General features: G+C 45.6%; 4 protein-coding genes across 6 annotated transcripts in view; 3 read left to right on the forward strand and 1 right to left on the reverse strand.

Annotated features, from left to right (window-relative positions):
- Positions 1–67218: 67218 nt before the first annotated feature.
- On the forward strand, positions 67219–73447 carry LOC311312554 (sodium-dependent organic anion transporter-like; the record flags this gene model as incomplete). Its single annotated transcript, XM_084442516.1, has 7 exons — positions 67219–67607; positions 68433–68551; positions 69386–69474; positions 72020–72195; positions 72712–72869; positions 73088–73214; positions 73426–73447. 7 exons carry the CDS (start codon positions 67219–67221, stop codon positions 73445–73447), a joined length of 1080 nt encoding a protein of 359 aa, XP_084298642.1.
- Positions 73448–73763: 316 nt separating this feature from the next.
- LOC311312555 (transmembrane protein 144-like) lies at positions 73764–78744 on the forward strand (the record flags this gene model as incomplete). The annotated part of the gene is made up of 9 exons (XM_084442517.1): positions 73764–73854; positions 74614–74790; positions 74927–75049; positions 75394–75493; positions 75733–75813; positions 77518–77636; positions 77773–77846; positions 78508–78561; positions 78658–78744. 9 exons carry the CDS (start codon positions 73764–73766, stop codon positions 78742–78744), a joined length of 906 nt encoding a protein of 301 aa, XP_084298643.1.
- Positions 78745–79010: 266 nt separating this feature from the next.
- klhl8 (kelch-like family member 8) lies at positions 79011–101146 on the forward strand. 2 transcript variants are annotated; one of them, XM_084442338.1, is made up of 12 exons: positions 79011–79089; positions 82099–82324; positions 82863–82924; positions 83328–83493; positions 84751–85071; positions 85485–85671; positions 85908–86051; positions 86799–86910; positions 87249–87417; positions 97659–97818; positions 99662–99863; positions 100152–101146. In XM_084442338.1, exons 2-12 carry the CDS (start codon positions 82121–82123, stop codon positions 100273–100275), a joined length of 1851 nt encoding a protein of 616 aa, XP_084298464.1. In that variant the 5' UTR covers positions 79011–79089; positions 82099–82120; the 3' UTR covers positions 100276–101146. The 2 variants fall into 2 exon arrangements, with proteins under 2 accessions (XP_084298464.1, XP_084298465.1); XM_084442339.1 differs by lacking the exons at positions 79011–79089; positions 82099–82324 and having other exon boundaries at positions 82861–82964.
- A 32354-nt stretch (positions 101147–133500) lies between these two features.
- The window catches only part of aff1 (AF4/FMR2 family, member 1), a 38840-nt gene continuing 28161 nt past the window's right edge, over positions 133501–144179 (reverse strand). For both annotated transcript variants that reach the window (XM_084441771.1, XM_084441772.1), the window contains 9 exons: positions 144158–144179; positions 142537–142628; positions 142362–142425; positions 142033–142169; positions 140294–140365; positions 139010–139103; positions 138862–138905; positions 138208–138440; positions 133501–137046 (listed from right to left, as the gene is read on the reverse strand). The exon at positions 144158–144179 is cut by the window's right edge and continues 201 nt beyond it. In XM_084441771.1, coding sequence (XP_084297897.1) covers positions 136922–137046; positions 138208–138440; positions 138862–138905; positions 139010–139103; positions 140294–140365; positions 142033–142169; positions 142362–142425; positions 142537–142628; positions 144158–144179 — 883 coding nt within the window. In that variant the 3' untranslated portion in view covers positions 133501–136921. The remainder of the gene's footprint in view (positions 137047–138207; positions 138441–138861; positions 138906–139009; positions 139104–140293; positions 140366–142032; positions 142170–142361; positions 142426–142536; positions 142629–144157) is intronic.

Here is a 144179-nt window from a genome sequence, read left to right on the forward strand (position 1 = left end):
TCCTCTACTGGTGTTCATGGCCATGGCCACACACCTGGAATACTCCAACCCTGATTTAAAGGCATAAAAGTGGGGAACACATTCTTGAGACGGTTCCTAAAATTGGAGGGAAAAAAAAACGGGAAAATGATCTTCCCTCTCCTCCTCACTCACTTCTGCATGGGGCTGAGCTCTACCCTGTCAGCAGTGGCAATACATGGGATAGCGGCTCAGCACACAGGAGAACTGCACAGAGAGGAAGGAGGAGAGAGAAAACCAACAACAAAAAAGGCACATCCACATCATGAGTAACTATTATGCAAAATTTGGATTTGTAAGTGAGTGAAAACGTAGTACACAATTCTTTACCCGTTTGACAGAATGAGCAACCATTTCAACAGTTAAGAGTAACATGAAATCCACCAAGATGGCTGCTGTAACCAAATGAGCCAAGATGGCTGCTATAACAAATCCTGCTAGCTAGCCTAGCTCCGTTGTTGGGGCTTCTAGTATTCTGTTAACGTTAACTTCGGAAAAATGAATGCCTAAAAACAAACACATACTAACGGTGTCGTGGGTTAATGCGAAATCAATGAGTAAGCTAATTATCGCATTTTATTCCAAGCGATGAAACAGTACGAACGTGCAGGAGCTCGCGCGAGCCTGCTAGACTTGAGAAGACTCCACCATTGCCCGAAAAAGGCTAATCACGTTAGCTGGCTAGCTAGTTAGCTAACATTGGAAAGATAGCATCTGCATATAGATAATCATTACAAAAGGGTAGCTTGCACATAACGTTGGTGTTTTATCTGGGACGATACCAAAATACATAGTATGTATGTATACATACTAATGTATACATTGAAATTGAGATACTTACAGGATCTGTGTTGTCGCGGAGACAAAGACAGCGTGTTGGCCTTTCTCCATCGCTTCTGTTTCAAACGGGGCGGAAGTTTAACCCGTCCTCGTTCTTCTTCTCCTTCGCTGGGTTTAGTGGCGGATCGCAAACAACTTTAATGTGCATACAGCCACCTACTGGCACAGAGTGTGTAACTTGTTTGTCTAGTTCTTCAATTGTGTCACCTAAGAAAGTAGCCCAATGCCTTGCATTCTACGTTCACTGCTCAGCGTTCATTGCTCACATTTAGGTTGCAAAATTAGGACTTTATTCATAGGCATATTTTTTATCATTATTTTTATTAGGCCTAGACTGCAAATCTTTAGTGTTAATATTAACTGTAAATGAGAAATTACACACAAAACAGACATGCAGGATTTCTCCTCATTATTACAATTCTGTAACTGTATGACTTCAAAATTTATTTTAAAACCTAAGTAATTTACAAATGTTCTGACCCACTGTGACACATTTCCAATAAAGTCAGATTGGGACTGTGATCTAACCACATTGTCACGTTATTTAATTACATCGTAGTTACGGATTTAAGCAGCAGTGGCGGCTACGTTCCCTTACAGTGTACTTGAGGACGGCTATTTTGGTTATTTTGCGACTGAAAAGGCAAGTGTCAGCTAGGTGTCAGCTAGGTCCGCTGCTGGTGACGTCGCAAAGTTACCACAATACCACCAATGTGTCCCGTCAGTTTTACGTACTGTGTTAGTAGGGTAACCACATGTCATGATCATTTGCATCATAGACATACGTTCATATCTATGATTAGCATGATCATAGCAGCTTCATTGCTAAAAGCATAGCAAATGTTAGCCGACGTCTTTACATATGACTTCCTATCCAATCAGAGGCAGAGTAGGGCGGGTCTTCCTATGGTGACGGGAGTTCCGCCGAGTTCGCAGGACTCATGAACGCGCGCCCAGCGTCCCTGAGGCTCGTTCACAGCACACGTTTCAAATGGGCTCGATACAGGTATTGGTGGCTTCAAAAACAAAAAACCCAATTGAATTAAAAGTTTATATTGATTAGATTGGTCTCTGATGCTGAATGATACCCATAAAAATTTTGTTTTCCTTTTCTAGCCCTATCTATCATAATCCACAAACCATGGGAAATAAGGGTCTTGGGCCGCATGCCGTCATGTGACTTGCAATACCGAGCCTGGTCTGAAAGCCCATGGTGGCTTCAATGCGCCAAGCTGATCCTGGGGGCTTGATTGACACATTCGACACAATTGTGTCGGAAAAGTGTTGCTCTATTGATGCAGTCGATACAGCAGTTCCATAATGACATCTGCTGGTCAATTCATGGTATGGCGGCTGTATCAAAAGTCAAAGGTGCGTGGACATATTCTGCAAATGCAATTCTCAATATACAAGTTTATCTGTTGTGTTTATCTGTATACTGCACTGTAACTTTTATTCCTGTATTCTATTTTGTCCTGCTTTTTGTTTTAAATGTCTATAATGTATTGCATTTTGTTTTAATGCTTTTAATGTCTCAAAGCACCTTGAATTGCCCTGTGGCTGAAATGTGCTATATAAATAAACTTGCCTTGCCTTGCCTAAATAGGTCAGGGTACAAATATAGACTGTTGACTACGAGTCAGAAGAGAGGAGTCACAAGCCTAGAGCACAGCTGCAAGAAGGGCGGTGGGGAGTGCATACGCCTATAAAGATTCCCCTTTGCAAATATCTTATTTTTTAAAATCAATTTGAACAAAACAAGAAACAAGCTCTTTATTCTTTTTGATGGCCAAATGTTCCCGTCACCTGCTCACCAGCCTTTCAGTAGGCTAGCCTACGTCTTCAATTCGGTAAGTTAATTTCGGTATGTTATTTTCTTATTGACCGCCCTATGTTTTGGGTCCGTGGGTGATCCGTGTACCTGGCGGCCATTCAGGTTTCGTTTAACCTACATTGGCCAACGCAAAATTTGGCCGTAATATCGTTTTGTCGTTTTGGAACTGAAACCCACATTTCAGTATAACGGTTTGTATTTCGTTGTTACGTTTGTTTTTGAATAATGATATAACCATATAACAATAATGCTATAACGAGCAATTTGTCGTTGTTTCCGCCTCAGCCATAAAGGCATTTCACCTGCTTCCACTTGGAGTGCACACACTGGGGTCATAAATGCACCTAAACACACCCTGAGGGCCCAAGCTTGTATAACATCCGGGACTGCTTCTACTGATTCAGCTGCTGACCCATACACAATACTTCTATAGTCCATTCTTAATCTTATTAGGGCTACGTATATAGATATTTCAATTTCAGTGTCATTTTATTTATATAACACCATTCATACAAATCAATGTAGCACATTGTGCTTTACATAAAAAAAGAGATGGATAAAAACATAAATCATGTAAACACAATGAGAACGGATTTAAAAGAAACAATAAAAGTAAACGCATTAAAAATTAAAAAAGAGTGTAAAATAGAATATAAAAACTATGAAACAGAATGCAAATTACAGTAAGAACACTAAGATATTAAAACAAGTAAAGCAACATGGTAAAATCAAGAGATATCAGAGATTCAATATCGGCTTCCCATTCCAGCCCCATCCATCCCCTTCCCATACTTTATTATACAGGTGCAATAGCTTCGCCTGGCTTCCTACACTTAGCTGCTTTAACATGCTACAGCATACTTCATCCCTGCCAGACGCAGTATTCCCTGTCTTGTCTAGCCTGCGACGAAAGATGGGCAGCGTCCTGAAATCAGTGGGCAGTTCGGGTGCAACAGACTGAAGGACAGTCAAGGGAACAGGGTCTAGGGAGCACGTGGTGGGGCGGTTAGATGTTACAAGGTTGAGGACCTCGTTGGGGAAAAGTGGGATAAGGTGGGGTGTGGAGAGGAGGGGGGTAGCGGAGAGGGTGGGGGTGGGGAGGTGAGGTTGGTGCATGGAGTGTTGACCGGGGGAGGGGGGAAAGAGGATCTGATATTGTTAACTTTCTTGTCAAAGAAGTTGGCGAAATCATCAGGGAGAAGGGAGGAGTTGGGAGTAGGAGGTGGGGGCTGGAGTAGTGAAGAGAAGGTTTCAAAGAGTTTTTTAGGATTGGAAGCAGAGGCGGAAGAAAGCAGCTTTAGCAGAAGACAGGAAGGAGGAGAATGTGGAAAGAAGAGATTGGAAATTAAGAAGGTCCTCAGGGAGCTTGCCTTTCTTCCATTTATGCTCAGCTATTCTCAGGCCCCGTCTATCAGTACGCACTGAGTCTGACAGCAATGGGGCAGGTGAAGTTGGGCGTGCTGGCATGGAGGTGAGGGGACAGATTGTCCAGAGAAGAGGAAAGAGTAGAGAGAACATCAGTGGCAGTATCAGAAGGTAGGAGAGAGAAGCATTCAGGGGCGGGGAGGGCGGAGGTGACGGCAGAGGAAAGGTCAGTAGGGGAGAGCGAGCGGAGGTGGTTATGGGTGGTAACCATGTGGGTAGGAGGAGGAGTTACGGGGGAAGAGGGGAGGGAGAGGGAGTAGGACATTAAATATTGGTCGGAGAGATGGAGGGGAGTGACAGACAGGTTAGGGGTGGAACAGTGTCTAGTGAAGATGAGATCCAGCTGGTTGCCGGCTTTGTGAGTAGGAGGAGAAGAAGAGAGGTGAAGATTGAAGTAGGAGAGGAAAGAGAGAAGAGGTTCCAATTTCTCACTCTAGATGTTGAAGTTGCCGAGAAGGATGAGTCCCATCATCAGGGAAGTGCGAAACTAGTGTATCGAGCTCCTCTAGGAATTCACCAAGAGGACCTGGTGGGCAATACGCAACAGCAATGGTGAGCTTGATTGGATACGTGACATAGACAGTATGGAATTCAAAAGAGGGCGGGGAGAACTGTGGAATAGAGAAGAGAGAGTATTTCCATGTTGGGGAAATGAGCAGGCCAGTACCACCACCTCGCCTCACAGCTCTGGGAGTGTGGGAGAAGGAGTACACATCTGACAGGGCTGCGGGTGTGGCAGTGTTCTCTGGTGTGATCCATGTCTCGGTGAGAGCGAGAAAGCTGAGGGAGAGAGAGGATGCATAGCCTGAGATAAACTCAGCTTTGGGCACCGCCGACTGTATTTCATGTTTAGGAAGACAGATTTCATAGGAAGAAGAAAATTGGCAATAACAAGAGGTACTGGCAGCTGAGCTTGCCTCGCCCCGATATACCAGTAAATTACAAGTAACAGAAATACTGCCTGTCTCTGGTTACAATAATATGTTTATTTCTTAGCGCGCAGCTGAACATAGGCGTGTTTCAGCAATGGAATCAGCACGAATTATACTTGCTAGTGTTTTTTGAGTCACTCTGTAACTTTATGGCGTTGGTATTAGGTTTGGGGTATTGGAACATTTTTACGACTACGAGTACATGAGCAAAGTACCGGTATTGTATCGGTTCTGTGCATCACTAGAGGAGACATTGTCGCAAGAGGGACATATGGATGTGGTTAGCTGTTTTAAGAAACTAACTCTTCTCTGAATTCTATCTTCCTTTTCCCCTCAGATGTCCAGCAGCTCTCTCCCAGAACCCCCACAGATTAAAGAGGAACAGGAGCTGTGGACCAGTCAGGGTGGAGAGGAGCTTCAAGGGCTGCAGTCTGATACTAGAGACTCCATATTCACTTCTCCCAGAGTGAAAACCCACTGTGATCTGGAGGACTCGTCTCAACTCCCACCTCTTGGACAAACTCCAGCTGTGGAGAACAGAGAAAGAGACTCTTTATCCACCAACACAACTGAGGAACAAATCAAAGCAGAGTCTGTCGAAGAGGACAGTGGAGCACCACAACCAGGCAATGACTCACAGCCCCCTTCTGTAACTCCAGAGTGTCCTTCAGCTCAGAGTTTAGAAGTGGAGAGAGGATTGCTGCCTGAACTAAAGGCCTGCTGCCTCAGGCTACTTCCTATCAGAGCGGTTAAATTGCTTATCAAATCAAGGAGAACATATACTAAGTGTTCTAGATCTATTCCCAGTCCTTGCTCCAGTCCTGACACCTGGACCAGTCCCATTTCCCACTCTGGAAGTGAGAGTGAAGATGTTTCTTCTGGGGAGGCTGAGTGCAAGACAGTAGAGAAACCATATCAGTGTGAGGAATGTGATAAAGCTTTTAGTTGCAAGAGTCGGTTAACTGTCCATAGAAGAATTCACACAAGAGAGAAACCATATCAGTGTGACGGATGTGGTACGGTTTTTATAGTTCCCAGTCCTTTCTCCAGCCCTGACATCTGCCCCAGGACAAAGACCAGTCCCAGCCCCTGGACCTGTCCTATTTCCAGTTCCCACTCTGGAAGTGAGAGTGAAGATGTTTCTTCTGGGGAGGCTGAGAGCAAGACAGCAGAGAAACCATATCAGTGTGAGGAATGTGATAAAGCTTTTAGTTGCAAGAGTCATTTAACTGTGCATAGAAGAATCCACACGGGAGAGAAACCATATCAGTGTGAGGAATGTGGCAAAGTTTTTATTTGTATGGGTCATTTAGTTGTTCATAGAAGAAGCCACACAAGAGAGAAACCATATCAGTGTGAGGAATGCGACAAAGCTTTTAGTTGTACGAGTTATCTAGTTGTCCATAGAAGAATCCACACAGGAGAGAAACCATATCGATGTGAACAATGTGACAAAGCTTTTAGTCAAAAGCATACTTTAGATAAACATAGAAACATCCACACAGGAGAGAAAGCATATAAGTGTTTGGAATGCGACAAAGTTTTTATTTGGAAGAGTAATTTAGTTGCTCATCGAAGAATCCACACAGGAGAGAAACCATATCAGTGTGAGGAATGCGACAAAGCTTTTGGTGAAAAGAGTGGTTTAGTAAGACATAGAACATTCCACACAGGAGAGAAACCACATCAGTGTGAAGAATGTGACCAAGCTTTTAGGGAAAAGCGTAGATTAGTTGTCCATAGAAGAATCCACACAGGAGAGAAACCATATCAGTGTGAGGAGTGTGACAAAGCTTTTAGTGAAAGGGATAGTTTAGTTAAACATAGAAGAGTCCACACAGGAGAGAAACCATACCAGTGTGAGGAATGTGACAAAGCTTTTAGTCGTCAAAATATTTTAGTTGTCCATAGAAGAATCCACACAGGAGAGAAACCATATCAGTGCCAGGAATGTGACAAAGCTTTTAATCATAAATCTAATTTAGATTACCATAGAAGAAACCACAAAGGAGATACATGATATCAGTGCCAGATAAGTGACAACGCTGTTAATGAGTAGAGGAGTTTAATTTGCCATAGAAGTTTTCACAAGAGAAACTGTTTGCCAGGAATGTGGCAACGCTACGTATAGCATAGCCTAGGTTTTAGTGATCAGAATTCTATAAATGAAGAAGTTTGATCTCAATGGTAAAATCAAGGTTAAATAAAATAAATAACTATTTCAGGAGATGTTGTGATCAGGAGAGCCAGGTCCGTCCCTTGAGAGGATGTCTGAGTTGAGGCGGTAAAGTCGCTGTTCAGTGGAAATAGCCTGCTGTCCCACAGACCTCAGAGTGGACAGATGTACAGACACATAATTTCGTAAAGCTGTGGATGTAGTAAGAGGGATATCGACTACTTTCTTTACTATGTTGTTAATAAAGATATCATTTTTGGAAATACACTACCTACAATCCTATAGTGCAACAGCAATGCCTCCACCAATCAGAGACAATTATTGGCAATCACACTCCAATAGCGGACACTAGGACTACAACTGGCTAAATTGACTCTGAGAGGAGACCTGTGCCACTGATTGTTTGATTGGTTTCCATCTGTCTGGTTAGTCTGTGTATATATAGTCTACTGTACTTGTAGCTCCTCCAGTCCAGTTCTTTGTCTGTTCATTATTTGCTGTAGCTGTGTGTTGTCCCTGGTGTTTCCTGTGCCATCTTGTAAGTTTGTTAGCTTTGCCTTTTGTTCTCCACTTGTTGAGTGTGTACCTTGGTTTTATCGTTTAGTCTTTGGTTTAGTTTTTTACCCCTTGTGGTGCCTTTAACATTTTGTGGAAACTTGTTAGACTGGCCCTTGGTGTAACTTTGTGACTTCATGCCCAGGGGGATGGAGAATAAAATGTGAATGCATACTCATTGTGCGACAACATGATTTTAAATTATGGTCCAGGCAGTTCTGCTGACAGACTCATGTACTTGTCATTCTCTTCTACCTCATGCACACTTCCCCATAGTTTCATTTAGCTTAGCTATTAGCCTTTATGCACAGTTTGTCCTTAGGGGAGTATCGTTTCTTTGTTGTATTTTTTTAAATGTGTTAGTTTGTTACCCTCTAGTAGTTAAGAAATGCTGAGTGCAGCTTCAAGCTAGATCAGGCCAGCCTGTTCCTGGTCTGTAGCAGGTACTGTCACTGTTCATCTTGTTTGCATCTCTTCATCTGACCAATCTTTTGTCTGTTTACATCAGTCCCACCTGTGTTCAATCCAATCACTTCAGTCAATCAATGAATCCATGCTCAGTCCAGAGTCCCACAACTCATTCCCATCACAGTATGTAGGCTTACTAAAATGTTTATCCAGGTGTATTCCGAGCTATCTGAAGTCAGCCCTGCTCCTCGTATTCACTGCAAAATTTCAAATGTTCATGGAAAAAAAAGACATTTCACTAACAAGGTAGATGTAGTGTGACATTTTTCTGAGTTATTATCTCTCATACTGTCAATTTTGAATTCTGTCCTCATCCTTTCCCTCTCCACCAATCACAGACGTTGCTGTTGGCAACCCCACCCAACCCCCACCTCGGACTACAGTCCATCCGGCCAGATTGATTGGCCACTGATTGAGCACAGCCGCAGTTACTCTACAGTTAGGAAGACATGCCAAAAAACACACACCCCAGCCAGTTGGTCATGCATGAATCAGATGGGTGATAAATAGATACATACAGTACATGAAGGCTGCCACATGCCTCGTGGGATTTAAGTATGTTTGAGAATGTTCTTTTGAGAATGTTCTTTTGTATAACTTAAGTTTTATTAGAAGATCAAGCAAAGGCCAAACTGCCAGCTTCTCACTTGTCTCAACAAGAACATGACCTTCCCTTGGTGCCTGGTTGTGAGTTCAAGCCCCGGGTGATGCACAGTAAACATGTTAATGCCTACTCAGGCATTGTACTGTTAGGATTTCAGACACATTATTTTAAAGATATTTTTAATTTAAGAAGTTTTAAATAATTAGTCCGGGCAGAAACCCTCATGTATTTCAATCAATCAATCAATTAAAGCTTTATTTGTATAGCGCATTCATACCCAGAGGCAACACAATGCGCTTTACAGAGAACAAGGGAGGTGGGTATACGACCCTACCCTACATATTCCATTTGTCATTTGTCTCCTTCCTCTTCCTCCTCAAAACGCCCAGCCCCGACCCAGTGCTGCGTAGCAGCTATAATCCTAATTGAATATTGGGTTGCTGTGGGCAATGCAGTCAGTTAACATCCTTTTGACCTTACTCTCTCACCTGAGAATGTCCATCTATGAAAAAGCAGACCAATGAATGAGGGTATAATGTACTATCTACCATCTAAGCCCAATTCTATCAGAATAATTAGTGCATCAGCTCTTTAGCTGGTGAACGTGCAATGAGGCTATCTCAGAATGCGAGATAATCTCTTAAGCTTTCACTTAGCTAGTAAACAACAGCTAGCCTTCACCCAATGTGCCGAAGCAGTTTTGAGGTCTTAATTGCTAACCATTGTTAGCCAGCTTATCTCCACATAGTACACACAGGGGGCTTAGAGCACGCAAGTCACCTGTCGCAATGAAGCCATATTTGAGGTAGGACTCATCGTATTTCCTATTGAATGAGGCCCAGTGGTTGGGGACCAGTGATGTATTGTATTTAGCAGTAGCCCTTATAGGCAAATCTTATATTACCAATATTAACAACATAGATCAGATGACTCTTATTTAGGTAGAGAAAGAGTATGACTACTAGGTCATGTTTTCCAACCGTGACAGTTAGTCATACGGTGAGGTGTGTAGTGGATTATTATTTCTAAGTTCTGTTGCAATTTGAAGTCCAAAATACCAACAATTATAATCCCATTGGAGTTTCAATGTTCTTGAAAGGTTCTCGAGTCCAGTAGAGTCTGATGTGAAGTGCATTGAGTTCAACAGAGTCAACACAAATAAGCCATTTTGAGTAGGTCGAGACCAACAAATTTATTAAAGCTTTGACATTATCTTTTATACCCCAAATGAGTCCCCTCCTTCTGACTAAATCCTTGCCCACCAACAACCAATGGGAGACCCGAATATGGGGCACGTTCAGGTGGGTGGGCATATCTTACAGTATTTTTCCAGAAATATTGGTGTCTTGTCTGGATAAGTTGAAACCGATTGGAACCAGTTTGGGGGGAATTCTCACTTATAACTTATTTTGTCTTGCTCCGTACACCTGCTCTTTTCTGCTGATCCAACAAGTTATAGGTTCAACTTTAGTTCAGTACTTTTGGGTCCCCCAAGTGGAGATTTTTAGAAATTGTAGGAGCCTAAATGCAGATATAGAGTTAAAATATTTGGTTCACTAGCAGACAATCATTTAAGTTCATTCATTCATTCAACCTTTATTTATACTCAAGAGTACACTGATGTTCCCCTAAGCCTATCCTAAGTTCATTCACACCTTTGTACGACGAAGTATACATTGTCCTTAAGGGTCTTATAGAGTGGGATAAACTCACAACTGAATGTGAGTAGTTTTAGTCATATTTCAAAAGTCAGATGAATCTTATTTAGGTAGTTTGATCATGTTGGATAGATCAGATGTAGAGTATAACTAGATCATGTATGTGATCATTAGCTGAGAATTTGCTTTCAACATTTCTTTGAACTGTACATTAGTGATGGGAAAAACAGTTTTCCCGACGCATTGACACATTCGACACAACTGTCTGAAAAAGTGTTGCTCTATCGATGCACTCGATACAGCAGCTCCATAATGACATCTGCTGGTCTATTCATGGTATGGCAGCTGTATTGACTGACAAGGCAAGTTCTCGAGGTATTTGGGGCAAAATACAAATGAGCCCACTGTCATCTGTGATGTCTTAGGACAGAGCACTCAATAGCCTACTCCCCTACTTCACTAATCAGTGTTTAGCCTACTAGGCTACTAGGCGTATTAGCCCACTGCTCCAGGTCTTGATTTGGTCTTGATTTGATTTGGTCTTGACTTCCGTAAGCTATAATAATTTTACCTGGCCTACAATGTTAAGTGAATAACGAGCTAGTAAGACCGGTGTCAACGGACCGTAACGTGGACTGTATTTTCATGAGGACTGTAGGGGGCGACGGAGCACTACCAAAATGCTAAACACGGATGACAATGAAGCGATATGGCAGAATACAAGACACATTTAAGTCAAAAACAGTCTGAAAGTCGATTTCAGGCTTCCCCTTATGGTGTCAGAACGATGGCTCTTTATCTAACATGGGTCGGGTTTGATACAACGACTGTACCTACTTGATACGACGATACGACGACTAACCCACCTTTCGTTGCTCGTGATTCTTTGTAGGTTTCTCCAATTGCGTCTAGAGGCATTTTGGTCTGCCACCAGGTCTGCGGCAAGGTCTTTCTGCACCACCTGTCCCTCCTGGCCCACACCAAGCTGCACAACGCCCAGAGTCAGTGCCAGGCGGCGGGGGTGGTGTCATCAGGGGCGGAGAAGGTCCCCAGAGGGCCCGCCAAGCTGGCAGAGAAGAAACCAAAAAAATCTTAAGCGAAACTGTTGTTGGATGGAGACGGGGGTGGCGGTGAGGCCGGGGGCCCGGGAGGCCCCGAAAGGAGACAGGAGGAGAAGGGTGAGTTCCTGTGCGCGGTGGTGTTCCCGCCGTAGTGGTCTGCAGCGTCATTGACGCTGTCTCCAAGGGGCCCGGGGGCCAAGCGGCAGAGGCTGCACCACTGTGGGCCCTGCCCCCTTCCTGGACGCCTTCCTGCACCACTGTGGACCCTGCCCCCTTCCTGGACGCCTTCCTGCACCACTGTGGACCCTGCCCCCTTCCTGGACGCCTTCCTGCACCACTGTGGGCCCTGCCCCCTTCCTGGACGCCTTCTTGCACCACTGCGGGCCCTGCCCCCTTCCTGGACGCCTTCCTGCACCACTGTGGGCCCTGCCCCCTTCCTGGATGCCTTCCTGCACCACTGTGGGCCCTGCCCCCTTCCTGGACGCCTTCCTGCAGCACTGCGGGCCCTGCGGGCCCTGCCCCCTTCCTGGACGCCTTCCTGCACCACTGTGGGCCCTGCCCCCTTCCTGGACGCCTTCCTGCAGCACTGCGGGCCCTGCCCCCTTCCTGGACGCCTTCCTGCACCACTGCGGGCCCTGCCCCCTTCCTGGACGCCTTCCTGCAGCACTGCCAGGTGCACCTGCTCGCCAAGTCTGAGAGCTCATGAGTAATGTCATCACTTTGATTGCCTTATTCCTTAGTATTATTTTCTTTGCTTTAACATAACCAAACTGCAAATTGATTGTGGTTCATTTTCATTGTAATATGAGTTGCAAATAAAGATTGTTTTCAATAAATATGTGGCCCAACATGCATCAAATCCCATAAATGGGATTCAGAAGGCGGGATAGCTCATGAGCTCACAACAACTATCAGCAGCTTACATAACATTAATGGTAGCGGTCAGTGGCTAAAGCAGTTACACTGATGATTCCTGTAACGTTAGCTATTTTGCTGCAATTGGTTCAACTTCTGTTTCTGGACAAAGGTAAGGGATAAACCCAGACAACACAAGGCCAGCGGATCTACAGCGGGTCCCCGATGGACGAGTTGGCGCACCTCCGGCGGAATATAACACAAGGCTAGCGGACCTACAGCGGGTCCCCGATGGATGCTCCACCACCATTCCACCGGTAGTTTATTGTCTATATCCTAGGGGCCCATTGGCCCTAGGCTTATGGATTTCTATTGCTAAATTAACTGACTGAAAATGTTTTTGGTAACCCTTCCTTTCATAGTCCACAATTACTAAACATTTACCTGGTAAATACATGCAAGTATATACATGCAAGTAATTACCCATTATCAATCAATCAATCAATCAAAGCTTTATTTGTATAGCGCATTTCATACCCAGAGGCAACACAATGCGCTTTACAGAGAACAAGGGAGGTGGGCATACGACCCACTCTCTACATATTCCAGAGGGAAGCAAAAAAACAGTTATCACCCGGGGGCCAGATAGGTGAGCTGTAAAAATTATTCCCTGACCCCTCTCAACAAGGCGATCGAGCAAGCTCCTGGAGTATGTTTGTCTACCGGCTAAGAACATTTATAAAGCAGTACATTCCATTAAATTACATTTCAGAGTGAGAGAGGCTAAAAGCATCATAGGAGAGAGAACATTCTACGGACATGCTACGACATTCACAGCAGACACGGGGGTATCTATCGGACTCCGGGAGGTCTGCTGGTGACAGTGGGGCATCCACTGGACCTGGTTAGAAGATAGGAGGGAGAGAGAGAGGCACTAGGGAGAGGGAACGCAGAACAGGGTTAGTAGCACATAGAGCCATACAGACCACACAGATATTGAAACAGGCAACCTGGGGCAAGCTCCTGGAATATATTTGTCTAACAGCTAAGAACATTAAAAGAACAATAAATTACATTAAATTAAATTTTCAGAGCAAGAAAGGCTAAGAGCATCAGGTCCAGGCCTAAGCCGGATGTGGACTGATGTGTGTCTGTGTGTACGTGTGTGTGTGTGTACTAAATACTACGATATCCACAGCTCCACAGCTGACACTGGACCTGGTTAGAGGATAGGAGGGAGAGAGAGAGGCACTAGGGGAGGCGGAAAACAGTTAGTAGCACACTGAGTCATTGAAGCAACACAGCTGTCAGAACAGAACAAGCCTGTTTCAGGATAACCAGCTTCTGTACACTACTTGATATACATACATTGCATAGCAGGATAGATACCAATGTATACAGAGGATTCACAGGTAGGTTTGAGGCTGCCTTTCTGTGTCTCAAGTTCCTAGCTAACACAACACTCACACAACACACAACACACACACACATGCTTACCTTCCAGGAGGAGGAAACGGAGGCGGGGCTGATGAGGTTGGGCTGCCGCGGGCTCCGGCCCCCCATCAGCTCGTCCGTGCAGACGTGGCAGCCGCTGGCGTCCCTCCAGTCCCAGTAGGGGATGGAGAAGGCGGGGTCTCCGGTCAGCCGGCCTATCTGGTGCTCCCAGTGCAGCAGGTAGATGCGGCGCCAGGGCAGGAAGGCGGCGGCCTCGTGGGCGAAGTCGATGTCCTCCCACACGTTCCCGGCCCCGCCCAGCAGAGCGTCAAGGAACACGTAGTAGTGCGTCCACACGACCAGGACGTACACGCTGACGTTGGCGAACAGGGGCCGCTCGCCGTCCACGCCCATCTGGGCGCGCGTCCCCGTGGCGATGACGTAGTCTGGGCTGACCGTGTCCTTGGCCAGGTTGAGGTAGGAGCGCCGGCGCTCTGCGGCCGACAGGCTCAGGATGTTCCTCCGCACCGACGCCGTCTGCTTGCCACAGCCCCGCCCCGAGAAGCCGAAGTCGCAGTCCTCGCAGGCCACCGTAGTTCCCCGTGGTTGTAGAAGAGCAGGGGCCAGCGCACGCGGTCGTCCACGCCGCGGTGGGGGTACTGGCGCCCGTGGGGCTCGTCCAGCAGAAGCCCCGCCCAGACATGGCGCCGCAGGCGGAGCTGTCGCCTTCCCACACCGGGCAGCAGGGGCGTGGCGCAGGAACTGGCCCCGCCCCCGACCTCTTGACACTTATATGAACAGTAAGTGTGCGGTATAAAATAGAATAAACTATATACTGTATGTTCCAGTTAAAACCTATTAGTCTTATTTCCCCCTTTTGTTATACTTGCACACACTGTAACACACGACGGTCAATAACAGCAAACACAAGTCTAATCATATTGTATATGCATTTTGTATTTATGATGTTGTGTAAAGCACACTGAGAGGCCCGTTATGTCTGAAATGTGCTCTATAAATAAAGGTTACTATTATTATTATTAGACGGATTTAACGTAGCCTAATGATGACCACCACACGACCAATTTGTTGTTGGTACAACATGTGAGGTTAATCGCGCGACAATCCAAATCCAAATTACAGTATCTGTCCCCGCGCAAGGTGCCCTCATTTTTCACTGAGCACCTGCCCCCCAAAATGTCTGTGCACGCCACTGAAAACAAACCATATAGTTTGGAAACAAACCAATAAATCAGACAACTGAACAATATAATAGCCTACAGTGCTTTTATTATTGACAGTGTTATTCCAGATGGTGTGTGTGATTACAGACCCGTGTAGGGCTGCCATGGCCAGAGGAACGTGTTGTTGAGTATAATGACAGCTTCTAATATCAGACCCCAACTCCACATCCCACTCCGCAGTGTGTGACTGTATTTTAGCCACAACACAAAGCGCTCACGCATCATGAGGAGGAGAAGCTTCTACTGCAGGGTTCTCCGGTCAGCTCGCGCTCCTCCGGATCATAAACCGGTCACATGCTACCGTGGCAGACCAGACCATGAGGTTCTCCTGATCCCGGTGAAGGAACTCACTGGACCGCGCGGGAATAAAACATCACTTAATAACCGTGTCCACGGGGGTCCCAGGTCCCGCCAGCAGACACACACACACGCACACACACACACACACACACACACACACACACACACACACGCACACACACACACGCACACACGCAATACACACGCGCGCACGCTCAAGACAACGTAGGCTATGGTGTGATTATGACGTAACAACCATCTGAGTTCAGTTCGATGTCTTTATTAAGATGAAAGTTGTTAAATATCATTCAGTGTAGTATGAGCGACAAGAGCGACATCATGGTAAGAACCGTAGGCTTGGCAATACCCCTCCCCTCACCCCCATAATTATCTGGATGTTGATTTAGGTTTTTATTATAATTGTCTATTCTATTTGCGTATAATTTGTTTACCCATAATGCGTTTCTAAAAGTAGCTCAGGTCTATATACGCTTAGGTGGCCTGAAGTTTGTCATTGTTGGCCTAGAGACCAGAAATCCAATATTTTCGAAGGTCTGGGTAGCCTGCGCAAAAATGGGGAATATAGGCCCAGCTCCAAGGAGTATCCCACTTCATTAGGCCTGGAGGCTTGTACGGTAGGACCCCACTTATCTGAACCCAACGGGACCGAAGGTCGTTCGTATCTCTGAAATGTCCGGATGACTGGATGTTAAAATGCACCAAATTCAATAAGTGGTATACTTGTTTCATATAGACTCATAATAGACCAATAAATACCATTAATTGCTTGTGAAAATGCATCAAAATTGCAATCAAATAGCCAACTAAACTCTTACAGCCTAGCCAATAATAGGTCTATAGTAGCCTAGAATAAAATAAACCAATTTCCACTTGAATGCGGGCTTTGATCAAATACAGTACCTTATTCTCAAATGAGGCCCACGCTGTATCTATAGGCTACTGTATTCACAGAACAAAATGGTATAGCCTTAAAACAACCCAACAACAATTAGAGCAAATGATAATCAATAAATAAATAAATGAAATGACAGACACGTTGTCGTGTCTTAGTCTATTGTAGCCTAAAAGAAAGTCTCTAAAACAACCGATTAACATTATTTCAATTCGTAGCCTATAGGCTTAATAAAAGTCGATGGGCATAATGTAATAACTGGACAATAATGTGATCCACGTATTACATTAGTGACTAGCCTACAACCCCTCCCTGTTAACAGGGTTAGGGTTAGGGTTAGGGTTAGGGTCTGGAGGTCAGAGAGCGTGACCTGGGTTGACCTGGGTTAGCGCCTCACACCACACAGCCGTAGGCCCGAATATCAGGCTGCCACCATCACAACGAGAGCGCAGAGCGGCTTGTTCATAGTTGAGGGCGATGTGGGCGGTTGCGGATCCGATGGTTCACCCGTGGTTCAGAAACCCTGTGGCCCCGTGACCCTGCCAGCCTACGGGCGGAGATCAAAGCATGTCGCCAAACTACCGGTTAAGAATGGTCTTTCCTGGAGAACATACCACACATGCTCGGGATATTATAGGCGAGAATTAAGCCTTCTCAAGACAAATCTATAATTAGCTGTATTTGATATGTAGCGGATACTTAGGATTATTTATTTAATAGCCTAATATCAATAGGTCTGATTAAATCTGCATAATTGATCACTCCACTCAGAATAGATCAGTGATGAATGTGACTTAGCTGGATGTGGTGAAAGCTTAATCAAGATGACTGTTCACTTCACAGGATGAACTAAACACAGAGGGAAAGAAGAAGTCTTACAGGAAATCAGACAGAAGACCTGCTAAGGTGAGACCTGGAGCAGAGGAGCGAGTCAGGTCCTCTGTGTTTCAACCCTATACTTAGGGCTGAGTAGGCTACTCTACCCTAACAAAGAAGACTTAGGGCCGAGTAGACTACTCTACCCTAACAAAGAAGACTTAGGGCTGAGAAGACTTAGGACTGAGTAGGCTACTCTACCCTAACAAAGAAGACTTAGGGCTGAGTAGGCTACTCTACCCTAACAAAGAAGACTTAGGGCTGAGTAGGCTACTCTACCCTAACAAAGAAGACTTAGGTCTGAGTAGGCTACTCTACCCTAACAAAGAAGACTTAGGGCTGAGTAGGCTACTCTACCCTAACAAAGAAGACTTAGGTCTGAGTAGGCTACTGTACCCTAACAAAGAAGACTTAGGGCTGAGTAGACTACTCTACCCTAACAAAGAAGACTTAGGGCTGAGTAGGCTACTGTACCCTAACAAAGAAGACTTAGGGCTGAGTAGGCTACTCTACCCTAACAAAGAAGACTTAGGGCTGAGTAGACTACTCTACCCTAACAAAGAAGACTTAGGGCTGAGTAGGCTACTCTACCTTAACAAAGAAGACTTAGGGCTGAGTAGGCTACTCTACCTTAACAAAGAAGACTTAGGGCTGAGTAGGCTACTCTACCCTAACAAAGAAGACTTAGGGCTGAGTAGACTACTCTACCCTAACAAAGAAGACTTAGGGCTGAGTAGGCTACTCTACCTTAACAAAGAAGACTTAGGGCTGAGTAGGCTACTCTACCCTAACAAAGAAGACTTAGGGCTGAGTAGGCTACTCTACCCTAACAAAGAAGACTTAGGGCTGAGTAGACTACTCTACCCTAACAAAGAAGACTTAGGGCTGAGTAGACTACTCTACCCTAACAAAGAAGACTTAGGGCTGAGTAGACTACTCTACCCTAACAAAGAAGACTTAGGGCTGAGTAGACTACTCTACCCTAACAAATAAGACTTAGGACTGAGAAGACTTAGGACTGAGTAGGCTACTCTACCCTAACAAAGAAGACTTAGGGCTGAGTAGGCTACTCTACCCTAACAAAGAAGACTTAGGGCTGAGTAGGCTACTCTACCCTAACAAAGAAGACTTAGGTCTGAGTAGGCTACTCTACCCTAACAAAGAAGACTTAGGGCTGAGTAGGCTACTCTACCCTAACAAAGAAGACTTAGGTCTGAGTAGGCTACTGTACCCTAACAAAGAAGACTTAGGGCTGAGTAGACTACTCTACCCTAACAAAGAAGACTTAGGGCTGAGAAGACTTAGGACTGAGTAGGCTACTCTACCCTAACAAAGAAGACTTAGGGCTGAGTAGGCTACTCTACCCTAACAAAGAAGACTTAGGGCTGAGTAGGCTACTCTACCCTAACAAAGAAGACTTAGGTCTGAGTAGGCTACTCTACCCTAACAAAGAAGACTTAGGGCTGAGTAGGCTACTCTACCCTAACAAAGAAGACTTAGGTCTGAGTAGGCTACTGTACCCTAACAAAGAAGACTTAGGGCTGAGTAGACTACTCTACCCTAACAAAGAAGACTTAGGGCTGAGTAGGCTACTGTACCCTAACAAAGAAGACTTAGGGCTGAGTAGGCTACTCTACCCTAACAAAGAAGACTTAGGGCTGAGTAGACTACTCTACCCTAACAAAGAAGACTTAGGGCTGAGTAGGCTACTCTACCTTAACAAAGAAGACTTAGGGCTGAGTAGGCTACTCTACCTTAACAAAGAAGACTTAGGGCTGAGTAGGCTACTCTACCCTAACAAAGAAGACTTAGGGCTGAGTAGACTACTCTACCCTAACAAAGAAGACTTAGGGCTGAGTAGGCTACTCTACCTTAACAAAGAAGACTTAGGGCTGAGTAGGCTACTCTACCCTAACAAAGAAGACTTAGGGCTGAGTAGGCTACTCTACCCTAACAAAGAAGACTTAGGGCTGAGTAGGCTACTCTACCCTAACAAAGAAGACTTAGGGCTGAGTAGACTACTCTACCCTAACAAAGAAGACTTAGGGCTGAGTAGACTACTCTACCCTAACAAAGAAGACTTAGGGCTGAGTAGACTACTCTACCCTAACAAAGAAGACTTAGGACTGAGTAGGCTACTGTACCCTAACAAAGAAGACTTAGGGCTGAGTAGGCTACTCTACCCTAACAAAGAAGACTTAGGGCTGAGTAGGCTACTCTACCTTAACAAAGAAGACTTAGGGCTGAGTAGGCTACTCTACCCTAACAAAGAAGACTTAGGGCTGAGTAGGCTACTCTACCCTAACAAAGAAGACTTAGGGCTGAGTAGGCTACTCTACCTTGACAAAGAAGACTTAGGGCTGAGTAGGCTACTCTACCCTAATAAAGAAGACTTAGGGCTGAGTAGACTACTCTACCCTAACAAAGAAGACTTAGGGCTGAGTAGACTACTCTACCCTAACAAAGAAGACTTAGGGCTGAGTAGGCTACTCTACCCTAACAAAGAAGACTTAGGACTGAGTAGACTACTCTACCCTAACAAATAAGACTTAGGGCTGAGTAGGCTACTCTACCTTCACAAAGAAGACTTAGGGCTGAGTAGGCTACTCTACCCTAACAAAGAAGACTTAGGGCTGAGTAGGCTACTGTACCCTAACAAAGAAGACTTAGGGCTGAGTAGACTACTCTACCCTAACAAAGACACCTACCTACCTGAGTCAATCAGGGGTATAAAGACAGAGCCAATCAGGGGTATAAAGACAGAGTCAATCAGGGGTATAAAGCCAGAGTCAATCAGGGGTATAAAGACAGAGTCAATCAGGGGTATAAAGCCAGAGTCAATCAGGGGTATAAAGCCAGAGCCAATCAGGGGTATAAAGACAGAGTCAATCAGGGGTATAAAGCCAGAGCCAATCAGGGGTATAAAGACAGAGTCAATCCGGGGTATAAATACAGAGAGAATCAGGGGTATAAAGACAGAGTCAATCAGGGGTATAAAGCCAAAGTCAATCAGGGGTATAAAGCCAGAGCCAATCAGGGGTATAAAGACAGAGTCAATCAGGGGTATAAAGACAGAGTCAATCAGGGGTATAAAGACAGAGTCAATCCGGGGTATAAATACAGAGAGAATCAGGGGTATAAAGACAGAGTCAATCAGGGGTATAAAGACAGAGTCAATCAGGGGTATAAAGACAGAGTCAATCAGGGGTATAAAGACAGAGTCAATCAGGGGTATAAAGCCAGAGTCAATCAGGGGTATAAAGCCAGAGTCAATCAGGGGTATAAAGACAGAGTCAATCAGGGGTATAAAGACAGAGTCAATCAGGGGTATAAAGACAGAGTCAATCAGGGGTATAAAGCCAGAGCCAATGAGGAGAGAATTGTTACATACCGCTCACTTAGATAAGAGGTCAGCCATGTTGCCTGACGAAGCGCGGCTCTATTAAACACATCCTCTTCATGCATCCTCTTGTCTAAGTGTGTTGTATGTGACAATCCTCTCCTGAGTAAATATCTTTGTTGATGTGGCGTATTTTCAGAACATTGATACAGTACTACTGTCTGTTCCTTACAGCACTTAGACAGCAACCAGGATTCCACCCACAACACCCTGCACATGGTGGAGGAGACGCCGTCTTATGAAGGTACACACTTTATTTTGATAGAATTACTCTTTTTTCACATATATTCTTTGCTGAGAAAATACAAAGCTATAGCCTACTAACTAGAAGAGTAGTCAGAGAGCGCACACCTCTACCCATGATGCATTGTGTCAGCATGTACAGTGACATTAGGGTACATGTGTATGTTGTTGTATCGTTTGTGACTCATGTCATATAACTCACCTACCATTTCTCCTCGTCCTGACTGGTCAACAGTCAGAAAGGCGCTTGACATCACAGCGCTTTAATGAAAAGTTGAAATTCAACTCAAAAAGGTTCTTTTTAAAAAGGCATCCGCCTTTTGCCTTTTCCCATTTCCAATAGGGTTGCATGTAAAAAAGGCGCCGGTCGTCTAGTGTGAACTTGGCCTTAGAGAAGTGGAAAGCTGTGGTCAGTGACCAATCAAATCAGCTTCCCCGCACAGCCCACTCCACGCGCATAAAATCCAAGTGGCTTCTCAAATATATCTCTCTTTTTTTCTCCGGAGGTTCTCACCGCAGCGGGATAGGACGATTCAACACGATTTTCTTTCTCAGGCAGTAAATTATAGAAAAAGTGCAATTTTTTGTTAATATATTAAGACTGTACAACTCAGTAAACATCTAATTTATACTGTTCCTTTTTGAGCTCTAAAAACACTTGGGCTTTTCACACTACTCACAAGTTGTGAGTAGTCAAATTTAGCGAGATAACAGTGACCACATTCTACACTAACACAGTCTAACTACTAACACAGAGTCTAACTACTAACACAGTCTAACTACTAACACAGAGTCTAACTACTAACACAGTCTAACTACTAACTAACTGGACTTCCTGTTTGGCTGTGAGTTACTGTGCCAAAACGTTTGTTGGTTTTAATCCAGTTTGATACCATCTTTTTGCGATCGCTTTCTAGTGGTAGCTTTTTAGCAGTAGAAGACATCGCCACGCAGCCTGCCTGAGCGGGCTATGCTTGAACTTTTCCACTTGCCAGCTTGTGCTTCTCATTATTATCCTTTGGGGAGTTGCTTGTGCACAGGAGGGATTCTTTATTGGGAAATAGCCGTTGGATTGTATTCAGACAAAGTAGGCTGGTACTGTCAAGGATCACAGCCGACTGATGCACCCTCCCTTCCCACGATGGAGGGTTATCAGCCGGGCTGGAGTTCCGTCTCTCATCGCTGACCAACAGCTGCCAACTTGGGCTAATGCTAGTTAGCTAGCTACATCGTGAATTCGTCAAACTTAATAATAACCAAACATAAAATTAAAAAATACTAATAATAGTAATAGATTACTTTTCTTCTCAAACTGCAAGCTTGCTGTCGGCAGCTAGATGACTGTTGACTAAATAACTGTTATTTTGTATACCATTATTTAGTAGTGCTATTATCGCGCACATTGTAGCAAATGTCACAATGCCCCTGACATCCGTTCCAGACCAGCAAAATACTAGGGCCGCAGTTGAACCAGTTTTCATAGCTGCGAACCAGGTTCTTATCTGTCGAAACACAAAGAACTGGTTCGCGATTCAGCACCGGCTCTGAACCGGCCCTCGAATTGGCTTAGTCGAAAAGGGGTATCTGTCTAACTACTAACACAGTCTAACTACTAACCCACAGTCTAACTACTAACAGAGTCTAATTTCTAACACAGAATCGTTGCATGAACGTTGCTGCAATGTACTGTAATATTATACCTACCATGTTGCAACCTAACATTAGAAATAACCATCTGGGAACACATTCGCCTCAGTCCAGCATCTATTTTTGACCACAAATACCTTTTCATACCGTTCACTTATGTTTGAATCCAACTAACGCAGAGTCTTCCTACTAATACAGAGTCTAACTACTAACACAGAGTTTAACTACTAACAGTCTAACTACTAACACAGGGTCTAACTACTAACACAGTCCAACTAAACAATTATTTTTTATTTTTTTTTACCGTTTATTTTCTATTCCTCTTTTACCATATATGTTCTGTCCTGTTATATTTTCTTATTTTACCTTTCTTAATACCAACTCATAAACTGTTTTTATTTATTCTGTAAAGCAATGTGTGCTACATTTGCTTGTATGAACATGTGCTATATAAATAAAATTCACTTTGACTTGGACTAACACAGTCTATCTAAACAGTCAAACTACTAACACACAGTCTAATCAAACACAGAGTCTAACTACCAACAGTCTAATTACTAACAGTCTAAATAAACAGCCTAACTACTAAAACAGTCTAACTACTAACACACAGTCAAACCACCAACACAGTCTAACTAAATACAGTCTAACTACTAACACAGTCTAACTACTAACACAGAATCTAACTACTAACACAGAGTCTAACTACGAACACTTAGTCTAACTACTAATACAAAGTCTAACTAACACACAGTCCAACCACTAACACAGAATCTAACTACTAATACAGAGTATAACTACTAACACGTAGTCTAACTACTAACAGAGTTTAACTACTAACAGAATCGTTGCATGAACATTGCTGCAACGTACTGTAATATTATATCTACCATGCTGCAACCTAACATTAGTTGTAAGTGAATAGAAATCACCACCTGGGAACACATTTCCCTCAGTCCAGCATCTATTTTTGACCGCAAATACCTTTTCAGACCGTTCACTTATGTTTGAAGCTAAATACTAACACAGAGTCTAACTATCAATACAGAGACTAACTACTAACACAGGGTCTAACTAAACACACAGTCTAACTACTCCAACACAGAGTCTAACACACAGTCTAACTACTAACACACTGTCTAACTAAACACAGAGTCTAACTACTAACACAGTCTTACTACTAGCACACAGTCAAACGACTAACACAGTTTAACTACTAACACAGAGTCTAACTACTAATACAGAGTCTAACTACTAACACACAGTCTAACTACTAACAGAGTCTAACTACTAACACAGAGTCTAGCTACCAACACAGAGTCTAACTACTAACACAGAGTCTAACTACTAATATAGTGTCTAACTACTAACATAGAATCTTACTAACACAGCCTAGCTACTAACAGTATAACTACTAACATAGTCTAACTACTAACACAGTCTAACTAATACAGTCTAACTGCTAACACACAGTCTAACTACTAACAGAGTCTGACTAACATAATTTAACTACTAACACAGTCTAACTACTAATTCAGAGTCTAACTACTAACACAGTCTGACTAACACAGAATCGAACTACTAACAGAGTCTAGCTACTAACACACAGTCTAACTACCAATACAGAGTCTAACTACTAACACAGAATTGTTGCAGGAATGTTGCTGCAACATTACAATATACTTAGCATGCTGTAACCTAACATCAGTTGTATGTGAATAGAAATCACCATCTGGGAACAAATTTCCCTCAGTTCAGCATCTATTTTTGACCGCAAATACCTTTTTAGACCATTGGCTTAAGTTTGCAAACATTATGGGCTGGTTGCGCAGACATGGATTAAGCCTAGTCCTGGACTAAATATAATTTTCAATGGAGATTGTCCATTGAAAGTACAATGTCCATGTCTGTGCAGCCCTGTGTCCTGCACTTGCTTAATTGTCAAGAGAACGGAGCTCCACACATATGCGTTGCCTGGGACAGTACAGAGAGAGAGAGAGAAAGAGAGAGAGAGAGAGAGAGAGAGAGAGGGATTTCTGCAGAGTGTGCGCTTGAGAAACAGTTGAGAGAATATTTGAATGCAAGTGAAATAAATAAATAACTGCTTTGCAAAGCAGCGTCAATGACAACTAGAAGCTAACAGTGTATCCTGGCTGTGGACATGTTCAACATTGTGAAGTACCCGTATGTGCCAGTCTGGTCTATCTGGTAATGTTAACAAAGGGGAAACATAATTTGTTGATCTGCCCCATGATTTGGATCTGCTCCAAAATGTAATGGGTCTTCCTTGGCTCATGCTACACCCCTCCACCAAGTTGCATGGAAATCAGTGTGGTTGTTTTTACGTAATCCTGTTGACTACGTACACACACCACTGAAAACAAAACCTCCTCCCCCAGACTTGGTCCATGTCAGAGGTAATTAAGCTCTGGCATCAAAGTGGATTCAGATTTTGAGGGCATTGAGGATCTCTCACAAGATGAAGCATGAACACAATTATGAAACCCAACTATGACCCAATCATGAAACCCAACTAGTCTATGAGACTGTCATTCAGCATGTTTTATGGTTTTTATTCATATTTTATATGTATTTAATGTCTCTGTAAATGTTCTATAATATATGTTTTGGGGTTAGTGCTGACAGAAAACATCCATCAAACGAATGCATTACTTCTCAACAAAATTACAATTGAATATTCATTCCAGCGCAACATGGTGCCATGAAGCAGCCTGTCTCTGGTGCTGCTAGCGGTCCTGACCCTGGTGACCTGGCTACTCTTTATCAGGGACTCTTCCAGGCAGAAGAGTACCAGGTAGAACACATCTTCCTCTCTAAACTGGGGATTGTGATGTTATAGTAGGACTCTAGGTTATAATGGTCTAAGAATACTCCAAACTAACAGTAGAACCCCCTGCTACAGGGTTCTGTATTGCTCTGCAGTGTAGGATCTGGGTCCTCCGTTGGCGTGGACATCCAGGACCAGGCCTCTGTTGAGTCCTCCATCAAGGAGGACATCAAGGACCTGGCCTCTGCTGAGTCGTCCGTCCAGGAGGACATCCAGGACCAGGCCTCTGTTGAGTCCTCCATCAAGGAGGACATCCAGGACCTGGCCTCTGCTGAGTCCTCCATCCAGGAGGACATCCAGGACCAGGCCTCTGTTGAGTCCTCCATCCAGGAGGACATCCAGGACCAGGCCTCTGTTGGGTCCTCCATCAAGGAGGACATCCAGGACCTGGCCTCTGCTGAGTCCTCCATCCAGGAGGACATCCAGGACCAGGCCTCTGTTGAGTCCTCAATCCAGGAGGACATCCAGGACCAGGCCTCTGTTGAGTCCTCCATCCAGGAGGACATCCAGGACCAGGCCTCTGTTGAGTCCTCCGTCAAGGAGGACATCCAGGACCAGGCCTCTGTTGAGTCCTCCATCAAGTGGAACATCCAGGACCTGGCCTCTTTTGAGTCCTCCGTCCAGGAGGACATCCAGGACCAGGCCTCTGTTGAGTTCTCCATCCAGGACCAGGCCTCTGTTGAGTCCTCCATCCAGGAGGACATCCAGGACCAGGCCTCTTTTGAGTCCTCCGTCCAGGAGGACATCCAGGACCAGGCCTCTGTTGAGTCCTCCGTCCAGATGAACATCCAGGACCTGGCCTCTGTTGAGTCCTCCATCAAGTGGAACATCCAGGACCTGGCCTCTTTTGAGTCCTCCGTCCAGGAGGACATCCAGGACCAGGCCTCTGTTGAGTCCTCCGTCCAGGAGGACATCCAGGACCAGGCCTCTTTTGAGTCCTCCGTCCAGGAGGACATCCAGGACCAGGCCTCTGTTGAGTCCTCCGTCCAGGAGGACATCCAGGACCAGGCCTCTTTTGAGTCCTCCGTCCAGGAGGACATCCAGGACCAGGCCTCTGTTGAGTCCTCCATCCAGGAGGACATCCAGGACCAGGCCTCTGCTGAGTCCTCCATCCAGGAGGACATCCAGGACCAGGCATCTGTTGAGTCCTCCATCCAGGAGGACATCCAGGACCAGGCCTCTGTTGAGTCCTCCGTCAAGGAGGACATCCAGGACCAGGCCTCTGTTGAGTCCTCCATCCAGGAGGACATCCAGGACCAGGCCTCTGTTGAGTCCTCCATCCAGGAGGACATCCAGGACCAGGCCTCTGTTGAGTCCTCCGTCCAGGAGGGGCGTTCCTCTGTGTACATCTCCAGTGCCATGGAGAGCAGCTCTGCCAGAAGCCGAACACCAGAGTCCTCCAGGAGTGGAACAACCTCCACGAGCAAACAGGTGAGGTTTAACGGGCCTGTTTTTACTACACAGGGTTCTATGTGTGAACCAGTCCTGGGTCAATTACTATTAAGTAAGTCCAGTGTAATGCTATTAAAAGTTACTTCTTAAACCTCACTCAGGTGTTATGGTTAGGGACAGGTGTACAGTAGGGCTAGGGATCCCTTGCTGCTGTGTATCTCAAGAGTAATTGAACAGTAATTAACAATAGTAATTAGACATGTTTCTATGAACCCTATGATATAAGGAGGAGCTAAACATATATACACCTCTGTTACAGTCGGCTGTGAGCCCTAAAATCTCTAGTAAGAGACATGATCATAGGGAGGATGCGTTGAGAGAGACCCTGGCTAGGGAGAGAGCCAAGAGGGCTGCCCTCGAGGAGACCCTGGCTAGGGAGAGAGCAGAGAAGGCCGCTGTTCAGGCCTCCTTGGACCAGGAGGAACGCAGCTACCTGAAGCTGAGGATGAGAGGGAACGCCATGGCCTCCGCGCTCAAAGCAGATCAGAATATGATCAAGAAGCTGGAAAGGGGCTATGGGGCGGCCATCGCCGAGCACCGCCGGGCCCAGGACGGCCACGAGCACATGGCTGCGGAGAACGAGGCCAAGGTGGCGGAGCTTCAGCAGAGCCTCACCAAGCTGCACCTCAGCCTGAAGGAGGAGACCGCTCAAAAACAGGCCTTTGACTCCCAAACCCAAGCTCTGCAGAGCGAGAACGAGGCCAAGGACCGTCTCCTATGCACGGCTAACCTGAGAGCTGACCAGCTGGCCTCTGAGCTGAGGGAGGAGCAGGCCACGAGCCAGACGCTCAAGAACCAGTTGTCTTCCGCCCTCTCCAACCTGCAGAAGGCGCTGGAGAGGCACGAGAAACTGATCTTGGAGGGTCAAGCTCGGGCTAAAGACATGCAAGAGCTCACCATAGCTCTGGGTGTGGAGAGAGCCAACGCTGCCCAGCTTATGGAGAGACTGAACATGGAGACCATCAACAACGAAGGCCTGAGCTCTCAAGTGAAGGCCTTGCTGGAGGTGAACACCTCGGCCGCCTCAGAGCAGAGAGCCAACCAGAAGGCCTTTGAGCTCTCGGAGCAACAAGCCCAGAGCAGGAGGGTCGGGGAGGAGCTGGAGGCACGGGAGGAGCGTGACCGGCTTCTTGCAGAGCTCCAGGACACAAAAGACACATGCAACATGCTCCAGGAGGCTGTTTATGAAGAGATGGCTGAATCGGAGAGAGAATTTAGTCAACTCAATAAGTGGAATGAAGACCTCTCTGAGAAGATTCTGGTCCAGGAGAAGGGCCTCATTGAACAACAGTTTCAGAACAGAGGTTTGGAGAGGTCAGTGTCAGAGAAGCAGGCCAGGTACCAGGCGCTAGAGACCGAACACAAGGACCTCCTCTCCCACCACGACCACCTGACCACCATCTTCAAGGAGCACCAGGCTTTCCATCTGCAGCTCCAGAGCGCCTCAGACAAGCAGCTGTCTGAACACAAGGTCCGACAGGCGGAGTTTGACAAAGTCCTGAAAAACGAGCAGTGCATTCGCCTCAAAGCACAAATGAAAGCCAACCAGGTGACCTCTGACCTGAAGGAGGAGCGGAAGAAGAGCGCGATGCTGCAGCGGGACCTGGAGGCCGCCAACCAGATGACCTCTGACCTGAAGGAGGAGCGGAAGAAGAGCGCGATGCTGCAGCGGGACCTGGAGGCCGCCAACCAGGTGACCTCTGACCTGAAGGAGGAGCGGAAGAAGAGCGCGATGCTGCAGCGGGACCTGGAGGCCGCCAACCAGATGACCTCTGACCTGAAGGAGGAGCGGAAGGAGAGCGCGATGCTGCAGCGGGACCTGGAGGCCGCCGATGCAGGGCAGTGGAGCGCCGACGAGGAGTGCGACCATCTGGCCGTGGCGTTGCGGAGGGCACGGGAGGTCCGGCAGGTGCTGGAGGACACGGTGAACAAGCAGGGGGAGGCGCTGGAGAGCAGCTCCAGACGCCTCAGAGACACGGCCCTGCAGCTGAGGAGGCGAACCGCAGAGCTGGAGAGGAGCAGCGCAGCTCTGAGGGATCTGAGGTCGGCCCACGAGGGATGTGTCCATCGGTCTGAGCACCAACAGCTGCTCATGGCCCACCGCTCTCTGGCTGCTAAGCTGCAACGCTTTCACTGCGCTCTGCACGGCAGGCTGCCAGATCACAGCACCGCTCCGCAGTGGGCTACACTGTCATCATAATTGGTGGTGCTGAAGGGCTCGGCACTGCCACATCACTGGTGACTTGCCCGGTCACAGCCTGCACAGTATAGTACATCACTGATCATCGCTGATATTACACAGTTACACAAACAGTCAGTCACCAGACAGCAGAGTCACCAAAGAACAGAGTCACTAGAGAGCAGAGTCACCAGACAGCAGAGTCACCAGAGAACAGTCACCAGAGAGCAGAGTCACCAGAGAACAGTCACCAGAGAACAGAGTCACCAGAGAACAGAGTCACCAGAGTCACCAGAGAGCAGAGTCACCAGAGAGCAGAGTCACCAGAGAACAGAGTCACCAGAGAACAGAGTCACCAGAGAGCAGAGTCACCAGAGAACAGAGTCACCAGAGAGCAGAGTCACCAGAGAACAGAGTCACCAGAGAGCAGTCACCAGAGAACAGAGTCACCAGAGAACAGTCACCAGAGAACAGAGTCACCAGAGTCACCAGAGAGCCGAGTCACCAGAGTCACCAGAGAACAGAGTCACCAGAGAGCAGTGTCACCAGAGAGAAGAGTCACCAGAGAACAGAGTCACCAGAGAACAGAGTTACCAGAGAACAGAGTCACCAGAGAGCAGTGTCACCAGAGAGCAGAGTCACCAGAGAACAGAGTCACCAGAGAACAGAGTCACCAGAGAGCAGAGTCACCAGAGAACAGAGTCACCAGAGAACAGAGTCACCAGAGTCACCAGAGAGCAGAGTCACCAGAGAGTAGAGTCACCAGAGAGCAGTGTCACCAGAGAGAAGAGTCACCAGAGAACAGAGTCACCAGAGAACAGAGTCACCAGAGAGCAGAGTCACCAGAGAACAGTCACCAGAGAACAGAGTCACCAGAGTCACCAGAGAGCAGAGTCACCAGAGAACAGAGTCACCAGAGAGCAGAGTCACCAGAGAACAGTCACCAGAGAACAGAGTCACCAGAGTCACCAGAGAACAGTCACCAGAGAGCAGAGTCACCAGAGAGCAGTGTCACCAGAGAACAGAGTCACCAGAGAACAGAGTCACCAGAGAGCAGAGTCACCAGAGAACAGAGTCACCAGAGAACAGAGTCACCAGAGTCACCAGAGAACAGTCACCAGAGAACAGAGTCACCAGAGAGCAGAGTCACCAGAGAACAGTCACCAGAGAACAGTCACCAGAGAGCAGTCACCAGAGAGCAGAGTCACCAGAGAACAGTCACCAGAGAGCAGAGTCACCAGAGAACAGTCACCAGAGAGCAGAGTCACCAGAGTCACCAGAGTCACCAGAGAGCAGAGTCACCAGAGAACAGAGTTACCAGAGAACAGAGTCACCAGAGAGCAGAGTCACCAGAGAGCAGAGTCACCAGAGAGCAGAGTCACCAGAGAACAGAGTCACCAGAGAACAGAGTCACCAGAGAACAGAGTCACCAGAGAGCAGAGTCACCAGAGAACAGTCACCAGAGAACAGAGTCACCAGAGAACAGAGTCACCAGAGAACAGTCACCAGAGAACAGAGTCACCAGAGAACAGAGTTACCAGAGAACAGAGTCACCAGAGAGCAGAGTCACCAGAGAACAGAGTCACCAGAGAACAGTCACCAGAGAACAGTCACCAGAGAACAGTCACCAGAGAGCAGAGTCACCAGAGAACAGAGTCACCAGAGAGCAGTGTCACCAGAAAGCAGAGTCACCAGAGAGCAGAGTCACCAGAGAACAGAGTCACCAGAGAACAGTCACCAGAGAACAGTCACCAGAGAACAGTCACCAGAGAGCAGAGTCACCAGAGAACAGAGTCACCAGAGAGCAGAGTCACCAGAGAGCAGAGTCACCAGAGAGCAGTGTCACCAGAGAACAGTCACCAGAGAACAGAGTCACTAGAGAACAGAGTCACCAGAGTCACCAGAGAGCAGAGTCACCAGAGAGCAGAGTCACCAGAGAGCAGTCACCAGAGAACAGAGTCACCAGAGAGCAGAGTCACCAGAGAACAGAGTCACCAGAGAAGAGAGTCACCAGAGAACAGAGTCACCAGAGAACAGAGTCACCAGAGAACAGAGTCACCAGAGAACAGAGTCACCAGAGAACAGAGTCACCAGAGAACAGTCACCAGAGTCACCAGAGAACAGAGTCACCAGAGAGCAGAGTCACCAGAGAACAGAGTCACCAGAGAACAGAGTCACCAGAGAACAGAGTCACCAGAGAACAGAGTCACCAGAATCACCAGAGAGCAGAGTCACCAGAGAGCAGTCACCAGAGAACAGAGTCACCAGAGAGCAGTCACCAGAGAGCAGAGTCACCAGAGTCACCAGAGAGCAGAGTCACCAGAGAACAGAGTCACCAGAGAGCAGAGTCACCAGAGAGCAGAGTCACCAGAGAGCAGAGTCACCAGAGAGCAGAGTCACCAGAGAGCAGAGTCACCAGAGAGCAGAGTCACCAGAGAGCAGAGTCACCAGAGAGCAGAGTCACCAGAGAGCAGAGTCACCAGAGAACAGAGTAGGGCTGCACAATTAATCGTGAATTAATCGAAATCGCGATTATGACCTCCGCAATTAACTAATCGCAAAAGGCCACAATTAATGTGATGAATAATTTTGCTTTGAATTGAGTGTGCTAGGACTACACGGACGAATCACAGGCGCTTCTGCTGTCTGACCAATCACATGCGTTCCCGCTGAGTGCGCTGTGCACAGCAATTTCACTGAGAAGACAGATAGCAGTAGGTCAAGACAAGTGACACAAGAGTACCTGCAGCCGTGAGTAGTGAAAAAATGAGAGAAAACGAGGTGAGTTAATAGCAAGAAAGGGATCAACGTCCGTGATTTGGGAGCATTTTGGTTATTATATATTAATATTATATATTAAATATTAATCGCAATTATTAATCGCAATTACCATTTTGAAGCAAATAATCGCAATTATTATCTTTTGTCATAATCGTGCAGCCCTAGAACAGAGTCACCAGAGAGGAGAGTCACCAGAGAGCAGAGTCACCAGAGAGCAGAGTCACCAGAGAACAGTCACCAGAGAGCAGAGTCACCAGAGAACAGTCACCAGAGAGCAGAGTCACCAGAGAGCAGAGTCACCAAAGAACAGAGTCACTAGAGAGCAGAGTCACCAGACAGCAGAGTCACCAGAGTCACCAGAGAACAGAGTCACCAGAGAACAGTCACCAGAGAACAGAGTCACCAGAGTCAACAGAGAGCAGAGTCACCAGAGAGCAGAGTCACCAGAGAACAGAGTCACCAGAGAACAGAGTCACCAGAGAGCAGAGTCACCAGAGAGCCGTCACCAGAGAACAGAGTCACCAGAGAACAGTCACCAGAGAGCAGTCACCAGAGAACAGAGTCACCAGAGAGCAGAGTCACCAGAGAGCAGAGTCACCAGAGAACAGTCACCAGAGAGCAGAGTCACCAGAGAACAGAGTCACCAGAGAACAGAGTCACCAGAGAGCAGATAATAATATAATAAAGACAGCGCAACAGGCGCTGACTCCAGTGACGAAGGTAATATAATAAAGTGCATTCAACAGTCCCAAAAGAGTACTACTTGAGTTGTTAATCTGAGCTAATTTACCTCTACTATATGTTCCAGTGCCCAGGCAGCCGGTTAGCAGAACTCAGACCAGACCAGCTATGCCAGATGCCAGAGCTGGAAGGCCTGCTCTGCCAGTTATCAATGCAGGTATGCATGCATGTTTGTGTTGGTGAAATGTCTATGCATATTTTCACACTGACAGTTAACTCAGGACTTTTTGAAGACTAATTTACTAATCTCACTAATCTACTCATCTCACTTTACTTAGCAGTAGATGTTCATCACCCAGGCCCTTAGAGCTAAGGCGCTGTGAGCGATGGCCCTGTGAGCCAGGCCCTTCAGCCCGTCTGACCTCCAGGCACAAGCAGCATCCATCGGAGATTAGCACCCCGGCCAGACCAGGTAAGGGTCTGACATGTCTACCTGTTTCATGACTAGTTGATTCTTCCCCTTATGCCAGAAGCCCTACGCCGCCAGCACCTAGTTTCCTGCTAATCCCTTTATACTTTTTGGTTTTCAGTTAGTCTGTGATGCATGCTTCATTGATTCATGCCTGTGAGACCAACAGCTCAAGCAGTATTGCCCTCCACGTCTTTCCGGAGCCCCCCGCTTACCCCTCTGCCATCAAGCTCTGCATGTGCTGGTATGCAGAATTTTGTAAACTACTTCATGTTGAATGCAGGGATACACTTTGATTTAAATTTCCATTATGTGACAGTACAATTACTTATAGCAACATCTGTGTTAATATCCAGATTTCCAGAGGATGGTGTATCAGCAGTTGTCCATCTTGACCAGCATGCTCTTGAGCTCATGCAGAGTCTGAGGGAGCTAGCACAGAGACTATCCGGGGAGTCTGATGGGGTTGCACGGGGAGCAGTACTGGATGCACTGGACCCTGCAAAAACAGAGGTGGTCTTGAAGGATCAGCTGAAGGACAAGGAGCATCAAAGGAAGATGGTGAGTAACTGCAGGGCAGAACTTTGTTCCTTATTTTTGCAGGGAAGTGTAAAGTAAATGATTACTTTTTACTATGCGACTTGCGTTTACAGCCATTTCATTATGTCCTCTGCTCCAGCCCAGCTGACCTCCGCAGCCCCAGACCGTAGCTCCAGCCCTGACCGCAGCTCCAGCCCCAGACCGCAGCTCCAGCCCTGACCGCAGCTCCAGCCCTGACCGCAGCTCCAGCCCTGACCGCAGCTCCAGCCCTGACCGTAGCTCCAGCCCTGACCGTAGCTCCAGCTCTGACCGTAGCTCCAGCCCTGACCGCAGCTCCAGCCCAGACCGCAGCTCCAGCCCTGACCGCAGCTCCAGCCCTGACCGTAGCCCGTCTGACTACAGCGCGTCTGACCACAGCAGAGTATTCTGATGAGGATGACCTCTTCTGCCCAGACCCTCGATTCAGATGAGGGTGACCTCCAGCCCAGCCCGTCTCCCTAGACCTCCCTTCCCTGCCCGTCAGGATGGATGCCTTTTTTATAAATAGTTTTTGTAAATTTTAGCCTTTTTTTTGTGGGATACAACGGTCTGTTCCCGGTCTGCCTGCCACAGAATGCGCACTTTGTTTCATTTTTGTTTTTAGAACTTTTGCAATTGTCAGATAATGGGTTGCTAGCCAGAGCTTGTACATACTTTCTGGCTATGCGTAATGTGTAAACCTCATCCTTGTAAATATGTATACTTTTAATTTTTTGTTTTGCAATGCACTTTTGTTTGCCAAATAAAATGTTCTAAACTGTTAATGGTGTTCAGTCTCATCTTAGTTTGTATCATAATGCTTGCTGCCATATACCCATATAGCATTAATTCATTTTGTACTGCAAATGCTAAATAAAGCCAGTGGTCAGGGTTTAGTAAGTAAGTGACCATATCTGCACCGTGCAAAAAAGACGTGCAGACCAAGTCATATAAATACCTGTAGATCTAGTCTCAGCCAAGTCAGTCTACGACGGTACTTGCTGCTCACGTGTAGATCAAGTCTCAGCCAAGTACGTTTATTACGGAAGTTCTTGCCCACGTCATCACGTGCGTCTTTAGCACGCGGCAGCGACTTATGAACAACGTGACATGTTCAGAACAGAGTCACCAGAGAGCAGAGTCACAAGAGAGCAGAGTCACCAGAGAGCAGAGTCACCAGAGAACAGAGTCACCAGAGAACAGTCACCAGAGAACAGAGTCACCGGAGAACAGAGTCACCAGAGAACAGTCACCAGAGAACAGAGTCACCAGAGAGCAGAGTCACCAGAGAGCAGAGTCACCAGAGAACAGAGTCACCAGAGAACAGAGTCACCAGAGAGCAGAGTCACCAGAGAACAGAGTCACCAGAGAGCAGAGTCACCAGAGAGCAGAGTCACCAGAGAGCAGAGTCACCAGAGAACAGAGTCACCAGAGAACAGTCACCAGAGAACAGAGTCACCGGAGAACAGAGTCACCAGAGTCACCAGAGAACAGAGTCACCAGAGAACAGAGTCACCAGAGAGCAGAGTCACCAGAGAGCAGAGTCACCAGAGAGCAGAGTCACAGGAGAACAGAGTCACCAGAGAACAGAGTCACCAGAGAGCAGAGTCACCAGAGAGCAGAGTCACCAGAGAGCAGAGTCACCAGAGAACAGAGTCACCAGAGAACAGTCACCAGAGAACAGAGTCACCAGAGAACAGAGTCACCAGAGAACAGAGTCACCAGAGAACAGAGTCACCAGAGAACAGAGAGAGCAGAGCAGGGGCGAATTGGGACACAAATTCAGGCGCACCGGCCCACAATCTGGCACTGGCCCGCACACTGGCCCACAATCTGGCACTGGCCCGCACACTGGCCCACACACCGGCCCACAATCTGGCACTGGCCCGCACACTGGCCCACACACCGGCCCACAATCTGGCCCACACACCGGCCCACAATCTGGCCCACACACTGGCCCGTGCATATCTACCTATAATCCTCTATATGCTTCAACACTATACAAAAACACTGACTTATTATTATACAAATACATCAGTCAATTCAATACTAATATTCAGAGATTAAAACAACCAACTTGAAGGCATACAGGCTTATACCTTCTCAGAAACCCACAATAAATAGAGGGTGTCCTACCTTACATCACCAGCAGGCGTCGCAGCTGGCCACTTGTCTCTGCGACCCTGTCAATCACTCCATCAGTGTCCAGAGCCATTAGAATCTCCTTCTCTGTGCACATGAGCATGAATGCCTCCAGATGCTCCTGGGTCAGGGTGCTCCTCAGTCGATTCTTCACATATTTTAGAGTTGAGAAGGTCCTCTCAGGCGACTTGACTGAATGACAATGTTAGGAGGAACTTGTAGCCCAATCCAATGACATGATAGGCATCAGTCAGCAAGTTGTACTGTGACAAGATAAGATACACACAAACTGGACAGTTTTTACAGGAGTTGCAACTCTTGTTCTCTAGCTCCAGGTCATCTTCTTCTCTTTCATCCTCCCCACTGGTTGTCCTGACATTGTATGCATTCAACTGGGGCATTTTAAGTCTTTTCCAATGGTTGGCTAGGCTTGACAGTTCAGCCTGCAGTCTTCCAGCAGTGGCTCTTTCATCATACTTCTGCAAGCAATTGCTCAGCTCTTGCAATGCTTCAGTTGGAAGGCCCATTCCATTTATGTGAGGGAAATTCCATATGAAAATTCATATCTTGGTCGACACCGAAAGGTTAGTAGAATGCCTTAAACGGCAAATACTTGGAGACAAACATTATTGATTCTGGTGATCATAGTTGATTTTCAATCACAATCCGAATTATGAAAATATTTTCTTAAATTCCATTGACTTTGACTGGAGGAATGGAGCAATTTCGAAAATTTGAAAGAAGGCGAAATACTGTTTGAAATTCTCACAGTTAGTAGGTTATTACTGTAAAGACAAACAGAATTTTTTGTTTTGATAACTTCACCGAAATGGCTTCGTAGTAATTATTAGAAAATCCGGTCTATGGGAGTTTACATTGAAACTCCTCTCCTATAGGAACAAATCCGCTAGGGGCGCATGTTTTCACTTTCCCTCCCTATAGGCTAAATGTAAATGATAATAATAATAAAATAGCAGACATATAAATGATAAATGATTGTGATGAAAAGAGAGCTGAGCCAAAAGGCAAAGCTCTCGATCTACCGGTCTATCTTCGTCCCCACCCTCACCTATGGTCATGAAGGATAGTTCTTCAATTGTGTCACCTAAGAAAGTAGCCCAATGCCTTGCATTCTTTGTTTTACGTTCACTGCTCAGCGTTCATTGCTCACATTTAGGTTGCAAAATTAGGACTTTATTCGTAGGCATATTTTTAATCATTATTTTTATTAGGCCTAGACTGCAAATCTTTAGTGTTAATATTAACTGTAAATTAGAAATTACACACAAAACAGACATGCAGGATTTCTCCTCATTATTACAATTCTGTAACTGTATGACTTCAAAATTTATTTAAGTATAAGTATATAAGTAATTTATATAGTAATTTAATTTACAAGTCATTTAATATAAGTAATTTACAAATGTTCTGACCCACTGTGACACATTTCCAATAAAGTCAGATTGGGACTGTAATGTAACAGCATTGTCACGTTATTTAATTACATCGTAGTTACGGATTTAAGCAGCAGTGGCGGCTACGTTCCCTTACAGTGTACTTGAGGACGGCTATTTTGGTTATTTTGCGACTGAAAAGGCAAGTGTCAGCTAGGTGTCAGCTAGGTCCGCTGTTGGTACCGTCGCAAATTTACCAAACTGCGACCAATGTGTCCCGTCAGCTTTACATACTGTGTTAGTAGGGTTGTTCAATAGGGGTCAGAGGTCGACATGGAGTCGAGTGCTTGTGTGACATACAAAGCTTTATTCGAATAATCACATGTTTTTTGCCAAATTGACGCAAGCATCAATACATTTGTATCGACACACACTGCATCTTGAGGTCAATGCCGTGTTGTGACTACTGCTGGTCACTACTGTACATGACAACATCCATCATGGGTGGGCAGGGTTGGGAAGGTTACTTTTAAAAAGTAATCCCTTACAGTTACAAGTTACTTGTGAAAAATTGTAGTCAGTAACGTAATCCGAATACCACAATTTAAAAGTAAAGTAAGGGATTACTTTCAGTTACTTTTGGATTACTTTAAATAAAATGTACTGTGTATTTCACCAGATATAAAATGTACTGTGTATTTCACCAGAAATCCTACATTATTTATTATTTTTCTGTGTTCTAGAGCTGACAACATAGCTAAACAGCAGTTGCCCAGCGCCCGCACAGTTAGAGCAAGTGTTAATGCCAAGAGGTTAGGGTGCGTGTCATCTTGCCTTGGCTAGTTAATTGCAGTCTGCAAAACACGACACTTGTTGCTAATGTAGCTAACGTTAGGTGTAAACGTCGGAGCCAGCTCTAAACTCCAGCTCTAATGCATTCTAAGCAGCTGTGATTGGCGCTATTCAGCTATACAGCTTGCCAGTGGACACACAGCCTTATATATTATGGATAAAGCACCCACTGACCAGTTTTCCCAGGCAGTTAGTTATAGGTCTTGAATAATGGTGCGTTCGTTTATAACTGGGAGGTGGCAAATTGCGACTTGCTACTAGGAATGATTAAATAAAACGCTGCATGAACTCGCACTTCCTCGTCGCAAATTCGGATATGTTTCTCAGCCTCCAGTTGCCGGCTGATGTCAATATCATATCATAACATCATTGTATCATTCGCTATAGCTCGAATGCACACAGGTCGGAGGTAGGTATTTTGCCACTTGCGACTTGCCACCTCCGACCACAAACGAACGCACCATAACACCGACAGGCACTATTGAGTGAAAATAATCTGAATGGGCGCTTGGGTCTGGTTTTCTGGTTGAACATTAGTGCTACTGTAGAAGCCTACTGCTAGCTAATTTAGCTGTCAGTGGAAGTAAGGTTAACGTTAGCTACCCTAACGTTTGACATTAGCTAACGTTAACTTACCGGCAAATGTTTTTTCAGGTTGGACATTGAGTCCTTGGCCATCGAGGCAGGTGGCTGGGAGGCATAGTTTACACTGTGCTGTAATATTGTTGTGGTTCTGTGACAGGTAAATAAAAAAAATGCTGGTATTTCCAGGATTTTAATGCACATTGCGGTATTTCTGCCATGATGCCCGTGCTGCTCGCTGTCTGTCTGGCAGCTGTGGTCCAACGAGCACATCAGTGGGAATCTTGTTGGCGCGCTGCGCGCAATTGGTATTACTAGCCTACTTCTTTTTTTTTATTTTAAGATATTTTGTAAAACTGATGAGGAGGCGAGGGGTGATTGTAATCACGCCTGTAATCCCCGTTACTATGCAAATGTAACTGTAATCTAGATTACATATTTTAAATTGTACTGTAACGGATTACAGTTACTGTTTTTTTGTAATCTGATTACGTAACGGCGTTACATGTAATCCGTTACTCCCCAACCCTGTGGGTGGGGGACGACAGGTTTACTGTGCACTTGTTTAAAATGGAGAAACGCATGGGTCATGTCTTTTGTTGGTTACGGTATGTAGTATTGTAGCGTATGCTATTGGCCACCGCACCTACGTGGATGATAAACCTACCAATATTATGACATTTTTGTGTGTGTGGTGTACTATTACATGTGTTCACAGTCAAATACGGAGCTGGTACAATTGTTTTGCATTACCTTTATTTTGAAATTCCTTGAAAGAAAGCTACCGGATATGAGTTTGGCGAGGCTGCTGCAAGCCCCCAGGATCAGCTTGGCGCATTGAAGCCACCATGGGCTTTCAGGCCAAGCCCGGTATTGCAAGTCAAATCAAGGCATGCGGCCCAAGAACCCTTATTTCCCATGTTAGTGGATGATGATAGATAGGGCTAGAAAAGGAAAACAAAATTTTTCTGGGTATCATTCAGCATCAGAGACCAATCTTATCAATATAAACTTTTAGTTTTAGGGGTTTTGGGGTTTTTGAAGCCACCAATACCTGTATTGAGCCATTTAAACATGTGCTGTGCACGAGCCTCGGGGACGCGCTGGTCGCGCGTTCGTGAGTCCTGCGAGCTCGGGAAAGCACGTGACCATAGGAAGACCCGCCCTACTCTGCCTCTGATTGGATAGGAAGTCATGTAATGACGTCGGTTAACGTTTGCTATGCTTTAGCAATGAAGCTTATGATCATGCTAATGTTAGATATGAACGTATGTCCCTACTAACACAATCAGGTTGCAGCAATGTTGCAGAAACGTGCAATTTAGACTTTGGTATGGTCCACTCAACGTCAAGTTAAACGTGCATGCAACGCAAACGCGGTATCTGCACACAAGTTGCTGCAACGTGCAGGTCCAACGTGTCTGCAACGTGCCTGCAATGTCCACACAACGTTGTGATTTCCGCGATGATTTCGATGTATATTGCTGCAACGTTGTATACACGTTTATATATTACTTTGTTACGTTGCTGCAACGTGGTCTACACTTCCGTTGGCTACATTTATAATTTGCATTACAAAACAAATCTGCTCCTTGGACAAGCGCCACTACTTCCTGAAACTCTACAGGCATATTTCTTTACCGTCCTATACTATTGGATAGCAATTGCCATGAATCCGGTGTGCAGCACACCTGATCAATCACTTCCATCCACTAGTATAGGCCAGGAAAGAAATACGCCTGTAGAGTGTCAGGAAGTAGTGGAGCTTGTGCAAAGAGCCTATTAATGTCATAGTCAATGCAGCAAGCAAAATTATGGGACAAAAGTTATGACACAACACCATTCAGTCAAGAACAATTTATTTTATTAAAAAAAGTACACAATATCTAGCCTACAAATGATAAACAATTTTAAAAACAAAAAGTATTAAAAAAAACAAAAAAAACAGTTATTTACAAAAAAGTATTTACAAAAAATGGCAGGCTGTGCTCAGATAGGCTGGGGGGGGGGTGGGTTGCTGTGCTCAGATGGGCTGCGGGTGGGTGTCAGATGGGTTGGGGGGCAGCTAGGAAGGGAAGTCTTCCTCATCAGTATGCTGGGGAGTGCTCAGATGGACTGTTCTTCGATGGGCTGTGCTCAGGCGGACTTCTGCAGATACCTAAAGACACAATGAAATGGCCGTAAATACACAACGCACATACATGCACAAAAAAGTGGTACACAATCTTTGGAACCATGCAGTGTCACTGGGTAGGAGAAACCAAAAAAAAAGACATCACTTACCCTTCTGCATTTAGCAGGGGCATGTTTCAATGTCTCCTGCAGCTGGGCGGCCACCTCCGCCATCGTAGCCTTTGGCATGGAGACCATCACTGCACCTTTAAGTTATCAAGAAAGGTAATGGTTTCAATTCACATCGGTCATGGAACAAAGACAATGTATTAAAAAATATTCAAAATATGAACCATTTCTTACGTGTTAGAACATTGAAGAGTGTCATACTCTTCAGTGGCTTCTTCCCCTTCTTCCCGTGCACACTGTAGGCGCTCCACACCGCATGTGTGGCTACAGCTGACAGCACCCGCCGGACTGTGTCCGCCAAGTCTCTGCCACCAATGGCACCTAGGTATTGTGTCTGCAAAATAAAGACAGTCATTTACTGTACCCTTCCCTGCACTGCAAAAATAAGACAAAGTTCTGCCCTGCAGACACTCACCATCTTCCTCTGATGTTCCCGGTCCTTCAACCTGGCCTCACAGCCCTGCAGCTCCTCGTCCGTTTGGGCAGGGTTCAGTACATCCAGCACTTCTCCCTGGGCTCCAGACTCCACAGGCCGCATGCTCTGGGCCAGTTCCCTCACAGTCCGTGCAAGCTCACGGAGTTGCTCCCGCATCTCTGAGAACTGCTGATGTACAGACCTCTGGAAATCTAGATAAACACAGATGTGGCTATAAGTACATTGACATAAAACTAAATGAAACTCAAAATATATCCCTGCATGCTATACATGGGGCCTGGGCTCCGCTCGCCCATATGGGACAAGCTTGGAAAATCTGCAAGATGAGTAAAATGGTATTCAAAATAAATAAAAACTAGTCCAACTATCAGTGTGCAGTAGGCATAGACATTTCATTTCAACACAAACATGCATACCTGGATTGTACAGCACACGTGGATTGTACTGGACCGCTGGCAGAGGCCTTTCAACTCCGGCACCTGGCACCTGGTCTTTGGCCTGCATAGTGGGGACCAATGGCTGCCCGGGGCTTGGAATATGTAGTGGAATATCAGTAAATTAGCTCAGATTACTCGATTTCAAAAGTACTACTCTTTTGGGACTGTTGAATGCACTTTAGCATATTACCTTCGTCACTGGAGTGATAGCGTGTGTTGCGCCGTCTCTTTCGAACGTCTTGGCACTCGTCCATTGACGACTGCTGCTCAAAGACTTTTGCCATGAGCCTGGCACCTTCGTAATGATCTGTGTGCATAAAGTACCATAATCAATACATTTCAGCCATCCTTTTTTCCTCAGAATAATGAGTCATGATCTTCCCCCCACCCCCATCAGTATTTTTTAATAGCTTAAAATGCAAACAGTACCAGTTGTGGACTTTGGGAAAACCCGGACTCTGTGGAGCGCCCAGCCAGGGTTAGGTTCCACACAGCTCTTTATCCGTTGGCTGACTCATTCATTGGCCAGGAACACATCTGCAACTGTGAGTGAAACCATTAGTAGCCGCTTCCCTGTACAATTGAAAAGTAGCACACCAATCACACAAACATGTTCTTACCCCATCCTTTTTGGAGAGCCAGGATACTGGGACAACCGACAGTGTCCTCCCCCAGAAACTCCACACTGCAATAGTCTGCCCAATAAACAAAAAAATATTAAGTTTATAAACACACAAGGACCCTATGGGAAAGTAGGCAGAGGGGAAGAAGCGACTAAAACAACAATTCAACAAGTCATTACAGCCGATAAGTAATTAGTGACACGCCACTATTCTATTCTTTTTTTTTGATTCTCTGCCGGCCCAGGACAGATGCGGTCAATGGCGGTCAATCAATCGTGTGGGAAACATGAAGCTAGTTTAGGCATTAGCCACTGCAGTGCACAGAATAAATGTATAAGGCCCGTGAATCACGCGTTACTACTCGCAGTTTTAACAGGAACGCCTGTTTTTGACTCGAACTCCAACAATACACACCGATACTACTAATGTGGCGAACAAACATTTCCCTCAGTCCAGCGGCCATTTTAGATTGCGTGGTAGCGTGCTAGCGTGGTAGCGTGCTAGCGTGGTAGCGTGCTAGCGTGGTAGCGTGCTAGCGTGGTAGCGTGCTAGCGTGGTAGCGTGCTAGCTAGCGTTAGCTAACGTTAGCTAGCTATCATTAGGCTTCCAATTCCTGAACTTAGTTTAGCGTGCAGGTTATGAGTTACTTCTGTTTACTTAAATTATTACCGGTAAGTAAACAAATAAATAGCTAAACCAACAGTCAAATCAATGTAATTTGATGAGGAAAAACCCCCCGAGGTAACTGGTATAACTTACCAGATCTGAAGTGCGGACCACACTGTGGTGTTGTTGGTCCCCAATCTGTTCTCTTTATGGCTTTAAACCACAGCTTTCGGTGGTTCCTCTGAAAAGGGGGACATCTCGAGGGGATGCTGAAGAATCTGAGGCCATCATCTTGTTCTTTTCTGTTTGTACAGTTCACAGCACAGCAGCTTTGAGGCATAATTAGCTACACGAAACGGAGCTCCTGTGGCTAGCGAGTTCGTTCCTCGTTCGCTCGTTCCTTTTTACCGAGGCTGCGTGCTCGCTCTGCTGTGACGTAGGCGGCGAACCCATCTATAGGGAGGGAAAGTGATCTCATCGCCCCCTAGTGGAAGCGTTCCATAATGCCGAGAGAATGAATGGGTTTTCTCGACACGTCTTTTGAAAAATGATATCTTGGTCGACACCGAAAAGTTAGACTTTTTTTTAATTAATGAAAAAGCATTCAATTTATAACAAACAGGGAAATATACAATCAATAACATTTCTAAGATGCGTTATTAACCTCAACATACAGTACAATATGAAGGATATAAGCGAAATTTTTTTTTTTTTTAAAAAGACAGGAGCAGTTTGGCAAAGAATCCTGCTTACTTTAACTGTGAACCAGCAAGCAGTGACGTCACGGGATAGCCCGATAGCAATCCTAATGCTAGCCTAATAGGACTTTAATCCAACGTCACTGCAACGTTTATTTAATGACGTTGCAGGGACCCATATTGCAAATGTTTCTGCAACGTTGCAGAAAAGTCTAATTAGACTTAGGATGGTAAAGTTATTTTCGACCTTAGATGGACGTTGTCACAACATCGCCTGATGGTAACGTTGCAACTTACCTAAGTACAACTTATGTGCAACGTTGCTGCAACCCACTGTGTTAGTAGGGGTCTATGATGCAAATGATCATGACATGTGGTTACTTTAGGACATCGTTGGAAAAGATCTAGAGGGTAAGTGGGTCAATGTTGAATAACTTAGCTAACATTACCTAATGTTACATTTCTTTATATTAACATCAACTATATTGATAGGCTAGGGAGCTATGCTAACGGTAGCTAATGCTAACGGCTTAGGGTTAACAGGTCTCAGATGTATTTCAATTTTAACAATGTTGAGCATGATCAATGTGACATTGTTCATACATTGATTACAGTCTGTAATCTTGTCTGGCATTATTTAGCTATAGTGGGCTGATGCTTGCTGCTGCTACTATAGCATTTGCCACATTATACATCAAATTAATCAAGCATAGTGTTATTACCTGAAGGCATTATTACCATTGCAAGTAAGCATGCCATGTATATGCCATGCCTGGAAATCAAGCCAGGCCTTTAAACCAAGCCAGGCCTTTTATAGTTGTGTTTTGTGTTTTTCTGTTTGCTTAAGTGTCTAATATTGAAGGTACAAAACCTTTAAAAAAGAAAAGAAAAAAGAAGCCCCTTCCTTCCCATAAAATTCCTGCGATTGTAACAGGTGTATTGATTCCACCACACTTGCCCACACTGGGTTCAAACCCGGGTCCTCTGACTTAGGAACGCACCCACCTTTCTAGAACACTGCCACCAGCTATCCCAATGAAAAGCTAGCGAATCAATTGTGCACATGGGCAGTACTAATACTGAGGACAGAGTTTAAACCAGTTCAACCAGATATTCACTGAGCCTGATGGGCACCTGCCAGCTAAAAAACCTAGTACTGTCACCCTCGACTTCTGCTGCGCCTGTATCCAGCCATAGGGGCTGATTATTTATAATGATGTTGGTGAAGTTTAAAACCTTATTTACACATAGTGTTTGCTGTTTTAAAAGATAAATGCAGTGATATGAGGCGCCACCTATTGGTGAGGACAAAATCATTTTTTGACTGACTAGATGAGATAATGAATTCCTGATGTGCATAATGATGTCACTAAATCCCACTGTGATTGCTTTTTCAGTCAGTGAACAGGAAGCAGAGCAACCCCTCTGTGTTCGATCACCTGATAGAAGAACCTCCTAGGTGAGACCACACTACAGTACGTTGCTCCAGTAAACATATGAAGACCCAGACGTATTTAAGCTGTCTTGTCTAATTTGAGCTGTCTTGTGAAGTCCCTGTTTTTCACATACTCCCCCCAACCCCCCCCCCACCTACAGATGTGTAGTGCTCTGATCTACAGTCCCCCAAGTACAGGCAAGACCCCAGTGGCGCGGGTGCAGACTAACGAGTGTAGGCAGGGAAACACAAAGGTGTCTATAAGGAAAGGAGCTGACTGCCTTAGCAAGTGGGTTGGTGAATCAGAACACATAATCAGCTCTGCCTTCTCTTTGACCAGGTTAGCCAATGGGGCAACTGTGGCGGTTGGGGGAGGGGGGTATAATTATTGGACAGGACACCTGACCATCATCCTCAGTGTTGACTGAGAGCTTGTGATGGCTGTTTGTTGGTCTCTCCCCAGGTCAACCTAATGAGACCCTCCTTCATCTTCTTCAACAAGATAGACCGGCTGTCCCCAGTATGCTCCAGCAGACAGGACCAGATACACAGGTGAGGCCTGTCTGTCACGGAGCCACCGCCTCGCTCCGCCTCTGGTGTAACTCGGTTCTTTAGCTTGGCTGCGTACTTGATTGATGTTGCACATGGGCGATTGGAACTAAACTAACCTTGCGTTGCATTTGTCTCTCTCTCTCTGGCTCTATCGTGTCCACTCTGCTGGCGCTGATGGATGGGTTGGACAGTCAAGGGGAGCCAGTGGTCCAGTTCCTGTTCATGCTTGGTTGTTGCCTACTCACCTTCCCATCTCCTGCATCACCTGCCACCTGTCTCCACTCTGCCCAGCTGCACCTCATCCCTCATTACTCTTAGCATTAATACCAGTCAATTTCCCTTGGTTCTCTGTAAGATCATCCAGTCATCTACCAAGTCTGCTCAGCTCTTCTGTCTGCCATATTTTGAAGTTGTTTATTGAAATTGAGTTAAAGTAGTTTGTATGGGTCAAGCATCCTCCAGTTTGTATGACTCAAGATCTGTTTACTGCCATGTATATGGTTCACACATACTAGAAATTTGACTAGGGTTAAGGCATATGTAGTGTATTTTTATACGGTATTACATCCATACATCTGTATTACTCTCATGTAGTAATCATTTACCAAGAATAATGAATAAACTCCATTTTAGATAGAACTTTGTAATTACAAGCAACTTCATTGCAGTAGGAACTTGGTTAACTTAATTAACTTAATTAGTTTATCATGTAGATGACAAACACATGTCCTTTCCTGAGTCAACATTCCTTTGCCCCTGAGGAACAATAGAGATGGCACCTCTGAAGAAGAAGTCAGGAAGCCTACAGGTGATCAAAGCAGGACCGGAAAAACCCCAAGACTGCCCCCATGTCCGAAGGGGGGCAGAGCTCAGTGACACCTATTGACCAATTACAGGACTAGTTGTAAATGTACCTCCCTCGTATGCAAAATTGTTTTGTGCTCGTTGGCCTGAAGCCAAGTATATCAACTCGGGTGCCACCTTGTTGAGATTCAGTACCGCCGGATTTGACCTGAATGGCGTACTCAATAAATTTGGTTTAAACTGCATTTTTCTCCAGAAGATTCTTTCCAAGTCAAGACAAAAAGATACGACATATTGGCGATGGTGATTGGGATGGCGATTCTAAGCTCAATTTTCAAGATCCTCGAAAGATAGCGACTTCAATTAACTCAAGTGAACCTAACGGCCAAAGGACGACAAGAGCGAACGACTTTGCGAGTCTTGATCGAGGTAAACCGTCTTGCGAATTATTTTATGCTTACGCCATAAAGAACTTCCAATAAATAAGGAGAAATAGATTAAATTGTGTACGCATTGTTGTGCTGACTCGGTATGGGCATTGTCTTAGAAAGACGCATACGAGGGCGCAGAGTTTAGAGAAAGACGGGAGCTCCAGAGTGGGGTTCCGTGTCTCTAAAAAAACCGGTTAAATTAAATGCATAGGATTGCATATATTTGTGTTAAATGTTGAGGTACCAGTATGTAAAAGCAGGCTAAACCGGAGTCCTGTATTGTCTCGTTTTAAAGTACGTTTTTAGCAGTCTGCTATTGGTCCTGTTTCTTGTAATTGTGTAATGTAGATATTCTTACTTTCTGAATGATGTTGAGGGGATAGAGATCCTTTGTTCTCTCTTCCACGTGTGTGTGTGTGCCTGCACCTTTGTTCTCTCTTCCACGTGGGGGTGTACTGTAAACCAGCTGTGAGAGGTGTGAAAGTTGAGGTGTGAACAGAGAGAGTGAATGAGAGCGTGCGTTGTGGGTTTTGTGCTTTAAAGTTTAAAAGTTGAGATTGTGTGTTTGTTGGTTTTATACATTGTAAGGTTTTAAAGTTGAGTTAATGTAAATAATATTGGCTGATATTTCCTGTTTAATTGTCTTTTGTGGGTGAAGCAACTCCCTGAGTTGTAAATTCCTAGCCCTCATCAAACAGCTGTGAAGAGGGGGGGGTCGGTGAAACGCGTTCACTGGCCAGGGGGGTTGTGCTGTGGTTTGTAGGTGTGAAGTCACCCAATTGTGTTTCTCTCTCTATCTATGTCTCTCTCTCTTTCTTTCTCTCTTATTTCTCTCTCTTTCCTGTCTTTAGAAATTAGGGACAGATAATTCATCCAGTGGGTCGTGCGGTGTATGGGACGACTGGATTAGATAAGAATAAGTTAATTTTTAAATCCACTAGTCAATTATAACTTTAGCCAGATTTTAGGGATATTAAGAAATCTTTCATCCTTCTCACCTCTGTTGTCCTATGCCTCCATCTAGTGGCGTTTAATAGGTTGCAGTTCAAGTTGGTTTTGATTGTATGGATTCAAGTGTATTAGGTGGTTCAATGCTGCCATCGTGTGGCCTTTGTTAGATATGACCGCTTTCTATATTTGTTTGATTATTCGTGTGTTTTATGACAGTTTGACTTTAGAATAATGGGTTGTTAATAGCAAATATATTTTTAATTATCATTGCTTGGTGATTAATTGGTTTCTCCCCTTTTGAGTCAATCTGTTTACAGTTATATCCGGAAAAGCTTTTGTCCATACCAGCCATCCATCCATCCACCCATCCATCACCTGCTTGAAAAGTAAGCCTGAATTGCTGATTAATGCTCATTAATTGAACTAGACTGATCACCTGATTTAATTGTTTTGAGTGGTTGACCTGCATTTAGGGCTTGGTGTTTTATGATAAGGTGATTGATTGGTTTGGTTACTTGATTTGATAATAAGGATACATGGTTAGTTTATTAATTGATTAACTCTTCAATATTTTATTGATTACTTGATTAATTATTTATAGTTATTCAACTTCTTGTTATTATAAATATTATATATATAATAATTCTACTTGATACTGGATATAAGTGGTTTTGAGGGTGTATAATTGTGAAATGGATGTAGATGGTTTGGTGATGAGCTTTGGTTTTTGAGTGATTGGTGGTCTGTTGGATATCTGGTTTAAAGGTGTCTTGGTTTTTGATAGAATAAACACCAGTTTAAGCGTTGCTTTAGTAGAGTGATATAGACGTACATACATATATTACGCTTTGCATATTGTGTGTATGGAGTGAAAGGACTGAGTGAACGGACAGTAGGACTCAACTTGCTGACAGGCAAAGTGGTGTGTACATTTCGATGTATACGTCAAAACCTTTTTTATTTTAATTCATTATTTTCTGGCATACAGCGATTAATGAGGGGATTGTCCTCTGGTGCACAATACCCTAAGCTTGCGTCAAACCGGGCCTTGTGGTTTTTAATTTGCAAAAATTAAAAGTGCTTAAATGGGACCGATCGCTCCCTGTGCTGAAGACTAGGGTTGAGATTGAGCAGGAGTATATCTGGATAGGAAGTTTAGGTAGAGCAAGAACAGTCCTATGTCTGTGAGTGATTGAGTGTTCATTTCTTTATTAATTACATAATTGATAAAGCTTCATTTTATAGTGTTAGATTCTTAATAGGTTTATTGATAGTTTGAATTGTTAACAGTTTATCAAGTTATGAGGATCTTAAATAGTCTTGACGCTGTTCAGTAAAGTGGGACGGATACAGAACACAGCATTAGAAGCAGTAATTATAGCTCCAACCGAAATAGAGGAAGTCAACAGCACAACGGACAAGCTGTTGAGTGAGTGATGCTCTGTTCTCCCACATGAATTAAGTTTTGACTTCGCATTCTTATGACATCAAGAGGTAATCTAATATGGCTTATACACAGTTACTTGTGCTAAATACTGAGGGAAGATATGTAATCAGAGATGATAATAATGATATTATGCAGAAGGGAAATGCCAGGACGACCGTTGTAACTCATCTTGATGTGAAGCGCAAAACCAAGAAATTAGATAAGCATCTGATACCAGCTGAAAAGAAGAAGAAGTAGATGAACAAGAAGGGAAAGTGTGGAAGCGACAGTGACTCTTCTGTAGATGAAGGAGTGGATATTGGAGGATATGATGAAAGTATTAGAAAGATTATGACAGGTGCTGTATAGAAAGGAAGTGTTGCTAATGAAACAGACTAGTAGTACTAGTGAAGAAGTGAATGAGGAGTCTGACTCGACGGAAGATGATACAACATGGACCAAGGATGTACCAGATTCAGAAGAATTGAAGGAAATTAGGAAGTAGTTGAAGGAGATTAGGAAGTAGTTGAAGGAGATTAGGAAGTAGTTGAAGGAAATTGGAAAGTAGTTGAAGGAACAAGGTGCTGAGCTGAAGAGGAAACTCACTCAAAGTCAGCTCTTGAATGGAAAATGGATAGAAGAGGAGTAGAAACAAGCTGTTGTTTTGCAGAACAACGACAACAACGACCAATGATGTAATCTTCACTCCCGTTCCCTGTTTTCCAACAGCCTCAGACAGGGGGAGATTATTAATTCTGAAGTATTCAAAAAAAAAAAAAAAAAAAAAAAAAAGGGGGGGTGAATAGGAAGTTAAACATGTCATTGGCTAGATGTCATCAGCAATTTACAATACAATAAGTATTTCTTACGTTTTTAGAATCAATTTTTTAGGAGAATGATAGCGGTGATAACCTACGTTGTCACCTCTGAGCCTGAGTTCATTATTGAAGTTGAAGTGATGAGGAATATTTTTTATTACATCTGTGACATTTTGGAGAAACACTTGTCTCCAGAAGATTATTATAGAAGCAAACTAGTTGAATATGGACTCCAGAGTATGAACCATCTTTTTGTTCAGGAAAACAAAAACAAAAGTCATGTGTGTTGAATGATTATCAATGATTTGATGCTAAGTTCAGTTTATTACAGGAATTTCATAATAGTAGGAGTATTCAGTTATGGTTTCATATAACATCAGTTTAGATAATTGGTTTACAAAGCTGTTTAGTCAATTCAAATAGGTTATGTTTCTCACTTTGATTTAGGAGTTTGTGTTTCAATAGTCAATGAATGGCCATAAGCTGTTCGTTTATGCATTCATTCACATAATGATGTGTTTGTGAGGAGTTGGCGTTAGGCCTTCCCCTCTGTTTTTAACCTCGGTTTGTGTTAAGTGTTGTTTTACAGGTACCGCGGACCCTGGGGGCCGGGCCCTAGCCATGCCTGATGTATGCCATCCTGGGGGCTGACGGTCATCTGTTGTTTGTATATTGTTTTCTTGTTTAATCCTTTTTTACCTTTTTGATATGTGTTGGAACATGAGGTTACTTGATGTTTAGCATTATAGGTCATTTCTGTTTAAGGTTTCTTGTTTAATCAGGCAGCAGGGGGTCGTTTACATTTCACCTGTGTTTTTGATTCAGGTGTGTGTACACGTCTCCTTGGTTGGATTGTTCTGTTTTGAAGTAATTTAGGTTTAGCCTATGTCTATAGGATGTTCTGTTTTCTGTGTAGTTCTGTGTTGATGTTTTCAGATTTTCCTGGAGTGCATTTAGTGGGCTACCAAGGCGTGGTTGCCCCTCACCAGCACGAAGCTATGAACTGTGTGGAGTCACGGATGACTTGAGGGTCATTCTTGGACATTCCTGGAGTGTTCTCCCTGTTTCGGACGGGGTGAGCTTACCATCTTGCTGCGGACATTGTTCTCTGGGTGTCAGAGAGGATTGCGACACCTGGGGGTTTGATGTCTGAAGATGGCTCCAGCGTGGGACGAGGAGATGAGACAGCGCTGAGGGCTGTTCTCCTTCGGAGGGGCTAAGTGCTAGTAACCTCTGGCCCCCGATTTGCTTTGTTGTTGTGTGATGATTTGGTTATTTGTATGTGTTTTGGGGAATTGTTTGTTATGTTTAATGTTGTTTTGTGTCGAGGCGTTAGGACGCCTCGAAGGGGGGATATGTAGTGTATTTTTATACGGTATTACATCCATACATCTGTATTACTCTCATGTAGTAATCATTTACCAAGAATAATGAATAAACTCCATTTTAGATAGAACTTTGTAATTACAAGCAACTTCATTGCAGTAGGAACTTGGTTAACTTAATTAACTTAATTAGTTTATCATGTAGATGACAAACACATGTCCTTTCCTGAGTCAACATTCCTTTGCCCCTGAGGAACAATAGAGATGGCACCTCTGAAGAAGAAGTCAGGAAGCCTACAGGTGATCAAAGCAGGACCGGAAAAACCCCAAGACTGCCCCCATGTCCGAAGGGGGGCAGAGCTCAGTGACACCTATTGACCAATTACAGGACTAGTTGTAAATGTACCTCCCTCGTATGCAAAATTGTTTTGTGCTCGTTGGCCTGAAGCCAAGTATATCAACTCGGGTGCCACCTTGTTGAGATTCAGTACCGCCGGATTTGACCTGAATGGCGTACTCAATAAATTTGGTTTAAACTGCATTTTTCTCCAGAAGATTCTTTCCAAGTCAAGACAAAAAGATACGACACATACACTGGTGACATGTTTTTAATTGTTTTGTGATCACTGTCTTTGTGATATTTTCTGATGACCAAGCCTTTGATCTAAGCAGAGCCTTAGCACATTATGGAGGAACCATGTCCCTTTCTTTTACCGATCCCTGAGAGCAAGACCTGTGAATGTCCTGAACAGTGTGGTGGCCACATTTGTTGGGAATTTGGGTGGAAACAGTGTGGAACATCATTGCATAGTTTGACTGCCATTTCATACCAACATTAAGAGAAAGTGGAGAAGTAGGCTATACCTAGAAAATACTATAGTTGTGCAATTCGTTTGTACAGTCTAGTAGTTAAATGGTTAAAAATGGGCAAGCAATAACATTGGAGGGAAATGTATACTGACACTGATGATTGTTTCAGAAATGGTCTGAGACAAAATAATGAAATGTTTACATCAGTATTGTGAAACACTGAACATATTTTAATGACTGACAAGGAGAGAGGAAACAGTCCAAGTTAATCAATAATAACTAGGCTCACTATGAACAGTGTGTATTATTGGCTCTGTTCTGACATCAGTGCACAGTTCATTCCACCACTGTGAGGCCAGGACAGAAAAAAGCCATGGCCACGCCAATCTGCCGTAGGGGGGCTTGGAGCAACTGGGGAACCAATCACCTCAAGGCAGCAGAGCTTGACCACAGCCTGGAGGTCGGAGGGAGCTGTTCATTTGCCCTGTAGGCTCGAACCACAGTCCTAAACTGGATGGGACAGCGCAGGGAGCCAGTGCAGAGAACAGAGTAGGGAAGTTTTGTGGAAGAGCATGGGGCTGTTGAACACCAGGTCAGCAGCAGCTTTCTCCAGGAGTCTGATGGCCAACGCTGCAGGATGGCAGCAAGTAGGGAGTTGCAGGAGTCCAGGCGGGAGATGACAACAGCCTGGATGAGCACTAGCGACGAATCACAGCCAGATTTCTTTCCTAGCACAAAGTTTGATAAAAGAGATGAGTATTAGCAAAGGCAAGGAGAATGATTATATCAGTGTACAATGAGCTATGATGGGGAATAATTACACTATTAATTTGATTTCCAGGCATGGCATATACATGGCATGCTTACTTGCAATGGTAATAATGCCTTCAGGTAATAACACTATGCTTGATTAATTTGATGTATAATGTGGCAAATGCTATAGTAGCAGCAGCAAGCATCAGCCCACTATAGCTAAATAATGCCAGACAAGATTACAGACTGTAATCAATGTATGAACAATGTCACATTGATCATGCTCAACATTGTTAAAATTGAAATACATCTGAGACCTCCGAACGTAACGTTAGCATTAACTAACTAACGTTAACCCTAAGCCGTTAGCATTAGCTACCGTTAGCATAGCTCCCTAGCCTATCAATATAGTTGATGTTAATATAAAGAAATGTAACATTAGGTAATGTTAGCTAAGTTATTCAACATTGACCCACTTACCCTCTAGATCTTTTCCAACGATGTCCTAAAGTAACCACATGTCATGATCATTTGCATCATAGACATACGTTCATATCTATGATTAGCATGATCATAAGCTTCATTGCTAAAGCATAGCAAACGTTAACCGACGTCATTACATGACTTCCTATCCAATCAGAGGCAGAGTAGGGCGGGTCTTCCTATGGTCACGTGCTTTCCCGAGCTCGCAGGACTCACGAACGCGCGACCAGCGCGTCCCCGAGGCTCGTGCACAGCACATGTTTAAATGGCTCAATACAGGTATTGGTGGCTTCAAAAACCCCAAAACCCCTAAAACTAAAAGTTTATATTGATAAGATTGGTCTCTGATGCTGAATGATACCCAGAAAAATTTTGTTTTCCTTTTCTAGCCCTATCTATCATCATCCACTAACATGGGAAATAAGGGTTCTTGGGCCGCATGCCTTGATTTGACTTGCAATACCGGGCTTTGGCCACTACGTCAAATGGCTTCATGCGCCGGTGAGCAACTTTCATTGAAATGAATAGGCAGCCATTTTCAATGCCGTCTCCAGTTATATTATACCTCCATGGGCTGCTGTCGAGCGCTGGTAACATGTCGTAATTTTAAACCGTAAAATGTCCAAACTACAGCTATTCGGAGATTTTAAACGAGCGATTAGCAGCGGAAGATTTGGATATCTTTGGACAGTAGGCTAGCCTATGAAAAACGCTTGCCAAGAATGAATCTGTCGCTCGTTGGGAAAAGCGCGCAACTGCACAGACTGTTGGTTTTTCAACCCGAGATCAAGTATCGAACAGGTTCTATATCCATAATCCACTATCTGCTGTGGTTAGAGTCACTGGTGTTGAATGTTTTTCATGAATTTAATTGTCCAATTATTCTCTATACCATTTAGCTTGTAGCTAATTGTACGTCAAGCTAGCTACGCTCTTGTTCACATCAAGCCTAACGTGTAAAAAGTTTGCGCCGGCTAGACAGTGAAAGTTATTGACTACGTTAGCTAGGTTACATTATTAGAGCCTTTTAAAGACTATAGACTATTTCTGGTTATATTCATTTAGCTAGGTAGCTAACACTAGCCTAGATAGCTTTGATTTTTATCGTAGAGTGGTCGACTCTTCTTTTTCTTCTTCTATTGCGTTTTACGGCAGTTTCCACCCTTGTTGTCGCATTACCGCCACCTTTTGTAGTTAGTTAGCTCCTACATCGTCCGGTGTCATACTTTCATACCTACCACAAGAGGCAGTGTTTTTTTGTGCGTGGCTGTACGCCAGCCATGGATGTATTAATAGAACTGGATACAGCCACTCCATTCACTGACCGCTATCAACAATGAAGCCCTATTGAACCGCGCCATCTTGGCAAATTTGTAGTCATTTGACTATTTCCGGTGACTTTTGTACTTGCGCAGTTGTGCTTTTCTGGCCTTCCGGTGACTTTTGTACTTGCGCAGTTGAGCTTTTCTGTCCGACGCGCGTCCACGAAAAAGTTCACCTTTATGTGAAATGTAGACGCACGTTCCCGGCTCTCTCGGCTCTCCCCGCTTTGATTTAGCAATGAAAACCGGCTTGCATATTAACCTGTTTTTGTCAAATATATCCATTGGAGAAATTATTTTTTCATCCAGGCATCTTAGTTTTAACAGGTTAAATATAACTGAACATGTTTTGATTGATAGTAGATAGTATTCATTCCGTTCGCTATAACGTTATTGCAGCCAGGCTAAATTCCTCCAGGGAGCCAGTGACCGGCGAGTTGAAGAGCTTCACTCCCCGCCAGCAGGAGCTTTGGCCGCTGCTACCGCATCTGGGATAACCCGCTGAGTTCGTGGCTGCTATTTCACATTCGCCCTTGATCAATCGAATCTTATCTCCGTATAAATACACATTAAGCCTATATCGCCTTATTCACCACAAAATATGTTTCAATCTGAGGTTATTTTCAGATAGATTTTGCCTAATTTTTGATAATTGACTGCCATGCAGGCCGTCTGCGCTGTCCCCAGCACCACCTTAACAGAGGAAGTTTGAAATGTCTAAATATTCCCAAGCATGTATTTCCATTCGTAAATCACATTAGCTGACCTGCCCGGACAACTGCATCTCATCCAATAAACATAGCCTATGAACAATACATCCATGATGGCAAGCCAGAAACGCAGACACAAGTTCAAGTACCACAAATAAAGGTAGCCTATTAATTCTAACATCAACGGGGTCCCGGCTAAAGTCTTTTAATACCATCCATCGTCATCCGCTTATCCGGGGTCGGGTCGCGGAGGCAGCAGTTCCAGCAGGGAGCCCCAGACATCCCTTTCCCTAGCAGCATCAAGCAGCTCTGCCTGGGGAATCTTTAGCCGTTCATAGGCCAGTGCGGATGTTTAATCAAATGTGTTAATGAAAATGACCACAAAAAAGGAGAGTAGTCAAAGCACACCGCTCAAAAAGGGCTTAATACATACAACAAACTGATCAGGCTAATCATTTTTTAATGAAAATGACCACAAGACAACCTCTTGTGCATAGTTGAAATGGTAGTGGGATACGGTGATAAACTGGAGTGATCATTTGACAGCAATTATTAGCCTTTTCCAGGAATGGACAGAAATGGGATATTTTTAGAATAACAGTAATTTATTCACATACAATGGAAAGGAGTTGGTGTGTAGGCATAAAGATGAAACGATACACTGAGTTTGGGTGTTTTCAGTCAACGTTGGCGTTGACCGCTTCTAGCTATCGAATGGCCGACTGGTGTAAGATGGATAGCCTAACGTTAGAGAGATAAATGTAGGCTATGGTTATGTTAATAAAGCTAACAATGATGTTGTAACATGCATGCAGCACTGCCGATCTGAACGATTGATTCATTATTACCATGGATCGGTATTGGGATTGATCAAGGGCGAATGTGAAATAGCAGCCACGAACTCAGCGGGTTATCCGAGATGCGGTAGCAGCGGCCAAAGCTCCTGCTGGCGGGGAGTGAAGCTCTTCAACTCGCCGGTCACTGGCTCCGTGGAGGAATTTAGCCTGGCTGCAATAACGTTATCGCGAACGGAATGAATACTATCTACTATCAAACAAAACATGTTCAGTTATATTTAACCTGTTAAAACTAAGATGCCTGGTTGAAAAAATAATTTCTCCAATGGATATATTTGACAAAAACAGGTTAATATGCAAGCCGGTTTTCATTGCTAAATCAAAGTGGGGAGAGCCGAGAGAGCCGGGAACGTGCGTCTACATTTCACATAAAGGTGAACTTTTTTGTGGACGCGCGTCGGACAGAAAAGCTCAACTGCGCAAGTACAAAAGTCACCGGAAATAGTCAAATGACTACAAATCTAGCCAAGATGGCGCGGTTCAATAGGCCTTTCACTTTAGATTTCGAATCCTGGGGGCTTGACGCCAGCGCACCTACCACAAGAGGCAGTGGTGTTTTGTGCCACAAGAGGCAGTGTTTTTTGTGCATGGCTGTAATCTAGTGCACCTAGACAAGAGGCAGTTTTTTTTGTGCATGGCTGTAAGCCAGCGCACCTAGAATAGCGTTTGTCCGGTTATCACTCCTTCCCTCCCTCCCTCCCTCCCTCCGGTTAATGTTGACCTGCATTTCTCTGTTGATATACCAGATATACCAGTCAATTACAAGTAACAGAAATACTGCCCGTCTCTGGTTACAATAATATGTTTATTTCTCAGCGCACAACTGAACATAGGCGGGTTTCAGCAATGGAATCAGCACAAATTATAATTGCTAGTGTTTTCATGAGTAACTCAGTGTAAATTTATGGCGTTGGTATCAGGTTTGGGGTATTGGAACATTTTTACGACTACGAGTACATGAGCAAAGTATCGGCTCTCATACCGGTATCGTATCGGTTCTGTGCATCACTAGAGGAGACATTGTCGCAAGAGGGACATATGGATGTGGTTAGCTGTTTTAAGAAATGAACCCGGCTTCCGGTTAGCATGTGAAGGAGAAGGACGCGCCTTGAGGGGCTCCCGAGTGTTTTTCGGTATTTTATCTAAATTAACACCCAAACTTAACTTGAACGCTCTATTTTCTGCACTGATACCCCGCTAGACCATTCTGTTTGCTATTCATGATGTCGACTCGTAAGAAAACTAGAGTTTCCCCTGACGAAGCAGAAACGACGACGCCAGCTAGCTGTCATGGCGGCGACAACGATCTGCCCCCGGACCTCGATAAGCTTCGCGCTGTGTTGCTCTCTGAATTGACGGAGATCCTCACCACCACTATGAGAACGGTAGTGGCCAGTGCCCTGACACCTCTTTCTGCTGCCTTAGAGGAGGTCAAATCAGCCACTGACTCGCTTGGCCTGAAGACAACAGGCATGGAGTCAGCTCTCTCAGACCACAGCGATCGGATTGTCGCCCTTGAGGATATCTGTACTCGCCTACAGTCTGAAAATACTCAACTCAAAGCTAAAACTGAGGACTTGGAATCACGATCGCGTCGCAACAACCTGCACGTGGTTGGAATTCCAGAGAAGTCTGAAGGCGCAGACCCAGTGAAGTTCATGACCGAGTTTTTTATGGATGTCATGGTCGCAAGCTTTTTTCCCTCTCCCCCGGTCCTCGACAGGGCACATAGGATCGGCCCGCCACGCTCTACGGAGGGGGGGAGAGACTCGAGACCCAGGGTATTCATTGTCCGGTTTCACTACTTTCGCGATAAGGAGCGAATTCTGAGACGAGAGAGGGACTCACGCCAACTTCAATACCATGGGCAGAATGTTTACTTCTTTCCTGACATGACCGCCAACGTCGCCAAGAAGAGCCGCTTTTGCTGATGTAAAACGCAAGCTACACGAGAAACAAGTCAGATTCTCACTCCTGTTCCCAGCCCGCCTACGCGTGGAGCACAGAGGCGAGAAGAAGCTCTTCGAATGCCCGAAAGAGGCACAAAGGTTCTACTACTCTCTTTTTCCAACCGTTGACTGACTGGGCACACTGTTTTTGAGCTTCAGACGAGACAACCTGCATGTTGAACTTTCTCATCCCGTCGTCGTCAATCGCTCAGGTGACATAAGACTCTAAATCTTACTCGACAGGCATCGTTTGTTTTATTGTGGTAGCCTACTGTTTTATACTGGTTGGGCTAAGTTAACTGAGCTACTAGTCTAGCTGTTAATTCCCCCTATTTGGCTAGCTCCGTTTGTTTTGTAATTGTTTACTGTGACGCTATTTTATGCTGGCTAGCTACTAGCCCACCAGCTCCGCCTGTTGAAGAGGTTCGGATGATTCTTTTTTTTCTTCACAATATCGAGGTGTTAATCTCTATATGCACCTATGGTGCTATGTTTGGACACTCGGGGGCGCCTCCGCTCAAGTAGAGGATTGTTCTTTCCCGGCAAGATGCATCGGAAATCCGAGCCATATTTCGACCTGCCGTCTTCATCGTTTGGGGATGAGGACTTTTGGGTTGGGGGGGGGGGGGGGGTTCCATGTGTATTGTTATTGTTGTTGGCTTTTTTTGTTTTTATGTGTATGTACACGCGCTGCTTTTTATTTTTCAACGCCTGGTCCTTTTATGCTTTGCTATACTTTCTCTAGGACTCTTTACATACATTTCCCCTCAATCAGCTGATGTCTAATAATGCAGGAAACTCAAATGACTCCATCAGGTTTCTGTCATGGAATGTAAAAGGTATGGGCCATCCAGTAAAGAGATCTAAGGTTTTGTCGCATCTTAAACATTTAAAAACAGACATAGCTTTCATTCAGGAGACGCATATGCGTAACAATGATCATCCCAGACTCCGCAAATCTTGGGTGGGTCAGGTCTTTCATTCTACTTTTAATTCAAAGGCTAGGGGCGTTGCTATACTCATTCACAAGAGGTTACAATTCACCCCCAGTAATATTATTTCAGACCCTAATGGGAGATATTTGATTGTAACAGGCACCCTACTGCAGAAACCTGTTTTGCTGGTTAATGTGTATGCCCCTAATTTTGACGATGCCAATTTTGCAAACAGATTGCTGAGTACCCTCCCAGATTTAAACACACATCATCTTATTTTTGGTGGAGACCTAAATTGTGTTATTAGCCCTGTATTAGACCGCTCCAGTTCCAAACCGGCCCCTCCCTCTATTATGTCAAGAGCATTTGTAGATTTTATGTTGCAAAATGGCTGTGCTGACCCGTGGAGATTTCGTAATCCATATGCAAAGGAATTTTCCTTTTTCTCACCGGTGCATCACTCCTACTCCCGAATCGATTATTTTTTTATAGATGCCCGCCTCCTCCCCGATGTGATATCCTCTGAATATTTGGCAATAGTTATTAGTGACCACTCTCCTGTGGTTCTTGACATATCGTTAGCGCCCCACCACAGACCCCGCCCTCTGTGGAGATTAAATTCTCTACTTCTCTCTAACAAAGACTTCTGTGATTACATTTCCTCTTCTATTGACACCTTTGTCTCTATTAATCAAACAGATTCTACTTCCAGCTCTTTATTGTGGGAGTCCCTAAAAGCTTTTCTTAGAGGTCAAATTATATCTTACTCTGCCAATTTGACAAAAATACGTAGGGCTGACCAAACCCGACTTACGAACCTGATCCTCAATCTAGATCACCAATACGCCAGAAACCCTACCCCGGAACTGTATAAGGAACGTATGAATCTGCAGACGGAGTTCGACTTGCTCTCTACTACGCAAGCAGAATGCATGCTTTTACGGTCCCGTAGTACCTACTATGAGCACGGCAATAAAGCTAGCCGTTTACTTGCGCATCAGCTTAAACGCCAGGCTTCCTCGCGGCTCATTACTCAAATCAAGGACCCCCATGGTGGCCTGTTATCTGATCCTGCAGACATTAATGCAACATTTAAAGCTTTTTATTCTACTCTTTATCGATCAGACTTCCCAACAGACACCACCGTTATGGATAGATTCCTCGATAGCCTTGCTATACCCTCTATTGACCCTTCTGTTGCGAGTAGGTTAGATTCACCGTTGGAATTAGCTGAAGTAGTTGAAGCAATAAAATCAATGCAGAGTAACAAAGCCCCCGGCCCTGATGGCTATCCCACTGAGTTTTTAAAGAAATTTAGTGACAAATTAGCGCCGCTTCTCTTGGATGTTTATAGTGAGTCGATTGGACATGGTGTGCTTCCACCAACTCTGACTCAAGCGTCCATCTCTCTCCTTCTCAAAAGAGACAAGGACCCCACTCTCTGTGGATCCTATAGGCCTCTGTCTCTTCTCAATGTAGATGTTAAGGTCCTAGCGAAGGTGTTAGCGACTCGACTGGAGACAGTCCTGCCTGAGATTATTTCAGAGGAGCAGACGGGGTTCATTAAGGGGCGTCATTCCTTTTTCAACATCCGCACGTTAATGAACATAATTTATTCGGCCCAAACCTCCGGGCATCCAGAGGTTGTCATATCGTTAGACGCTGAAAAAGCATTTGACAGGGTAGAATGGCATTATTTATTTACTGTAATTAAAAAATTCGGCTTTGGTGATCGGTTTGGCTCTTGGATCCGTCTTTTGTATGTTAACCCCCAGGCGAGTGTTTGCACCGGTGACACCAGATCTGATTATTTTTCATTATCTCGTGGGACCCGGCAAGGCTGCCCCTTAAGCCCGCTCTTGTTTGCTCTGGCCATTGAGCCCCTCTCTGTAGCCCTGCGCTCCTCCCCCCTATTTCAGGGGGTCCGACATGAGGGCATAGAGTACAGAGTGTCGCTCTACGCGGACGACCTTTTATTATATGTTACGAACCCAGCTACTGCTATCCCTTCTGTTCTTTCTATCCTTAACGAATTTGGCACATTTTCTGGATATAAGCTAAATTTACAAAAGAGCGAATGTTTCCCCATTAACATATCTGCCTCTGACCTCCAGAAGTTAAATTTACCGTTCCGCTCGGGTCATTCTGGATTTAAATATCTTGGGGTCAATATCACTCGATCATTCTCTGCCCTATCTTCTGCTAACTTCGCCTTCCAACTTAACCAGACTAAATCTGATTTTCAAAGATGGGGCAACCTCCCTTTGAGTCTAATAGGTAGAATCAGTGCTGTAAAAATGACTGTTTTGCCCAGGTTTCTTTACTTATTTCACTCCATTCCAATATTTTTGCCAAAATCTTTCTTTCAGTCATTGAACAAACTGATAACATCATTCATTTGGGCAGGGATACACCCCAGAATTAGCAGGAGTATACTGGAAACAAGTAAATTCGGAGGAGGCCTTGCCCTACCTAATTTTACGTACTACTACTGGGCCGCCAATATTCAAAAACTGTTATTTTGGTTTCATAGGGCCGACACCTCTTGGGGATCTTTGGAAGCTCTGTCATGTTTATCATCATCTCTTCCAGCCTTACTGTGTTCCCCAATCTCGACTTCCCCAACCAAACACACCAGAAACCCGATTGTATTAGCCTCCTTGAAGATCTGGTACCAATTTAGGCGTCACTTCAAATTCTCTTCTGCATCTGTATTGGCCCCCATCTGTGGTAATCACCTATTTCCCCCCTCCTCTTTGGATTCCTCCTTTTCTCTGTGGAAAATGAAAGGTATTAAGTGCATTCTAGATCTGTATGAAAGTGACACATTCTGTAATTTTGCATCCCTAGCTAACAAATTTGGCCTGCCACATTCACATTTCTTTCGTTACTTACAAGTAAGACACTATGTCTCTGCTCAGTTTCCATCGTTCCCTGTACCACCCCCTGTCTTGCCATGGGAAGATTTGCTGAAACTAAGTCCCAATCAGAAAGCTCTTATCTCCCAAATGTATTGTTGTATCATGAGGTTTGGTGATAAGCGTGTCCTCAGTGCCAAGTCCGCATGGGAAAAGGAGTTGAATATCAATTTTACAGACGATTGGTGGGACATAGCAACTAAGAGGTTAAGCTCAACATCATCTTGTGCGTCTCTAGGCCTCATACAGTTCAAGGTCTTTCATAGGACCCACTATACTAAAGCTAAACTAGCAGAGATATACCCAAACATAGACAATAGGTGCAACCGTTGTAACTATGCCCCAGCTGACCATAGTCATACTTTCTTTCTCTGTCCAAAATTGCACAATTTTTGGTGTTACGTTTTCAGAACTTTATGGGATGTCTTACACATAGACCTTCAGCCATGCCCTTCAACTGCTATCTTTGGTGTCCCCCTAGATGTGTCACATGCTTATACCAAATCGCAAGCGGATGTTATTGCATTCACATCTCTCCTGGCACGGAGACGGATACTCATGTCTTGGAAGTCACCTCTCCCCCCCTCGACCTCTTCCTGGTTGGGAGATGTGATGTTTTTTCTCAAACATGAGAAAATCAAATATACTCTTAGAGGTTCTATGGAGAATTTCAACCAAAGATGGAGGCCCTTTATCTCATACTTTAATAGACTAAAGCTGCTCCCCACTGACTGAATCATTACTGTCATACACTTTCTGTATTATCAGTGTTGTGTCCTGGTGTTTACTCTTTAATCCAAGCTCTTTATTTCACATTGCGCATGTGCTGTATTCATGTATTTATGTAGTACTGTTATTCTTATTGTAATTATTATTGATATTTACTTCATTATGTCTGTTATATTATTATTATTTATTTATTTTTTCTGTTAAGGGTAAGGGGGTGGGGTGGGAGGGTGGTTTGTGTTTGTTATTGTTCCTGTTGTGAAAAGCAGAAAATTCAATAAAAATCGTTGATGGAAAAAAAAAGAAGAAGAAATGAACCCTTTTCCGAATTGGATTTCCCTGAATTTCCCTGCCAGACATGTTAGGTTGTAGAATAAGGAACTAGGTTTTATCCTCATATCTATCTTCCTTTTCCCCTCAGATGTCCAGCAGCTCTCTCTCCCAGAAACCCCACAGATTAAAGAGGAACAGGAGCTGTGGACCAGTCAGGGGGGATAGCAGCTTCAAGGGCTGCAGTCTGATACTACAGACTCCATATTCACTTCTCCCAGAGTGAAAACCCACTGTGATCTGGAGGACTCGTCTCAACTCCCACCTCTTGGACAAACTCCAGCTGTGGAGAAAAGAGAAAGAGACTCTTTATCCACCAACACAACTGAGAAACAAATCAAAGCAGAGTCTGTCGAAGAGGACAGTGGAGCACCACAACCAGGCAATGACTCACAGCCCCCTTCTGTAACTCCAGAGTGTCCTTCAGCTCAGAGTTTAGAAGTGGAGAGAGGATTGCTGCCTTAACTAAAGGCCTGCTGCCTCAGGCTTCTTCCTATCGGAGCGGTGAAATTGTTTATCAAATCAAGGAGAACATATACTAAGTGTTCTAGATCTATTCCCAGTCCTTGCTCCAGTCCTGACACCTGGACCAGTCCCATTTCCCACTCTGGAAGTGAGAGTGAAAATGTTTCTTCTGGGGAGGCTGAGAGCAAGACAGCAGAGAAACCATATCAGTGTGAGGACTGTGATAAAGCTTTTAGTTGCAAGAGTAAGTTAAATATCCATAGAAGAATCCACACAGGAGAGAAGCCATATCAGTGTGAGGAATGTGACAAAGCTTTTAATCGTAATAGTCATTTAGTTGTCCATAGAAGAATCCACACAGGAGAGAAACCATATCGATGTGAACAATGTGACAAAGCATTTAGTCATAAGCAGACTTTAGTTAAACATAGAAAAATCCACACAGGAGAGAAAGCATATAAATGTTTTGAATGTGACAAAGTTTTTACTTTTAAAAGTAATTTAGTTGCCCATAGAACAATCCACACAGGAGAGAAACCATATCAGTGTGAGGAATGTGACAACGCTTTTCGTGAAAAGATTGGTTTAGTTAAACATAGAAGATTCCACACAGGAGAGAAACCATATCAGTGTGAGGAATGTGACAAAGCATTTAGGGAAAAGCGTAGACTAGTTGTCCATAGAAGATTCCACACAGGAGAAAAACCATATCAGTGTGAGGAATGTGACAAAGCTTTTAGTGAAAGGGATAGTTTATTTAAACATAGAAGATTCCACACAGGACTATACCAGTGTGAGGAATGTGAGAAAGCTTTTAGTCATCGAGGTAATTTAGCTTCCCATAGAAGAATCCACACAGGAGAGAAACCATATCAGTGTGAGGAATGTGACAAAGCTTTCAGTCATCGAGGTAATTTAGTTTCCCATAGAAGAATCCACACAGGAGAGAAACCATATCAGTGCCAGGAATGTGACAAAGCTTTTAGTCATAAATCTAGTTTAGTTTACCATAGAAGAAACCACAAAGTTAAATGAGAGATTAGTTTACCATAGAAGAAACCATAGAGGTAAATGATACCAGTGCTAGATATGTGACAAAGCTTTTAATGAGTAGAGGAGTTTAGTTTAACATAGTTTAGTTCCACTACAGAGAGAAACCGTATGAGTGCCAGGAATGTGACAACTATTTGAGGAGACACAGGAGAAACCACATCCAAGCTGTTGTGGTAAGAAGAGCCTGGTTCATCCCATAAGATGTATTTGAGTTGAGGTGGTAAAGTCGCTGTTCAGTGGAAATGGTGTCCCACAGACCTCAGAGTGGACAGATGAAACATAATTTAGTAAAGCTGTGGATGCTAATAAAGATATAATTTTGGAAAGCAGTGAAATGCGATACTACACTATTTTGAGACTTTGTTTAGCATGATCTGCTGTAGCGTATTAATTATATATTGTGTTTTACCTTTTTACTCATCCTTGTTTAAGGTGTTTTGTAACAAATATGTTGACTGATTGTTTCATTTTAACTACTTTGTGAATAAATCTATTAGCCTGCATATAAAGTACCTGATTCTCCTCGTTTCCTATCTTATCTTACTCGATTAATACATTGAGGTATTGGTACTGATACAAGATCATTTACCCATACAGTTGTAGTCAAAAGTTTACATACACTTGTACAGTAAAGAACATGCATGTCAAGGCAGTCTTGAGTTTCTAATAATTTCTACAACTCTTATTTTTCTGTGATAGAGTGATTGGATACTTTGTCACAAAGTTTGGTTCTTTTATAAATGTATTATGGGTCTACTGAAAATATGACAAATATACTATATTGACAAAAGTATTGGGTCACCTCCACATTTCACTTACAGGAGCTTTTATGACATCCCATTTTAAATTCATAGGCATTAATATGGAGTTGGTCCCCCCTTTGCAGCTATAACAGCTTCCACTCTTCTGTGAAGGCTTTCTACAAGATTTTGGAGTGTGTCTGTGAAAACCAAACCATGCCTTTATGGACCTTGCTTTGTGGACTGGGGCACAGTCATGCTGGAACAGAAAATGGCCTTTCCCAAACTTTCCACAAAGTTGGAAGAATAGAATAATTGTATGAAAAAAACTCAATGTAGGAACCTTGCAATAAAACACACCGTCCCTCAGGGGTGAGAATCTTATACATTTTAATTTGTTCAGGCCTGAAAAATGGCGGATTCAGATACAGAGGGACATACAGTGAAGTCAATCGGTAGAGAATGCACACAGGTCAGCTTCCCACGCTGCCTTAAATACTATTTTGTCCTCTGACGCAAATGAACCCGATACATAGATTAATTTACAATGTTTGTGACAGTTCGTTGAAACAATGTAGACTTTTAATTAGCTCATCATTCTATGGTCTCCTGATCATGTGCCCTTTGACCTTGAAAAATACAATTTCTTCCTTTGCTAGTACAATGCATCATCTGTCTGTCTCTGGACACACAAACGCAGCCCACATTCCTTTCACACCCTTGAACCAGCCACGGGACTGCAGGCCTAACATAAACTAACACATAAACATTAGTAACACATAAACATGATTATATAGTGATATAAAGTAATTATAAATTCTATTTGGACATTCACCAAAATGTCTTGGTAGGCTGAAGCATTAACATTTCCCTTTTCTAGAACTAAGGGGCCTAGGCCAACCCCAGAAAAACAACCCCAGACCATTATCTCTCCTCCACCAAACTAGGTGTGTCCCAATACTTTTGTCCATATAGTGTACATACAGCAACATGAACTAGCAATTTTGGTGATGTATAAAGTTGTGTCAATCAAATTAGCCTTGTGGCATGGCCTCTTAACTTCTTGTGAGTAATTATGATTGAATACAGCTGCTGACTTCGCCGACTACTGAAGTTCCGCGTTCACTGCTGTGAGATCACTTCCATCAATAAGGTCACTCCGATCGAGGAGCAGGGCTGATGTAACACAATGGTTAGAAGTTAAATATCTTTCCTACTACATTGAATCCTTAGCTGATAGAGATGGACCAGATCATGTATGTTTTACAACCGTGACAGAGTTAGTCGATCATGCCGTTAGGTGGGGAGTCTGTGGGGTTCTGTCACAGGCGGCAGTATTGCACTGGCAGCCATAGAGAATGAATGGGAAAATGTACGTATCTCACTCCTGAGCCTGAGACACTCCTGAGTCCCAACTGAATGGCGGTCAATGGGCGGTGGTTTTCCACGCTTATAACACGACATTAATCGACTCCAAACTGCTCAAAACATGGCTAGCTAGATTCCGTAGGCAGAGAGGAATCCAATTATGTTTGGTCGATTTTCCTGGCCGCTATATCGACGAAAAGACAATTAATTTCACTCAAGATCTGTACATGATGTACCAGACATGTATCATGGGTGGGGGACGACAGGTTCACTGTGCACTTGTTTTCCCAAGATGTCCTCCTGAGCAAAACTTTTCTACACCTCCGTCATTTCTGGGGGAAGGGGGGGGGAGGGTTGTTGTGTAATGGAATTAGTATTTGTCTCCAATGGTAATATGCATTCCAGGGCTTCATTCCACGGCCAGCTAATGGGAATACTTGGTTGCAGGAAAGAGGGAGGGGTGTGAAGCAGGAGGAAAGCATGGAACCAGCCGTCTTACTAATCCCTCTCTTACTTCACCTCGCTCTTACGGAACATGTTGAACGGCAGCAGCGGGCTCTTGGACGCCGGCGCCGAGGGGAACGGGTCCCTGGTGGACGGGCCGGGGGGTCTGGCTGCGGCCCGGGACGGTGCCCTCCAGCAGGCGCTGAGTGTGGCGCTGACGGTGATGCTGGCCATGGTGGTGTTCTCCCTGGGCTGCACCGTGGAGCTGGCCAGGCTGTGCCTCCACCTGCGGAGCCTCCGGGGTGTCCTGGTGGGGCTGCTGTGCCAGTTCGGCCTCATGCCCCTCACGGCGTACCTGCTGGTCACGGGGTTCTGTATCCAGCCCGTGCAGGCGGTGGCCGTCATCATCATGGGCTGCTGCCCTGGAGGGGTCATCTCCAACATCATCACCTACTGGATGGAAGGAGACATGGACCTCAGGTTGGCCTCTTCTGTCTTCTCCTGTCTACTAACTGTAAACAACAGCCAGTGTGCAGCAGACCTGGCTAGACGTTTAAAAGAGCTGATTAGTTCATCTCGTCTGAGTGTAGATTTGGTTCATCTCCCAGGGAAAAGGCCTGGCCTTTGGCTCAATGAGTGAAAGCAGTCTTGTGAAGTAGACTTGCACACAATTTTCATAATGAGATAAGTGAAACTCTTGACTTGGAAAACAAAGTTGAGGTTTAATTATGTGAACTCAATTGCAGTTTCGCTGGATCGTCGCTCGGATGTCCAGAGGCCCACTTTAAAGGCCATCCACTGTAAAACATTAACCAATGTGAGCGCGGTGTGTCCTTATACAGATCCTGATGGAGTAGGCCACTCACACCATGGCCTTCTAAAGCTCTCTGAGAAAGTGTCCCATCACAATGGGTATCAGGGTCATGAGACGGCCATTCTTGTACCTAACTTAGTTCTTGCACTTTTTACTAGGTTAGGCTCTTAAATGCTTGTTTAGAAAGTGGTGCACTTATGAGTTCTAATAGTACACTTGTCTATCTACGTTGAATGCACTTATTGTAAGTCGCTTTGGATAAAAACCATCTGCTAAAATAAATTACTAATATAATGACTGTAATGTAATGTCCCTCTACCAGTCAGCCTGTCTCTCTATCGGTCATCCTGTCTGTCTCTCTATCGGTCATCCTGTCTCTCTAACGGTCATCCTGTCTGTCTCTCTATCGGTCATCCTGTCTCTCTAACGGTCATCCTGTCTCTCTAACCGTCAGCCTGTCTCTCTAACAGCTTGTCTCCTTCTCTGTGTAGTATCACCATGACCAGTGTGTCCACGGTGCTTGGTATGGGCATGATGCCAGTCTGCCTGTATGTGTTCACTCACACCTGGGTGGAGGCCGGTCGCATCAGGATCCCTTACTTCAACATAGGTTGGGAATCGAGACCTTTTAGCATAGAAAACATCGAAACACAGAAAGCTCTATTTTATCATCTCAATCTCAAATCTCATATCGTCGCTGTCAGATGAAAACCCCAATTATCTCAATTTTGGAGATTTTTTTTTCCAATTGAAAGCTGGGACTATCCTTTACAACCTCTGGACACCTCCAAGCCCTGAGACCAGTTAAATGTGCTCTAAACAGCTCATCATATGTGTTCAAAAACAGAAATTGGAATGCTCCTTTTAACATTCCTTGGTCTTGCTGATGTTGGAGCTGGTTCTCCTCAGACCATTCAACGAATCTCCTGTCCACGTCTGCCCTAATGCAGCCCACGATAGAGAGAGTCATCTGACAGCAATAATATAATATATTTTTTATATTATATATATATATATTATATATAATATATAATATTGTGTGGTATTACCCCACAATAAGTCTTAACACAGTACATACAACAAGTACTACTACTACTACTACTACTACTACATGTTGTAGTATGAATATAAGATTTGAGTGAGATTACGAGATAGAGCTTTCTATGTCGTAGAGCAGTCTTTAATGTTTCCTCTGAAGCCACAAAGACCACCATATGCTGTACTGTTAGCCAACAACTACCCCAGGATCCTCAAATGCACCGGGAATGGAATAATGTCAACCCATTACTTCAGGATTAGGAATCTCACAGAAATGAGCCTAACATGGATTAGCCTACTTAATGACGTTCCAGTCAGCTGCAAGCAATTTATACTGTACCATGGTCTGTGTCAAACTGAACCACTACTGTCAATGATGATGAATCTAAGTGTTTTTTGTTTTCAGGCATCACATTGATCACCTTGGTTGTCCCAGTGGCCTTTGGTGTTGTTGTAAACTACAAGTGGCCGAAAGCAGCTAAGATGATCTTGAAGGTGCTTGATGTGACCGCCGCTGGTGATTTGGTCCTCAACTAGGCATTTTCATTTTTCAGTTTTTTACAGATTATGAAAGTACAGATTGTAAGCTTTCAAATGAGGTCTCATACATTGAAATCTGAACATATTTGAAGAAGATATGCTTATTTGAATGCTAGTACTGCCAAATCAACTTAGCTGAGAAATCGCCCTCCAAAGTTCTCCAACAATTTCACACCTCTGACTGCCAGGTAATGGGCGTGAACAATAGCCTGGTAACCGCACCCCCAGCCACTCCCCCACTGGACGATCTGTCATTATCTGTCAGAGTGGCTGTCAACTTGGGGTATTACCTGAGAGTGGGGTGCTCTCTCACTGATTACCCCACACTCTTTGAGTCAGTATTAATCTTGTGTTGTGAATGCAGTTAAGAACAATATAAGATGAAGTTCAAATTTAACGTTCTTTATTGTCAAATACATGATATACATTACAAGCATAAGTAGTAAAGTGTACAAAAAAAGGCAACAGTCTAAGTGTTAAAGTGTACAGTCAGTTGTATAGACAAGGTGCATAGTGTTCATTGTGATCAAGTGCACAACAAAGTAATAAGGTGCATAGTGTTCAATGTGATCAAGTGCACAACAAAGTAATAACAAGGTGCATAGTGTTCATTGTGATCAAGTGCACAGCAAAGTAATAACAAGGTGCATAGTGTTCATTGTGATCAAGTGTACAACAAAGTAATAACAGTCCCCAGCTCAATACTCAAGGTAATAACAGTACTCGGCTCAGTATTCAATATTCGAACAATGCAGTCTGTGCAAGTGTGCGCAAGTCTGTGCAAGAGAACACGCAATGCTTCAGTATACAAACAGGAAAAGGCTGTGGCCTTTCTCCTGCAGTGCTGTCCATCCTGATGATCTGCAGTGAATCTACAAGCGGACAGTCTTGTTCTGAGCTGCTGTGGAGTTTGGCGGGGGACATGTGATGTCTCGTCCCTCATCAGAACAGAACTCTCTGATCTTGTTAAAGAGATATGTCTGTCTGGCCATGTCCAGTCCGGGTGGGGCTTGCACAGGAAGACCTTCTCTGGGGGGCAGGACATCAGGCTTGCGCAGCAGCTGAAACTCGACTGCTGGTGCATCACGGTGTTCTCTGGCCACAACCATGCCAGGTCTCTCTGCATCAAAACTGCAATAGAATAGAAGGAAGAAAGTACATTAAACTATTGCCCACAGTACTGGCACTCCATATACATAAAATAGTACCAGAAAGTGTTGATTAAATAGACTAGCTAATGCATGATAATTACCTGAAGTGCTGGTAACTCGAAATCTGTGGGAGTGCCCGGAAGTAGGGTTTCAGATGCTCTTGCCAGTTGTAGCATTTGCATGTCCAAGCGCATGGGGGTCTGCACTTGTCCACCATTCTCCTGGTAGTCTTGGGCTATGGCCTGGAGCTTGTTCTTGCTCATGCTGTAACCAAAACAAAAAACAAGGTGTCAGACTAACATACCTCTCATGCTCTCTCATTCTGTTTCTCTCTGTAATAGCTACCTAGCTAGCTAGCTAGCTAGATATTAGCTGCCTCACTGGCTAGTTTAGGAACACAGGGCTAGCTCAGCTAACTAGCATGTTAGCTAACGTTAGCTAGCTAGATATTAGCTGCCTCGCTGGGTAGTTTAGGAACACAGGGCTAGCTCAGCTAACTAGCATGTTAGCTAACGTTAGCTAGCTAGATATTAGCTGCCTCGCTGGGTAGTTTAGGAACAAAGGGCTAGCTCAGCTAACTAGCATGTTAGCTAACGTTAGCTAGCTAGCCTTTGTTAGTTAGTGCTAGATTTGTTATGCTAGCTAGACTCAGTCACTTGTTTAGAAATGAGCTACTGCTAAACGACTAACGTAAATGTAAACAGCACAGATAGTATAAAGATAGCTTACTCGAAGCATTGTCCTCTTCTTCACTACCACATTCCGAGTTTGTACCATCGTCAACATCCATGTAGTCCTTTAGGTACGAATCCATAAGTTCTCCATTGTCGAATCGTCGAGCGGCGTTGAGCAGATCTTTGTTCAGAGCTTTCGCAAAAGCTGTAGCATCCATGGTTAAACGTGGAACTGAATGTAAACAAACAAAGCGTGCTGTTCTTATGGGCAGGGTGGGGGCGGAGAACCCGGAAGCAATAGCCAATGAAAACAAATCATGCTAATCGATCTGCCCGCCCCCAAACCCGGCTCGAAATCAGCTAAAAACGAGCTTAGTTTGCAGACTAATTAAACGTATTTCGTGAACCTAAAACTGTTGTCTGTTATAGTAAGTAGGTTCTTCACAACTTCAACTTTGGTAATACGCAAAAAAACAAAAAACGAAAAAAAAAGTTTTTTTAGCTATTTTGCCCTCTAGCGCATTTCGGGGTTTGCCGAGTTGCGGACCAAATCACCAGCCGCTGTCACCTATATTAGGCTTCATATTCCTACATCGAAGTTGAAGGACCTACGTTACTACGTCTACATCTGGTCGTCTGTGTGTGTGTGTGTGTATCTGTCTGGGCGTCATCCAGGTGGGCTCAGCCGTGGGGGGTCTTCTCTTGCTGGTGGTTGGTGTGGCCAGCGCGGTTCTGTACCGGGGCTCATGGCGGACAGACCCCTCCATCCTGATCATAGGGAGCGTGTTCCCTCTCATTGGCTACAGCGCCGGCTTCATCATCGCAGTGGTCCTGAGGCAGCCATGGCAGAGGTCAGACAGGAGCCATCCTCTATATATATATCCTGATTCCTCACAGTCTCTTCATCCCTGTAATGCTGACCTGGACCATATATTGGAATTTTTTCATCCCCATTGCTGTTCATTTTTTCTTTCCTTGGCGACTGATAGTCTTCCTGGAGTTGACATGAATATTAAATTACAAACAAATGTGGACATAAGACATGACTGTAAGCATAAAGGACATAGCCTACTATTAGACGTACCAAAAACGGCCACAAAAATTGACAAACAATACAAAAAAGGAAAACACAAGTGTTGGTCTGCCTACAATACTACAGGCTACTCTTAGGGTTATTTTACATAGGCTAGCTGTGTGTCTCAGTGGGTACCTCATTAAATAGAGGGCTATACCAGCATGAGTGCTAACAACAACATGAAAACGTGACGTAAACCCGAGAGTGGATGGGGTTGTTATTAGCTATGTCCGGAATGTTCCGCCTGCAGCGCTGTGGCTCTTCAGCCGCTCACTCTTCACTCTGGGCTCAGGTGCCGGACCATCGCCATGGAGACGGGGGCCCAGAACGTCCAGATCTGCTCTACCGTTCTGCAGCTCTCTTTCCCCCCGGAGCAGCTCGCGCTCATGTTCACCTTCCCGCTCATCTACGGCTCCTTTCAGCTGCTCAACGGCCTCCTGCTGGTCACAGGTGAAACTGCAACAACAGCCCGAACAAGCGGGTGATGTGCTAGACTAGAGTCCAAACTGGACCCTATACTGTACTAGTCCCCTCATAAGAGTGGATTTAGAAAAGTACTTCTTTAATGCACACATTCTTTTTTAAACAACTAGTTTAGCGTTTCTATCAGCAAACAATCTCAATGTTGGGGAATCTATAGCTCATAATGTTTTGATTTTGTGTCCCAGTCTATCAGATTTATAAGAGATCACACCTATGGATGGTAGCTGATGTCTCCCCTGGACAGGATCTACAGAGCATGCCTAGTATCAACTCTGGACCAGGGGAGGTCAATGTGGCATTTGAGAATGACCCGTCAGTCCCAACTTCTACAAGCCAATTCAATAGGCCTATACTGAGCCAACCAAACTCTAAATAAAGGACTAGTCATATGCAATCATACTGTATATGTTTGTGAAACCTCTACTACCTCTACTTTGCTTTATATATTATATGAGAAGTGTTTCAATAAAGACCCCAAACTATGTAGATTGTGTATTTTTTGTTTGACACACTGGACATCTAGAGTGGGATCTACTCAGTTATGAGAGATCTACTCAGTATGAGGTGTATTTAACCGTTTAGCTAACCAACGGTCTCCTCAGTCCCTCAGTATCAAATCAAATCAAACTTTATTCATACAGCACATTTCATACACAGAGGCAACACAGTGCGCATCATAATTGTCAGAAGGCTGCCACACTATTCTTACATAACATCTGCTGTGTCTAGTGGACGAGTTGATAGGGTGCAAAGTTTGGTTCTCTGGCCTTGCTGAGAGCAATCAGCGGCATCAGTAGGCCAGGTCCCACTGTGACGAACGCTGGGGGGGAGAGAAGGAAGAGACGGCGGGAAGCAGACATGATGAATCTGTTTGTCCTCAGCTTGGTTGGCCTCTCCGGTCTGCTGGCGAGAGACTCCACAGCCCAGGTGTACGACCCCAGCCTGAACCACTGTGAGTACCTCGGCTGTCTCTGTCTCTGTCTCTGTCTCTCTCTCTCTCTCTCTCTCTCTCTCTCTCTCTCTCTCTCTCTCTCACTCGCTCGCTCGCTTGCTTGCTCACTCACTCACTCACTTGCACTCTCACTCACTCACTCACACACACACGCGCTCACTCACACACTCACTCACACACACGCTCACTCATACACTCACACGCTCACTCACTCACTCACTCACTCACTCACTCACTCACTCACTCACTCACACTGATGTTATCATATACCATTCACTGTCAATGTCATTCACTGTGTACGGTACAGTAGGACACTTGGTCCAAGGTAATTGTTATTTTAAGAAATTATTGTTTGACAAATTGATATCCAGATTCTCTACTGTCCTCATTAGCCTCTATGCTATAAGGAAAGGCAAGTTTGAAACTCATCTATTCCAGATTCTACTCAGTTATATAATTTGTTTTATATGATTGGTGCAGATGTTAATGTGTAATTGTTGGGTCAGATTTTATTGAACAAGCCAGTAAAACTAAATCATTCTCATATGACCTCACGCTGTATATTTATGTTTTAACTACTCTTGCAGGAGATTGTACACAGGAAATAGGTGCAAAACCAACATTCAAGTGTGTTATGCACTGCCAGGCCTAGGCAATAAACTACAGACACACTACAGACTGAAGTGGACTCCATATTAAAGAGCACTGCTCAGTGAATAACCTGTAATGAGTGTGTTATTGTGTGTTATTGTGGTTCAGTCAGGCCTCATGGTGACGCAGGTGTGCTGAGAGCGTGGTGGAAGACTGGATCCAACTCCTCTCTTCCTCCAACCAACTCATCAGCCTTGCTGATCAAAGGCTTCACCACCCTGGGGCTGTCTGTCATCGGCTTCGGCTCGGCCTTAGTCCCTATCAAACACACAGAGACAGGGGATGGTAACGTAATACTATAGTGATGTCTGTCGAATAAGTCAGTATGTGTGGGTCAAGTGCATGAGGGAGGCAGAGGATTTGGGCCTGTGTGTGGAGTACCAGGACCACGGCTTGTATTTCTCTGTGTGTGTCTTTCAAGGCGTGTTCTTCCAGTGGGTGTTCTGCAGTACGCTGGGTCTGTGGTCCCTGGCCGTGCACGTCATCCAGGGCTGCCCCACCATCTGGCCACTCACTCTGCTAGGAGGCTTCCTCTTTGCCATAGGTAGATTCAAGTGTAAAGTGTCAGTATTTGCAATATGTACACGCCTTGTGTGTGTTTGTGTGCGTGTGAGTGTATGTGTGAGAGAGCACGAGAGAGAGAGAGTTCATTAACGTTATGTTAGGATTCCTGCTCTACTATATTTTTAAATTTATTTTTAATATCATATATTTTATTTTATTAATTAATTGTATAACACAATTGCACTACCTTGTGCGGTGTGCTTTGGCAATACCGTGTTCTGTATGGTCAATTGAATTGAAGAGAGAGAGAGAGTGAGAGAGAGAGCTTGTTGAAAAGCTCAGGACCTAAAAACCAACCTCTAACCTGATTAAGTGACTTTGCAGCAAATCTTACCACCATACCAATGATAAAAACTATAGGCCTTGGGATTGGCTTCCTCATCTTGTCAACGACCTCACTCCTAATGGCTTGGGCCACTGCAAGGTACCGTGTGGGCCACAACATTTTACCTATTCACAAATACAAGTAACATTTACATTTGTGGTATGTAGTTGTGTTGGACCCTTTACAGGTGTCTATGTATATTATATAATCAAAAGAAGGGTATAGAACTTTACTTCCATCCTATACGCATTTACGATCTTTAATGAAAGTTTCTTTTGAACTTGTGTGAATGAGTCAAAGTACATATACTTGTGTGTATTTTTTCCTTTTCATATCAGATTTGGCTGGTTTGGACTTGATCAACAAAATGTGTCAAGTCCTACAATGAATTACATTGGAACTGGGCTCGCTGCAGTGAGGTATGAAACAGCACCTCAAACTAGAACTGAGCAGGACATGGTTGGTATTGCTGCATTCATTCGGTTGACCCTCCCCATGATTCGGATCCTCTCCAAAGTTTGAAAAATAAATAAATAAAAGATTTTTACACTGTATTACAACACCATCGTTAATATGTCACTGCCTATTTTTTTCTTTGTATCCCTCTGTCTTTCCAGTACCCTGATTCTATTCTGCATAAACACGGAGGAAAAGAGAGACCATGTACAGGTTGAGGAGACGAAATCCCTGCTCTGTAATAGTGTCTCTTATAATCAGGTAGGTCCAGTACTTCACTTGAGCAGGAGCTCATTGGAGCTGAGTACCAGCGCAGCTCAAACACTCTCCTGCTTGAGCTCTTCCTTCTCTCGTAGAAAATCAGTTCAAACTTATTTTTTAGCTCCTGCACCTAAAGAGAGAGAAAGGGGGGTGGAGGAAGAGAGAGAGGGAGAGAGAGAGAGAGGGAGAGAGAGAGAGAGAGAGAGAGAGAGAGAGGGAGAGAGAGATAAAGAGAGAGAGAGAGAGAGAGAGGGAGATAGAGAGAGGGAGATAGAGAGAGAGGGAGAGAGAGAGGGGGAGAGAGAGAGAATCTCTCACAATACAACCCAGCCCTGTCATTGTGTGAGAGGATGTCATTGGATCTCAATGTTTGTGGTTACAGTAGCTGTGGGGGTCAAATTAGGAAGGGGCAGTGGAATAGAATAGTGTCCTCTGTCTGGAAAGGCCTCAGACAGATCACAAGCTACAAACCGAGATTCCCTCAGGCCGCTGACGATTCCAGCCTAGCCAACGACCTGAACGAGCAGGTTTGAAAAGCAATGGACCCCCACCCCCCGCCCCCTGCACTCACCACTCACATCAACCCCAGTAGGGTCTTGGACATCTCCACCGCTGCCCCCCCCCCCCCCCCCCCCCAGTGCAACAAGCCTCTCTCTCTTTGACCCACTGTGGTCCATCAGGACCAAGTCCACAAACCACAAAAACAGCTTGACTCCATATCCCTTGCACCACTTGCACACGTCCGGTGATTGTTCCACGTTCCATACCTCAACAGCACACACATTGCACACACTGTACACATATAACATCGCTCATCTATCACACTTTATCTTTTTTATTTTTTTAAACATTAGATTGTATTTTGTACACTGTATTTTGTTTGCACTGTTTTTGTTTTGTTTTGTATTGCATATGCACTGTCATGTCTTTGCACTGTCCTGTCCTGTCCTGTCCTGTCCTGTCCTGTCCTGTCCTGTCCTGTCCTGTCCTGTCCTGCACTCTTTCCTATGTCATCTGCAACAGCGTATGCCTTAACCCTAGTCAAATTCCTAGTATGTGTGAACCATATACATGGCCAATAAATCTGATCTTGAATCTTGAATCTTCTGCTCCTTGAGCCTGAACGTCTGGATTCACTGACGCATGACAACACCCCACCCCTACTCACCCCAGGCTCCGGCTGGGCACAGAGACTCGGCCCTGTGAGCAGGAAGATCATGTAAGTCTGGTTTAGACAAACTCCTCTTTAGAGTTAGGATTAGATCATGTAAGTCGGGTTCAGAGACGCACGTTAGCATCTTCCATAGCCAGCAATTATGCTTTTGATGTTTGTGTTTTACCATGGTTACCTGATACTGTACTTTTTTTTTTTTTGGGGGGGTGGGGGGGGTTGGGGGGTGTTCAAGTGGCTGCTCACTGGCAACATTTGCAGGGCTAGTGTATGGATGCTCCTACACCCCAATCATCTACATAAAGAACAGCTCTCTGAAGAATGGTACACACTTTCAAGGAGCCAGTCAGTATGGTGAGATAGACCTCATTCAGTTTTGCTGTTATGTCTACAACAAAGAATGGAAAATCTGACCGGTGGAAATACACTATGTACTGAAAGTAGCTTAAAACGTTGGTCATGTGTTTGTTTTCTGAATGATTTCCTCCAGATCTGGACTACATTTTTCCATATATGACTGGGATTAATGTGAGCACCTCCATAGTGTTCTTTGTGTACTGTATGGTAACAAAGAACAGCCCATACCTGCCTAAGTGTGTATTACCAGGTAAGTTCATTAAACCACCGTTAACCCTTCAAATCATATAAACTCTAATGTGTTACACTGGAGACAACTTTATGTGGGATCACTTCACTACCCCATACTGCACCATTCACTGATCCATTAGTGGACAAAAACCCAAACTGACCAGCTTCATACAGTACATGAGACAACTTCCCCCCACAGCTGCTAGCCACCAACAATCAGTGTGTGTGTGTGTGTGTGTGTGTGTGTGTGTGTGTGTGTATGTGTGTGTGTGTGTGTGTGTGTGCGTGCGTGTGTATGTAGCTTTCATTTCAGCTTCAGTGCAGTTCCTTAGCCAGGTTGCCTTCTTCATAGCCTGCTACTGTCTGGGAACCATTATAACATACCCCATTTGCAGTGCAGTGAGTATTGAGAGTATATATATACATATATATTGTATATATACACACACACAGTATATATATCATTATATATACTAAAAGGAGAAATTGTGATTGTTATAGCTTACTGTGGCTGCATTGTGAATGCTTTATAAATGTGGACTGCTTTAAGTGTATTTCCTGAGTAAATCCTTCATGTAAAGGGCTTACCCACTGTTTTTTGTCACCCACAGTAACTAACATGACATATTTCCATCAGGGTCCTGCTTTAGTTTCTTTGATCTGGAGTGTATTCTACTTCAGAGAAATAAAGGTAGAATACAATATTTAGGAACAATGATTGATATATATAATTGTGTACTGCAGTAGATCACTGACACACGTTTCTGTCTTTTGTTTGTCATCACAGGGGACAAAAAACTTCCTCATCCTTGCTGCTGTACTAGTTACTGTTCTCAGTGGAGTTGTTCTGATTACGCTTTCAAAGATAGAATGAGTTCTGGATGTGAATCTAAAATGATATTAATAATGACACTTTTTAAACCCTAAATATTATGCTACTCAGCATTTGTAGTGTTTATGCTCATCATTTACATATCTCTGCATCTTCTCTCCAATATCTCCAAAATCTTTATGCATCTTATTTATATAATGTTACTACTATTAAGTTCTTCATTACTGTCCCAGGCCAGAGTGTCAAGCAAACGTGATATGAAACAACTACTGTTTTCCCATAAAGCATTGCAAATGACAACAAACGTTCCCAGTTCCAAATTCCTACTTCCCTGCTCTCACAGCCAGTGAATGAAAGCCAGTGATTAGCTGTATGGTACAAGATGAGGTAATCTATACATACATATTTTTCTACTAGTTAACTTTGCGTATGTTATGTCGCATGTAGGTAAATGAACTGTAATTCCTGCATGCCATTCAATTTAACGTTGATTGTGCCGTGCCGAGTTGCCGAGCTATCCAGTAACGTTAGCGCTAGCTAGCTAATGTGGTTAGCTAGCTAGCTAGCGGTTGCAATGTCGCTGCTGGCGTGGAACTTTTGAAGCACACTAGGATTAATTAATCTAACGAGAATGGATAATATCAAATAATTCAGTCTGTCCTGAGCACCGAATGTGGTTGGGCAAAGTGTAAGTTAACGTCCTCGCTAAACCAAACACCTAGCTAACATTAGCTAGCTAACGTGTTGCATATTTTATGATTTGGAATAGCAGGTAGCCCGCTATACTATCATGCATGTATACATGTGTGTCATCAACCGAAGATGAACCGTGAATATTCAAAGCGCCAACCAAGCCAGCTAGTTCAGTAACGTTAGCTAACATTTTGTAGCAGTATGTAAGCAGTTTTTTTCCAGCACCATCCTCCTGATTGTAAGTAAAAGCCCATAGCCGTAAACTAGACTACTGTAACAGTTAATTGATCTGTTTGTCAGTGAATGTGTGATCCGATTTCATCCACGAAATCTTATTAGCTACTTAGCTAATCTTTCTTTATACTTTTATATCCATCTATCTTTATTACTGAATGTCTTTTACTTCTGTGCACTCTGAGGGATATCCCTCGTGGTATAGGCTACACATTCAAAAACAACATTCAACTAGTTTACACGTTCTGACACCATGTTATGATATGAATAATCAGGACCAGCAGGACACGTTTGACTGTCATTTATTAAGTCTACCGTGACTAGTTACAGAGTATGCTTATATTACTGATGGCGGATTAATATCACAGTAATGGCTTGGACTGGTGTTGGATTGCTGGGTTGCAGGATGCTATCGTTCTATTAGATGCCTGGATTCCAGATGAGGAATGTCTCCCTCCTTGTGTTCATGAGAGGAGGCTGACTAGGTAATTAACCCACCATTGAAGGTCTCTTGAAACATGGCACTTAGAAAATGAAAGCGCGGTCGCTGTGTCCTCGGGGATGTGGATGAAGTAATTAGACATGACAAAAGTAGGTTGCCATGACTGCACAAGCCTCCTTTGTGCATGTTGTCTTTGGCTAATGTGCAGTGCCGCTTTCTCCGTGGAGGTCCCTGGTGCATGACCAGCACACAGTCAAATACTTTGTCATTGAGAGGCTTGGCTCTATACATGCACACACATTAGGGCTGCTCGATTATGGCAAAAATCATAATCACGATTATTTTGATATTGAGATCACGATTATTTAACACGATTATTCATTGAATTTTTTTTTTTAAATCAAAAGTTTTGACATTTTCTTAACAAATCAAATTATACATTGACTTTGATAATTAATTTATTAAATGTTGACAGTGGCTTTTCTTTTTAACAATGTTCTTTGGATTAGATACATGTCCCCCATGGGAGACGAATAGTGAACCTGGACCTTGATCAATAAATAAATAAAAGTGCCAAAACTGATAAATACAGAAGCTTGAAAGCACTGCCACCACCACAGAAGAAGACTACCTCGGAAAAATAATTTCACTAGGACAGAACGCGTCTAAATAAGTTATTTAAAGGTAGCGCCGAGGCTTCAAAACCCAGCATTTGTTAATATAGACCCTTTTGCTTAGGCAAGTGAAGTTTCATGTTTATCTGACACTTGTAAATATGAGCGCCTCTCCTAAATAGGCCGACACCGATTTATTTTGACGGCAAAGTGAATGGACCGGCAAAGGACTGTTGTCTGGCATGAGCGAGCGGAATGCGACAACGGAACTGAGAAGGGCTACTTTGAGGGGCACCTAAGACTGTGTAGCAAATTTTACACACCGTGTCAACTTGGTCCAAATCTGTCTCCGTGAACCCATAGTGTTTCCACACCACTGACGTTGTTTTAGCTCTCTTGTCCACCTCTCTTTCTGCTGCCATAATCTTCTTCTTGTCGTGTTTTGTTCGAGAGGAGCATGCGTGCGCCTCGCTTGACAACTCGTCTCCCTTTGAACTAAAGTGTTTGTTTTGGGGCTTTGGGGGTGGGGGAGGTGTCAAGCACAGTATAGCTCTGCAGTGTAGGGTGCGCTTGATTTGTGCTAAATCGTTTTATGGCGATTATTTTGTTTTAATGATCATTGACAGCCCAAATCTTAATCTAGATTAAAATCTGATTAATCGAGCAGCCCTAACACACATGTATGCCTAAAGTTTCCGCCTAGGTTAAACGTTAGCCTAATAGCTTACACCAGTGCCCTCGATCACTGTCCAGACTTCACATTTTAATTGGCAGTGACTTGAAAGTAGATTTCATGAGAGTTGGCCCAAAGATAAAAGAGCCTTTGACCAGCGTTGCCTGTGTAATAAATGTCTTCTTCTGCCCTTTAGAGCTGAGCAGAATAGTGATGAGCGTTCTGTGTGGGCGACCCTCACACTGAGCCCATTCAGGGGCAGAAGAGAGCCAGAGAGCTGCCCTCCATCATCTGTGTGGTGTGGGAGGGAATTCTGGCCGGCCGGGCTGTCCTCTCTGATGATCCGTTTTAGAAACTGGGCCATGCTGTATCAGCCAGGCCCACTTCACATGTGACTCCAGTCACATGTGACTCCAGTCACTATTTATTCCCAGCTGTGAATCCTGCCTCACCTAATTTTCCACTGACTATATCACGCATGGGCCAATGAGAGGGAGAGAGAGAGAGAGGGAGGGAGAAAGCCAGAGAGAGGGAGAGAGGATGGAGGGAGGGAGGGAGAGAGAGAGAACAGACTCACTTGTGCCAAACAGTTTTGCTAGATGCAGGCTTAGGAGAGCATATGAAATTCCACCCTGCTCGCTCTGAGACAACTTGGCATTCTCTTTCCACATCATCAGGCCTATCACCTTTCTACTTTTTTTTCCAATCCCCCTTCCCCTCTCTCCACCTCTCCTCTCCAGGAGTGACTCCCTGTAGACAGCCATGGCACCAGGAGACATGGTGCCAGACCATGCCAAGCAGCAACCCAAGAAGCAGCAGCAGCGTCCGACGGCAGGGAGGCCCTCGGAGCGAGACTGCGAGCCGGACGGCACTTTCGTTTTTGAGGCCCACGAGGCGTGGAAGGAGTTCCACAACTCCCTCAGACAGTTCTACGAAGTGGGGGACCTCTGTGATGTCACACTGAAGGTGGGCCTCATCAGTGGGTGCAGATTCCGTATCGGGTCCAACACGCTCACGTAATGCTCACGTAACACTGGTGTAGTGCTCAAGACCAATGCCTCCCAGACGTCTCCATAGCCGTTTATTGTGCGAGACTCTTGTTCTCGAATCTAATTTGGCCCGGATCTTTGAAAAGCTTCAGAATGTTCCCATTATAAAGGGCCATTTCTCCTTCAAAAGCTTATGTAATTTCTGAAGGAATGAAAAGCTTTTGAACTTGTGTATCCTTTCTCTTATGTTTCTCTCTCTCTCTCTCTCTCTCTCTCTCTCTCTCTCTCTCTCTCTCTCTCTCTGCATCTGTCTGTCACTCTCCCTCTTTCTCTCTCTCTGTCTTTCTCTGTCTTGGTCTCTCTCTCTGTCTCTTTCTCTGTCTTGGTCTCTCTCTCTGTCTCTTTCTCTGTCTTGGTCTCTCTGTCTCTTTCTCTGTCTTGGTCTCTCTCTCTCTCTCTCTCTCTCTCTCTCTCTCTCTCTCCGTCCCCCTCTTCCTCCCCTGCTCTGTGTTTAGGTGGGCAGCAGGCTGATACCATGCCACAAGTTGGTGCTGGCCTGTGTCATCCCTTACTTCAGGTGGATATCGATCTTTCTGCAGTCTACCTGCCTCATTAGGGTGACTTTTATGCACTGAAGCTACTGCAGTTCTTCACGAGGTCCTTATTGCCTTAAGCTTTAGTTCTATAAGCTATACTATAGGCAGGGTGCTCTCGGGAAATGTGCCCGAAAAAAGTCTTAGATTTCACCATGGCTCTAAATGTTGTAAAAACCAGGTCCATTGATAGGGTGAGATTTAGACCAATCAGGAGTAGCCAATATCGCACACCAGCAGAGGGCTGTAGAGATTCCTCGTAAACCTGCACTGCTTACTTCACCACCTGGGTTTACTATTCTTTTTTTTTTTTTCTTTCTTTTTTTTTTTTTATAAATATGTTTTTGGAATTGTTTGACTCTGTACTGACCCTGTGTGATGTCCTAGGGCCATGTTCCTGTCTGATATGTCGGAGGCCAAGCAGGAGCTGATCGAGATAAAGGACTTTGACGGAGACGCCATCCAGGACCTGGTGGGCTTTGCCTACTCGTCCAGACTGACCCTCACAGTGGACAACGTCCAGCCACTGCTCTACGCCGCCTGCATCCTCCAGGTCAACCTCCTGCCCCCACCGGGTTCATGGGTAGGATAGAGGTCACAGGTCACGGGATAGGATGTTCACTCAGGATAGGATGCTCTGTGCTTCCAGAATAGGCAGTTAATAAGCAGCATATATAGCCCGGCTGACTCCTCACCCAGGCTCGGAGTTGTAAAAGGATAGCCCCTCGGCCCGGAGCCTGGGGAGGAGAGGAGAACACAACACCTAACCCACACGAAGAAGAAGAAGCAGTTGACGTATAGATTTTGTTTGTTGGAAAACTCTCCTCGTTCACTATTATTACTGGGTCTCGACTAGGTAATTGGTAAATGGACTGCACTTATATAGCGCCTTTATCCAAAGTGCTTTACAATGAAGGCCTCTCATTCACTCATTCACACACACGTTCACACACCAATGGCGGCAGCTGCCATGCAAGGTGCTAGCCTGCTCTTTGGGAGCAATTTGGGGTTCGGTGTCTTTGCCCAACGACACTTCAACATATGGACAGGAGGAGGCAGGATTCGAACCGCGGACCCTACGATCATCGGACAACCCGCTCTACCTCCTGAGCCACAGCCGCCCCCATCAGGGTCACCAGGGCTGTGTGTGTTGATTCAGGCTGTAGCGGAAGACGGTCTGTCCCAATTCAAGGGTTGCATCCTACCTAGGCCGGTTTTGATGGCTAGCCTACGAAGAGTCCTCTGAATGCAGCCCACAAATGCGGCCTACTTTTGACGAATTTGAAGGATACAACTGATGGATCCTTCGCGGCCTGCCTTCGCGGCCTCCCTCCCAGAATGCATTTCGGTCTGGATGAATTCCTGTACCAGCCGCCATTGCTCATCAAAACGTTTTTAAACCGCTTTGATGTTAATATTATTCAGTTTTAATAAAATATCATGCCTGATAGTACCGCCATAGAATCCCAATATGTGGAAACTTTATCCAAATTACGCCTGTATCTACAAGTTTAGATAGACGATTTAGATAGACATTTTGTGTGGTGTTTCCATAACAACCTGCCGTCAGCATTGGGCATCCAATGCTTGGCACGCGCTTGGGGCTGCCTAGGCAACAAAATGACGAGTTGGGAATCCTCCGTAGGCTAGACCGTCCCGTTTCACAAAAACTTTACATCTGGCCTATCTGGCCTGAAGGACGCGACCTACGTAGACCGTGTAGGCTGCGACCTAGGTAGGATGCAACCCTTGAATTGGGACGAGCTTTGATATGGAACGCTGCACCCCCCTCCCCCCATGTCTCTCCCAGGTCGAGCTGGTGGCGCGCGCCTGCTGCGAGTACATGAAGGCCCACTTCCACCCCTCCAACTGCCTGGCCGTGCGCACCTTCGCCGAGAGCCACAACCGCGTGGACCTGATGGACATGGCAGACCGCTACGCCTGCGAGCACTTCCGGCAGGTGGTGGACTGCGAGGACTTCCCCAGCGTGTCCCCCCAGCACCTGCGCACGCTGCTGTCCTCCGGCGACCTCAACATCCACTCGGAGACGCAGGTGTACAACGCCGCCGTCAAGTGGCTGAAGGCCAACCCCCAGCACCACGAGGCCTGGCTGGACCAGATCATGTCTCAGGTGTGTGTGTGTGTGTGTGTGTGTGTGTGTGTGTGTGTGTGTGTGTGTGTGTGTGTGTGTGTGTGTGTGTGTGTGTGTGGTGTCTCGTCTTCTGTGTGCCCGTTTCAGATGTGTGTGATTTGTCTCCTGTATTTGTGGGTGTGTTTATGATGTGTGTGCGTGCGTGCGTTAATTGTGTTTTGGTTGTTGATTGTGTTATGGTGTGTGTGTGTGTATTTGAAGGCTGGTATGTTTGTGTGTGAATGATTGTTTTATGGTGTGTGTGTGTGTGTGCTATGGTGTGTGTGTGTGTGTGTGTGTGTGTGTGTGTGTGTGTGTGTGTGTTATGGTGTGTGCGCGCCTGTGTGTGTGTGTTATGGTGTGTTATTGTGTGTGTGTGTGTGTGTTACATGTGTGGTTCTGCGTCCCTGCAGGTGCGACTCCCCTTGCTGCCCGTGGACTTCCTGACCGGCACGGTGGCCAAAGAGGAGATGATCAAGTCCAACCTGAGCTGCCGTGACCTGATGGACGAGGCGCGGAACTACCACCTGCACCTCAGCAACAAGGTGGTGCCCGACTTTGAGTACTCGGTCCGCACCACGCCCAGGAAACACACTGCAGGTAAGGCCCCGCCCCCGCCCACCAGGAAACACACCACCGGTGAGGCCCCACCCATCCAGTCCAGCAGAGGTTGAGCTCCTCAGCTCAAGTGATTTCATTCTACAGCTATGAGAGGGAGGGGGAGGGGTTGGAAATGAAATCTGAGCGTGCTCAGTTACTGCTGCCACTGTAGAGTGTGTTGCGTGTTCTGCTCTCTGATTGGTCCTTCCCTCTGACCTTTGCCCCCCCCTCGCAAGGAGTGCTGTTCTGTGTGGGCGGCCGAGGCGGTTCCGGGGACCCGTTCCGCAGCATCGAGTGTTACTCCATCAGCAAGGACAGTTGGTTCTTCGGGCCGGAGATGAACAGCAGGCGACGACATGTGGGAGTCATCTCTGTAGGAGGTAGGAGAGGCGGAGGAAGGAGGAGAGAAAAATGGACCATTGACCTTATTCACACGGCGGCCATTTTGCTCTTACGTCACGCTCAGGGTGGGAGAATGCAGAAGTATCCATAGACCATACAGTACAAGTTCGATATAAAAATAACACTTCAAGATTCGAAATAGTCAAAAATAACATCCAGAATACACTACAGGAATTACAAACTCATGATTACCGGACTCTGATTGTTTTTCACCACGGTAGTTTTTCACGTATATTATTTCTGACTATTTCGAATCTTGAAGTGTTATTTTTTATAACGAACTTGTACTATATGGTCTATGGATACTTCCGCATTCTCCCACCCTGAGCGTGACATGACCGCAGAAAGCTCTGTCTACTTGGAGTGGAGTGATGCATGAAATACCAAGAGAGGCTCTGTCAGTGTGTCTGTGTTTTACTCGTCGTCACTGTAAACGGGGGCAACCTCAGTGTCCTTCGAGTTTAAATAAAGGTTATTGAATTTAATTGAAAAAGCCTGTTACTTTGACACCGTCCAGTCAGCTAAGCTCATGAATAAAACAGCTTTTTGGGGTGCAGAATGCGTTCGGCCCGAAAGCTTTACTCAGACAGTCGGGTATATAATTTCAGATGTAGCCATCGAACAGTGACTATCCTGAAATGTGATCAAGGTTATTGATTGCGTAGGACAGCTTCGGGCTCGTGTATCTGTGATGTCATCCTGACCACCGCTGCCTCTCTCCTCAGGGAAGGTGTACGCAGTCGGCGGCCATGACGGCAGTGAACATCTGGGAAACATGGAGATGTTTGATCCTCTCACCAACAAGTGGATGATGAAGGCGTCCATGAACACTAAAAGGTGTGTGGGAACTGTGCCGTACCTGGGTTGAATACGGGCCTCAGGCGGTTGATTTGGCTCTGCTGGATTAGCCTCGGCTTCCATGCAGAAAGCCCGTCCTGGCAAAGGCCTGTGGGGCGCTCCCATTACTGCGGTTACAATATAGAGTTGCTAAAATGTTCACAGTGACGATGTGCCAGTCCAATCTATTGACATGGCTGTGTGTGCGTGTGTTGTGTTGTGTGTGTGCGTGCGTGCGTGCGTGCGCGTTGTTTGTGTGTGTGCGCGTGTGTGGTGTGTGTACGTGCACGTTGTGTTTGTGGGTGTGTGCGCGTTTGTGTGTGTGTGTGTGTGTTTAGGAGGGGCATAGCGCTGGCAGCTCTGGGCGGTCCTATCTACGCCATCGGCGGTCTGGACGACAACTCATGCTTCAATGACGTGGAGAGATACGACATCGAAGCAGACCGATGGAGCTCCGTGGCGCCCATGAACACGCCCCGAGGAGGGGTGGGCTCCGTGGCGTTGGGGGTAAGACTGGACCTGAACACGCCCAAAAAGGAGGGGTGGACTCTCGTCACCTGGTTCATTTATTTAAACAGGGTTCAGGGCTTGATATACAGTTCAATTTGCCACTAGTTACTGGCCCCAATGTTCTATCACTGGCCCCAATGTTCTATCACTGGCCCCAATGTTCTATCACTAGCCCCAATGTTCTATCACTAGCCCCAATGTTCTATCACTAGCCCCAATGTTCTATCACTGGCCCCAATGTTCTATCACTGGCCCCAATGTTCTATCACTAGCCCCAATGTTCTATCACTAGCCCCAATGTTCTATCACTGGCCCCAATGTTCTATCACTGGCCCCAATGTTCTATCACTGGCCCCAATGTTCATGATCACTAGCCTGGAAGATATAGCCAAATTTTGCTAACACAGGACATACATGGCAAGCATTTTATAGAATCAGATATCAGTGGTTTGTCTCAGAGTGAAGAGTGCTTCTACAAGTGGTTGATCATCATGCCTCAGAAGAATGACATGATACAAGTACATGTAAAGTCAATGTTTGTGATGATAGGATCTAGTCAGCAATTATGAGAACTAACCCTTCAAACATATTAGCTAGTTAGCTAGCTATTTCACTTAAAGCCTCTGGAAAGTTGGCTTGAAATAGTAAAAATGCATATATGATATCAAATGTTAGTGTCTCTTTAAGCATCCACAAAAATCTCAGTTAAAATAAACGTTCAGAACCCTTCGAAAAAAGTGTTCAAAAACGGCTCATTTTGCTCTCTAGACCAATACTCAGGAATGTGTGGGCGCGTCAGATCAGGATTTGATTGACATTTTGATCTGCCAATGACAAACAATCTCATCAAAACTAGCAACGCAATATGCACAGCAACTAAAAGTCCAGCCGTATATGTTTGAGCCTTCAGATACTCAATTCTCAGAGGATGCAGAAATACAGTAGAAGCCCTGCCATCTCCAAATAATTTATTTTAATCGATCACTGAATGGTGAGTTCCAAAATGCTTTTCTATCCATTAGTAGAATTAGTTAGCCACAGCTAGTTCTAACCATACTAGCTAGCGCTAACATTATTAGGCTGCTAAGCAGCTACAAAGCACTGAGTTGGCAAGCTAACAATGTTAGATTTCTTTAGAAAAAGGTGAGGTTAACAATAAACGTGGAACTTAAACTTTATCATTAGCAAGTAACTTGCATGATCAATCTCTAGGCTCTGGGCATCGGGGAGAGGCTGAAGTGGAGGGAGAGAGGGTACTGCTCCAGCTACAAGACATAGCCGTTGTGCAAAACCCATGGCTTTCTGGCAGAATTTAATGAATGAGCGCAGCATATGAAGGTATGTTTCCGGACTGCTCCACCACGGCTCACCAAAAACGCGGTCCACTGTTTCTCTAAATCCAACACAGTTGGAAAACTAAAGAATGACTTGTTGTCATCTCACCGATGAGCACCCAGGGACAGCACAAACAATCATGATGGTGCACAGGGTGGGGAGATAGAGGATAGATAAAAATAGATACCGGTAGATGGATAGATAAAAATAGACAAAGATACTAGGCTGGATCAAATATGTTAGCTAACTGCAAATTTGCTGTCGACGAGGCAGATTTAGCGGGGAGGTAGGACTTACTAACGTGCATTTTTGAATGATTGGAACTCGGATATAATGACGTCACATTAAACGAATTAAACAACGCCCATTTCAAACCCACTGTTACAAAAACGTAAATGAGAATATTTCGAATTTTTGATAGAAAGTAATTGCTAATACTTTTACATGTTGTTTATTATGTACATAATACACAAAATTACATAGAAGACTTTTGTGGATTTGAGTTTCCAGAGGCTTTAAGAGCTGTCTAATGTTTTCACTCACTTGTCTGCTGCATACGCTGCCATAGATCGGCAAAGCTTGCAAAATACTTCGTTTTTCGTCTTTCGTTTTTTTTCATACACCCATACAACAATGTCATTATTGCGCAGTGCTTCTGGTGAAAGGTGGTTTCTTTTTTCAGCAGGTGCATTCAGAAACATTTTATTAGCGGTTATTGATTAGCGGCTATGTACAGGGTATTTGGCTGGCTTGTCTTCACATTCAAGTTCTCACGCTGGCGCGTTACCACGGCCAATCAGAGTAAAGGCTCAGAGGTTTGTTTTTTTTGCCACACGAAGCTTACAGCTGGGCTGAGTTGAACTTCAGCCCCGACAAAATGTAGCAAACGTTAAACGGTGGCGTGTTGGAATGCTGTGCCGATTGGGTAACACAGAAAACGTGTCGTTCAACCTGGAGAGCATCGCAAAACATAAACATTTTGTCGGGGCTGAACTCACCCGTGATCGTTGTCTCCATGCTCTCTGCCTTTTGTGGAATGTGACTGCAGCCGCGGTGCCTGCATATTCTCCCAAAACGATTTGTAGTCACGAATCTCAAAAATGTGTTTTATTATGGGAAAACAATTGTAAGCTTGTATACCTAAAAAAAAAAGATATATATACATGATTTCAAAATTATATTTGCACTGGCTTCCCGCCTGCGAGCGCCTGGTGGCCGGGCTTACCACGGAGCCCGGCCGGGCCCAGCCCGAACAAGCAACGTGGAAGCACCATCTCCTCCTCCATCGTCCCGTGGACCCACCACCCGCGGGAGTAATTGTCGGGGTCGGGTGCGCTGCCAACTAGGTGGCGGTGAAGGCTGGCTCTGGGGACATGGAACGTGACCTCGCTGGGGGGGAAGGAGCCGGAGCTTGTGAGGGAGGTGGAGCGATACCAATTACACCTGGTGTGGCTAACCTCCACGCACAGCACCGGCGCCGGAACCAAACTCCTGGATAGGGGTTGGACCCTGTTCTTCTCCGGAGTTGCTCACGGTATGAGGCGTAAGGCAGGTGTGGCTATACTAGCTAGCCCCCAGCTGAGCGCCTCTGTGCTGGAGTTCACCCCAGTGGACGAGAGGGTCGCCTCCCTGCGCCTTAGGACTGTGGGGGGGGGGACTCTGACTGTGGTTTGTGCTTATGCACCGAACAGCAGTTCAGAGTACTCGGCCTTCCTGCAGACCCTGTGTGGAGTCCTATTGGGGGCTCCAGCAGGGGACTCCACTGTCCTACTGGGGGACTTCAATGCACATGTAGGCAATGATGTGGAGGGTTATGCGGGAGTATGGGGTGAGGGGGTCCCTACTTAGAGCCATCCAATCCCTGTACACCCAGAGCGAGAGCTGTGTCCGGGTCCTCGGCAGTAAGTCGTCTTCCTTTCCGGTGGCGGTTGGCCTCCGCCAGGGCTGCGCTTTGTCACCAATCCTGTTTGTGATTTTCATGGACAGGATATATTCATGGAAGATGGCGGATGGTGTGGATCGTGGTTCGGCAGCTCCTGGTTTTAACCACCGCCTTGAGAAAAACCTATAATTTACAAAACTGTTGACGACCAAGTTATTGTAGAGGATGAGTTCCTTAATTTCCTTGCGGTTAAAATTAAAACAATGACCCAGGACGAACTAGTCCTTGTAGCCACAAACACCTTCAACTCCGTGTGGATTGAGTCTTCTAAAAAGGTGTTGTTTGAACTTTGTCCTACTAAACAACGGTACGTGGCCTCCAAAGGCAACCATAAGGACGCAAACAATGTTAAAAGCTGCTTAAAAGTGCTGAACGAGTGTGGAGAAAATTTCCCCCGTTTTGTTTCCCACTACCTGGACGAGCTGCCACCTGTGACGTTTAACAACCTGGATGTCTCAAACCTGCTCAGCAAGATGGAGCGGCTGCACAGCGAGGTTTGCGCGCTAAGGCATGCAGTCAAACTACAGGCAGATGTTGGCGAGGACCTACGTTCTGTGGCTGTGACCATGGACTGCAGAGTTGCTGCTGTTGAGCGCCGGCTGAAACCGAGTGGTGGTGGAGGGCTGGTTGTCTCGAGTGATGCTGGAACGACCTTCGGGAGCGCACCGCGCAATCCCCCGGCTGGGGAGAATGGCGTGGTGCTGGCTAATACGAGTGCCCCTGGCCCTTCTGCTGGTGGTGATTCCAACGGTGGATTCCTGGCTCCTGCATCATCTCGCACGGAGCTGACCCCGGGCGTTTGTGCCAAGGCAGGTGCAGGGAGTGGGGCTGGGCGTGCCTGTCTGACTCCTGGAGGAACGGTGGAAAACTCGCCTTAATGGAGCCGTGTGGTGAAACATGGCCAAGCTCGGAAGAATCATGCCGAGGGCCAGCCTGCCCGCGAAGCGTACAAACAGCGTGCTGGAAAACCTGAACGGAGGGTGTCCAAGCCTATTGTTGGTACTCGTGCGCAAGGGAATATAAGAGTGGTAAGTGTTTTTGCTACCAAATTCTCACCGGACCTTGATGCAGAGACGCTGTCTAACTATTTGGCTGCTCAACTTGACCGCGTCGTTAACTGTGAACGTATTGTCACTGCGAGCAACAGATATAGCTCGTTTAAAGTGTGTGCTGAGTGCAATGAAGTTGCGGACATGTACAACCCAGAACTCTGGCCTGAAGGCTCTGTTGTGAGGCGATATTATGAGCCACGCAAAGCGGGAGAGACTGGAGCTAGCACAGCTAGGCCTAGACCTGGTCCAGGGCGATATCCTACGTATAACGCCCTGTTACTCTCAATGCAATTTGCCTATGAAAGCGCTTCATCGGCCCGGTCGTTCGACTCTACAGACAAAACCGTTTCGTTACTCACCAAAGTAAACACATCGTTGGAAAGATGAAAGCCTTTTCTCCTAAAGCGCTACAGTTTGTAGTCCCCCACCTTTCAAATAAAGGGCAAATTTGTACACTTAAATGTTTTATATCCACAGCGCATCGACTGTCTTCTTCTACCGGCGAATCGGCGCTCTCCGCTTTGTTTAGTCTACTCACTGCTGCCGCCCATGTCGGGGATGATGCATTACATCTTAAATGGTGTTGTGAGACTCGCGTCCAGGTCTAAGCTAGGCCTATCTCTGCTTCACTTGGTGCAAGAGCGCCGAACGGGGTCACCCTGCCCAGTTAAACTTTATGCGGGTTGGATCATACAACTGCCGCGGGCTACGCCTGGGCAACAATGCAGGAGACAGAGCCCGACGTATAGTAGTTGACAACCTGCTGAAAAACTGTGATATTTTATGTTTACAAGAAACTTTTTTATCTAAACAGGACTTGGGAAATTTGAACTCTTTTAATGACAATTTCCATGGGGCTGGTGAGTCCACTACTGATCTATCTATGGGGATAGTGAGAGGAAGGATAGCAGGGGGCGTGGCCATCCTTTGGCACAAAAAGATGGACTCTGCGATCAATGTCATTAGGCTAGAAGCTGACTGGTGTATTGCTATACAGATAAAAATGAATAACAAAGAGGCTACTATCCTCAATGTATACACACCGTATGAGTCACAACAAAATGAAGACGAATACCTGAATCGTCTAGCTTTTATAAATTCTTTTATTTCTGATAATCATTCCACAAGTATCTATGTAGTGGGTGACATGAATGCTGATCTATCAGACAAAAGTTCCTTGTTTGCAAAGCATATGCTGCAGTTTTGTGATGATAACAATCTTATATTATCCAGCCAAAAGCTCCTACCTGCAGATAGTTATTCTTACATAAGTGAGGCCTGGCACTCTACATCATGGCTTGACCACTGCATTAGCACTGCTGATGCTCATGCTATTCTAAGATCTATGGAGATTGTGTATGAGGCATCTATGTCTGATCATGTTCCGTTTGTCATGTCACTTGATTGTGACAGTCTCCCAGAGATGTCTCAGGAGGTTAATGGTGCCTGTAAGGCTAAACTGGATTGGTCTAAGCTCACAGATGAGGAAGTGATGTTATACTACGGGAGAACTGATGTCCTTCTAAGTAATGTATATCTACCCAGAGATGCAATTATGTGTCCTGATGTGAATTGTAACAAAAGCTCTCACTGTAAGGACATCTGTCACATGTATAATTGTATTGTGGGAGCTGTGTATGATGCTAGTAGGCCATGCTTTACTCACTCTGATAAAAGACACAGCATTAAGCCAGGGTGGAATAAACATGTGGCTGCTCATCATGCTGAAGCTAAGAATGCCTTTAAGGAGTGGGTCCTGGCAGGTAGGCCCAGAGAGGGGCCTGTCCTGGATCACATAAAGCGTACTAACGCTCAATATAAATATGCAGTTCGTTATATCAGCAAACACGAACAAGTAATGAGAGCGGACTCTATGGTTGAAAAGCTCCTTGGTAACGATGCTACTGGCTTCTGGAAGGAGGTGAGAGCTCTGAACAGAGGCAGTACATCGTACCATGTACCATAGAAGGAGTATCGGGAGCCGACAACATAGCTGATTTGTGGAGACAACATTATTCTGAGCTATTCAATTGTGTTAAAAGTGACCCCTACAAAGTGGGCAACATTGCCAACAGTGACACAGTGGGAACAACAGCCAATGAGGTCTATCAAGCAATTACACAGCTAGCTGATAACAAAGCTAGCGGCTTAGATCAGATCACTGCAGAGCACCTCAAACTTGCAAGTCCGAGGGTCGCTGCCCTTCTCGCCATCTGTTTTACTGGCCTTATGAATCATGGTCTGCTGCTGGACTCCATGTTGTCTGTTACTCTGGTGCCTGTCATCAAGGACAAAGCGGGCAAGGTGGGGAGCTTGGATAATTACAGACCAATTGCTGTGGCTAGTGTGTTATCCAAAGTCCTGGAAAGAATTTTATTAGACAGATTATGTTTTTATTTTGGTACAACAGACAACTAGTTTGGCTTCAAGGCTAAGCATGGTACTGATTTATGCCCTGAAGGAAACTGTTGAAATGTATAGAAGACAGAATTCCTCTGTGTTAATTGGTTTTATTGATGCCTCTAAAGCTTTTGATCGAGTCAACCATCATAAGCTGTTCCTAAAACTGAGTCAAAGAGGAGTGCCTAACAGTATAATTAGGGTCCTGGCATATTGGTATGCCAACCAGAGCATGCAGGTCAAATGGGGTAATGCAGTCTCTGTACCTTTCGGTGTTGGTAATGGGGTTCGCCAGGGGGGGCTACTCTCACCAGCCCTCTTTAATGTGTACATGAACGATTTATCTGACCAGCTAAGAGGCTGGTCACAGGATGTATGATTGGTAACACCCTGGTAAACCATCTTATGTATGCCGATCTGGCTATTTTCTCTCCTAGCAGTGCTGGGTTCCAACAGATGTTGAATATATGCTCTGAGTATGGTGTCCAATTTGATGTGAAATACAATGCTAAAAAGAGCATTGTCATGATCTGTAAAACAAAGGGGGACAAAGATCTAATCTTCCCATCATTTTACCTGTCAGGGCAAGTTCTATCTGTCTACTGTAAAGCTAAGTATCTGGGACATGTCATCACAGATCAAATGTCTGATGATGATGACTTGTATAGACAGCGCCGCATGTTATATGCACAAGCTAACATGTTGGTTAGGAAATTCCACTGGTGCTCAGACAATGTCAAGATACAATAAGCCTGTTTAGAGCGTACTGTACTCCTCTCTACACTGCTCCCTTGTGGATAAAGTTTAAAAAGGCTAGCATCCATAAGCTTAAGGTTGCCTATAATGACTGCATGCGTATATTGCTTAAAAAGCCAAGGTGGTGCAGTGCAAGTGAACTGTTTTGTAGTGCAGGTGTCAATACGTTTCATGCCCTGTTGAGGAATCTGATGTACAAATTTATATGCCGACTGAATGGTTCTCAGAATTCCATTATTGTGCTGCTGTCGAATCCTGGTTTCAGTGCTGTGAGATACCAGTCACCTATGTGGAAACACTGGTATTGTTGCCTTTTTTAATTTTTGTTGTATGTGTTTTGTAATGGACCATGAGTCTGCATAATAAAAGTTGATTGATTGATTGATATCGAGGCGTAGCTGTGGGGAGGTGGGTTTGCAGTTCGGTGAGCTGGGGATCACGTCGCTGCTTTTTACAGATGATGTGGTTCTGATGGCATCATCTGCCTGCGACCTCCAGCACTCTCTGGATAGGTTCGCAACCGAGTTTGAAGCGGCTGGGATGAGAATCAGCACTTCTAAATCTGAGGCCATGGTTCTCAGCAGGAAACCGGTGGCCTGTCCGCTCCGAGTAGGAAATGAGTCCTTACCCCAAGTGAAGGAGTTCAAGTATCTGGGGGTCTTGTTCACGAGTGAGGGAACCATGGAGAGGGAGTTTGGCCGAGAATCGGGCCGAGCGGGCCATTGAAAGTGTTATTTACTGGCTCAGAGGTGTTCAAGACAGCACTGGGCTAGCGGGCCAGTGCTTATGTCAAGCCCTGGGGTTGATTAACCCCCCCCTGAACAAGCAAGGGATTCACAAAAAGGAGCGCAACAATGGAGACATTCAATAGAGTCAAGCTGTTACGTTAGAGCTAATAGACCTCAGTAGTGTGGCGCTAACAGAGTAATATCACATCTGCACACGGCCCGGTGCATCGGTCACATGCCAGGATAGATGGCTAGTGGGATTGTTTTACAGGCCTGTCATTGTGTAAATGAGGACGTGTCATAAATCTGTAAGTGATACTGGAGTCCATCATGGGCACTGACAGGCTGTCCTGGTTCACCTGCCAGGCTGTCCTGGTTCACCTGCCAGGCTGTCCTGGTTCACCCACCAGGCTGTCCTGGTTCACCCGCCAGGCTGTCCTGGTTCACCCGCCAGGCTGTCCTGGTTCACCTGACAGGCTGTCCTGGTTCACCTGACAGGCTGTCCTGGTTCACCTGCCAGGCTGTCCTGGTTCACTTGCCAGGCTGTCCTGGTTCACCTGCCAGGCTGTCCTGGTTCACCCGCCAGGCTGTCCTGGTTCACCTGCCAGGATGTCCTGGTTCACTTGCCAGGCTGTCCTGGTTCACCTGCCAGGCTGTCCTGGTTCACCCGCCAGGCTGTCCTGGTTCACCTGACAGGCTGTCCTGGTTCACCTGCCAGGATGTCCTGGTTCACTTGCCAGGCTGTCCTGGTTCACCTGCCAGGCTTTCCTGGTTCACCTGCCAGGCTGTCCTGGTTCACCTGCCAGGCTGTCCTGGTTCACCTGACAGGCTGTCCTGGTTCACCTGCCAGGATGTCCTGGTTCACTTGCCAGGCTGTCCTGGTTCACCTGCCAGGCTGTCCTGGTTCACCTGCCAGGCTTTCCTGGTTCACCTGCCAGGCTGTCCTGGTTCACCTGCCAGGCTGTCCTGGTTCACCTGACAGGCTGTCCTGGTTCACCTGCCAGGATGTCCTGGTTCACTTGCCAGGCTGTCCTGGTTCACCTGCCAGGCTTTCCTGGTTCACCTGCCAGGCTGTCCTGGTTCACCTGCCAGGCTGTCCTGGTTCACCTGCCAGGCTGTCCTGGTTCACCTGCCAGGCTGTCCTGGTTCACCTGCCAGGCTTTCCTGGTTCACCTGCCAGGCTGTCCTGGTTCACTTGCCAGGCTGTCCTGGTTCACCTGCCAGGCTTTCCTGGTTCACCTGCCAGGCTGTCCTGGTTCACCTGCCAGGCTGTCCTGGTTCACCTGCCAGGCTTTCCTGGTTCACCTGCCAGGCTGTCCTGGTTCACCTGCCAGGCTTTCCTGGTTCACCTGCCAGGCTGTCCTGGTTCACCCTCTCCTGTTCCTTTTGTCAGTGCCTCTTTATCAATCAATCAATCAAAGCTTTATTTGTATAGCGCATTTCATACCCAGAGGCAACACAATGTGCTTTACAGAGAACAAGGGAGGTGGGCATACGACCCACCCCTACATATTCCAGAGGGAAGCAAAAAAACAATCACCCGGGGGCCAGAAAAGTGAGCTATAAAAATTCTTCCCTGACCCCTCTTAACAAGGCGATCGAGCAAGCTCCTGGCGGCCTTTAAACACCTGATTCCTAACACAGCGTCTTCAACCCGTTTCATCCCTCCCACTCTCTCTCTCTCTCCCTCTCTTTATCCCTCCTCCCATCTCTCTCTCTCTCCCTCTCTCCCTCTCCCTCTCTCTCTCCCTCTCTTTATCCCTCCTCCCCTCTCTCTCTCTCTCACTCCCTCTCTCCCTCTCTCTCTCCCTTTATCCCCCGTATCTCTCTCTCTCTCTCTCTCCCTCCTCCCCTCTCTCTTCATCCCTCTCTTCCTTATCCCTCCCTGTCCCTCTCTCTGTCCCCCTCCCTCTCCCTCCTCCCTCTCCATCCCTCTCTTCCTCTATCTCTCCCCCCTCCCTCTCTCTCTCTCCATCCCTCTCTTCCTCTATCCCTCCCTCCCCCCTCTCTCTCTCCCATCCCCAGAGTCACGTGTACGCGGTTGGGGGGAACGACGGCGTGGCGTCCCTGTCCAGCGTGGAGAGCTTCGACCCGCACCTGAACAAGTGGACGGCGGTCCGGGAGATGGGCCAGCGCCGGGCGGGCAACGGCGTCAGCGAGCTCAACGGCTGCCTCTACGTAGTGGGTGAGAGGAGCGGAGCGCCGAAACGCCAGCGTCCCATTGGTCGGAGTCCCACGCTGACAGAATAGAACTGGCATGCCGCGCTGTCTGGATTGGCTAGATTGACCCCTTAACCCCCCCCCCCCCCCCCCCCAGACACCCCTGATGATGTGAGACGCGGGGGTGTATATCTCCCGGAGGGGCTAGCGATAGCTCGTCTCTGAATGGAGTAATCCTCTGTGTTTACCTGCTTTTACCTGCTGCTCTTTGAGACCCACAGATCACATGTCTCCCGCCCACACTCACAACACCACACTGAAGCTTACGTGAAACCGCGGAGAGAAAAGGTCATGTTTGGTGAAGCTGGTTACTGATTACAGACCATACATAAGGACCTGGAGTCTTTACTGTTGCGCCTGAATCTGAAGAGTCATTCAAGGATCACCAAACACGTATGGGCTGAATTTGAGCTCATGCCGGGATCACAATACAGGATGTTTAAAATCCTAACCGATATCGAAATCGGGTTGTATCACGCATATAAGGAGAATCTTAACAGATGTTCTTCTCGTGAATCTCAAACATGCACAGATGACAAAATTTGAAAATGACGGCTCATCACACAACAGGATGTTATCGTGCCCGAGGGAGCAACGAACCACTGGTCACTGGCTTGTAAAGTAGTGACGTAATAATCTTAAATATCAAACATGTTTGATATTATCGGGGCCGCCCCAATGGGTCTGCGAGACGATTGGGAGGTATAAGATTGGATGTCGGCCAGGTCTCGTTTGTAAAAGAGGTCCATACCTCAACATGACTTCCTCGTTAAATAAAGGTTATATCTGTAAACCCCTCACATTACAAGATCATCTGGGCCGAACATCGGTACCGACCAACGTTCCGGACCAAATTTCTCCTCCGATTGTCGGGAGGGCTGAATCGGGGATAAATCGGCCCAAAAATCCTGTAGTGTGAGCCCGGTATCAGAAGTTTCAGTTGATCGGTAGCAGTGGCTTTGCACAGAGGAATCTTGAGTTTTCATTTAAGGACTTTCCAAGCCTGCAGTGCAGAGTAAACAACTGTGGGCCACTTATCTTTCTGTTATCTCAGATAGATGTGACACACAGCAGGTTGGTATCATCACACGTCTCTCTCAGTGTGACTCCTAGTCTTACCCATCTCCCCTGGGTCCCCCCCTCCCTGGCCTCGAGAGAGCGCTGCGGTCTGATGTTATTTTGTAAGCAGAAAAGGGAGCGCTGTGGTCTGATGTCATTTTGTAGGCGGAAAAGTGAGCGCTGAGGTCTGATGTCATTTTGTAGGCAGAAAAGGGAGCGCTGGGGTCTGATGTTATTTTGTAGGCGGAAAAGTGAGCGCTGAGGTCTGATGTCATTTTGTGGGCAGAAAAGGGAGCGCTGAGGTCTGATGTCATTTTGTAGGCGGAAAAGGGAGCGCTGAGGTCTGATGTCATTTTGTGGGCAGAAAAGGGAGCGCTGAGGTCTGATGTCATTTTGTAGGCGGAAAAGGGAGCGCTGAGGTCTGATGTCATTTTGTAGGCGGAAAAGGGAGCGCTGGGGTCTGATGTCATTTTGTAGGCGGAAAAGGGAGCGCTGAGGTCTGATGTCATTTTGTAGGCGGAAAAGGGAGCGCTGAGGTCTGATGTCATTTTGTAGGCGGAAAAGGGAGCGCTGAGGTCTGATGTCATTTTGTAGGCGGAAAAGGGATTTTGAATGCGATTCGTAAGACGTGCCAAAAATAAGATGCGTTTAACAAAGACTCATATCTGCCCCCCCCCCCCTTACTCAGCCTCTCTCTCCTCCATATCTGAGCCCTGTCTCTCTGGTTTACCCCCGCCCCCCCCACCCAGGAGGATTCGATGACAACTCGCCGCTGAGCTCGGTGGAACGCTTCGACCCGCGCCTCCACCGCTGGGACTACGTCTCTGAGCTGACCACGCCCCGTGGAGGAGTGGGCGTGGCCACGGTCATGGGGCGGGTGTTTGCGGTCGGGGGGCACAACGGCAACATCTACCTGAACACCGTGGAGGCCTTCGACCCCCGCATGAACAGGTGAGCCAGTCCGAGGAAAAGGGGTTTTGTTTTGAGATGCTTTTTTGGGGGGAGGACTGAACTCGACCTCCTTCACAGTAAACTGTGCATCGATAGCTGGGGAGGTCGTCTGCTAATTGAAGTGTGTGTGTGTGTGCGTCTCTGTGTGCGTCTGTGTGTCTCTCTGTGTGTCTCTCTGTGTGTGTGTGTGTGTGTGTGTGTGTGTGTGTGTGTGTGTGTGTGTGTGTGTGTGTGTGTGTGTGTGTGTGTGTGTGTGTGTGTGTGTGTGTGTGTGTGTGTGTGTGTCAGGTGGGATCTGGTAGGCTCCGTGACCCAATGTCGCGCGGGGGCTGGCGTGGCGGTGTGCTCCTCCCACATCAGCCAGATTAGGGACGTGGGTCAAGGCTCCAGCAACGTGGTGGACTGCATGTGACCCGCTCGCCACCGGCGCCACCACAGGACTATGACCGGACTCCCAACACACAAGCACAAACCCTCAACCCCAACACACAGTCCTGGACTAGAACCAGCCAGTCCCTCAAGCACTGAACATCAACCCTCTCACAAGCATAAACACTTTATCATCGCAGAGACTTAATGCACTCTTAATCCATAGACTCTGAACTGCCCTCAGTCTCAACAACAGACCTGCATTAAGACTGGTCTCGTATAGCTTGACATTGTATGGCGTGCACATCTGTCAGAGCTGAGGCTTAGCTAGGCTTTTCTGAGCCCCCCTGGCAATGGACATGACTCAGTTTCTTTTTTTCCCCATTTGCTGTATTTGCAATTCTGTGATGTATTTAAAGATGTACTGTATCTCATTGGTTTGATTTTGGATCGGCCTGGCTTTGAGTCTATTCCAGGGAAACAACAGACATTACTCTGTAAACATAGGTCTACATGCTTCATTTTCTATGAAACTTTTTGTCCTCTATGCTGAAAGAATCAATCAGGATCAATGTTTTGAGCTCATACTTGATATCTGATTAATTGAACAAAAGCATCCTTTATTGATTAGAAGGCTGTGCTATTTCTGATTCTTTTGAGTTACTATTGTGGAACTGTTTGGACTTCCTACTGCTGTAAGCTCAGAGATATGGTCCTCACCTCAGTACTGGGCCAGCTAGCTGTCGCCTGTATTCGCGTTAAAACAATCATTCCTGAATGACCGAGTCGGTCACTAGGGATGGATGAAGATATGGCGGCGTTGGGCAGATTAGATTAGTAGGTGCTGCAATAAGATGGAAGGCTATTTTGCCCATGGTGCCCGGCGGAGAGGAAGGTTTTAAAGGATGGAGAGAGCCCCTACACCCAAGTCAGGACTGGGGAGGGAGGGGGGGGGGGGTTAGAGCTGCCGGTCTCTGGCTGAATTTCTCACGGTCCCCTCGCCCCCTGTCCCTTCTGACTGTAGATTGGGGGGGCCGGGGCGATGGATGGATGGATGGAGAGGGCCTTCAGGTTGGGTACGCTGGTGTGGGGCTGGATGGAGGACTAGCTCCTGGGCCCGGATGGAGGACCAGGTCCTGGAGCTTGAGAAAAGGGGATGTTTTTTTATTTGACTCGGTAAAAGTGTTATCAAAGATAGCTGGACTGTCAGTGATCAAGTGTGATTTCAGGTGTGTAAAGAGATGGGACTTATCTGCCAAATGGTCGATATATATTTTAATATATGGAGTTTTGTATCACAAAATCACTGCATATCTTTGGTGTTATTCTTTACTATCCTATTGAATTTATTGTTGTGCACTATTTTCCTAGAATAGAATTAAGGTTTGAATATATTTTTGTCTGATGGAAATTTTGATGATATTTTAAAATAGCATGTACTTGCCATTTGAAGGCAGTTCAGGTTTGCATTACTTTGGTGTTATTCTTCAATACAGACCGAAAGAAATTGAAAAATGTTGAATTGATCATATTTGCTTGTGACCCCCATTAAGGGAATATTTAATTGAGGCTCCATTGTAGATATGGTCTATGTCAGTGTGAATGCAATCTACCTGATCTATCTCTATCTCGGTAACAGCAGGGCTATGCTGACAGATTTGTGAATTTGGTCATTATTGTTCTCATGCACAATAAGCTGTACTTTGTTTTGTTTTTTTCTTTCCATTTTTACAGCTGAGCATTTAGTTGGTATTGGTGTAATAAAGTTATCTATGTATCAAGTCCCTATTGTATTTAATAAACGTGTATTATTATTATTGGAATCCCAGTTTAACGTTTAAATGATCTGGCTTGCCTGTAAAGCACAGGAAGGATACTAACTAACTAATAATATTGTGTGTCAACAATCTACTGACGTCTATGATCTCGTTTGCAGTCTGCACGCCGGTTGCTGAGTAATTTGTAGGCCTAAATTAAGTTTCTATTATACAGTATATCACAAATCAGAATGTGCCTTTGTTGATGATTTTGCAACCCTCCCTTTCCCAATCACAGTAAAACTGGTTAAATAGTAACATTTCAAGGAAGAGTTTTGGTTATATAAAGTTTACACACTAAAGCTATGTGGTAGTTAGGAGAATAAAATAGCTTGTTTTGGACTTTGGAAATTTTACAATGTTTATTGTGTCAGATAAAACCAGCCCTCATTATGTATATGTTGCTCAATTATGCCTGGTAATGTAGTTATGGAGGATATGCTTGTAAATCTCTATCACTTCCATCCCATCATCTTTCACTCGTTAATCTGGCTTCTGTTGTGTCATCATTTAGGAGCATCTGCAGGTGTTACTGTAAATGGATTAGATAAACATTCAGATTGAAACATTTGCTACAGATTGTATTGACATTTTCCCATTCCTTTATGGTGGTCTTGAGAGGAAACTGATAATTACTTCATATGAAAATGGCTCAAACCTTTCCTTGTTTTTTCAAACGCAGTAGAAAGAGTGTTTAGTTTGTGTACAGTTATGAAACCTCGTAAACATCGCACAGGAATTAGCTGTTTAGTTGTAGAACTTGATAGAACTATCCTACATAAACAGCCCTAGTCAGAGCGGTCAATCATTGTAGTAGCCTGACACAGGGCCACAGCTCATGTCAAAAGTTCGTTATCACTGGAGTTGGGTATAATACCGTTCTGAGGGTCAGATGGAAGTCACCCATGTTTTACTGCTGTCAATCTTTGGACCCAGGGCGGCCGCTGAAAAGAAGGTAGTCAGTGAGAAGATGCTCAGACGGGTTTTGAGCGACCGCTAGAACAGCACCGGGGACAACCCCAGGGGACACACTGAAGACGAACTCCTTGGTTAGGATGTGCAGTGAGAGACCCTGAGAAGCAAACACAGAGCAGAGTTCACCGTCCTGATGGACAGAGCACAGAGCGCGCTGGCGCGTGTCCTCGGCCTCAGCGTCCTCCTCAGCTGTGGTGAGTCTGACAGCGCGCGCTGTCTACGGTCCTTTTCTCCCGAGATCGAAACGGACAGAAACTGGCGTTGAAAGGGATTTGAGATATCATTCACAGACGGGTAGTTGTCAAGTTGACGTGTTAAATGAAAGTTTGTTTTCACTCCGTGTGATCTAGATGATGTAGCCTATAGCTGCTTATGATTCATGCCATTAGACCGCATCCCATGTAGCCTACTTATGGCCGTGAATTTTGCCAATTTTCACAACGTGTAGCCTACGTAGACTATTAAGACTTAATGTAATTGATTTATTTAATTCAATTAAATGCAATAAATGCATTTATTGATGCATTTAACTGGTTTAGCCGAGTTGGTCATGGTTTGGAGATGATAGGACATTATTTGATTATTTGTCTGGAGTCCAGTAAATTCCTGAGATACATTTTCAGATTTTATATGAATCATGTGATTTTTTATGATACTCAAAGTAATGTGAGTAAAGCATTTGAAGTAAAACATTACCAGTACTGCCTTGACTTGATGAGAATAGGAGGGTTATATGCCTGGGTTTGTGGGTCTGTCATGGGACTTTTATGACAGAAGTGAACCTAAATGATGCCCCCATCGTCTTGACATAGGGGACAAAATGTTTATTCATCAAAACCATAGATGATTGAAAGTTATCTAATTCTAGATCTAGATAAGGTGATTTTCGAAGCCACAAATAAGAAGGCCTAATTTCCAATTTAAGGTAATTTACAAATACTACGCTAAGATAGGCACGCAATAAGATGCTCAGTTATTACACCATGCATGCAATAGGTTATAGCCTACCTGCATGTCAAATTGGATTTCAGAATCAGCGTCACATTATCTTTATTAAGTATATTTATCACTATGACCCTGCCCTGCCCTGCTTCTTTTGTACCTATGTTTTTATCATCTCTGTGAAGCACGTTGTGACCATGCCTGAGAAAAGCGCTTTATAAATTAACTTGACTTACGTACTTACTTGTGTTGCCAGCCTACAGTCAGTGTGAGCAGGACTGGAGGCCGTATGACAACAAATGCTACTACTTCTCCACCGTCATCAAGACCTGGGACGACGCCCGTGTGGACTGTGAAGGGAGGTCGAGTCACCTGATGAGCATCCTAGACCTCCAGGAGAGGGTGAGACACACACACACACAAACACACACATACACACGCACATATGCACACACACAAACACATGCACACACACACAAACACACACACACACACACACACACTGTGTGTTGCTTTAACGGACCTCTCTCTCTCTCTCTCTGTAGTCATGGGTGCGGACACAGATAGGCAGAGAGATCTACTGGATCGGCCTAAATGACATTGCCTCGGAGAACGTGTGGGAGTGGAGTGATGGGAGCACATTCAATGGCTTCATAACGTACGTGGCCAGTGGTTCCCAACCTTTCTTCCCTAGAGCCCCCCCTAGTGCCCCCCCCCCACCCCAAGTCGTTGTGAACGTCCAGTCTACGTCCTATGGAGGTCAACAGTAGAATTGAAGTGTAGCTTTTGACCCTATCAGACATAATCATGTATTTTGTTATAGCTGCTGTGTCACATGTCAATGACATGATTCTTTTACAAATATTTGTCTAGCTAAACATGATATTAAGGCCTCAATTTATCTGAGGCCTGGCGCACACCCTGCAATCGTTGGCGCCCCCCTAAGGGGGCCCCGACCCCAAGTTGGGAAACCCTGCCATAGGCTAATGTCACTGGTGGCAGGTAGCCCAGTGGTTTGAGCATCTACTGACCAAAAGGTTGCTGGTTCAAGACGGGGCGACTTGACTATTGCTGCTTACCGTTGTGCCTTTGAGCAAGTTCTTTAACCCCAACATTAGCTCGAAACATTGTAAGGCGATTTGGATCAAAGCGTTGCAAAGTGACCAAATTGTAAATGTCACACTGTACGTGATGTCAGTGTTTCATCAGCAATCTTTTTTGTGTACTTAATAAATGACCGTGAACTTCAGCTTCTGATTGGATGATCTGATCTTCGGTGTTGGGGCTCCATCCACAGAAACTGGAGACCGGGTCAGCCCGATAACTGGCAGGACAACGAGGACTGCGGGCAGGTCTCAGGAGGAAGTAACGGAATGTGGAACGACGAGAATTGTGCCGCCCGGAGGAAGTACATCTGCAAGCGCAACAACCGTAGGTCCACTCCATCCTGACATGATGCATTGTGGGTCATAGTGGTGGTGGTGGGTGCAGCACTTCCTCTATTACTTCCCAAGGGGCAATTGAGACAACAATCAATCAAATCAATCAAATCCTTTATTTAACCAGATAGGCATCATTGAGATTAAAATCTCTTTTTCAAGAGCGATCTGGCCAAGAAGGCAACAGAAACAAAGTTATAGCAAAAAGAAACGTAACAACAGAGAGACATACTTTCACAACAAGAATCAGTTGTAGGGCAAGTTATCAAACAGTTGCACTGACCAAGAGAACTGGTTTCTTGGATTTGGATTGAAATTGATTTAAATTCACCCAGTGTGATCAATCCTGGCAATTTTAGGTCCTTTTGCAACTCATTCCACATGGATGGAGCAGTATATTTAAAAGACTTTGTTCCTAGTTCAGTTCTCACTCTGGGAATAACACAAATACAACACCAGTCACGCAGTCATATACTGACGCTCTCTCCACTGTAAATGAAAAATCTTACTTGGTTTAGTTTAGATTTCAAAGAACACGCTGAGTGGTCGGTCAAGCTGGTTTCAAACAAAGACAATACAGTAGGACCCCACTTATCCGAACCCAACGGGACCGAAGGTCGTTCGTATCTCTGAAATGTCCGGATGACTCAAACTTATGTTAAAATGCACCAAATTCAATAAGTGGTATACTTGTTTCATATACTCATAATAGACCAATAAATACCCTTAATTACTTGTGAAAATGCATCAAAATTGCAATCAAATAGCCAACTAAACTCATATAGCCTAGCCTATAATAGACCTACAGTAGCCTAATCGAATTTCCACTTGAGTGCGTGCTTTGATCAAATACAGTACTTTATTCTCAAATGAGGCGTAGGCTACGCTGCATCGATAGGCTACTGTATTCGCAGAACAACATGGTATAGCCTAAAAACAACCCAACATTAGAACAATTAGAGCAAATGATAATCAATAAATAAATAAATGAAATGACAGACAAGTTGTCGTGTCTTTGTAGCCTAAAAGAAAGTCTAAAACAACCGATGTAGGCTAACGTGGCCTAGGCTGTAGGCTATTATTTAACAAATACAGTAGGTCTAGTAGGCTAATCTACATGCCCACAACACGTCTGTGTTCCTGAAGTCCATTAACTGGGAACGAAAAATGACTCGATGCTCCTCTGCTTCAGGTTGCTGACGCGCTTTCTGGCTACCTGCAGCTCTCGCGCAGCAGACTCGTTTGCGTTTTGCGCTCGACATTAGAGTAACAAAGAAATGAAACGTGACAGTAGGCTACAGCCTACAGGCAACATGTAGGTCTACATACAGTTCTGTTTTTATTCACAGTAGGGTATAGTACTGTAATGAAAATCCCACCAGTAACCAGATAGCAGGCTAAAAAAAAAAAAAAACTTTTGTAAGCCTGTCCGGTAGACCGGGAGGTTCGGATCTCTGAAGTTCGGATGAGTGGGGTCCTACTGTAGTTTTATTCTGTTACGATTTTGCAAATTCGGACTCGAGCACAGTGAATCCAGGCTGAGTGAGTCACTTGGGGACGAGGTCGATAGGTTATAACGTGAAAAAGGAAGTGACATGGTTTCAGAATGAAGAGGACAGGGAAGTGATGTCACAGGAAGAATTTGTAGTTTTAACAGACTGATCTATGAGAACGAACTACAAAGTTAGAACAACAGTCAAGTAGGAAAACAAAACACTTTGGTGAGACTTGAATTTCATTAACACCACTGACAGAGCAAACACTGGATAATGGTAGTAAGTAAGTAAGTAAGTACATTATATATATATATATAAAAACAAAACAATAACAACAACAACAAAACAAATAGATGACATATAAACATAGAGCTCGGTAAAAGCCTGTCTGAGCACGTGAGTCTTTAGCTGCCTTTTGAAGGTGTCAACAGAGACCACAGTTCTTAAGTCCAGTGGAAGAGCGTTCCACAGCTTGGGGGCCACTGCTTCAAAGGCTTGATCACCTTAAGTTTTAAGCCTTGAGTGTGTGAAAGTCTGTTCTCTTCCTCTACAGCCAACCCGCCCCCCCGGTGCGACACGGCCAACGACTGGAGAGAGTTCATGTCGAACTGCTACAAGCTGAAGGCCGAGACCAGGAAGAGCTGGATAGCGGCCCGGCACGACTGTGTGAGGGAGGGAGCGGACCTGGTGTCCATCACCTCGGCTGCAGAGGAGCAGTACATCACCGGCCGTCTGGACCCCTCGAAGTTCGACCTCTGGATCGGCTTCTCCACCCTGGTGAGGGCCCACTAGCGCACGACAGAACCATCATCATGACAGTCAAATCAAATCAAACTATATTTGTATAGCGCATTTCATACACAGAGGCAACACAATGTGCTTTACAGAGAGCAATGGGGGGGGGGGGGCATACGACCCACCCCTACATATTCCAGAGAGAAACAAAAAAACAGTTTCACCCGGGGGCCAGAAAAGTGAGCTGTAAAAATTCTTCCCTGACCTCTCTCAACGAGACGATCGAGCAAGCTCCTGGAAAATGTTTGTCTATTGGCTAAGAACATATACAGTACAGAGCAGTAAACATGGGCTAAATACTTCATAAGACAAATGGACAAATACACAACCTTATACTGCATGTGTCAGTCGCACATGCGGCGTTAGTGACCGCGTTTTTGTCCCTTGCAGAAATGCACGGCGTTGTCTTGCCAAGTTGAACCCGGCAATCAGCAGTTCGCCTGGTCTGACGCCTCGGACCCAGAACTCTACCTCAACTGGGCGGAGAACGAGCCAGTCATGACGTAAGCGGGGAGAAGCTCACTGCCTTTGTTGTAAAAATACATTAAACTGTCTCAGAGGCTGGTTCTAACGATCGGCCTAATTTCTAATTCGCTCAAGAAATGAATCAATATTCAGTTCATACGTTTAAAAAAGCTTGATGGAAGACGATGTGCAGTTAGTTAAATTAATAAAGTGAGTAGCCGTTGTGTATCGGATCAAATACGACCCGACTTCCTTGTCCCCCACAGAGATGCTCAAACAGGGGTTTGCTCTACAGTAATCAAGGACGAAGGACAAGAATACGGGAAGTGGAAGACTCACGTTTGCCGATACGAGCGCCCGTACATGTGCAAACGAGGACTCAACAGTACGCCCAGGGGAACACGTTCCCCGCTAACACTGACAATGTCCATCGCCCTCAAAATTTTGTATTTTTGTCGTAATCCAAATGTCTGACCTCATGACCTCTCTCTCTGTGATCCCAGCCATCTGCCCTCCCGGCTGGATCAGTTTTAGTGGGAACTGTTACTGGATGGTCAGCAACACTAACCTTTTGACCTCCTGGCACCAGGCTCAGACCCGGTGTTCAGACCTGGGGGCTAACCTGCTGATCATCAAGAGGTAAAGAGCTACCAGAAATAGATGATAATTTTATGTACTGTAAAGTGGGATTGATCGGTAACACTTTACAATAAGGGTACATTAATAAGCATTAGTTAATGCATTATTAAGCATTAAGTAACAGTTAACTAATGTCTCTATTAACCATTTACTAATGTTATTCATGTTAACTAAGGTTAACTCACCTAACCCTAACCCTAACCTTAACTAAGGTATTAATTAACATTAGTAACCTAACCTAACCCTAAATTAGCGTTAGTTAACAGTTAACTAATGTTTTTTGTGACCCTTATTGTAAAGTGTGACCGATTGATCCTTCACAGAGCGCTGAGATCCCTTGATAGCTGCATAAATTGGATTGTCTGAATTATTCTCTCCCTCATGTGTTTAGTCAGGATGAGCAGCAGTTCATCAACGGTTGGCTTCCTGACTTTCATGAAACAGATATTCCTGATCTGTGGATTGGCGTCTCAGGTATGTCTTAACCCTGAGACTCAAACTAAGCTAAGACAACAGCGTCATCGTAATGCAGACATTCTGGGTTCAGTGGGACCAGCGGAAGACTCAGCGGCATAAAACGAATGCATAGAACTTGTCACTTATGGCAACAGAATTAATTATGTTAACTAGAATGGTAGCTAATTGGCTCACACTAAATCAAGTAAAACATGCAAACGAATATAGCAGGAATATTGTTCACGCACAGTTAACCTATTCATCATAACTAACGTTGGCAAAAATGGGTTCTGGTTTTTAAATTAAAAGTAATTTTCCTAATTTGTGATGTCATCAGATAAAGACAAGGATGGGGCGTTTCAATGGGTGGACAGGACTCCCATCACCTACTCCAACTGGAGCCCTGGTTTCCCCAGGAACACAGCTGGACTCTGGGACTGTGGCCAGATCTACACAGGTGAACGGTGCTTCTTATACATCATTCAATCTATCAGATATTTTATGTTGTGTTGCATTGTACTGTTTGTTGAATGACCAAAAAATAAATTAATCAATCAATCAATCAATCAATCAATCAATCGATCGATCGATCGATCGACCGACCGACCGACCGACCGACCGACCGACCGACCGAGAGGAAGATCGACATCACAGCCTCTTCTCCTTTTCACGTGTCCTCCAGGAAACTACAACGGGAAATGGGAGACGACCAACTGCTTCAAAAGCCTGGGCTATATCTGTAAAATGGCGGGGGGTCAGAACGTGAAACCCACCTCAGCTCCAGGTTTGTGGCAGAATATTGCTTACTTCTATGAATATTCCTATTTCTGTTTCCCGTGATCGGAGATGCAACACGTGATCGATAATAACCGAGCGGATCTGTCCAGGTTTGCACTGTGACCCAGGAAGCCTTCTCTACGGGGGCTTCTGCTACCATTTTGAGACGGAGACTGTGAAGAGCTGGCAGGAGGCAGAGACGCACTGCGCCAATCAGAACGGCCACCTGGCCAGCTTCCACAACCAAGAGGAGCTGAGCTTCCTGACCGGTGAGTAGCTGACTAAAACATCACAGAGGGCGGTTGTTTTAACCCTTTTAGTACGGTGAGTACAGTGGAAACATTTTGAATATTAATTGGATTTTTCCTATACTGCTAGAAAGCACAGTTTCTCAGCTTTCAGGAAGTGTTGCATTGTAGGATTTTTAAATATTTTTTTATTTTGTTTAGATTACTCTAGATTTTTTTTTTTTTATGTTGCCGGCGAGATGGTCATATTCAAAGGGTTAAACAATCAATCAATCAAACCTATACAGCACATTTCATACACAGAGGCATAAACGCGTATAGAAAAATGCATATTAACCCTGACGCTCATTTTACATGACACTACATTTAGATTACTTTAAAATACATTGTTGAACCGTTTTGATTCAGATTCAGATTCAGAAAACTTTATTGTCTGCCGTGACATTAAATCGTCTTAGACTGGCTCAACAATCAACACAAGTTAACACAACACAACAACATACAGTACATTCCTAAACACATGCATCGAGTGAGGCTGTATGATCAGAGGTTTGTGTCCACAGCTCACATGCCCGGATCAGCCTGGGTGGGACTCAACGACATCACGTCTGAAGGCCAGTATGTGTGGAGCGATGAATCTCCGTCCGTGAGTGACCCTTGAGTCTTCTTCTTCATTTGGGTTGGTTGTTATTGTCCTCTGCCCCCAGGCTCGGGGCCGAGGGGCTATCCCTTTACCACCCCGAGCCTGGGTGAGGGCGTGACGCTTGAGTGATTACACACAACAGAACAGTGTCCTACCACTAACAGAACCAGACCGTCCTTGAGCAAGACAATTAACCCCAAATTGCTCCCAATGAGCAGGTTAGCACCTTGCATGGCAGCTACCGCCATTGGTGTGTGAATGTGTGTGTGAATGGGTGAATGAGAGGCCATTGTAAAGCGCTTTGAGTGCCGCTAAAGTGGAAAAGCGCAATATAAGTGCAGTCCATTTACCATTTACTGTATACAGTACTACACCCAAGAGTACCTTTACAGGTTAATGAATCTCTCAGGAAATAGTACTGACTGTACTGTAGTAGTAATAATAATAATAATAACTTTCATTTATATATCGCCTTTCATAAAACCCAAGGTCGCTTTACATAGAGGCAATAACAGACAAGAGACAAACATAGTAGACAGAGACACACACCATTAAGAAACAGAAGCTAGAGGTCAAAGGCCATGTTAAAGAGGTGAGTTTTAAGGAGTTTTTAGAAGCAGTCCAGAGTTGGGGCGTTGCGGAGTTCTACAGGGAGGGAGCACCAGAGGGTGGGAGCTGCCACATACATGTGTCATACATGTTCAGTCTGCCGTACAAGTGCTGATGTAATGTTCAAGATTCAAGATCCTTTATTAGTTACACCCATCATATACGTATAAGAGAGTAAAATTATTGGGTTCCGGCTCTATCAGCCTTGTAGCAACAACAAAATAAATTACAAAATCTAAAAAACAATGCAATAAAATCAGTGGTGAGCTCGTCAAAAAAGCCAATGGGCACTGTTGCATGTTAGTGTGTGTTTGTGTACGCACTGTCTGAGCCTGTGTGTGTGTGTGTGTGTGTGTGTGTGTGTGTGTGTGTGTGTGTGTGTGTGTGTGTGTATGTATGTACTGTATGTATGCGCGTGCGTGCTTGTGTATGTGTGTATGTGTGTATGCTTGTGTGTGTGTGTGTGTGTGTGCGTCACAGCCAGATAGGCAACATGCCATTAGTGTCCATTGTTCCAGAGCCTGGTTGCCTGGTGGGCAGAGCTGTCTCTGAGCCTGCAGGTCCGGCCTTGAGGCTGAGAGACCGTTCGCCAGACAGGAGCCAATGAGAACAGGCCGTGGTCGGGGTGGGCGGGGTCTGTGATGACCCTGCGGTCTTTACTGGCACTCCGACCGTCGTACAGCTCCTGGACCGAGGGAAGCTCACGCCAGCGTCTCCCTCTGCTGCGCTTTGCCGTGGAGGGCGGAGCCGTTCTCGTAGCTGATTGGCCGATTGGCCGCTCTCCTCTCCTCCAGGACTGGATTTTTACAATTTTATTTAACATTTATTTAACCAGGCAAATCATTAAGAACAGATTTTCATGTACAGTGATGGCCTGGAAAAAAGCACAAGCTTCGTGAGGGAGGGGGGAAAGGGGGCTGTGAAAGAAAAATCTAGTTAAAGGACAACGGCAACAACCACAACAGTACAGACACACAGCACACAACCACAACAGTACAGACACACAGTACACAACCACAACAGTACAGACACACAGCACACAACCACAACAGTACAGACACACAGCACACAACCACAACAGTACAGACACACAGCACACAACCACAACAGTACAGACACACAGCACACAACCAAAACAGTACAGACACACAGCATACAACCACAACAGTACAGACACACAGCACACAACCGCAACAGTACAGACACACAGCACACAACCACAACAGTACAGACACACAGCACACAACCGCAACAGTACAGACACACAGCACACAACCACAACAGTACAGACACACAGCACACAACCACAACAGTACAGACAGACAGCATAGAAAGACAACAGCAGACAGTGGAGCAGTTCTCGTAGCTGATTGGCCGCTCTCCTCTCCTCCAGGACTTCCTCCCTTGGGCGCCCAACCAGCCAGACAACTGGCAGGGCAACGAGGACTGCATCCACCTGCGAGGGATGAACCACCACGAGGCAGGGCTGCTCAACGACGACTTCTGCACCTCCAGGCTGGAGTTCATCTGCAGGAGAGGTCTGCATCGATCTGATCATGGACGGAACTAGGGATGCAGCGATATGAACGTTTGGGCCGATACCCATAGCAGATGTTAACACTGCCGTCATGGCCGATAACTGATATTTACCGATGTCGATAAGATCTGTATAAAAACAAGGTTCTATAATAATCAAATGTTTCATACAGTACTGAAAAACACAGGAAACACTGTCTACATCTCCAAAACATTTTGAAAAGCCAATAATAGATTTACCTCATTGTTTCCTCTCAAAAACAACACACACAACAGCAGCTGGACAGAAATAATTATCTACTGTTTACATCGGCCCCGTTTTGCACATCGGAACTAATATCGATATATTAAAAAATGACTAACATCGTCCGATACCGATATGATTGCAAATATATCATGCATCCCTACAGTAAATGGAGACACTGCCATTCTATGAACAGCGTCGGTACTGTACTATACTGTATAGTGATCAGATTTTCAGACGGTAATGCTCTTTCCTCTCTCGCTGCCCTGTGTTAGGAGCAGGACAAGGACCCCCGCCCCAACCCCCGACCTCTGGTCCACGTAAGAGGGCAGCGTTGGTCCTACCTATTCCTGTGTTACTGTCCCCGCCTTGTCTAACATCACAAGTACAATCAGCCTCTGTTATCCTGAGACGCTTAAATAACGGACACAAAATATGTGTGTGTGTGTGTGTGGTGTGTGTGTGTGTGTGTGTGTGTGTGTGTGTGTGTGTGTGTGTGTGTGTGTGCGTCCTCTCGGCAGACTGGGATCATAAATGTGGCTCTTGGATCTCCGACCCGTTCAACGACTACTGCTACCTGTTCAACGCCCTGTCTCCCAGGAAGTGGGCTGACGCCAGAGCCGACTGTGTGAACCAGGGAGGGGACCTCCTCAGCATCACCGAACCCTTCGAACAGGCCTTCATCCAGGGTAGGCTTAGAGCACGAACAGGCCTTCATCCAGGGTAGGCTTAGAGCACAAACAGGCCTTCATCCAGGGTAGGCTCAGAGCACGAACAGTCCTTCATCCAGGGTAGGCTTAGAGCACGAACAGGCCTACGAACAGGCCTTCATCCAGGGTAGGCTCAGAGCACGAACAGGCCTTCATCCAGGGTAGGCTTAGAGCAAAGCCCCTCACGCTACCTGGCTCTGAAGTCATTCTCAGCCACAGTTTACGTAGGTAACCTCTAAGATATTTTTAAGGCATGTCTGCTTTATTATGATAGGACAGTGTAGGTTACAGACAGGAAAGGTGGGAGAGAGAGAGAGAGAGAGAGAGAGGGGAAGACATGCAGCAAAGGGCGTGGGCTGCATTCAAACCCACGCCGCTGCAGTAAGGACTAGCCTTTACATGGTAAACGCCCCAGCCCATTGAGCTACCGGGGCACCCCTCCCTAGGTAACCTCGTAAAACCACCCTGGTCTTGAGCGAAACAGACCGTGAGTTCGATGCTGCTGTCCCACCATATATAGAGACACTGAAATAACATGTCTCATTGAGACCTGCATGCTGGAGAAAAGTTTGTGTAGTTGATGTGTTGTAGTACAGGTGCATCTCAGAAAATTTGAATATTGTGGAAATTTCATTTTTTTTACGTAATTTAATTAAAAAAGTGAAACTTTCATATATTATAGATTCATTACGCGAGCCCCGACCAAGTATTGAGTGTATAAATGAACATACTGAACATACTGTACAATCATAAAGATTAAAACAAAAAAGGCTTGAAATATTTCACTTCGTGTAATGGATATAGAATAGAAGTTTCACTTTCTGAATTAAATTATGGAAAATAACTAACTTTTTCACAATATTGTATTTTTTGGGGATGCCCCTGTAGTAGTAGCAGCATGATGGGTTGTGTTTGTCATGTGACCACAGGCCAGGTGCAGCAGATTCCCACGGGGGTGTCCATGTGGATGGGGGGGCACGACTCCATCACTGAGGGGGGTTGGGAGTGGACCGATGGTTCTCCGTTCCGCTACATCAACTGGAACGCAGGTAACCCAAGTCTTCCATGGATACCACAGCAGGGTGGCTGTGGCTCAGGAGCGGGTTGTTCAATGATCTTAGGATTGGTGGTTCGAATCCCGGTTCCTCTTTTCCACACATCGAAGTGTCCTTTGAAAAGACACTGAACTCCAAGTGTCCTTGGGCAAGACACTGAACCCCAAATTGCTCCCAATGAGCAGGCTAGAACCTTGCATGGCAGCTGCCGCCATTGGTGTGAATGTATGTGTGAATGGGTGAATGAGAGGCCATTGTAAAGCACTTTGGATAAAAGGGCTATATAAGTACAGGCCATTTACCATTACAAGACTTTATTTTCTGGAGAAATCTTGACTGAATACCGATTAAAGTCAGATGTTTTTTGCCATAAATACTACCGAATGTTTACTAGGAAGCTGTTGAGGAAACTGAAGTACATTTAATACATTTATACTGCAGTACATCCAGATGAACCGCTGCTCTCAGACCCTCCTCTGCTCTTGGTCTTTGCTGCCCCCTAGTGGCAGGATAGAACTGTACCATCTCTTCTCAACTCCCTCCATTTCCTGGCTCAGGTAACCCTGACGACTACAATGGGGAGGACTGTCTCTCCATGCTGATCAACACGGGCTACTGGAACGACGACAACTGCAACTACAACAGAGGATATATATGCAAGCGTAGAGGTGAGCTGCACTCCGCCTGTCCTACTCCCAAAACTGTGACCGATGGGCTCCCGTGCCTTCGAGAGAACGAGTCATCATCTAACCTCCCACCTTTTTTTTTGGTGCCTTTCAGGGAACACGCCTGTTCCTCCTCCTCCCCACGACGGTAGGTACAGCAGGGGTGAGGGTCTCTCTCCCGTATGGGCTCTCTGGCTGGACAGTCTGGGAAGTGATATGAATGTCTGTGGCGTTCCTATTCCAGGGTTCATGACGGCGTTGGTCTGTCAGGACGGCGCCTCTGTCCTCCACTGCCCCTTAGAGAGCGTCATCAACATCCAATCTGCCTTCTTTGGGCGCAAGAATGGCGACATCTGCCCCCACGACCAAGGAACCTCAGGTACCGACGTGGGGGACACACACCCCACTCTCTCTCTCTGGAGATACTGTCCTGTGGCTGTTGTCGATATTAACGACTCACTCAACAAATCGGTATGGACCAGCGGTAACAGGTTTTCGTTGTATCAGATTCAAGATTCAAGATTCATTTATTTGTACCGAGGGAAGTATGTCCAAGACAAATTTCCCTCGGGACAAATAAATGAATCTTGAATCTTGAATCTGATACCACGGAAACCTGCTTCCGCTCTATACCAATTTGTTGAGTGAGTCGTTGATATCGACAACAGTACAAACAGCCTCATCGGTCACACTACAATAAGGGTCACTGTTAACTGGTTACTGTTAACTAATGCTTATTTAGGGTTAGGTTAGGTTACTAATGTTAATTAATACCTTAGTTAAGGTTAGGATTAGGGTTAGGTGAGTTAACCTTAGTTAGCATAAATAACATTAGCAAATGGTTAATAGAGACATTAGTTAACTGTTACATAATGCTTAATAATGCATTAACTAATGCTTATTCATGTACCCTTATGGTAAAGTGTAACCGCCTCATCGCTGACTTGTCGCCCACTGCAGACACTTGCACGGTGGATGGCATCCTGCCTTTAGTGAGGAAGTCATGTGACAACAAACCCTACTGTTTCCTGTACGCTCACGCTGAGGTCGACCCGTGCCCCAATATCTTCAAATACATGGAGGTGGTCTACAGCTGTGAGCAGAAGGGTAGGTTGTAACACCCTTCATAACTCTATCTATTCAAACCCAAACAACGGATACTAAACATCTGTTACTCAAACCAACAGTGCGACAGATTCCATCATTCCATCCATCTTATTTATTTATGCTTAGCTGTGTGTGTCTGCCTCAGCCGACCTGTGTGTGTGTGTGTGTGTGTGTGTGTGTGTGTGTGTGTGTGTGTGAACCGTAACTGTGGTTGTGTTGGGGTTGCATCCAGTGTGTCTCCATGGGCTGGGAGTGGAGGACGGCCTGGTGACCGACCCCCAGCTGACCGCCTCCTCCTCCCTGAGTTCCAACCCTCCCACCAGCGCTCGTCTGAATAGCGCCTCCTGCTGGATGCCCTCCAGCCCCAGTACGTTCATACATACCCCTCTCCTGGCTCCACGCCAGTACATAACACCACCTGTGCATCGTGGTCGGCGTCCTTCATCGCGTTCCCCTTCCTCTTCCCTCCTCTTCCTCAGGCAACGCGTGGATCCAGGTGAACTTGGGCATGGTCAGGAAGGTCACCGGTGTCGTCCTCCAGGGCTGTCCCAACAACGACCACTGGGTCACCAAGTTCAGGCTGCAGCACAGCATGGACGGGGTCACCTGGACCGACTACTCCGGCGACGGAGGCGTGAGTCCCGGCACACTGTACAGTATGAATGAATGAATATGACGAACGAACGAATGAACGAACGAATATGAATGAATGAATATACAGTACTGTAACACACCTGTGATTCAGGTGTGACTAGTATTAAAGTCCAGACGACCACTCACTGCGTAAACCTCTCTGCGGGGTTTTCCAGGAATTCCCGGGCAGCGTGGACAGGAATACTCCGGAGACGCAGCTCCTGGGAACGCCGGTGTCAGCCCGACAGGTCCGGATCCTGCCGCTGGAATACAACGGGCAGGGTGGGCTTCGCTTCAACGTGCTGGGATGCTCGCCGGACTGTGAGTGAAACGCCGGTCGCGCCGCCGCTCTTGTTGTGCTGCTGCGTGTCGTTCAAACGGGACACTAGCCATGTTTCCATCCACTTGTCAATCGAATTATGTGAGGATCGCTAAAAATATGAATGCGAATAAAGCCGTTGAACATGCATTTCCATCTAAGAGCTTTAAATCGGATAAAGCATTTATCAAAAAGGCCTTTTATCGAACAAGAGAAAATCCGACGAGATCGACAGTACAAACTTTTTGTTGATTTTCATGACTTTTAATCGAATTTTACTGTTTCCATGAGGTATTTTTAATTCAATATAACTTAATTCGCATAAAACGTGTGGATGGAAACATGGCTACTGACAGAGGGAGGCGTGTCTTCTCTCCACAGACGCCATCGACTGCGACGACAAGCCCAACTTCGACTTCACCAGCGATCGTAAGACGTGGGTGAAGCCTCTTCCTGCCTTCCTTTTTCCAGCACTTTGTCGACTCTGTTCGGCTTCGCTATGCTCCTGATGTAGAGTTATTGATATGTGACTGTCGGTGTGTGTCTGTCAGCGTGCACTGCCCCGCAAGATGTGCCCAACAGTACTACAATGTGTACGGTACCTCGGTGTATCGAGGGGTAAGTGAATGAACACTCTACCAACCTCTATGCAATATGTCAATGACAGTAAATAAATAAGTAAATGATAGTATGAGAAAACACACTAAATGTAAATGTGTGCTCATGTGTGTGTAAATGTGTGTGTGTGTGTGTGTGTGTGTGTGTGTGTGTGTGTGTGTGTGTGTGTGTGTGTGTGTGTGTGTGTGTGTGAACCCAGGACTCCCACATCTGTGCAGCGGCGATCCACGCGGGGGTGGTTCTGGATGAGACCGGAGGAGACTGTACTCTGCTGAAAGCCCCGGGTCAGAACTTCTACGCCGGCTCCACCAGGAACGGCATCACGTCCAAACAGTGAGTGGACAGGTCTCTGGTCACACCCTACTCAACGTGTCTAGTGCACTAAACATTTATGGGTGCGGTGAAAAGAAGTGCGCTAACTTTGTTCGTTTTAACATCATCAGGTTCGACGGGGCCTATCAGGTGTCTTATCAGTTTGCAGATGGAGGTAGAGTACACTAGGCAGCACATAACGCAAAAAAACCTAAATCAATCAATCACGCACATCAGTCACATCAAGGTTATAATAAATTTGCTTTTTTTAGTTATTTATTTTTATATCGTTTAAAACATTTTCTTTTCAATTTCAGTGTAGTTTTTAAAGCAGGTTTGCTAGTTTATTTTTTTTAAATGCGTAGTTTTTATTAGTTTCAGTATTAGTTTTAGTTGTTTTCTTCTGTGCTACCCTCATGAGACTATCCTGATCTCGCGAGCTCACGTTGTTTCACTCTGTATGAAACAAACCATCTGGCGCACGTCAGGTTACTTCTGCTAAGGGGCACAGCTAAAGAAAAAATTATGGATAGATGTCATATCCACCCAAAATACTAGGTATGGATGAAATGTAAAAGGCTAAAACTAAGGACATTTTCGCTAAACCTGTAATTCTAGTTAATTTTAGTTAGTTTGGTAAACAAAGAATACAGTTTTAGTTAGTTGTTGATTTTTTGTAAAGCTTAGTTTTTATTTTTATTTCAGTTAACTAAAATGTGTTTTCACACCTAGTTTTCTTTTTTTTTCTTTTTTTTTCTTTTTTTAAAGTTTTTGTTAACTATAATAACCTTGGGTCACATGTAACAAAGTCCCTGCTCTCTTTATAAATAAGGCTATTAAAGAAAAAAAAGGGTAATTGTCACACACACAGAGAGGTGGGACCTTAGACCACCGGATGAATGACTGTTGATTCAGGGGATTTGGCTCAAGCTCCGCCCCTCTGCCTGTCTCCTCAGAGCTGCGCTGCCCTGGGCTCGACTGGACCGAGTTCGGGGAGTTCTGCTACAAGCCTTTCGCGGAGAAGAAGACCTGGCATGGGGCCCGTGACGCGTGCCGGGCCCTGGGAGCGGGGGCCGACCTGGTGTCCATCCTGTCCATGATGGAGCAGAGCTGGCTGGAGAGCTTCCTCTACATGGGTACGAGTCTGGAGCAGCTCTCAGAACGCCTCTTAAGCTGTGTTCGGAATCGCTCCCTCGTTCTCTCACTCCCTATTCCCTATATCGGGTTCACCATGTAGTGAACTACCTAGGGAATGGAGAAAATGTAGGGTACATGCACTGTTCCCTGCAAATCAAGGTGAATTGTGGGTAATAAATAGTGGACTATATAGGGAACGAAAATTCCGTGGAGAATTCGGACACTACAAACAAAATGGCTGACGCCCTATATAGTGCACTATATAGTCAATAGGGAGCGATTCCGAACACAGCTTTAGTCTCTGCCATCTTGTTTATTTAGGGTTCAACTCGGGGAAGCTTGTTCAATAACAATGTTTTCCAGCTTGTGTTGGTGTTCACGAAACGGCATTAGATAACTTGAACAAGTCAAGTGAATAAGTGTGGAATCGTGCGGTCGTCGCTCTCGGTGTGACCTCTGACCCCTGTGTCCCGGTCCAGCCACCAGTGACGTGTGGACGGGCATGAACGACCTGGCGTTCTCCGGCCTGTTCTCCTGGTCGGACCACCACACGGTCACCTTCACCCACTGGGCGCCCGGGGAGCCCAACAACCATAACGGCTTCAACGAGGACTGTGTGGAGATGTGGTACCAGGTGAGCATCAGGACACACAAGCACTGGTCCTGTCTATATGGGTCCATTCATTCATTCATTCATTCATTCATTCATTCATTCATTCATCCATCCATCCATCCATCCATCCATTCATTCATTCATTCATTCATTCATTCATTCATTCATTCATTCATTCATTCATCCATCCATCCATTCATTCATTCATTTAATTTGTTAAAAAGGGACAGTGTACAGATAAAAAATACAAGTGCATCTCAGAAAATTAGAATATTGTGGAAAGTTCATTATTTTACGTAATTTAATACAAAAAGTGAAACTTTCATATATTATAGGTTCATTACACATGTAGTGAAATATTTAAAGGCTGATTGCCTCCATGCCACGCTCCACGTTGATGCAGTCATTTGTGCAAAAGGAGCCCCCACCAAGTATTGAGTGTATAAATGAACATACTGTACAATCATAAAGATTAAAACAAAAAAGGCTTGAAATATTTACCTTTGTGTAATGGATCTAGAATACATGAAAGTTTCACTGTTTGAATTACTTTTTCACAATAATTTATTTTTCACAATATTCTAATTTTCTGTGATGCACCTGTATATACTGTAGCAATGAACATATGATACACTGTACCAGATTCTAGCTTGAAGCTAATCTACATCTGCAGTCTCTTTGGCAGCTCAATATACAAAACACAGTAACAAGCAATACAGACTAAAACAACATAAGAACACACAAAATACAACACAGCACATACTGTATGCTTGTCAAAAGAAAACAATAAGACTCAATGGGTACATGATTGAGCAGCTTTTAACAGACTTTTTAAACTAGATTTAAAAGTGCTGACAAAATTAGATTGCTATTCTTGCACTTTGCCTTCAGCACTAGATTATGCTCTTAGTCACTTGTTTTAGAAAGGAGATGCACTTGTGAGTTCTGGCAAGTAGTAGTACATTGGCTTTTCATACGTTAAATGCAATTATTGTTTGCTTTGGATAAAAGCGTCTGCTAAATGACTGTAATGTAATGTAACTTCTTTCTGTATTGGGCCAGATATGAAAGAGGGAAAGGAATGACAGGAAGCATTCGATTGATCTTTGTACGACTTGCCACTAAATGGCCACATCAGCGACAAACAGGATGTTGATTGTGATCTAGCTTCCCAGACGTCTCTCTCCTGCTAAATCAGCCTCCTCCTCCGACCGACAGCTCTATCTGTGTTCCTGTGTTGCAGACGGGCAGGTGGAACGACGTCGGCTGTACAGAACTGAACACCTACATCTGTAAGATGCCCAAAGCCCACTACCCAATCCCCTCCGCTGTGCCCACGGTGTATGGCTGCCCTGCGGTCAGTGACACACCTCCCCTTTTTCGCTGTGACCAGCAACTACATTACCCATGTTCCATTGCAGAAGAGTGTCTGGTGGTGATGTCTGTGCTGTGTTCCAGGGCTGGGAGGCCTATGGCTACTCCTGCTACTGGATGGAAGAGACGACCAAGACCTGGTCTGACGCCAAGGCCTTCTGTCAGCAACAAGACAGCACGCTGCTGCACATTGGAGACATGTGAGTGTCACAACACTCTGCTCTACACTCTACATTCTGCTAGAGGGGTTACACCTTGCGTGATCTTTGATTGGCTGTTTGGTTAATTGATTGATTGTTAATTTTTGGGATTGGTTAATTGATTGATTTATACTTTTTTGGGTTGGTTAATTGATTAATTGGTCATTTTTTGGATTTGTTATTTGATTAATTGATTTTTTGGGGGGATTGGTTAATTGATTTATTGTACTCTGTCCGCCTGTTTCTGCCTTCGTCCAGCTATGAGCAGACCCATTTCACGGTGCAGCTGGCGGGATACTCTGGGCTGTGGTGGATCGGCCTGAGGGCTCGGGGCGGGGAGGGAGGGGGCGTGGACTACATCTGGGACAACGGAGCTCCTCTCGTCTTCACACACTGGGACAGGAACCAGCCAGGTATAGTACAGCACACACACATCATCATCATCATCATGTCATGTCCCTGCCGATACTGTACTTGTCGGATGCAATCAAAGACACAGCAGTGCTTCAGGTGCACACATGAACACTCTGTGGTGAGTTACGTTAACTTGATCCCAAGGAGTAGGAGGCGGCTCAGGTCCTTTGATGTATGTAGAACCGTGCTCAACTCGTTCTACCAGTCGGTAGTAATGAGCGCCATCTTCTTGGCTGTCGTGTGCTGGGCAGCAGCATCAAAGCAGCAGACGCTAACAGGCCGAACAAACTGACTAGGAGGGCGGGCTCTGTTCTGGGGGTCAGCCTGGACTCAGTGACAGTAGCTACCGAGAGAGTGATGCTGTCCAAACTGAAGGCCATCATGGACACACTCTGGTCAGGCAGAGGAGCACCTTCAGCGGCAGACTGATCGTGCCACGGTGCTCCACTGAACGCCTCCATAGTCCCTCCTACCAGCCGCCATTAGACTGTTTAACACATCCTCTGACTGGCGGGATGCCATGGACTTAAATGACACTTAAAATTGTTATTTTAGAATGAACTGACATTTTAGATTGTGGTTTTATTGTATTCTACAGCACTTTTTTGATTTTGGTAGTCATAGTTGATTGCGCCTTTTAATGTCCTTATGTGATATCTTTTTACTGTTTTTATTGTGCGTTTTGTGTTTTATTTTGTTAATCTGCTACAACAAGGGAATTCTCCCACTGGGAATTCATTTATACATTCAAGTATTCATTTATTTATGTATTTTCTATCTATCTATCTATCTATATATCTATCTATCTATCTATCTATCTATCTATCTATCTATCTATCTATCTATCTATCTATCTATCTATTCTCCACCCATCCATCCATCCACTTTTTCTCCTTCCAGATAACCAGCAGGGTTTCTGCGTCGGCATGACGTCGGGCCCAGTCGGGGGGTTCTGGGACGACAGGCCGTGCACCGACCAGTACTCCTTCGTCTGTGAGAAGCCCAGGCCCGATATCAGCCCGCCCACCAGAGCCCCGACCCCTCCCCCCGCCCCGGGCTGCTCGACTGGCTGGACGGCCGAAAACTACTTCAGGAACTGCTACAGGGTAAAGACAGAACACAACGTCACTGTCACGCTCTGTCCCAGGGTAGAAACTAGGGTTGCACCATAGATTCTTTTTTAATGCACTGAGTGAACTGTACCAGGAGTCAGGTGACCCTGATACTTAGCACAATGGGTTTCACCTGTCTAAAGAAAAGGGGTTAATTGTCTATCCCATTAGGGTCATGTGACCCTTAGATACCATATAAATGTTTGGTGTGGCTATGTTTATAGTAATTATTATTTACAGTTTTATTTATATTACTATATTATTACTATTTATAGTAGTTATTCAGTTGTCTGAGGAAGAGCGTTGTCGCCCGAAACGTCACACCTATATTTTTTGTCCATAAATAATCTTAATGGGAGCTACAGTGTGCAGACTCTTACTTTCTTTGGTACATATGCTTTTTTAGTCCAGCACCTTCCTTATTAATTATTTTGGGATGTGCACGACCCACTTCTGATTTAGAAACTCGGGTTGCAAATATCAAGGAATTTCATTAATCGATAACTGTTAACCTTAACGAACGATAGTCGATTAATTGATAAGAACGTCCCGCGCTGGACTGCGCTTTGCTCGCTTCATTTTTTTGTCTTCTTCCGCCGTGTCGTTGAAATTTCCCAGCATCCCAATTAGCCTTCACTAGTCAGACCTTAAATCATGATTACATTTCACACAACTCCCGTTGATAACGTTCATTCAAAAAAAAAAAAAAGTTCCATTCCATTAACAAGCAATTAATCGAGTAACCAAATCTTACTCGAGTAAATTCTTATCTGCAATTAATCATTAGTCGATTAACTGTTAACATCCCTAGTAGAAACGCTTCACGAAAACCGATGTGGATAATACATGTACGCCTCCCTGTGTCGTAGCTCTTCACCAACGTGGATTTCTCCCAGAAGAAGAGTTGGGGCGCAGCACGGCAAGACTGTTTGTCCCGAGGAGCAGAACTGGTCAGCATTCACAACCAGGATGAAGAGAACTTCCTCTCCATCTACACCAAGGGCACGAGCAAGTGGATTGGCCTGAAGCACAACCCTACAGACGGAGGTGTGTGTGTGTGTGTGTGCGTGTGTGTGTGTGTGTGTGTGTGGGTGTGTGTGGGTGTATTAATGTATGTGCGTGTGTTTAAATGTGTGAAACCTATGTTTACTGTTGGCATGGCACCCTCTCGACTTACTCACTCAACGATATCCTAGGTTACCACTGGAGTGATGCCACGCCCGTGAGCCACACCAACTGGGGTCCGGGTGAACCCAACAACCACGAGGGGCGCGAGGACTGTGTGGAGATGGTGAGCAACGCCAACGGCAGCTTCTCCTGGTGGAACGACCTGAACTGCGACGCCCACCAAGACTGGATCTGCATGATCGCCAAGGGGGAGACTCCCATCGTGCCCCCGGTACCACCTCCACCTGTACCAGGTAACAACTAACCCCCAGTACCACCTCCACCTGTACCAGGTAACAACTAACCCCCAGTACCACCTCCACCTGTACCAGGTAACAACTAACCCCCAGTACCACCTCCACCTGTACCAGGTAACAACTAACCCCCAGTACCACCTCACCTGTACCAGGTAACAACTAACCCCCAGTACCACCTGTACCAGGTAACAACTAACCCCCAGTACCACCTCACCTGTACCAGGTAACAACTAACCCCCAGTACCACCTGTACCAGGTAACAACTAACCCCCAGTACCACCTGTACCAGGTAACAACTAACCCCCAGTACCACCTCCACCTGTACCAGGTAACAACTAACCCCCGGTACCACTTCCACCTGTACCAGGTAACAACTAACCCCCAGTACCACCTCACCTGTACCAGGTAACAACTAACCCCCAGTACCACCTGTACCAGGTAACAACTAACCCCCAGTACCACCTGTACCAGGTAACAACTAACCCCCCGGTAGCACCTCCACCTGTACCAGGTAACAACCAACCCCCGGGATCACCTGCACCTGTACCAGGTAAGAACTAACCACCAGTACCACCTCACCTGTACCAGGTAACAACTGACCCCAGACACCCCCTCTACCTGTAACAACTAACCCCAGATGCTCCCTCGACCTGTACCAGGTAACAACTAACCCCTGATGCTCCCTCGACCTGTACCAGGTAACAACTAACCCCTGATGTCCACAACCCCTCACTTCCCGCTACATAGAGTTTCACACCGTAGAGATGACCAGAGATGACCAGACAGTGTTGTTCTTTGTCTTCCCTGCCCCCGTAGCCCCTGACTGTGGCACCAACCCCGGATGGAGGAAGGCCAACGGCATCTGCTACTACTACAACGACACGGACATCGTGGACTTCCACTCAGCCATGCACCGCTGCTACCAGGAGAAGGCACAGCTGGTCTCCATCTTGAACCAGGAAGAGCAGGCGTACATCAACACCATGGTACATGGCAATGCTGCGCCACACGCATACCGATCAAGCTGATCTGTTTGGTTGTGTAGGAGACGTCACTCAGTCTATCACCCAGTCAGAGCTGGTCAGATGTTCTCCTACCTCAACATCTCAAATGAAAGCTGAACATGGTGTTTGTGTTGTAGGTGGGTACAGGAGAGGTCAGCGCAGCCTGGATCGGCATGGCGGTGTTGGGGATGACGGGGGGAGAATACGTGTAGGTCACTTTTTTCGATGGATTCTACCTCAACTCTCAGAAAAGATGGCGAAACGGTCAATTAGAAATGGACGTTCTTCGAAGTGATGGTTACGGCACCATTTTAGTACCTGTAGGTTGACGGCATGGTGGAGGCCTCTAGGTCAACGCCATCACCGCTCACCTTGTGTCTCTCTGTACTCCCTCTTCACAGGTGGATGGACCAGTCCCCTGTGACATATGTTCACTGGGGTCCGGGAGAGCCCAACAACGCCAACGGGGAGGAGCAGTGTGTTCAGATGAACAGATTTCAAGGTTAGTTACAAACTACAGAGCTTCATTTACGGGGGAATCAGCAGTATTAATATACACTGTAAAACAACTTCTGTTAAAAAAGGGCCACTAAAAAAAAGGCTTTATCTGATGTCACAGTGATGGTCGGACTCTCTCATCCCTGATAGGTGCTTGGAATGATGTAAACTGTGGGAGGGCCACTGCTGGTTATGTGTGTAAGAAGTACCCTGGGAACGACCACACCCCTCCCCCTCCCACCCAGCCCTGGACAGGATACTGCCCAGAGGGTACAGGAAACGCACGCAGACCCAAACATCCACACAGCACCAACACAACATCCCCTTACACATGGAGAAACAGGATTCCTTCTGTCTGAGTCTGTCCGTCAATCAATCAATCAATCAATCAATCAATCAATTAAATCCTTTATTTAACCAGATAGGCATCATTGAGATTAAAATCTCTTTTTCAAGAGCGATCTGGCCAAGAAGGCAGCAGAAACAAAGTTACAGCAATAAAAGAAACATAACAACAGACAATACAACACTTTCACAACAAGAATCAGTTGTAGGGCAAGTTATCAAACACAGTCGCACTGACCAAGAGTACTGGTTTCATAGTCTTTTAAAATTGATTTAAATTCACCCAGTGTGATCAATCCTGGCACTTTCAGGTCCTTTTGCAACTCATTCCACGTCGATAGAGCAGCATATTTAAAAGCACTTCTTCCTAGTTCAGTTCTCACTCTGGGAACAACCATTTGAAGAGCGTCTTGGGAGCTCTCCTTTGTCTCCGTCGGTCTGACTCTGTCTTTGTCTCTCTCCCTCTGTTCTAGGATGGATGCTGTTCAAGAACAAGTGCTATTTGTTCAAAGGACACAAGGACGGGATCAAAGCCAACTGGACATTTGCGAGGAGCTGGTGCAAAGAACAAGGAGGGAATCTGGCCGTCATCGATGACCGATACGAGAACGGTAGGCCAACGGCGTGCTACACAGGTCTCCCTATGACAGGTCCAGCTGATCAAAGTGTCCTCGTTTATGCTAATCAAACCCCGCCCCTCTCTTCTTTCCTCCCCACCCCCTCTCTCCAGACTTTGTGTCCAGCTACCTGAGGGACCTGCAGCTGCCCAGCTGGATCGGCATGTCGGACACCCTGCTGGAGGGGCAGTTCGCCTGGGCCGACGGGAGCCCCGTCCTGTTCACCAACTGGAACCTGAACGAGCCCAACAACGCCGGGGGAGCGGTGAGGATCAGAGATGAGAGTTGAGGACAGAGCGTGTATCAGGAGATTACAACCACCATTAACCCTCAGGGGATGAATGAAGTATCTATATCTATCATCTGTCTGTCCTGTCCGTCTAATCTGTCTATCTCCTTCTCTCTATCTATCTCCATCTATCTATCTATCTCCTTCTCTCTCTCTATCTCCTTCTCTCTCTCTCTCTCTCTCTATCTATCTATCTAATATAATATAATCTAGGCCAGATGGTTTTCTAGCTAGTGAAGTGACTCCATAATGTGACTTACTGAAGATGGCGATCCATATTCCTCAGTCTAACTGCATTGTTGATAGCCAGGTTTTCACCCTATAAATGATAGGTTTGAGGGGTGGATTAGAGGTGAAAACACAGTCTGCTGCTCGTCTCTCACAGGAGCACTGCACGGCCATGACCCACACCTACCTGTCCAGCGGGAAATGGAACGACGACGCGTGTCACGAGGAGAGGAGCTTCGTCTGCTACAGGAAGAAATGTTAGTGGTCGATCCGCCTCGCTGATCCTCACCTCCTCGGGCTGACTGAGAGAGATCTGAAGAAACCACGGGATACCGCGTGCCCGTCTCTCCTTAACAACAGAGGTGTGTTTCTCCATGTACCACAGCTGGCAGCATCAACCCGCCCCCCGCCACCAAGAGCCCCTGCCGAGACGGGTACATATCCTGGTACAAGAACTGCTACAAGCTGGTGGAGGAGGCCAGGACGTGGGAGGCCGCCCAGGTGGCCTGCGAACAGGAGGGGGGCAACTTGGCCAGCATCGACATGAGCTACGACCAGGCCTTCGTGTCCGGGGTGGTCCTCCAGGGCAAGGGCGATGCCTGGATCGGACTCAGGCGCAAGGTGGGCCCGCTGCGCTGTGGTCACTAGCCGGCTAGAGTTCCTACGTGCTATGTTTGTAATGGGCTATATGCAACACTCCAGTACTTCCTGAAACTAGACATGCTTCTCTATTTCCTGTCTTACACTATTGGATGATTATTCAGGTGTGCCTGATCATTGTGCTGCAGTCAGGCCTGATTAATCACTTCACTTCCAATAGTGTAGGACAGGAAATGGAGAAGCATGTCTAATTTCAGGAAGTACTGGAGTTGTGCATATAGCCTATTGATTGTAACAGCTTCTATTGACTGGTGGATTGCTAACAGCGGCGTCGACTGGTGATATCTTATATCTTGTTCATGGGATTTCTGAACTACCTCACCGATTGCTCAAGCTGTTATTGCACTATTCAATGTTTATTGTGTTCTATTTATATATTATATTGCACTATTTATCATTTTATATTGTTCTATTTCACTGTACTTTGATGCTTGTACGGTATATTTCTTGTCGTTTTCTGTCCATGCGTTTTGTCTGTCTGTCCGTGGGGTGGTGGTGTGTCATGTTCCATGTCATGTTTCGGGGCGACTGTGGCTCAGTGGTAGAGCGGGTCGTCCAATGATCGTAGGGTCGGCGGTTCAAATCCCGCCTTCCTCCTGTCCATATGTCGAAGTGTCCTTGGGCAAGACACTGAACCCCAAATTGCTCCCAATGAGCAGGCTAGCACCTTGCATGGCAGCTTCCACCATTGGTGTGTGAATGTGTGTGTGAATGGGTGAATGAGACGCCTTCATTGTAAAGCGTTTTGGATAAAAGTACTATATAAGTGCAGTCCATTTACCGTTTACCATTCCACGTCTGCAGGACGACAGCAGCTCGTACACCTGGACGGACGGCTGGCCGGTGTTCTTCACCCAGTGGGGGCCCGGGGAGCCCACCAATCACCAGGGCGAGGGCTGCGTCAGCATGCAGGGCGCCGCCCACTTCCACGGGACGTGGAACGACACCGCCTGCGACTCCGCCAAGGCCTACATCTGCAAGATCTCCTCAGGTAGAGAACAACGCCGGTGACCTCTGACCCACAGATCTCCTCAGGTAGAGAACCACGCCGGGCGACAAGCCGGTCTGACCCACAGCGACACGTTGGGAATACGTGTCTCGGCGAACCGACTGTAATCAGTCAATCAATCAAATTGTATTTGTATAGCACATTTCATACAAAGTAATCTCAATGCGCTTAGATACAGAAATAAGAACATAAAAGAAATGTAGAAATATGGCACACTAGGAAAAGGGATGTCTGGGGCCTCCTGCTGGAACTGCTGCCTCCGCGACCCGACCCCGGATAAGCGGATGAAGATGGATGGATGGATGGCACACTAGTAGACAATAAATATATAATAAACAATACATCCCTTTCCCACCCACAAACATAGAAGAAGAGAGAGAGGCAGACAAATAAACAGCCACTAATTATTTATAGGCCTGGGAGAATAAATGGGTTTTCAGCTTAGTTATAAAGGATGAGACAGTTGTGCAACGTCTCAGATCATCAGGCAACTTGTTCCAGAGTTTTGGTCCGTAGTTACTGAAGGCACCTTCATCGGATCTATGGGGCAATCCTGGGTACGGTTAGCAAGTTAGCGCTAAGTTAGCGCCTGATGATCTGAGAGTTCTGTAATAGATATTTCACCATGTTTCACCGTCTGTCCACAGAGTCACTCCCTCCGACCCCGGCCCCCGGGGATGGGAAGTGTCTTCCCAGCTGGACGCCTTACGGGCGCTACTGCTACTTTGTCTACAACCCCAGCCCCCAAGCCTTCTCCTGGCCAGAGGCCCGACACTACTGCCAGCTGGCCAAGGGGGACCTGGTGTCCATCCACAGCCGCGCGGACGTGGAGTTCATGAGGAACCTCAGCAGGATCCACAACGTCTGGATCGGACTGACTAGAGACAGAAACTGTGAGTCATTTACATTTGAAACTGTGAGTCATTTACATTTGAAACTGTGAGTCATTTTGCAGATTTCCTATGCGAATTACAATAAGTGAACCGAGTAAGTGAACCGACTTTGCATCCCAGTCATAGTCAGTAAAGCCTTTGGCCTAAGAAGTGTCACCAGCAGTCAGTGAAAGAAGGAGTCAATTCTGTTCTCTGGTTAAATACAACTAACCTCCTATTGTCTGGTTAAACAGCCCAGATGGTTTTCAAGCTAGACGCAGAGAGAGACCAATCCTAGACAAGTGAAGTGACCCCATGACCTCCCGTCTCATTCTTGGCCTCCTGACCTATAGGAGCCATCCAGAGTTCTCTCTGTCACACGAACATTCCATGGAAAGCGCCTGGCCAGCATCAATACACTTCTTGACTGAGCGGAATGTGGAATGCTGGTGTTGATTCTGGAACACCACCAGCCACAAGTCAGTGTTCTAATATTTATTTCCGTTGCCAGTCGGCTGGAGTTGGACCGACGGGACGTCTCTGGCCTTCGTGAACTGGGTGCCCGGCGAGCCCAACGACGCCTTCCACCCCGGCAGCGTGGGGGCGGAGAACTGCGTGGAGATGTACCCTGACGGACGATGGAACGACAACAACTGCGTCCAAAAGAGAGGCTTCGCTTGCCGCCATCGCCAATGTGAGGCTCGGTTCCGCACGACTGATATAGACACAGAGACGGGTTAGACACTGCGCCCCGGTTCTCCCCTACTGGGGCGGCTGTGGCTCAGTGGTAGAGCGGGTCGTCCCATGATCGTAGGGTCGGCGGTTCGAATTCCGCCTCCTCCTGTCCACATGTTGAAGTGTCCTTTGGCAAGACAATGAACCCCAAATTGCTCCCAAAGAGCAGGCTAGCACTTTGCTTGCATGGCAGCTGCCACCATTGGTGTGTGAATGTGTGTGTGAATGGGTGAATGAGAGGGTGAAAAGCGCTATATAAGTGCAGTCCATTCACTGTGGGGGTGGGAAGGGTGGTGTTCTAGGAACAAGGACAGAGACAGCCGCTAGTCGTATGTGTGCGAGGCTGTGTGAAATTAACCGGCCTAGGTGGAAATACTGTTTGAAGAATGTTCACAATCACGTTAGCATTAGCTTGAGTCTGCCTGGGGTGACGGCGGGTGGGAGTTGCATATTTGGGGGAACATCCCATTGGTTTGGTTGTGCCAGGAAAGAACCATGCATAGATAAGTCCTTAAAATGATTTCAAATAGTATCTTGGCCCTGGAGTGGAAATAACTAAGTCTGCTGTTCTTCCTCTCAACAGACTACACCACAGATGAAAACGGTGGAATCGTGATTCCTACCGACGCTCCATTGCTCAACAGTATGTTTGATTGGCCTCTCATGTCTCTGAAGCCTTTTCAGTCCCTGTTTCACAGACACACCTGCGTGGTACCTGTAATCCAACTGCTTTCCAACCCCCATCCCCACACCATTCTCATTGTACGGTGATTCACGCAAGATTACCTACCACCATAACCTACATGGAGCACATCCCTACACTCTTAGGGTCCTTACATAGTCGCCGTAAGCTCCATGTGCAAGGCCGTACGCGAGGCCGCTTCAACGTCACCTTGCAGCCTCGCGTACGGCCTTGCACATGGAGCTTACAGCGACTATGTAAGGACCCTAAAGGCCGTTTCAGACGGGGAGCGATATTCCGCCTGCGTTCTCGCTCAGATCAGCGGGAGACACGTCCTGTGCGCAGCGGGGAAAGCTGACTACAATTCAGCTCGTCGCGAGCACGCGCGCGACAATTTCACGGGGTCGCGCCCGCTTGCCGCTCCGCCCCAGATTGCCCGCGGCTCCCAAATTGTCCGCCCGCCTCTCTCATTGAAAATGAATTACAGTGCGCGGATATCGGTCCTCGTCTGAAACGGCCTTAAGAGTGTAGGGATGTGCTCCATGCGGAGCTCCGTGTGACATGCTCAAAATCGAAACGCACCGCAAGCCGCTAGTGCAGTTCCACGCGTACCGATGGGGCGCTAGAGGGGGATTCTGATTGAAACAGCGAAAAGACAATCGTAAGCAGAGCTAGTTTTGAATAATGGCGGTCAATAGCTTACGGCGACTATGTTTAGTCGTGCTTATGCCACAGTGAAAGTGAGTGAGTGAGTGTGTGAGTATGTGAGTGTGTGAGTATGTGAGTGTAGAGAGAGACTTTAATGATGTGTTGTGTCCTCTTTCCTACCAGAAGGGGGTGTAATAGCTGGCGCTGTCGTCGGAGCCATTGTGGTTTTAACCCTGATCCTCGCCCTCCTATATTATGTCTTCACTGTGCGCGGAGTCAAGCTCAGCGCCATCAGCTTCCCAACCAGAACCCCCAAGGACATCCACGTGGTACGTTAAGAGACCCTGGTGCTCAAGTAGGACGCCTTAGAAAATGGACAGGTTGTAAGCACCTTGGGTTTCATGAAAGGCGCTATATAAATTAAAGTTATTATTATTATTAATAAGCAGGTTACTTGCAGCGATCATTTCCTCACTTCCTAACATGTTTTTTTTCTGCTCTTTTATCGCAGCCTGCTTTCAGCAACCCCAACTTTGGAGGAGAATCTGAAACATAAAACAAGATGTTTTAATTGACCTAATTCCAGCTCCAAATTCATCTGACAGCGTAATCACAACAATCTGTTCTGGAGATGAATTCTCTAAAGTAAATTAATCTTGTTAATCTTTTTTAAAAAGTGAGTGGATTGAGTACATACGTTAACACAGTATGATGAATGTTCTATATTTTTTTCTAAAAATAAGGTTTGTTGTTATTGTATGCATTGGTAATAAAACATGAAACTAGAAAAATTACATGGATGTCCATCATTCTACTGAAGAGTGAAACTAGGCCTAAAGTATATAAAACCAATGTTCAGAATAACAAACAGCCCATACCATATTCCCCAAACTTTATTGCCTCTGAAACATTTTACACTGCAGAATTATTCTGGTCTTAGATGGCAGAAATGTACCGTTGAACCAGTTTACATTTTCAACAAATCATCTTCAGCTAAAGCAGCCAAGCTACAAAAAGCCTGTACGACAGCTTCTTTGGAAAACAAGGAACTTTTTTTCTCAAGAGTAAAAGAAAAACTTAATTCATTGCCAATCAGTCTTTATACATCTCTGTACATTGCAGATCAAACTATTTACATATCTTCACAAGGCAAAAAAGTTGAATTACAAAAAAATCTCTGCACATTTTCCCAGTTAATGACCATGGTGATGAAGAACCTTTTAGTGTGTGATCATATTATCTATGGACAAGAATTATACCGTTTGTACACATAATACCAACAAATGTAGCGCAAATTGTAAAGGTTGAAAAGAAGCATGGCAGCAGAGCCTCAGAAATCAGACAGGACAGTTACCAAGACAGACCAGAGTTTAAACAAATGTCAAAAGCTCTCTCATAACACGCCACTTGTGTCCATGTGCAGTGCCGCTATCAAAGTTGGGAAACTCAAATGACATGATTACTTGTAAAGCAGCCTACTCCGGAAGAACACAATATAAAAACAACAACAAACCTAAAAGCCATGGTATCAGTGTACTCAATTCATACTTTTCATATTTGTGATAAAATAAATACATAGACATTGTTCGGTTGTGATTCCATGTGCAGCCCATGTTGTAATTGAACGATAGCTTTTTCCAGTGAGCCCCAATTCACTTCCACAGTATAGTAACAAAAAAAAAACTATTCAAATAACTAATGGCACAGATTAAGTTGATTACAAGCTAAGCACTGTAGTCTAAACCACTGTTTTGATCTTTCACCAAAAACACATTTCTCAAAGCTAGAAATGTCAGGTCTTGCTCGGGAGACCTTTTAGTCACAGAGTGATGAGGGAGACTCAGGTCGGCTCTCCTTCAGAAATCACTCTTCTGTCCCGCCTAGAAGAAAACACTGAAGGAAACCTAAAATACTCAAAAGTGCAAATTAAATGTGTCGGCCATTAATCCTGCTCCAAGCACTGTAGTAATATTCATGTTGAAATGAAAGAAAGGGGTAGGAATAAATTTATTACAATATTGGTTTGATTCAAAATAAATAAACACTATAATTTTGTTAATATTTCATAAACAATAAATAACCGCTGATGTAATCAAATACAAGTTTCTAATACCATGAGCCTCGACCTTACTGGGACCAAAAGGTGGCCAGCATTTGAACCATAATAAAGTCACCCTGGAGAAAGGCGGCACATCCTCTATTCTTACATCAACACGATCCGTTTCATATCTCTCTCCAAAAAGTGTTTCTTTGTTCCAAACGTGTGGACCCTCAAAGTATCAAACACAAGGCCTTCAAATCCTTGAGTAGGAGGTGATCATTTGCATACTTTGTGAAGAGGGAAATGATAAGACTACTAACCAGAGTCAACAGGCACTCAGTAATTATGGCCACTTAGTTCAAAGGGTGGAGGTTATCCGCCTGTTCACCTCTGCTACGGCTGAGAGTACACATTTCATCTAGGAGGAAAAACAGCGCTGTTTCAAGATGTTTTGACATGGGTTTCATTTTAAATGACATATCACCATCTGGACTATGACTGCGTACTGTGCTTGCAGGAAGTGACATCAGAGATATGGGTAAACACACAGCCTGTCACACAGGCTGCCAGTTCTACAACGCTTGAATTCCAACCGTCCAGAGTTGAACATTAACTCACATTCCTTTCCTCCGCTAGCAGATCTGGATGGGGGGTGACCTCACAGCCTCAGACGACCGCGCGTTGTACCTCCGTCTCAGGGACTGTGTACATGATTTATTGTGACGACTATACATTCAATAAGTATTCTGTTTGGGAAGACAAGCCTCCAATATCTAAGGCACAGTTGTCTCAGCTGTAGGATGTAATTCGGTCTCTGTCCATAACAGGGGGAATGTCCAGCTACAGCCCAGGAGGGAAACGTCTCTCACAGCCCAACCTTAACGGGACATCAGTGTGCTTCACTAACTGCCCTTGGGGCATCAGTGTGCTTCACTCACTGCCCTTGGGGCATCAGTGTGCTTCACTCACTGCCCTTGGGGCATCAGTGGGCTTCACTAACTGCCCTCGGGGCAGAGTGAACAGTGCGTCTTTATCATGAAGACTTTGGGGTGAACTCTGGCCAGCGAGAGGTGAGGAGCAGTCGGCCAGGTTGGGATGTTTTGGTCTTTAGACTCAAGTAGATGAGACAAACGCCGCTCAATATTCCAGTTACCAAGTGGACCTCATGTTGGGACTTGTCTCTTTGCGACGGGCTGCTGGATCGCAGTGATGGGGGAGTACAGGCCGACGCATAACCATCTAGACTGCAGCGGTCTCATCCTTCAGCCAGCTTCCTACAAGCAGGTCACCATGTGAGCTAGAGTTCCTCCCGTCTGAGTGGTTGGTCCTGACTCGGGGCCACTGGTCAACCTCTAGCTACTGTATATGCTAGACCATTTGGCTTCTTCTCTGTCTAATGGTTGGATAAACCAGTATCGTTGCTAATAGAGAAACTTTAACACTAACTTCACTTATTTTAAGCTAAAAGTACATAAGTGCAAATCCAAATCCAATCGAATCTGCTGTCTCAGTGGACTCTGTACTGGCAGGGGAACACTAACGCACATGATCACAACACCAGCGGTCTAGGCCCCTCCCATCACATCACAGTAGAAGAGAGCATTCTAGAATACTGCGATCGGTCCAAGTTCCGCCTCAAGCATCTGACTAACAGAGAGAGAGCAAGGTAGGTTTAGACTATTCTGGGATGGTACCCTTTTGTTCTCCGGGCATTTTCAGTTGAACACAGTAAACATCGTCCACGTCGACCGCCGCTCGATCAAACCAAAGTTCCACTTAAACATCAACAATATATATTACTAGTAATAAAAATGACGCTGACGGAGATGGTGACGATAAGGCTGATGAAGAAGCTGCTTCGCGCTACCGTATGTGGGGGTGAACGGCTGGAAGGGGGGGGGGGGGCGACGGTTGTCGTTTTTGGGGGGATTCTTCCGTGCGGCAAACAAAAACATTAGGACCGTCGATGGCGTCCGTGTTAGAGACGGCGACGCCCGTCTGAATGCGTCGTGCGGCGCCGCCCGCTGCGAGTCCGGGCCGTCCGATTGCGCGGTCAGCGGAGGAGAGGACAGAGGAGGAGCGTCGGGCATGTTGGCTTCCGTGTGCAGAGTCCCGTTTCCCTCAGATGGAATGGCTAGTTGGAATTCAACAGAGCCGATAGGCGTGTCCAGGGTAGGGGTAGTGTGTGTGTGTGTGTGTGTTTGTGTGTGTGAGTGCGTGAGGGGGTCGGTGTTGCGGGTCGGTTTTCGGGGGGGGGGGGGGGGGTCTGGGGGGTGGGGGTGTGTGGTCAGTGCGTCTCACGGGTGTCCAGTCTCAGCCAGTGCAGGCCCTGGCGTATGTAGCGCACCAGTGAGGTCATGCTGGAGGTCAGACTCAGGGCGCCCAGGGCCAAGTCCAGCTCTGACAGCACACCTGAGGACACCACAACAACAACAACATGATGATTACATGAGTCATCTCTAATCACTGTGATCCAGCTCCCTGCCTGCCTGTTCCATCAATATGTACTTTATGTACAAATACCCATTCAACTACTCTATAGTAAGCTTGAGTGCAGCCGGATGTGCACATATAATTGAAATGTAACAAGTACTACAACGATCCTCCCTCTTAAGCACCTACTGTATTTTAGATTGCTATTCTTGCACTTTGCCTTCATCACTAGATTATGCTCTTAGTCACTTGTTTTAGAAAAAAGATGCACTTGTGAGTTCTGGCAAGTAGTAGTACACTGGCTTTTTCTACGTTAAATGCAATTATTGTTAGTCGCTTTGGAAAAAGCGTCTGATAAATGACTAATGTAATATAATGTAAATTATTTCAAATGGTATTTTGACCCATGTGTGCTATCAAGAAAAAGTGACAAGACTTCTTTGTGGTCGTAAGTGACCTCGACTTGAGCATTAGTTAGAACTAAATCTCTTAAATGTCTTTTGATATTGTATTGTAATAGGGCGTAGCTCGGGAGTTAGAGCGGCCGGCTGGGGATCGGAAGGTCCCCAGTTCGATCCCAGCTGCCGGCGGTGTGCCAAAGTGTCCTTGAGCAAAACACTGAACCCTGATATCGCTCACGTCCGGCACATTGGCGCTGTACCTAGTACCTAGTCTCCTCACAGCAAGAAGGTCTCCCGGGCCTTTCAGTGCGGAGTTTGCATGTTCTCCCCGTGTTCGATAAGAGTTTCCTCCCAAAGAACCTGATACGAAAAACATGCAGAAGAACAGATGCTCTCGAGTCTGGTTCCTGACCAGGACCTGGACTGAGCACTTGGACCTGGTCCCCGGGCGCCACGGACGAGGCTGCCCACTGCTCCTGGCTGCCCCTGGAGGAGGACGGCTTGGATGGGTTAAACGCAGAGGTCAGCTTCCACCAGCGACCACTGAAGACGTGCGCGTGCATGTGTGCGCTGTGTCGCACTCCCTCACGTGTTATGAGACGTGACGCCAATAAAGAAATTACCGTACGCTCGGTACATTTTGCCTTTCTTTTCTGCGCAATTAAAGAACAAGCTAAAGATGAGTCAAGTCAAACGAACAAGAAGGAATGTGGTTCAGCTGACGCTTCCGCCATCTTACCGCTGCCCCTGTGAGCCAGCTCCTGGGCCTGCTCCCAGATGTCGTGGGCGTTGAGGAAGAGGGCTGTGATGTTGACGTAGGACGACGCCACCTGCTGGATGACCTGGGGTATGGCCACTGTGCTGCTGGCTGGGCCCACCGCCACGCCGCCGCTGTGGTTGGAGCCGGGGCCTGAACTGCTGGTGCTCACTGGGGAGGGCATGGGAGACAGGGGAGAAGGGGTGCCTGTACTTCTGAGAGGGAGGGAGGAGGGGGAGAGGGAGAGAGAGGGAGGGAGAGGGGGAGGGAGTGAGGGAGAGAGGGGGGGGTGGTGGAGGGAGGGAGGGAGAGAGAGAGGGAGGGATGGAGAGAGAGGGAGGGAGGGAGGGATGGAGGGAGAGAGAGATGGAAGGAGAGAGGGGGGGTAGAAAGGGAGGGAGAGAGAGGGAGGGAGGGAAGGAGGGAGGGAGGGAGAGAGGGAGGAAGGGAGAGAGGGAGGAGAGGAGAGCCATGAGTGGGCTGAGGTGTCAAGACTGGGGCTTATATAAAAGATATGGTGGAATGCACTCTTTCAACAGCGGACACAAAAGATGCATTGTGGACGAAAATGTCTCTTTTTTACCGTTTACTGTTGAAACAAACCTTGTGGTGAGAGGGGAGAGGGGGGCGGCTTACCTTGACATGCAGGGAGAGGGGGCCTGTGCTGATTTGGACGAGCTCTGGAGAGACAAAAGAAAGGTGGTCATCAAATTCGGTTCAAAGGTTTAAATCAGACTACGACCTCAAGAGACCGCCCAGCGAATGAGGAGACGCTTGCGGGTACCTTGAAATGTTCTGTGAGGGTCTTGGAATACTTGAGTGCTGCTTCTCTTTTGTATCGGAACATGGCCATCTGGAGGAGAGCCTGGCATCTCATACTGGAGATCACAGCGGCACAGGGACAGTGATTAGAAAAATGTAAAAAAAATATATAATAATAATAATAATAAAAATTATGTATATATTTGGAGCTAAATGATGTGCAAAGGAAAAACAAAAACTAAATCCTTTGGATGAACCCAATGGGAGAACGTCAACTGATAGCTCCACACAAAAAAAAAAAAAAAAAAAAATTTGAATGGTACGAACAAGTGATATTCCTGACATTCCTGAACTAAACTCTTGAGGTATTAAGACTACTGTACATTTATGCTCTTTTCTAAGGACGGGTTCAAATACGACAGCCGGGATGAGAAACAAGTCATAGAGCATCCGTCTCATTATGAGTCTCTCCGTCGAGATTTGACGGGTTGAATCTTGAAAATTGCAGTTTTAGTCCCACTAGATTTTTCACACTAGATTTTTTTTTACGGCCAGAGCCTTTTTTACATGCAACCCTATGGGAAAAGGCAAAAGGCAGGACGCCTTTTCAAAAAGTGCAGCTGCCACCGCCTTTTTGAGTTGAATTTTGTTTAACTTTTCAGAAAAAGCGCTGTGTGATGTCAAGCGCCTTTCTGGCAGCTGACCAATCACGATGAAGGAGAGACGGGATTACGAAGCGAAGAGTATTTTTCTAAAATAGTGTGTAAACAAGGCCTTAGAACTGTCAACAATCCAATTTGGCCGTCCCAAAACAATCCGATTTCGTTCTTAAATGGTCTCAGCTGTCGTACGCAGGTCAGAGGCTGCGTTCCAAATCGCATACTTCTACTTCTTACTACCAGTACCTACTACAGCTGCCCTTAGAAAGTACTTACTTTGCAAGCAATAGGCATCCAATTGGGACATACTACCTTGTCATAACATTGCGCCTTGAAATTTCCCCACATCCGTCGCTGTCCATAACGTGACATTCGTCTACAGCTGTCACAACTCGCACATGTGATGCACATTTCCGCTGCGCACAGGATTGTGGATCAGAATAGCCAGAAAAGCCTGCTGGCTTGCATACTGCAAAATACGACCGGATGTAGTAGGACATCCTGGTATTTTTGCCATACTGCATGTGGCATACTATGTATTGGGACATACTACATCCTGTTTTGGCATACTATATAGTAGGGTAGTATGCGATTCGGAACGCAGCCAGAGTGTGTACAGGGCGGCCAGCGGAGGCGGAGCTTCTCACCATAAAACGGTGAAGTCCCTCTCTGTGGCGCGGGCTGATGCATCCTGGGAGTTCTTCAGTTTCAATATGAACCTGAGGAGAGAGTTAGGGGGGATACTTAGACCTCCCCTTTAAACCCCCTTTATGTTCCAACTGACAAATGGCTAACACTCTCTAATAAAAACGCATTTTATTTCTATAGCGCTTTCCAAGATACCCCAAGATACTTATATTGAGAGAAAAAACAACACATAGATCATCATCACAATACGTAATCAAGCACAGATCGCATATTGAAGCCTACGGTGCAGCCAATCGTATGCTGAGCCAGGGTAATTCGCAAACCGCGCCTCAGTCACCTGAACACTATGGAGTGGGAACACATGCTGTCACCTTTACATGTGGAAGTGCACTTTCATTTAAGACGAGGGTTACTAGGCCATATGTGAGCACTAACACTGACACAGACACGACGAAATGTATTCAATTCAGACACTAAATGAACAGGGGAGGATCAAGCTTTTTAAACTTTAGTCCGAGGAAGTGTTTTGGGTATTGGGGTGAGTCAAAGATTTTACTGTCGTAATACCATTACCATTATTCTTGGAAGACTAGCCGATGGCTAAAAGAGATCCTAATAAAATAAAATAAAATACCAGACAATATGAACATCTCCCTGAAGCATTTAGAGCATTTAGCGACTGACATCGTCACATCGATCAAATGTAAGATGGTTTATTTTACCTATCTTACAGTAGCAACTACATTGAGTTTGTCAACGACCCCCCTCCACTGTCATTTCTCTTGTTCCTGGACCCAGCCCTGGGGGGCGCCGGGGCTGATGGGATGTTTTTTTTGCTCAGCTTCATGTGCTGTTTCCTGTTGGACACTTTTGATACTCAAGTACAATATCAGTTACTTAAAGACCTGTGCTCAAGTAGTATTGTCTGGCTAGTCTGGCTGTTCAGAACTTGCCATGATGTAATATAATGGTCTGGGTGAAACTTGATTCCTGGCTGTGATAAGAGCTCCTTTTGTTTTTTTCTTCAGTCAAACTCACAGCACTCTGCAGCTTCAAAAGACCGTTGGCTGTCAGTAGTCTAGCTAGCCTGCTTAAATTCATTTTATAAGCCTACATAACAGCCGCTTCTGTGAATTTCAAAACAGTTTGCAAACTTTAGTTAAGGATTCTCCTCATATAAGTTCAATGGACTGCACTTATAAAGCGCTTTTATCCAAAGCGCTTTACAATGAAGGCCTCTCGTTCACCCGTTCACACACACGTTCACACACCAATGGCGGCAGCTGCCATGCAAGGTGCTAGCCTGCTCACTGGGAGCAATTTGGGGTTCGGTGTCTCTGCCCGAGGACACGTCGACATGTCGTGAGGAGGAGCCGGGATTCGAACCGCTGACCCTACGATCACTAGACAACCTGCTCTACTTCCTGAGCTACAGCCGCCCCATTTACCATTCATATAAGTTAAATCTGACACCGTTGCGCTGTGCGTGGGGGCTTTGCCGTTCCGCTGCGACAAACTTAAGTACTGGTTCGACCTCCTGAAAACGGTGGTCACACCAGCACTACTGCTGGAAAGGTTCGCATGCAGCCCTGAACGTGGCGAGTGGAGTGGATCTCAGACGTGTTTTGGGGAGGGAGTTCCAGTGAGGGGGGCGACTGCGGAGAAGGCCCTGAAAACACATTGTGGAACATGTGAGGGTGACCGATACGGTGGTCCAGGTCTCTGCCCGGCGACTCACTTGATCAGCTCCACCGTCTCGGCAAACATGGTGTACGCCGACTTGGGGGTCTGGGGGTCCGTTTCCATGGCGATGCCGCTCTCCACGAAGGACATGGCCGCTTCCAGGTATTTGAAGGCTTTGTTGACCTTGTCAGGCTGGAGGGGCACATAGACACACACGCGCATGCACACACAGACACACACAGACACAGACACACACACACACCAGGTTAACTCAGTTAGTCTGTGGTTCCAGAGACCGTGGGTTTCTTGAGAACGAGAGACATGGTCAGAGACAGGGACAGACAGGAGAGAGATTTCAAACGAGAGATTGTGAGATTTTCTGACCGTGTTGTCCGCTTTGCGCTTCATCGTTTTGGCCTCCGCCATGTGGTGCTCCACCGGGTACTGTCTGTAGGAGACGGCCACAAGCTCAGCAGGGATACAGTGACAGGAAGCAGGAAGTACACAAACCCGATTTAAAATGGCTTCCTCATACAGACAACATGGTGGGTCGTCTCACCTGTCCTCCAGCTTGAGCAGCGGCCTGGCGGGCAGCGGCGCCCCGGTTGGGGGGGCGGGGGCGGGCACGGCGAAGCTGCTCTTAGGGGCCTTCTGGTAGGATCACAAACATGGGGGTTGTGATTTTTTTGTTGTGATGTCATGTTGTGCTGTGATGGGTTTTATTTGTGTGACCGAAGCAAAATTAATTTCCCTTGTGGATAATAAAAACATCTTATATATATATATATATATATATATATATACAGTAGGACCCCACTTATCCGAACCCAACGGGACCGAAGGTCGTTCGTATCTCTGAAATGTCCGGATGACTGAAACTTATGTTAAAATGCACCAAATTCAATAAGTGGTATACTTGTTTCATATAGACTCATAATAGACCAATAAATACCCTTAATTACTTGTGAAAATGCATCAAAATTGCAATCAAATAGCCAACTAAACTCATATAGCCTAGCCTATAATAGACCTACAGTAGCCTATAATAAAATAACCGAATTTCCACTTGAGTGCGTGCTTTGATCAAATACAGTACTTTATTCTCAAATGAGGCCTACGCTGCATCGATAGGCTACTGTATTCGCAGAACAAAATTGGTATAGCCTAAAAACAACCCAACATTAGAACAATTAGAGCAAATGATAATCAATCAATAAATAAATGAAATGACAGACAAGTTGTCGTGTCTCTAAGTCAACCGATGTAGGCTAACGTGGGCTGTAGGCTATTATTTAACAAATACAGTAGGTCTAGTAGGCTAATCTACATGCCCACAACACGTCTGTGTTCCTGAAGTCCATTAACTGGGAACGAAAAATGACTCGATGCTGCTTCAGGTTGCTGACGCGCTTTCTGGCTACCAAGGAATGCAGCTCTCGCGCAGCAGACTCGTTTGCGTTTTGCGCTCGACATTAGAGTAACAAAGAAATGAAACGTGACAGTAGGCTACAGCCTACAGGCAACATGTAGGTCTACATACAGTTCTGTTTTTTTCACAGTAGGATACAGTACTGTAATGAAAATCTCACCAGTAACCAGATAGCAGACAAAAAAAAAAACGTTTTTTAAGCCTGTCCGGTAGACCGGGAGGTTCGGATCTCTGAAGTTCGGATGAGTGGGGTCCTACTGTATATATATTAGATGTTTTTATTGTCCACAAGGGAAATGCATTTTGCTTCCAAAATATATATTTTTATATATACATATATATATATATATATACATATATATATATTTTGTAAATATATTTTTTATTTTATTTTAATTAACTGTGCGATAGACGTACTAACCCAGTGGTGTGCTGATGCAACCCACCCCCCCCCCCCCCCCCCCCCCTACCGCGTTTAACCTGCTGGGTTGAAGCCTGTGCACAGAATCACTATCAAGTATCGAGTCAATGAACGAGATACAGAAATTTCCAGGAAACTCATAACATCCGATCTGCAATTTTGGTACTCGGTCCCATTCGGTCTCAAATTTGGGCTCAGTCCCCTTTCAAACATATTTCAAATATTTTTAAAAGCATGTTTTAAACACAGTTGGCAACCCCGCTTCGTTTGAAACTAAGCAGGCGTACTCCGTACCGCGAGGGCGTCCCAGGAGGACGTAGCGCTCGGTACCTTGCCGGTCTTGGAGTGCTCG

The sequence above is a fragment of the Borostomias antarcticus genome (assembly GCF_949987555.1).
Source record: "Borostomias antarcticus genome assembly, chromosome: 8".
Lineage (NCBI taxonomy): Eukaryota > Metazoa > Chordata > Actinopteri > Stomiiformes > Stomiidae > Borostomias > Borostomias antarcticus.

Coding starts and splice junctions, on each gene's coding strand:
- klhl8 (XM_084442338.1), top strand. CDS start 82,121: ATGGCACCAGGAGACATGGTGCCAGACCATGCCAAGCAGCAACCCAAG. Junction 83,494..84,750: donor ACGCCGCCTGCATCCTCCAG/GTCAACCTCCTG, acceptor TGTCTCTCCCAG/GTCGAGCTGGTGGCGCGCGC. Junction 86,052..86,798: donor GGGAGTCATCTCTGTAGGAG/GTAGGAGAGGCG, acceptor CTCTCTCCTCAG/GGAAGGTGTACGCAGTCGGC.